We start from the raw sequence: 144,179 nt of genomic DNA, 5'->3' as shown, positions 1-144,179 counted from the left end.
GAACATTTTAACTACAAATATTGGAATCTTACAAGGTGAAGAGGGAGAGAAAACAACAGAAGATATCCTGGAAGAAATAATGGATGAGAAATTTCTAAAACTAAAAAAAAAGCATCACACTATAGATAAAGATGATCAGAGAACCCCAAGTAGAACACTAAGGGAAAAGAAAACTTCTGAAAAGCAAAAAGAAAAAGCGAAAAGCAATCTTAAAGGTAACCAGGATAAAAAACCTGTTATATACGAAGACATAAAGACAAATATTAGTATACTTCTAGTCAGAAACTATGCAACCCATAAGACAGTAAAGGCACGTTTTTGCAGAAAGAAACTGTCAACCAGAATTCCATACTCAGCAAAAAGTATTTTTTCAAAAATGAAGCTGACATAAAGACCTTTCAGTTAAATAACAGCAGGTCAAATTCATTACCAGCTGACCTGTGCCACAAGAAATACTAAAGGAATTTCTTCACACAGAAGGAACGTATCAGAAATTTGGATCTATAAAAAGAAATGAAGAATCCCAGAAACACTAAAATGAAAGTGAATATAAAAATTTTGTGTTATTTCATTTATAAGACTGTCTAAAGTAAAAATATAGAAATGTAGAAATGTAATGTGGTTTGTAACACAAGTACAACTTTTGGCAATAGCACAGAAGATGAGAGAAGGAAACTCTCTCCTGAGTAAGACCTGCCAAGGCAAAGTTTGACTGCCAAGGAAAGAAAGACAAGGTCACTAAGAAAGCCTTGCCTCTGAGACTTTCATTAGAGAAAAGGAAAAAGAGTCTTTCAACAAATGATTCTGGAACAAGTATATATATACTTGTATATATATACTTGTTCCAGAATCATATATATATATATATATATATATATATATATATATATTCCATACTTCACACCATTTATAGAGAATTAAACCTAAATGCAAAACCTGAAACAATGAAATGTCTAATGGGAAACCTAAGACTTGCTACTTTGGGTTCTTAAATATGACAAAAGCCACAGGCTGGGAGAACGTGTTTGTGAAAGGAATATCCGATAAAGGACTTATCTCTAGAATATATTAACAAGTCTCAATGTTTAATAATAAAACAAAACAATCTTTAAATAAGCAAAAGATTTGTATAGACACTTCATCAAACAAGATATATAAAAGTTAAAGAAGAACATAAAGATGCTCAACATCATTTTGTCATTAAGAAAATTAAAACAAAACAAAACAAAACAAAAGAAAATTAAAACACAATGAAGGGGCACCTGGGTGGCTCAGTTGGTTAAGCCATTGCCTTCGGCTCAGGCTGTGATCCCAGAGTCCTGGGTTCAAGTCCCTCACTGGGCTCCCAGCTCTGCGAGGAGTCTGCTTCTCCCTCTGACCTTCTCCCCTCTCGTCCTCTCTCTCACTCTCTGTCTTTCAATAAGTAAATAAAATCTTAAAAAAAAAAAGACACACACACACGTACAATGAAGTTTTAACCTATTATGCTAGAATTTTTTTTGTAATGACAACAGCCGAGTATTGACGAGGAAAGTAGAGCAACTGGAGCTCTGATACATTGCTGTATAAGAACGGTAAAGCCACTTTAGGAAGAAGTTTGACAATTTCTTATGAAGTTAAACATACATTTACCATGTGACCCAGCAATACCACTTCTGGGTATTTATCTAAGAGAAATAAAAATATATGTTCACATAAAGGCATGTATGTAAATGTTTATAACAGCATTATTTATAACCATAAAAGAACTGTAAATAAATCTTCAACCCATGAATGGATAAGCAATTTGTGGTCTAAGCATGCAACAAAAAGGAACTACTGATGTACACAATGACATACATGAACCTCAAAATAATTATGTTGAGTGAAAGAAGCCAGACTTCAAAGGGTACATACTGTATGATTTGGTTCATATGACATTCTGGACAATGGACAGTTATAGGGAGAGAAAACCTTTTATTTTTAATTTTAGTTTTAGTTTTAGTCAGTAGCTTCTAGGAGCAGAGGCCAGACAGAGGATTGAGGACAAAATGTAATATGGGAACCAATTCAGGTGATTAAAATGTTCTAATTTTTTTTAAGATTTTATTTACTTATTTAACAGAGAGAGAGAGAGCACAAGTAGAGGGTGTAAGCAGAGGGAGAAACAGGCTTCCTACTGAGCAAGGAGCCCAATGTGGGGCTCAATTCCAGGCCCCCAGGATTGTGACCTGAGCCGAAGGCAGCTGCTTAACGACCGAGCAACCGAGGTACCGCAGAAATGTTCTAATCTTCAACATGGCAATAATTACATGTTTCTCAAAACTCACAGGACTGTATACTAAAAAGGCAAATTTTTCAAATACGCATTATAGCTCAATAAATCTGACTTTTAAAAATATCTTTTGTAGGGAGACTATACAAGAAATCGGTTCGGAGGTATTCAAAGGAGACAGATTTGGGCTCTTGTCCATATCCTATCTTCACAATTTTACCAGGACTATGCTGGTGACAAATGCAACATGAATCAGAAATGTTCTCAGGTATTTCCATGCGATTGTTCATTAAGCACAGTACTCAATGTGTTCTGACTCTGAGGGGAAGGGGGGATAATTTCATGTAAATATTTTGCAATTTCCCATTGGAGAACTTCTTGTGCTGTGAAGAAGGCAGAGTGCCAGAGAATTTTCTCATGTGACTGCATTCAAATTTCTCCCAGGATCTTTTTCTGACTCTGAAGCCAACTACTGCCATTCAAAATAGCCTTTTTGAATGCTTGAAAAGATTTGATCCAGGGTCAGAAAAAGACCCAGAAAAAGATCAGGGTTTCATGGGTGCTAGGATCTTGGGAAGCACTGCCTTTCAGGCATAGGGATCAGTCTAAGCATTTACATGTGCTCTTATCTTTGCAATAGCTACCTCCTGAGGAAGCATTGGAACACGCGGAAGTCTTTAAGCTGCTGGCCATTCTTAATAGGGTTTCCTACTAAAGTTAAAAACCTTTGTTGTATCCAAAGCATTCCAATCCGTGGACTTACCCAAAATCAAATCTACTACCAATGTATATGTTAACTCTTTTGATCCATCACTAATTGACAAACTCTGATGAGTGCAGTGAGTTCTCTGACGTAACAGATTTTTGCCTCTGACAAAGATCCCATTTGAAGGTGAAATGAGATCTGGTCTAGTGCATGCCATCTGATATTTTCCTCTTTCAGTTTTAAGATATGACTGTCAACAAACTAGACTAAGTCTGAATTTTCTAGAGGAATTTTAGTAAGTCAGTTTGGGGCACAGATAGTTCACAAACAGGTGCAATGTTTGTGAGGTTCTCCTTCTTTAGATAATGGGCGAAGAGCAGAATTGAAAGGACCACAATGATGAATGAGAGAATATAACAGGGTTTCATAAGAGGTAACCCTACTGGTTGAAAATGTTGCATGTTTTCAGTGTGAAAAAAAAAAAATTATACAACATGAGGGATCACTAGATTTAAGGAGATCCTAAAATCAAGTCAATAAGAATTTCCACTAGTAAAGCAGCTGCAAAATAGTGGTCTTAAGCAAAGCCAGTGGGTTTCATCACTGAGTCAAGACACTGTAGTAAGCTCTTGGTATTTGCTGAATTCCTAGGTGAATCAGAATACCTAGGGCTTGTTTGGATCCCTCAAGTAAAAAAGGTAGAAAGATTCAAATTTAGACAAACCCAGGACTATTAATCATGTGCTTTATAGGGAAGTGATTTGTTTACCCATGATTTATTTAAGTCATATGATAGCATGGCAATTTCAGTAGCCAGAGAAATCCAGGAATCATCTTAATTGTCTCATATTACTAGTCTGGGGGAATTTTTTAATAGTTTGTAGTCTATCAAGAGTAGGGGATTTTCCTCTGGATAAACCATGTCCTAGCTAATAATGAAATTGTAACATCTCTTTGGAAATCTTACCTCTTTCAAAGTTACAACAGTAAGTTGATAGAAGAATTAGTTGTGAAGCTTACCTCTTCTTTGGAACACAACAAAAAGGTCATTCACATACTTCATGAGAATAGAATCACAAGCCCTGGTTGAGGACTTGTGAAAGGTAAGAGGGCACCTCAAAAACCTTTGTGGCCTAAATAGATCAGATATCTTACTGATTTTCTCAGGAGAAGGCCAACAAGTACTGACTATTTTGATCCAAAGGAACACTAAGGGGAGAAGAACACAAATCTAGAACTACAAAGTATACACAGAGGCAGTAAGGATGAAATCATATTTGGAATTGCTATTACAGGTCGTATATAATAAAATATTTGGCTGGCCTTTGAAAGCAGCTATATTGTCCAATGTTAGAAATAACCCACTTGACGCCTGGGTGGCTCAGTCATTAAGCATCTGCCTTTGGCTCAGGTCATGATCCCAGGGTCCTGGGATCAAGCCCCACATCAGGCTCCCCACTCAGCAGGAAACCTGCTTCTCCCTCTCCCACTCCCCCTGCTTGTGTTCCCTCTCTCACTGTGTCTCTCTTTGTCAAATAAATAAATAAAATCTTTAAAAAAAAAAAGGTAAAGAAAAAGAAATAACCCACTAATTCTGTACTTATGCAACCATACCCTATATGAGTAGGTGTGGACTGAGTGGGAAGCACTTGACAGACTAATACCGCTGCTGATAACCTGGACCAACACAGTGGCCTAACCTAACATACCTTCCACAAGTGGAAAAGTTTGGACATAAACAGAGAGAAGGAGAAATCATAACTGAGAATAAAGAAATGAGTAAATGAGTAAGGCAATGAGGGAAATAAAATAGTCATTAGCACTTAGTACATTAGCTCTGCACAGAGCAAGAGATAAAGTTGTCTTTCAATCATACTAGATGGCTGAAAAGATGAAACCATATATTGTTGAGATCACTTCTTTTAAATTTTTTATTTTAATTCCAGTTAACATACGGTGTTATATTAGTTTCAGGTGTACAATATAGTGATTCAACACTTCCATGCATCACCCTGCGCTTATCATGACAAAGGTACTCCTTAATCCCCATCACCTGTTTCACCCAACCCCCCTCACCCACTTCCCCTCTGGTAACGATCAGTTTGTTCTCTAGTTAATTGTCTGTCTCTTCATTTGCCTTCCTCTTTTTCCCCCTTTGTTCATTTGTTTCTTAAATTACACATGAAGGTGAAATCATATTGTATTTGTCTTTCTCCGACTTTTCTCACTTAGAATTATACTCTCTAGGTCCATATCATTGCAAATGGCAAGATTTCATTTTTTTAATGGATGAATAATATTTGTGTGTGTGTGTGTGTGTGTGTGTGTGTGTGTGTATACAATTGAGACCACTGTTGCTTTGGGAACCTGAGGAGATCAAATGGAAACGTGCAAACCTGAGTGATCTCACCTTGGGAGACATTTTGGTTATATGATATGATGATGGACTAAACTATTAATGACTAAATGGGACGCTGAGAATGTACTAGCCTCTTTTAACTTATTTTTCAGGTTACATCTCCCATACTGTACATTGGCATTGTTGGTAAGATTATGATACTGATTATAATACTGATATTGATAACCAAATGTATTGGGAGGTGAAGTTAACATCCTTCTATCCCTACCCCACACCGGCTACTCCAAATGTTAGGCATATAACAAGAATGATGGCCAAAGTCCACAGGGTGGTCAATTTTATAATAAAGAATTTTACTGGCCTTTATCCCTGATTACTGGGTGAGAGGCTCTAAACCCTTGGAATTTTCTGAGTGTAGGAGTTTCTTTGTTATTTATGGGCCCCTTGGATGACACCTGAGTAAGTAAAATGCCTCAAGATGGCACGTGGTCACCAAAAAGGACAGCCATGTGATTAGATGCTTGGTGATTTGAGTTAGTCTGACCTCAGGGGAGGGGAGGAGGACTGGAGACTGAGTTCAATGGAATAACCAATGATTCAATCAAATGTGCCTCTGTAATGACACTCCCAATAAAAATTCCATCTTCCTGGTTGGTGAACACATCAGTGTACTGGGAAGGTAACGTACCCTGATTCCAAAGGGAAAGGTCATGGAAACTTTGCATTCAGGATCCTCCCACACCTCACCCTATATCTCTTCATTTGTATATCTTTTTATATATTTTATAATAAAAGATGTATGTCTTTTATAATAAAACTGTAATTGTAAGTATAATACTTTCCTGAGTTCTGTGGGTCATCCTGGTGAATTTCAAACCCAAGGGGGGAGGGGTCATGGGAACCCCCTGGATTTGTAGCCAGTTGGTCAGAAGTACATATAGCCTGGTTTCTGAAATGGAATAGTTGTATACTGTGCCTGCGGAGTCTGTCGTTAATTCTGAGTGGTTAGCAACAGAATTGAATTGTATTAGACCAGACCAGTTGGTATCACAATAACAAGGAAATAGGAAATGTCTCTCATTTATGCCTCTGAGATCCTGAATGAGTTTATATTCCTATCTATTGGGGTTTTTTTACTGAGAAGATAGGAATATTACAAGGATGGTAATAAAGGATAATGAGTCCTTTCTCCATTAAGCTCTCAACTTTGGGTTTTAGTCTTTTTTTAGCTTCTGTTTTTTCTTTTAATAATTTTTTTATTTTTTTATAAACATATAATGTAGTATTTGCCCCAGGGGTACAGGTCTGTGAATCGCCAGGTTTACACACTTCACAGCACTACCATAGCACATACTTTCCCCAATGTCCATAACCCCACCACTCTCTCCCTACCCCACTCCCCCTAGCAACCCTTAGTTTGTTTTGTGAGATTAAGAGGTCACTTATGGTTGGTCTCCCTCCTGATCCCATCTTGTTTCATTTATTCTTTTCCTTCCCCCAAACCCCCAACATTGCATCTCCACTTCCTCATATCAGGGAGATCATACCATAGTTTTCTTTCTCTGATTGACTTATTTCACTAAGCAGAATACCCTCTAGTTCCATCCAAGTCGTCGCAAATGGCAAGATTTCATTTCTTTTGATTGCTGCATAGTATTCCATTGTGTATATATACCACATCTTCTTTATCCACTCATCTGTTGATGGACATCTAGGTTCTTTCCATAGTTTGGCTATTGTGGACATTGCTGCTATAAACATTTGGGTGCACGTGCCCCTTCGGATCACTATGTTTATATCTTTAGGGTAAATGCCTAGTAGTGCAATTACTGGGTCATAGGGTAGCTCTGTTTTCAACTTTTTGAGGAACCTCCATGCTGTTTTCCAGAGTGGTTGCACCAGCTTGCATTCCCACCAACAGTGTAGGAGGGCTCCCCTCTCTCCACATCCTTACCAGCATCTCTCATTTCCTGACTTGTTGATTTTAGCCATTCTGACTGGTGTGAGGTGGTCTCTCATTGTGGGTTTTGATTTGTATTTCCCTGATGCCGAGTGATGTGGAGCACTTTTTCATGTGTCTTTTGGACATCTGGATGTCTTCTTTGCAGAAATGTCTGTTCATGTCCTCTGCCCATTTCTTGTTTGGATTATTTGTTGTTTGGATGTTCAGTTTGATAAGCTCTTTATAGATTTTGGATACTAACCCTTTATCTGATATGTCATTTGCAAATATCTTCTCCCATTCTGTCAGTTGTCTTTTGGTTTTGTTAACTGCTTCCTTTGCTGTGCAAAAGCTTTTGATCTTGATGAAATCCCAGTAGTTCATTTTTTCCCTTGCTTCCCTTGCCTGTGGCGATGTTTCTAGGAAGAAGCTGCTGCAGGTGAGGCCGAAGAGGTTGCTGCCTGTGTTCTCCTCAAGGACTTTGATGGATTCCTTTCTCACATCGAGGTACTTCATCCATTTTGAGTCTTTTCTCATGTGTGGTGTAAGGAAATGGTCCAGTTTCACTTTTCTGCATGTGGCTGTCCAATTTTCCCAACACCATTTGTTGAAGAGGCTGTCTTTTTTCCATTGGGTATTCTTTCTTGCTTTGTCAAAGATTAGTTGACCATAGAGTTGAGGGTCTATTTCTGGGCTTTCTATTCTGCTCCTCTGATCTATGTGTCTGTTTTTGCGCCAGTACCATACTGTCTTGGTGATGACAGCTTTGTAATAGAGGTTGGAGTCTGGAATTGTGATACCACCAACTTTGGCTTTCTTTTTCAATATTCAAATGGCTATTTGAGGTCTTTTCTGGTTCCATATAAATTTTAGGATTATTTGTTCCATTTCTTTGAAAAAAAAAAAATGGATGGGATTTTGATAGGGATTGCATTAAATGTGTAGGTTGCTTTAGGTAGCATAGACATTTTTACAATATTTGTTCTTCCAATCCAGGAGCATAGAAAAATTTTCCATTTCTTTGGGTCTTCGACAGTTTCTTTCATGAGTAATTTATAGTTTTCTGCGTATAGATTCTTAGCCTCTTTGATTAGGTTTATTCCTAGGTATCTTTTGGTTTTGGGTGCAATTGTAAATGGGACTGACTCCTTAATTTCTCTTTCTTCTTCTTGCTGTTGGTGTAAAGAAATGCAACTGATTTCTGTGCATTGATTTTATATCCTGACACTTTACTGAATTCCTGTACAAGTTCTAGCAGATTTGGAGTGGAGTCTTTGGGAGTTTCCACATATAGTATCTTATCATCTGCAAAGAGTGATAGTTTGACTTCTTCTTTGCCGATTTGGATGCTTTTAATTTCTTTTTGTTGTCTGACTGCTGAGGCTAGGACTTCTAGTACTATGTTGAATAGCAGTGGTGATAATGGACATCCCTGCCATGTTCCTGACCTTAGTGGAAATAGCTTCTGGTTTTAGAGAGTATTATACCAGTTTGGGTAAAGGTTTAGAACTTTGATGGTTTCAACCCCAGTAATCTTGCCTACATCAATATAATTTTTTTGCTGGCACTCTGATACTTTCAATTATAGCTTGATTTAGGCTCAGACATACCTGAACACCAATATCTAAATTAGTTATGACTTCATTATAAATAGAGATGTCTAGGGATTTCAAGGAAGAGACCATTGAGAGAGCATTTAAACTGGCTATTCCATTTGCATAGCAAATCCCTTTCTATTAAGTTAGTAAGTATAATATCACAAGGAAGGAAAGAATGTGTCTGGGTGACAGGTAAGGTCTGGGCCATAGAGATTGTCTGAGAATTATTAGAGATACCCACAAACTGAGCTGTTTGTTGATGCAGGGGAAGCAATTGTATAATAATGGTAGGGTTTATAGTTAAGATTGCAGCATTTTTACTTAGAGGAATTTTTCCTTGTCAATTCAAGGATTTAAAAAAAAAATGGGGCTATTTTGAGTCTTCCTTTGAGCACCTTCTTTGATCACTTAGTTAATACAAACCATTGTTTTTCCATTGTCTTTTCTGTTTACAGAAACCGTAAGTATCTTTATAAAAAGACTCTCTGCCAGTGGTTAGGGACCACATATGCACGTCTAGTTGTTTTATCTGTAAGGCTATCAAACTACTCTGAGTCTTATTGTTTTTAAGACTCTTTTCAATATTCAGCAAGGTGTTAGAGATCTGACAATAGAGCTATTTCCCATTCTGGTTCTTGTTGAATATTAAATCTATTTCTGGGTTAAGGTCATTTGTAAAAAGTCAGGAGAGAACTGGGGTCACATCTGCTTTCGGCTCTACTCCTGAATGCTGTCTAAAGAATTAAAGAGCTGATCCCTGACATCTCCAATTAGACTCATCCTTTCTTTATGGGACCGAACAGAGCCTATTCTATTTTCACAGGGAAGATTTTAAGATAGTCTCCGAAATAAGTGGTACAACATCTATAGCTCTTATAAATCCCTCTTGTTGCCTGTGCAGTCACCATCTTTTAAGTTACTCCAGTGTCTTCCTCTCCTACATTTTCCATCCAGTTATTTTGCGTCTGAGATTTCCTCTAACATATTATCTATTTTACATTCCAACAGTAATCTAAATTTCTTTGCAAATTTCTCTCTATCTTACTTAATCTTTTCAAAGTCTTCAAAATGGCTCTCAGCTTAGAATGAGAATAAAATCAGCCACAAGGGATTTTTCCTTATAAGTTAAGAATTAACCAATATTTGGGGATTCTCAGCTGGCCAAAGGGAAGGAAGGGCAGCCTGTCAGGAGATATGGGGGCAGAGGGAGGTGGAGAAGCAGGAAGAATAGTATAAAGGCCATTAAGTAATGTTGTGATTTAGGGAAATTACTTTATGTTTTTCACAGTTTTGTTTTATTTTTTAACCATGCATCCTCTCAGGAAGCAATTTTGGAATCTGAATTTCTTACAGTGCTTCTTCATACCAACAACAACAACAACAAAATGTAGAACATTGGACATTTTCTATTTTGTCCTCTTTTTATTCTAAAGGATCTCTCAAATGAACAACTTTGTCTATATCAAAAGGTCCTCAAAGTAGCCGCTGTAATTTTAAATTATTATGGTGAAATTATGCCCTTAGAAAGATAAGTACACAAGGTTATGTTGTAGCATAAATATATGTAAGAAGCAGGACTCTGGCTCAAAGAAGGTTATGAACTTACTTAAGCTTAGACCAGGGTGGGCAAACCATAGTCCCTGGGCCATATCCAACTCACTAGCTATTTACATAAATAAAGTTTTATTAGAACACAGCCTTATCTACTTATTTACGTATTGTCTATGGCTGTTTTAGCAGTATAGTAGCAGAGTTGAGTAGCTACAACAGAGACTGTATAACTCACAAGTCTGTAACATTTACCACCTGACCTTTTAGAGAAAGAATTAGTAGGGCCTCTATTTAGACTGACACAAACCTATGAGAGTCTACAAATGATCAGCTGTTGTTACTGACTCTGGCCATACCACTCTGAGTCTTGAAACTAATCTGTGTAATGTGTTTAGCTTTTGGACCACCTTTTTCACCAAAGCCATACAGCACAGTTGTTTGATGGACTTTCCATACTTCTTCCCCTGCACACAAATCTGGATTTGTTGAGCCTGGAACAGCCACCATAAAAATCAATCCAGATAGATTCTGATGACCTCCCTCTCCTCCTCCTCTACCACCTCCTACAGTGAATTTGGCTGTCTCCAGAGAAGACAATCTCTCAGGTCTTGAAAGGGGTACATGAGCCTATTTTTAAAATCTAGGATCCAACCCTGATCTTTGGGCATACTTCATTCTTTCCCTAATGACAACCCCAGGCTAGCCTGATTTGTATATCTCCCAGGAGGCAGCTGCCCCAAGACAGCCTAGAGCACTCAGTTTTACTCTGGTTCAGCCACCTGGATTCTGTCATTGTATCAACATAGTCCTTCATCATAAGGATAATAACCACTTTATTAAATACACTGTTCACTAAGTCCTTGTACAGTGACCCACATGGGCCAGCATAGGGGATATACAGATATCTGTGATTTTTATAAAAATCCAGCTTTTATAAAAATTTTATAAAAATCCAACTTTTAGAAAATTTTATAAATTTTATAAATTTATAAATTTATTTGATTTTATAAAAACTTATAAATATTTATTTGATTTTATAAAAATCCAACCTTTAACTCATCTTACAGACAAAATCCAGCTGCAGTAGGGGATGACTGGGGGAGGTAGACAGTGAGGTTATAGCTACTGGAATGGTTCATATTGATTTTGTGGTTGCAGGGGGGCAGAGGATAAAACCTCGGCCCTTAGGAGGGACGGCCTCAGCTTCCAAAGAGATGGAGAAAGGACAATAATGATCTTTAGAATCACCCCTGGAGCCTTCCTTGCAAAGAAAAATGCACTGATTGAGAAAGGCTTAGGATTTATTTCAACATATGTGTTTAGGAGGGGGGCAGGGACACAAAAATTCAGACTAAAGCATGGCTCGTAATCAGTGCTACATAAGTGTAGTCTCAAGGATACAGTGTACTCTCTAAAGGAAAAAAAAGAATTTTTGAACATAAAAATAAAAATCCCAGAATTGTTAAATTAGCAAAACAAAACCTTCCTAACTTAACTTTAATTTCGGAGAAGCCAGTTGGTAAAAAGTTATATTTACATGATAATTTAAAAGAGTTTGTTATTTATAATCATATATAGCAGTTCTTTTAGCAGAATATCCAAGCAGCAATTCCTCTGGATCTTTTTTTTTTTTTTTTTTTTTTAAAGTTTTTTTTTTTTTTTTTTAAAGAGAGAAATCACAAGTAGATGGAGAAGCAGGCAGAGAGAGAGAGAGAGAGGGAAGCAGGCTCCCTGCTGAGCAGAAAGCCCGATGCGGGACTCGATCCCAGGACCCTGAGATCATGACCTGAGCCGAAGGCAGCGGCTTAACCCACTGAGCCACCCAGGCGCCCTGGATCTTTTTTTTTAAAGGGTTGTTTTTTTGTTAAGTTTTTATTTATTTATTTATCAGAGACAGAGAACACACAAGCAAGGAGAGCAGCAGGCAGAAGGAGAAGCTGACTGACTCTCCACTGAGCAAGGAGCCTGATGCAGGACTGGATCCCAAGACCCCAGGATCATTACCTGAGCCAAAGGCAGACACTTAACCAACTGAACCACCCAGGTGTTCCCCTCTGGAGCTGTCTTTTTTTTTTTTTTTTTTTTTAAGATTTAATTTATTTATTTGATGAGAGAGATACAGCAAAAGAGGGAACACAAGCAGGGGGATGGGAGAGAGGGAAGCAGGTTTTCCACTGAACAAAGAACCTGATGTGGCTCGATCCCAGGACCTGGGATCATGACCTGAGCCGAAGGCAGAAGCTTAATGACCAAGACACCCAGCACCCCTCCATCTGTCTTAATGACATATTATAATTAGTAGATATTGGTAAATAACCAAGAACACAATCAAAGCCCTTAATAACAGCATTTCTCAGATACAGGAGAAATGTTGATACCTAAAAACATCATCTCTATAGCAACACTAGTTTTATCAGTTTGCTGGGGCTGCCATACCAAGCACCGCAAACTGGGTGGCTTAAACAACAGAAATTTATTTTCTACATTTCTGGAAACTAAGTCTGAGATCAAAGTATCATCAGGGGGACACCTGGGTGGCTCAGTTGGTTAAGCGGTGCCTTCGGCTCAGGTCATGATCCCAGCGTCCTGGGATCGAGTCCCACATCAGGCTCCTTGCTCGGCAGGGAGCCTGCTTTTCCCTCCGCCTCTGCTGCCACTCTGCCTGCCTGTGCTCTCTCTGGCAAATAAATAAATAAAATCTTTAAAAAAAAAAGTATCATCAGGATTAGTTCCACTGAAGGCCTCTCTTCTTGGTTTGTAGGCAGCTGTCTTCTCCCTGTGTCTTCACATGGTTATACAAAAAGCCATTGCAGTGTTGTCCCATCATCTGAAAAGTATGCACCCCTGCAAACTGAACAAGTGAGACTCTAACATCCAGATCAGAAGTCCACTCAGCCATCAAACACAGCCCCAGAATGGAAGAAGATACTTGCAAATCACCTATCTTACAAGGGACTTATATCCAAAATATATAAAGAACTCTTACAGTCAACAAATATTCAAATTTTTTAAATAGGGAAAGGATTTGAAAAGAAATGTCTCCAAAGAAGATAGACAAATGGTCAATAAGCACATGAAAAGATTGACTAAACATTATTAGTCATCAGGGAAATGTAAGTCAAACCACAAAGAAATAACATTTCATACCCACTGGAATGGCCATAATCAAAAAGACAGCAATAACAAGTGTTGGTGAGGATGTGGAGAAATTGGAATCCTCATATACTCCCGCTGGGATTGAAAAATGGTGCAGGCACCTTGGAAAACATGAATGAATCTTGAAAACATTATGTTAAGCAAAAGAACCAAGACAGAAAAGGTCACACATCATATGATTCTTTGTACATGAAATGTCCAAAATAAGCAAATCCATGGAGACAGAATATAGATTAGTGGTTGCCAGGAGCCGGGGGTAGAGGAGAATTGGGGAATGACTGCTAATGGGTATGGGGTTTCTTATGGGGATGATGAAAATGCTCTGGAATTAGATAGTGGTTATTAAAGCATAATTTTATAAATGTATACAACCGATTCTCATTTTTCAATGTAATTATATTCTATAAAGTAGCTATAAACACTCAAGGAGTGAACCCTAAGCCATTGCTCCTCAGGGAAATAGAGGAGTAGGTTCCCACTAACTTCTGTTGATAACATTTTAGTCAACCAATCAATACATAACCTTGTTTTATTTGTATTTCTGTCTAAAGTGACCTTATTCAATAGATATTTCTTATAATTAATTATAGGCAGCATTTCTTTATACTAAACCACTAACCAAGAAGAGTTTAACATTTTCCTTCCCTTGAGTAATGCAACAGTCAATTTTTCTGGCTTTTGGTCTCACAACGATGCCATCCACTATGCTTTATGCATTTTTCCATCTTTACCATGGCTTCTTCATACACTAGAGATGTTACTTTAGCGTTTTCCAAAGCAGCCTCATGAATAGATTGGCAAATTTCCTCCTCTTTTTTCCTAGATGTCCTGCATTATTGATTCACTAACATTGAACTCGTAGTGAAAAGCACTATAACTCATGCATGGGGGAAAAAAAAAAAAGCTTATCAAACTTATGTATTTTCTTTGTAAGGTACATCACAATCTTCCAGTGCTTGGGAACAGTAGATAACACTTCAACACTACACATGGGAGCCATTCTAAACAGCAACATCACCAACAAAAGCACAAAAAATGCAAAAAACACGACACTAAATAGACCACAAAAAGGGCACCTGTCTTTAGTATGAGAGTTGTCTAACCTCAGCTGGAAACATATAAGTCCAGTAATTCAAATTTTTCACCACTGTGCACATTTCCATGAATAACCAACTGTACAAAAAACCACTACTGAGTTGCACAACTTTAAAAGTGAACTTTATGGTATGTGAGTTTTTGAATTATATCCCAATAAGCCTGTTATTAAAAAAAAAAAAATAACTTTAGGGTAGCCTGGGTCACTCAGTGGGTTAAGCCTCTGCCTTTAGCCCAGGTCATGATCTCAGGGTCTTGGGATCAAGTCCCACATCCAGTTCTCTGCTCGGTGGGGAGCCTGCTTCCGCCTCTCTGCCTATTTGTGATATCTCTGTCTCTCTGTCAAATAAATAAATAAAATCTTTTTTAAAAACTTTAAAAAGAAAAATGTCAAATATCAGTCCTACATGTAACATATAAAACTTATGTTTTATATATCGCTATGTGTGGCTTCTTTTTTCTCCCATGTATCCTGTAAAATAGAAAAATACCATTCTGTTGTATGAGAGATTAATGAGACTGACTAGCAGGAAAAAGCAGATGAGGAGGACATCCAAAAAGAGGTGGGCTTCTTACAATGCTCCCAACCCCTAACCTCTAGAGGTCTGCTTGTCCACACTTTCTTCAATACCACTGTAATTAATGCCCCCTTTTTGCTGAAACTGGCTCAAATAGGCTTCTGTTATGACAACCAAAACAATTCTAATTAATACAATAGACTTTAAGAGAATTTTCTTGAACCTTTTGATGAAGCAATGAATGAGTATACCTAGGCCTTCAAACTAGAACTTGAATAGATGCCTTGAAAACATCCAACTGAATCTCTTGAGTGCAAGTTATGATCTTGGTCTTTGCTCTACCCAGAATTCAGATTTGCCATCCAGCCCATGCAAGGAAAATGCTGACGCATAAGTGCTGGGTGGTGTAACGTATTTCTGGTACTGTAGACCGTGCACTAGAATTCCTAGAACAAGAAGTCCTTTGTGGTCCTGACTCTGTCACTCTCTAGCTGTGAGACCTCTGAAACACAAGATCAGAAAAACAATCATTTCCTAAAGTCTTTTGCTGCTCTGATATTTTTTGGTTATGTAAATGAAACATACTGCTTAAAATAGTTCATACACTATCGCTTATCTTGCTAACCCCCTCCTTCATAGCCATTACAGAAGATAAATGACAATTCAGCCTGACTCAGCCCAGGGCATCCAGATCAAGTTAAGGTGTTCAACTAAATACTATTCCCTCTCAGCTGAATTAGCAAATCCCTTTTAAGATTACAATAGATAATTAAAGTGTTACTATGGTAGAGAGACCTTTGAAGTATTTTCAATAGGATAAAAAAGAAAGTAAGCTTCATTCCCCTTCTCCCCACAAACACTCATTTTCTCCACTGTCCAGGAGCCTGAGGCCCAAGGGAGCTCACCCCAGGTGATCTGAACCCCTGGGGCAGAGCAGCTAGGGAGGTTCTGTGAGGAGCAGTGTTCCCAAACTTTAGTCTGCTGCAGAATCACCTGGAGGGCTTGTTAAAGAGCCAATTGCTGGGATCCACCCCAGAGTTCCTGGTTCAGTAGGTCCCGGGAGGGTCAGAAATTTTACATTTCTAGCCAGTTCCCAAGCAAGTTAGGTTTGGGTTTGGAACCAAAGTTTGGGAACCATAGAAAATCTCAGAGAGTCAATCCTCACAGCCAGGTTATATTTGCCCCTGAGAGGTTGTCCAGTGGGGAAGCTCTTGTATCAGAGCTTGCAGGTAAAAAGAGCCTCCATAAAGGTTTTTCTTATTCTCTTCCCCTTTCCTATATTTAGCTTTCCTGGAGAGGTCAGGAGCTCCTCCTATGAGCTTTCTAAAGCGTTAGGTATATCTCCTTTCAAAGTCCCATCACATGACGTGTCCACTGAAAGAAACCTGTTCCCTCTTGAAGCATCTGATGTCTACGTAATGTGAGAATAGTTCTTTCATGGAACAGGTACGTTCAAACCTTCCATGAATGTTTTATGCCATATTATTTATCAAGTAGTGACTCCTCTCCCTTTAGGTCAGAGATGCAGTGTTCTGATACTCTTTATGTATGCTTACTATGCCCAAGGGCTGCGGGAGATACAGATACCTAAATATACTGGCCACGGTGCATTTACGCTGCACAGCAGAATTAAGATTACAAAGTAGAAGATGGCCCGCAGCATTAGGAGGGCACAAGCAAAATTCTGTCGGAGTCTACGAAGGCTATCTTTTAAGAAGGAAATCATGGATAGCTTCATAGTATGGATTTTTTTTTCTTAAGATTTTGATTTTCTGGAAATTTGACCCTTTGTCACTTCGTGTTTAGTGCTTTTTATGGTACTAGGAATGATTATCTAATATTTAGAGGTATAATATTGTCTCTCTGTGAAAGAAAGATTGCTGCATGGAACAGAAAAATTAAAGGGCTCTTTAGAAGTCCAATGCGCTATCCATTGCGCCACAGAGCCAGGCTAAAGGGCTCTTTAGTAGGTGGCAATCTGGAAGTGATAGTAAACTGACTATCCACAGTAGTTCAGTGGGACTCCCTTCTGTAACCTTCCATCACACACACATACACACACACACACACACACACACACACATTCATGCACCTCCAACCACGTTGCCCCTTTTCAGCTTACTCGTGGTCTAAGCTAGCTGGACAATTTGCAATTTTAGAATGAGCAGAAAAGAAGAGCACCAAAACAGGTTGTTAACCTTGTAATTTGGAGCTGTTGGAAGAAGCATACTTGGAGTTGCACTGGGACTTGCATTCCCATTTAGCATTAGAATAAATAGCACCATGCATACTAATCTCTTGAGTATTTCAAAACAAATAGAAGTGAGAACCTGTGGAAACCCAAATTGTGACACAACTTTCCACTCCATATATTATGTTTGGCTAGATACAAGTCTCTGATCATACTTGAAATTGAGATGGGGGGAAAAGTATCTTAAATATTTAATGGTGGGGTTGGGGGGGAAGAAAAGATACCTAACCCAAATTATTATATTATAAAGAAGACTTTAAATATGTTGTCAATAGTATGCTTTTTTATTATATTTAAATAACTGAGTATTTTTCATTTCAAAAGTCAGAGTAGAACAAAAGAGATTGTATCATGATAAATATTCTGTCTTTTAAAGAAAATGAATGATTTTTCAGTTTCCTTTTAATTCCATATGCTGGGAGAACATACCAAGTTATCCCTATCTTTTATTTAAATGGTTGTTTGAGGTATTTATAATCAGATGTCCTAACTGCTGCTGGTGGTTAAGCATACTGGTCCATCCAGAGCTAAGCTTCCTTCTTATACAACACCCGGGGGGAAAAATGTTTTAATTATTTATAGAGCAAAGGCTGTGTCAGTGGAATTGAGGCTATGGTAATGTTAGCAAAAATATGGAAATCTATGTGATATAATAGAAAACACAATATAGGTTCCATCACTAACTAGCTGTGAGACCTTGAATAGCTCACTTCAAATCTCTGGGTCTTATTTTCTTCATCTGTAAAACAGAATAATTGGACTTGATGAGTTGTTCCAAACCAGAACAGGCAGCAGGATCATCTGGAGAGCTTCCCTTTTTTTTTTTTTTTTTTTTTTTTTTAAGATGTATTTATTGATTTTTGGGGAGAGAGGGAAATAGAGAGGGACCACATGCAAGAAGGGGGGGGCAGAGGGAGAGGGAAAAGGAATCCCCAAGTCGACTCCCCACTCAGTGTGGAGCCCAAGGTGGGGCTCAGTCTCAGGATCCTGAGATCATGACTTGAGCTGAAATCAAGAGTCAGATACTTAACTGACTGAGCCACTCAGGCCCCCCTGCAGAGCTTCTTAAAAGCATTCGTGCTAAGTTCCCCATACATGGCTCCTATACTCCAGATCATCTCATCAGAAACCCAGCAAGTATGTCTCTGAAAAAGCTCTCTAGGCCATTCTGGATGTCTCCTCAGTCTTTTCAACCCTGCCCTCTACCCCTCAATTCTAAGATTCCCTAAGACTATGAAATATATCTTTATTTTTTTTTCTGTTTATCTCAAAGTAGAGCCAAGTAAGAGAAGAAATTAAAACACTTCAATGAAAACTTGGATATTTATTTTCAAAACATACCTCCCTTCTTATTCTAGTTGAAATCATAGAATTTTAAGCTCCCCAGAGACCTTCACAAATATAGGTTATCTCCAGAGCTTTAAAAATAAAGACATGGTTCTATATTCTTTTAAAACCTTCAAAATTTGGGGGCACCTGGGTGGTTCAATTGGTAAAACATCTGCCTTGGACTCGGATCATGATCTCAGGGCCCTGGGATCAAGTCCCACATCAGGCTCCCTGCTCAGCAGCAGGTCTGCTTCTCCCTCCCTTTGAGATCTCTCTCATTCTCACTCTCTTAAAAAAAAAAAAAAAAAAAAAAAAAAAACAACTTTCAAAATTTTATTGGCCTCAGCATTTGGCTTGTTTTCATATTTGGAATGCTTTTCTTTTTGAACTTTGTTCAGGAAAAAAGAAAATTATCCTTTCTAACTCGGATAGAGTTATTCAGTGATGATTTAAAAAAAAAATTGTTAAATACCCCTTTGTACCTGATACAATGCTAGAAGATCTATAAAACAAGTAAAGAAGAAATCATTACTGCTCTCTGAAAATATTTCTAAGATCAGTAGCATAAATGACAAAACTTGAAGTTTTATGGTTTCACAATTCAAGGTATAAGATTTTCTGTTGACTCATCATGGACTCCTTATTTTCCAAAGCATTTGAATATTTATAATCTATTTTTATCCTCAGCTCAGCCTTTTGAAATACATTCAGAAGGCATTTTCATTCTGATTTATTCTGACAAATAAACTAAAAACCAGAATACATCCCTTGTCTCCTGTGAGCAGCTTGAGTTCAGGAAATGTGGGTGTTCTTTAGTAGCCCCAATGCCTAGCACACAGCCTGACACAAAGTAGGTGCTCAGTAAATGTATTAATGAGTGAATAAATAGGAGTGTTGCCTCCCTCCTCAGGCCTGTTCTCCAATGCAAGGAAAGCAATCAGAGCATTAGCAGGGTGTCTTGACTGCTCTCTGAATCTCCTGGCTCTGGGTTCCTGATTTCTGGGATTTCTGGTGAAAAAAACCAGGTGAGACACTATAGATATGCAGCCACATGATTTATTATTTTCATTGACTTTGACTTCAAGGATTCTTTTAATTGCCTCCTGACGCCTGGGGCTGCCTCAACCTTGTATGCTTTAGTAGCAGCTGCAGACTGCTAGGACTTCGGAATAGTTCACAGCTGAAAACAGCTGTTCACACTTACTCATCTTTGTATGCACAGCATCTAATACAGTGCTTGGATTGAGGATCAGTAGGGGCTCAATAAGTGTTCAGTAAATTGAATTGCAGAGGCTGCTGTGTCTGAAAAAATACAGATGCTTGGCTCCCATGCTTGGAGATTCTGATTTAATTGGTCTTGAGCGTGGCCTTGCATCAGAATATTTAAAAGTTGTTCAGACACAGCCATGTCTGAGAACGCTGCCCCTTATTATTAAGAGGGAAATGAGTAGTTCATCAAAAACCACCAGGTGTTAAAGAGAGATTAGCACCTAATAGGAATTTTCTCTCTGATGTAGTCAGAATTAAAAGCTTAGAAATAGGGAACGCTACAGAGAAAAGTGGGCACGATTGTCATGCCCTTGCTTTACACCTTCAAAGACATCACAGATCTGAGACAAGATCCAATATCCTTAGCACGGACTGCAAAGCCTCTTCCGTAACCTCCATCGGGTTTTACAGAGTCACCTGGGGTTACCTCCTCCCCCACCTCCTGAGCCGTGGCCATGAGCTCCTCTTCTCACTTCAGACCCTCTTCCCTCCCGGAATACTACCCATTCCTCATCCTTAATCCTGCCCCACCCATTCACCCAGCACTTTGCCTTCCTAACTCCTACACACTGTGGAGCCTCACAATTGAATGTCACTTAGTCAGGGAGGAATGTCTTCCTTGTCCCTTCAGACTAGAGGTTATGTGTACTAAGCACCTGGCATGATGACTCACAGCTGTTATCCATCCTTTGTTCATTGTTCGACATCTGTTGTCTCCATACAGGGCTGGGATGGAATCTCTACCACCCCTCCTCCACCCCCACCACAACTGGGGCCCTGCTACTAAAATATTCTATAAGTTTGGGCATATTATTTAACCTCTCTAAGCTTCAAGTTCCTAATTAGTAAAATGGTGTCGTCACTAGTACCCATTCATAGGATTGCTACAGGAATTCAGTGAGATCACTCATGCAGAAGGCTTGCAATCCGGTGCCTGTCACACAGTAAGTGCTAAGAAAAATAAAAAGGATGATTACTGCATTGAAATCTTTAGCTTAGATGTGGTTCAGGTTCAGGATGGCCTCTTCAGGTCCCTTCTAAACTCGATCTTACAATCATATGATGGCTTACAGAGAGTTTAAGGACTAAATAAATAACAGTTCTTTTTTTCCTCTCTAAAATCTGTAACTAGGGATGTCTGTATGGCTCAGTGGGTTAAGCACCTGCCTTCAGCTCAGGTCATGATCTCAGGGTCCTGGAATCAAGTCCCACATGAGCCTGCTTCTCCCTCTGCCTGCTGCTCCCCCTGCTTGTGCTCTCTGACAAACAAATAAAATCTTAAACAAACAAACAAACAAAACAAATAAACAAAAACAACCTGTAACCAATAAGAAATAAAATGCAGGAGATAGAAAAATAAATATCTGTTGCCTTTACAGCAGATAAAACTGATTAGATAATGTTACTTTAGATATGAAGCCAAAGGGGTTTATAACATGCTTCCCAAATGGAATTCCCCTCAAATCTGAGCTCGCAGGCCTCTTCCTGGAGGCAGTGCTGCTTCAGTGTGACCCATAGGGAAGAGCAGAGGATGTGGGCCTCCAGAAGACAGACTGACTCTGAAAGATGAGCCCAAAAGATACAGAGCCAAGCCAATTCACCAATAAGGTCTATTCCATCTCCCCGGAGGAGGAGTGAGGGGACAGATGCAAGGGGTCTTGCCTTGCCTTGCCTGTTCCTTCTGGGAAGAAAATGAATGGCCTATCCCTGTCCATGAGGAGAAGAAAATTAAGTACTGTCTCATTCACAATGTAGTTTCAATACGAGTAGAATGGTGTCTTTCAAAAGATAATTACAGGGGCACCTGGGTGGCTCAGTCAGCTAAGAATCTGCCTTTGGCTCAGGTCATGATCCCAGGGTTCTGGGATAGAGCCCGCATCCGGCTCCCTGCTCAGTGGGAAGTCTGCTTCTCCCTCTCATATTCCCCCTGCTTGTGTTCCCTCTCTCGCTGTCTGTCAAATAAATAAATAAAATCTAAAAAAAAAAAAAAAAAAAAGATAATTTCAAAGTGCATTTTGAAAAAAATCAACCCATAGTGCACTGCAGGTGGTACATCTGATGCAGTAGGCAAGTAAAAACAAGTTTGGTGATTGACTTTTGTTTTTTTCTTCTAAACCAGTTGGTGTCTCTTTGTGTATAAATGTATAACAGTATTCGAAGATAACATCAAAGTCTAACTTTGAGGCTCTGCATGAAGCTGACACCCCAGCCACTCCAGCCTCCTACTCTGGCCCCTTCAAGAGAGAGAGAGACACCCTGGCTTTCCAACTGGTGTAGATCTGTGACCATGTTTCCACCTGTTGATGTCCAAATTTAAAAAGCAAGTTATGTAACCAATTTTTAGTGATACTAACTGTAATGTGTGATTAATGCTTATCACATAGTTTTGAAAACCATGGACTCTGCAGAAATGAATCCACACTCTGCCATTACTGTGTTTCTTTAGACACGTTACCTCTTTGTACCCCATTGTCTTCATCTGTAGAATGAGAATAATAACAGTATCCATCTCACAAGGTTGTATGAGTAATACAGTATATTCAAATGTCTCAGTACCTTGCATATAAGTGTTCAATAAGTGTTAGACACTATTATCTATCTTGAAAGATCATTCTTTATCCTGAAATAATACCCACCCTTTCATTTTGATATTTGAATGTCTTCCTTCATGAAATCATAACAATAGTTTATAGGAAATCTCTTTTGTAATTTCCTCCACAAAATTTGCAAAAAAGAGTTGACAACCTTGTATTGATTAGTCTCTCCCATTTTTTTTTTTTTGTTTTAAAATTTAACTGATTTATTAAAATCAAGTATCTGGAAACCACTAAACTATTGTACACTGCCTCCCACTTCCATTTTTTGAAGAACTTGTAAGAAAATAAGGTATATATTTTGTTATCAAGTAACTTTTAGAATATTACCAACTCTCCTGCCCCTTTGTCTTTGTTGCAACAAACAAATGTGTTATCTTTGTTGCAAATTAACATCCAAAGACAACAAACAAGTTGTCTTTGTTGCAACAAACACATTTGTTATCTTTGTTGCAAATTAACATCCAAAGACAACAAACAAGTTGTCTTTGTTGCAACAAACACATTTGTTGCAACAACAAGTTGTCTTTGTTGCAAATTAACATCCAATGTCCCATTAGTATATTTGCACAGGGGTCTGAAGGGCTCTGTGAAATGACCTGTTTTTTTTTTTTTTTTTGATTTTATTTATTTATTTGACAGAGAGAAATCACAAGTGGGCAGAGAGGCAGAGAGAGAGAGGAGGAAGCAGGCTCCCTGCTGAGCAGAGAGAGCCCGATGCGGGACTCGATCCCAGGACCCCGAGATCATGACCTGAGCCGAAGGCAGCGGCTTAACCCACTGAGCCACCCAGGCGCCCCGAAATGACCTGTTTAAACAGTCTTTACTAGTGGGCAATTAATCTGCATATTTATATTACCTTGGCACTGTGCATCAGTGACTTTATGATAAATACTGCTGAATGATAATGTCCCCTGTGACAGTGAATCTTAATATCCTTTGTCACTCAACTTGAGGCAGTAGAGGCACTGAATGAACCAACACTTCAGACATGATTGACTGAAAGACAGCAGAAGACACCAAGTAAAAACAAACCACATTTCTTTTTTTTTTTTCCATTTCCAAACTTTATTGACCACTCTCCAGTGGTATTTCTAAAATTTACCTTTTTAAAAAAATACAGTGTTATATTAGTTTCAGGTATACAATATGGCAATTCAACAATTCCATACACCACTCAGTGCTAGTTACAATAATTGCTTTCCTGAATCCCCATCACCTATTTCACCCATCTCCCCACTCACCTCCCCTCTGGGAACCATCAATTTGTTCTACATATTTAAGAGTCTGGATTTTTGTTAACCCTTCCCCCTTTTTAAAAAACAAACCTCATTTCCAACTCTAGCCCTGATCTTATGAAATTGCTGGCTCTCCAATTGTCACTACTGGGACATAAGTTCATATTTTGAAATAAGTTGGTAATGAAATAAGGAAATGAGAACCTGTGTAATTAGGAAGTGAGAATCCACATCAGCACCCAGAAGTTCTACGAATTTTATTGCGATGAACTTTAAAAGCCCAAAACATTGTCCCAGGACCTCTTACTTGCTCACACGGCAGCACTGTTAACTAAAGCTGTGATTAATCCTGACAATAACCACAGGTAAGGGATAATATTTGTCATAAAAACAGATGCCTTTGCCTCAAACTAACATGTGAAGGCATCTTTTATGATGAAAATATCCTGGCTCCTCCAGATATTTCTGAAGGGGATGTGTCTGTTTCACCAAGCTGGCTCTGGGCATCTGGCACGTCTCTGAGTGGGCAGAGGAGGGATGCCAAAGGAGCAGTCCCTCATCTGAACTCTTGATTTGCCTTCCCTGACAGCCCTGCTCAGAGAGAAACTGAGATTAGAGAGATGCCTATCTCCTGGGAATGTGACAAGTGACAGTTTCTATCAGCGTTTATCTCTACTTGGCAAAAATAAGGCAGGTCTGGATACAGCCTCTGTGGAACTTGTTGGCAGTCATGGGCCATCCCGAGCTGGGCCCTCATGTCCAGGAATACATGCATATTATCCATCATAACCAGATAAAGAGGCTGCCAACTATGAGAGTGACTAGAATTTGACCTTCCTTCATTGAAACGAGGGCAATCATCTAATGACCAAGAGATTTATATGAACTCTCAGATGTGTATTCCTATCCCTGTTTAATGGTTGGGGTGGGGGGGTAGAGTGGGGGACAAAGCTGAAAAAGATTTGGTCGTCTCATATACAAGAGCCCACAGCAGGTAATTGGGGAAGGGGGTGTGGAAGAGAGGGGGAACAAGGATTCCAACTTGCCTGCCTGGTTCCAAAGTTCAGGTTCTGGCCACTGTGCTAACGGACCCCTTGTTCTCTGAGGAAGGCTGGGTAAGGTAAGCCTGCTCCCTGCAAGACTGTGCCATGTTTGTGAAACTGTCTTTCTAATTAACTTCTGTCCTGAAATGTTTCTCAGAGAGGACCACACCTCTGAGATTCTTTAGAGTCTGACTGGCTTGCCTGTTCCCGTCATTTTAAAAATCCAAAGCTAGGAATATTGTATATATTTATTTAAGTGCATCCATTTTCCCCCTTCGTCTTAACTTTCCCTTCACCTCAGGAGAGTCTCCCAAGCAAGCTTTGTGAAACTGCAACCAATAATCCCTTTTGCTAGTAATTCTTCAGAAGTATCTGACTCTAAAGGTACACTCTGATGGCTTGTCACCTAGAAAGATGGAAGCATAGAAAATTGTTTGTTTTAATTAATTAGCCATCTGTGAAAGTAAATCTACAACCAAGGTATTGAAAAGAACTTTTTATGTAGTTACATTGCGTATCCAAAATATAGTATATTTTTAAATAAATGAAGACAAGTGGAAGAAATTAAGAGTATAGCTTATACGTTTTTATTTGGGTTCTGCTCCCGATCTTGACCCTCCCCACTCTAATAACCCTAACCGATGCCCTTATGTCTGGACAATAATGTGCCAAAGGAAAGACTTAGGGCCTGGCACATTGATCTAGGATCTGGCCAAAAGCAAAGACCTGTAATCAAGAAGGCAAGAAAATGGCGCCAAAATCCAGAATCACAACCAGCGAATCAGCTGAAGGGTTGACTAAGAAGCTACAGATGCAATGAGACCAGCTAAGTCTAGTAAGGAGATAATGAGCCACATGCACGCAGATCAGGCTGGATAGTGGGAGTACAAGGACATTCTAGGCGATTCCTTTTATACTGACCTTGGTCCACTTTGCTGGGCCAAAAATGGAATGAAACTATGTTGGAAGATGTTAGAAGTAACACTGTGTTAATGGACTAAATGTTTGCATCCCCCTAAAATTAATATGTTGAGATCCTAACTCCCAACATGATAGTATTAGGAGGTGGGGCATTTGATAGACGATTAGGTCATGAAGGTGGAGCCCTCATAAATGGGTCTAGTGCCTTATAAAAGGGGCCCCAGAAAGCTCTCTCACCCCCTCCACCATGTGAGGACACAGCAAGAAGATGGCTGTCTATGAACCAGGAAGTAGATCTAGCCAGAATCTGCCAACACCTTGATCTTGGACTTCCCAGATTCCAGAACTCTAAGAAATAAATTTGTCATGGGGTGCCTGGGTGGCTCAGTCGGTTGGGTGACTGCCTTGGGCTCAGGTCAGAATCCTGGAGTCCCTGGGTGAGTCCTGTATCAGGTTCCCTGCTCAGTGGGGAGCCTGCTTCTCCCTCTGACCCTCCCCCACTCATGCGCGCTCTCTCTCTCTCTCTCTCTCTCAAATAAATAAATAAATAAATAAACTTTAAAAAGAAAGAAAGAAATTTGTCATTTATAAACCACCCAGTCTATGGCATTTTTGTGATAGCAGCCCAAATGGACTAAGACAGAATTTTTACAACTTTGGCACTAATAATATACATCTTAAAACCATGTATTAAAATGAACTTTTCTTGATACTTAAGGAGTATGCCAAATATCAACTCTTGGAAATGAATTCTGACCAAATTTCAAAAGCAAGAAACAGCATATTTGCATGGTAGGAACTTTAGGGAGTCTACTTTCCTCATCATATCGTCATGACCTTTAACCAGTCTGGTTCAGTATCTTTAAACACACAACAAGCACACACCACATAAATAAAGCAAATTGCCTGTCCTATTCCCTATTACCTACCTCACCCAGGAAGGCTTAAGCCTCTTCCACACTTCTCAACCTGCCCTAATGTTCCAGTTCACCAGCCAAGTTCCAGGCCTATCTCCAACTGGCTCCTCTGACCACAGCTCTGTAATTCAGCCCTTCACTCTGCCTCAGGGGTCCTCTTCTTTGTCTGAGTCATTCCTTGCTTACCTGATTTGTTCCAGCCTTTCAGGGAAGGGAGAGAGAAGGCCATTCCTTTACCTTGAACCATTGCAATGAGAAGATAAAAATATCTGCCCTACTACTATCTTGAGTTCCACCTATAGTGATCCATTCCTTTGTGTTAAACAGGGATCTATCCCTACCACCCTCTTTTAAAATGTAAATACTTCCAGAAGACAAAGACTTTCAGCATGAATTAATTTATCTCATTTTTCCCCAGGACAGAAGAAATCAAGATAACAGAAACAACTCACAGTAGAGAAAGCACTAAAATACAGAAAGAGAAGAAAGGGAAGTTAGAAGCACTGGGCAACATTACCCCCTTTGCATTTTAACTATTAATATGGACAGCACTGGACTTTTGAAAACAATATCCTGCCTGAGCTACATCTTCAGAATGAAAAAGTCAAAATAGTTTACAGGCTTATCACTGCTGCCTTGTGCCAAAAATCAAGGATTAAATACAGACTCATTAATATTTGTGCAGTGGGATAATATTTTGAGATATTAACCTAGAGTTTTCCCCCGATACCCACCTCTCTACCCTGTCCTCCCTACCCCCACCAGGTACTCTTAGGCCTTTCCTAGGCCCCTACAGCTAGACCTTCTTTATTCATTACTTCAGTCAAGAGCCTCAGAAGCCTGCTAAGCCCTTGATCTCTACCCATTCAGCCTAGCGTGATAGATACCTTCACTGTGTCTCTTCTTTTTTCTTAATTAATTATTTTTATTAACATATAATGTATTATTTGCCCCAGGGGTATAGGTCTGTGAATCATCAGGCTTACACAGTTCATAGCACTCACCATAGCACATACCCTCCCCAACGTCCATCACCCAACCACCCTCTCCATACCCCCTTTCCCCCAGCAACCCTCAGTTTGTTTTGTGAGATTAAGAGTCTCTTACGGTTTGTCTCCCACCCGATCCCATCTTGTTTCATTCTTTCCTTCCTTACCCCCCAAACTACCCCCCTGCCTCTCAACTCATATCAGGGAGATCATATGATAATTGTCTTTCTCTAATTGACTTATTTCACTCAGCATAATACGCTCTAGTTCTATCCACCTCGTCACAAATGGCAAGACTTCAGTTTTTTGATGGCCGCACAGTATTCCATTGTGTATATATACCACATCTTCTTTATCCATTCATCTGTTGATGGACATCTAGGTTCTTTCCATTGTTTGGCTATTGTGGACATTGCTGCTATAAACATTCAGATGCACGTGCCCCTTCAGATCACTACATTTGTATCTTTAGGGTAAATAACCAGTACTGGGATTGCTGGGTCATAGGGTATCTCTATTTTCAACTTATTGAAGAACCTCCAGGCTGTTTTCCAGAGTGGTTCACCAGCTTGCATTCCCACCAACAGTGTAGGTGGGTTCCCCTTTGTCTGCATCCTCTCCAACATCTGTCATGGAACCAGAAAAGACCCTGAATAGCCAGAGGAATGTTGAAAAACAAAGCCAAAATTGGTGGCATCACAATTCCAGACTTCAAGCTTTATTACAAAGCTGTCATCATCAAGACAGTATGGTACTGACACAAAAACAGACACATAGATCAGAGGAACAGAATAGAGAGCCCAGAAATAGTCCCTCAACTCTATGGTCAACTAATCTTCAACAAAGCAGGAAAGAATGTCCCATGGAAAAAAAGACAGTCTCTTCAACACATGTTGGGAAAATTGGACAGCCACATGCAGAAGAATGATACTGGACCATTTCTTACACCACACACAAAAATAGACTCAAAATGGATGAAAGACCTCAATGTGAAACAGGACTCCATCAAAATCCTTGAGAAGAACACAGGCAGCAACCTCTTTGACCTCAGCCACAGCAACCTCTTCCTAGAAACATCGCCAAAGGCAAGGGAAGCAAGGGCAAAAATGAACTATTGGTACTTCATCAAGATCAAAAGCTTTTGCACAGCAAAGGAAACAGTCAACAAAACCAAAGGACAGGGGCACCTGGGTGGCTCAGTGGGTTAAGCCTCTGCCTTTGGCTCAGGTCATGATCTTGGGGTCCTGGGATAGAGCCCTGCATTGGGCTCTCTGCTCAGCCAGAAGCCTGCTTCCCTTCCTCTCTCTCTGTCTGCCTCTCTGCCTACTTGTGATCTCGGTCAGATAAATAAATAAAATCTAAAAAAAAAAAAAAAAAAAGACAACTGACAGAATGGGAGAAGATATTTGCAAATGACATATCAGATAAAGGGCTAGTATCCAAAATCTATTAAAGAACATAGCAAAGTCAACACCCAAAGAACAAATAATCCAATCAAGAAATGGGCAGAGGACATGAACAGACATTTCTGCAAAGAAAACATCCAGATGCCAACAGACACATGAAAAAATGCTCCACATCACTCAGCATCAGGGAAATACAAATCAAAACCACAATGGAATACCACCTCACAGTAGTCAGCATGGCTAAAATTAACTGTGTCTCTTCTTGCTCAGAGTACCTGAGACAGCTTCACAGAGGTTTCCACAGGCCACGTGTGGCTCCAGCTGAATAATGGTCAACATACACCACAGAGAAAGCTAACAAGCCTGAAGACAACTTGAGATTGGGACCAGAAAGATACCACAGTGACCCACCGGTCAATCATTCAAGATCAGACAGGAATACTGCCAATCTTGACAGGTGCCAGGATGGATAAATGATGACAACATAGAAGAGATGCTCCTGACTCCCAGCTCCAGGATGACTCAATGGCACAGGTGAGAACCCCAGAATCTCAGACCCTGAGATTAATTTTTTACCACCTGACAGAATAGAGATAAAGACAGCACATTTCTTACATAACTGCCTATGTAGCCTGGAATGTGGACCCTCCACATCAGTTAATAAAATAAGTTGCAATTTAACCAAATAGAGATAAAAACATTTTTTAAAAATTTTTACTTTTAATTCCAGTATAGTTAACATATGGTGTGATAGTAGTCTCAGGTGTAGAAGCGAGTGATTCAGCACTTCCACATATTACTCAGTGCTCACCATGATCAGTGTACTGAGAGAAAAACAGTTTTAAGAAACAGGAAAATAGGGCACAACGTGGACAGGGACAGAAGCAAAACGAGAGCCTCTGCCTCAAGGCATGGAGTCACGCGGCATCTGTACTTGCATTACTTGCATAAGGGTCCTCTCCCTGGAACTCCAGTGCCAGGAATTCTTGGGCGGAGAGCGCCACCCACACTCCTACTCCAGGGGCTTCTCACAGTGTGATCTGACACAGGAGGTTGGTTAGGATTACATTTCGGGTAGCAGGAGTTGCAATAAGACATTTCTTTCAGACCCAGAGTTCTGAAAATTCCTTTCCAAGAACACTGAAACCTGAACACTGTAAAGGAAAGAAAGGGTCATGGTTGGGAGAACAATATAAAACAAGATAAAACAGAAAAATAAGGACGGGAATGAAAAAATGAGAGAAGTATAGAGAGATAATGCATAAGATCATGTTAGTGGTCTCTAAGCCGTATCCAATATAACCCCTACTCCTAGGACACCCCCACTAACTCAATGGCTTTACTTTGCTCTAGGTTCACATGACATATCAATTCCATTGCTCACATTTTGCTGGTGCTAATAATGGCACGCCAGGTGCCCGCATTTGGCAAAAAGGCCAAAAGTCTTACGTACGTAGTCACTGATACTGAATTTAGGAGTAGGTAAAATAGTCATAAGAGGTCATAACTAGAAACAACTGTAGCTCAATTTCTTCATATTACAAATGAAAAAAAAAAAAAAATCCAGACCCTCTGCAGATAAATTGTTGCCAGAGGTCAAATGTCTAGTTGGTGACAAACCTAAGTCTAGAATCCAGGTGTCCTAATTTCCTAGACCATATTTACTCTGCTCCTTCATCCCCATATGCTGCTATTCACTACATATCTTGAAACACACCTGCTCTCCCTGATTTCTGTCAATAGCACCAACTTTTTCCCCTTCTGTTACTATGAAGGATACAGTTAAGGACAGCTGAAATCAACAGGACCCACCTACAAAAGGAAAGAGGAGGTGCCTGGTGTTTCAGCTGGTTAATCATCTGACTCTTTGATTTCAACTCAGGTCATAATCTCAGGGTTGTGGGATTGACCTCTGTATCAGGCTCACACTCAGCAGGAAGTCTGCTTAGGATTCTTTCTCTCACTCTCCCTCTGTCTCTCCCACTCATGCTCTCTATCTCTCTGTCTCAAATAAATAAATAAATCTTTTAAAAAAGAGAGGGAGAGAAAGTAATGATACCCAGAGATTCTATTTTTCCACCCATAGAGCTCTACCTGGGAAAGTTCTGGAAAATGCTTATAATAGTAATAAATAATAATAATTTAAAAAACAATTCATTAGTTCTATAGTCACTATATTAGACTATAGTCAGCTGATGGCTGGATGATAGCAGACCTCATTTGGGGAAAGGGTAAACCATCATTGCATCACCATGGTTTTGGTGAGCTCTAAGGGACAGGCTTAACACAGAGGAAATAAACAGAAGAAATCTGGGCAGGGAAAAAAAAATTGGTTTTTGCTCAATGTTATTGCCAATTAAACTTCTTTGAAAGAAGGAAACAATGTTTATGTTCACATAGGGCATCTTCTAAGAAGGTTGCAATATTTTTTTCAATATGTATCAGAAAACTCTTTGTCCTTGGGGTAAAGCCAAACTTAAGGAAGCCTCATTACCACAGGATATCTTTGCAATTAAGGAGGAACATTAAAAATGAATGGCATAGCCATTGTAAGGAAGCTGAGAAATTGTTCATGTGTCATAGACATTGAGAAGAAAAAAAAAAAAAAAACATTTCCATTTCTGAAAATGGAAATCCCCCAATAAGAATACTGATGCTTCCTGACTTTTGTGGAAAGACAAAATTTCTTTATAAGGACACTTCTGTCCAATTTGAAAAATGAGTTCTGGGCTGTTTTTATGTGTTATCAATTTATAGAGTCTCACGGTACATTAGCATCACTTATCAGGCTACTAGGTCTACTGAGAGGCAGTATAACAGATGGAGGAAGTCAGTGCATTATTCAGTCCCTTCTTGTGGGTTTTTCCAAAGCTAGATATCTAACGACATGACTGTACAGACCATTTCTGGAACTGTTCCCTCATCTTTACTATAATGGAAGGCACCATGATCTTCTTTAATCCATCCTATACCCAATTGATTAACTAATCTTCCCTTTTAAAAAGAGAGGGGGCTGAGAGAATGTTATTCTCCTGCTAGAAATCTATCCATGTCTTCTTATCATATACAGAATAGACTCTAGGCTCGTGAACATGGCATTCAGGGTCCTCTGTGATCTGGCACAAATTTTGCTTGGCACAAAGTGGCAGGTGATTATAGCTTTACTTTCTATATTTGTTGTTATTCTTAATATGCCAGATGGACCTTTAATCTTATTCTTTTAGCTATTTTTTAAGTTTTCATTTCCTCATTTGGCAATTTTCTACTTATAACTTTTGATGGAGGTTTATTAGTTTTTCCAATACATAACTAGGAACTCTCTACCAATTAAAGTTTGTAATCTTATATCAGGAATGTTTTATGACATCTTTTTCAGGGTAGTTGATATGAACTCATGGGTGAATTTAGAAAGTCAAAACACAAAACAGCTTAACTATAGGGCCAGAATTTGTCTTCCTGGCAATTCATGTCTACAATTTCTTTCTGGATAGTTTCCTTCTCACCCTCTGCCCTTGCTGTTTTTTGCTGTTTTCTACTAGATTCATATAGAACTACCCAGAGTTTTCTGGCTCCAGATATTTCATACATTGACATTGGCCAATCTTAAGGGTTCTGACCCTTAGTGCCTTTACCAATCTGATAAACTATTGAGAGTTATTGGGTTAATTAAAAAAAAAAAAAAAAAGCTGTCTTTTTCCTTCTGGGTGGCAGGACTTCATGTCCAGGATGCCTTCACTGGACCCAGGTCTTAAGACTTTTGAAACCTAAGTGAGGAAGTTGTCATTTAAGAGTTGCTAGTTTGGGGTGCATGGGTGGCTCAGTGGGTTAAGCCCCTGCCTTTGGCTCAGGTCATGATCTCAGGGTTCTGGGATCGAGCCCCACATCGGGCTCTCTGCTCAGCAGGGAGCCTGCTCCCCACCCCTCTCTCTGACTGCCTCTCTGTCTATTTGTGATATCTCTATCTATCTCTATCAAATAAATAAATAAAATCTTTAAAAAGAGAGAGAGAGAGAGAGAGTGTGTTACAGGTTCATTTGCACCCAGGAGTGGGGACTACTTCTTTCACCTTTGGAAGAGACTAGTAACTGTTCTTGGGAAAATCTATAAGGTGCTTGACCTTGTTAGTATGTTAACTTGACCACAGATGCTAGGTGATCACATAATATTCTGAAATTGAAGGGAAAGTTTGAAGGGGGAAGCTTTATGATTCCAGGCAGAGCAGTAGTACTTTGGGTTCCAGGTGCAAAGTATGGCCCAGAGCTGGAAAGAGGGCTGATCCCTTCTCCTCCCAACTCAGCCTGGCACTGCTCTGGCAGGCACCCAGATGGTGGAGGCTTAGGGAGAGTAAGAACACAGCACCTTGGCAAGGCTGCCACCAGTATTAGGAGGAGACAGCACCATTAGCAAGACAACAGCAATGTTCCTTCAAACTATTTGGAGGCCAGGAAGGGTGTATGGGTGGACACAGTGTTAGACCAAGGGAAAAGGTTTATGGTGGATAGGATGATTATTGTAGTACACAGAAGAGACCATAAGCTGATATAAGCCATCTCTGGGGAACAACAAGAAATATTTGGAAATATTTGACTAGCGATCAGGTCAGTGGAGACTCAAGTGATAATCTGGGCATTAAAAACTTATGACCCCAATTTACACTTAGTGAAAGGTCTGGCCATACTGATTACACACACTTTAAGGATAAATGCATGAAGATAATGCCTCTACCTTCATTAGGCAACTCTAATTATGGGTGTACGTGAGATCCCATTTAGAAGGAAAGATCCGCCATGGCAGGCCTATTGAGGAATTATTTTAAAGTAGGTTGAGCTTTGGGGCGCCTGGGTGGCTCAGTGGGTTAAGCCTCTGCCTTCGGCTCAGGTCATGATCTCAGGGTCCTGGGATCGAGCCCCACATCAGGCTCTCTGCTCCGCCGGGAGCCTGCTTCCTCTCTATCTCTGCCTACTTGTGATCTCTCTGTCAAATAAATAAATAAAATCTGTTTATTAAAAAAAAAAGTAGGTTGAGCTTCGCAATGTCTTTCCTACCAAAATCCGAACAGTGACTTACAGAGGATGGGCCCCAGGTGGGCCCATGTGAGTATGATGGCAATATCAATAGAGACCATGGGATGAAACAAACACTTAGAAGTACCTGGTTTCAACCTGTACCCCTGGGGATAAAAATATATGTTTATAAAAAATTAAAAATTAAAAAAAAAAAAAGAAGAAGTACCTGGTTTCAGCAGTATAGACTAAGTGGCAGTTATGTGCAAGGCCCTGTGCCAGATGAAGCAGGAGCTATCAAAGTGCTTACACTTGGGTTGATTTAAGGAAGGTCTTCTCTCCAATCATTTCAGGGACTTAAGCCTGCTCTTCAAATATGATGGATTGTGTTCCTCTCAAAGAAGCTTCCATCAAATAACTTCTTCTTCTTTTTTTTTTTTTTTTTTTCAAAATAAGTTCATCATCTGCAGTATCTACATGATTATGGTTTTATATTATTTGGCTTTTCCAATAATCTGTATGTGCTTATCTCTCCTGCCCCACTCTCTGTCTTCTACACAGTTCTTCAAATCCTAGGTCAGTGTGTACATGATCCTTTCTGCCTGGAATATTCCTCTGCAGCCCACCTCTACTCACATTTTCAGTTACCTTTTATTCTCCTTTCAGATCCTGCTTTAGGTATCTCTTTTTCTGGAAGGCTTCTGTGACTATCTCCATCTTTGCCCTCACAGATGGGTTGGGCAACCCTCTGAGCATTGCAACATCACCCTTCAAGGTCTTTCTCAGGTCTCCTTTCAGCTTTACACCTGCCTATTTGTCCATTTTCCCACTGGGCTGTGAGTTCTCTCCCTAAAGCTGTGCTTGGCTCATACTTAATAGGCACGTGATACATATGTGTTCATTTCAGTTGACCTTTTGTCAGTTACCCCTAACAACTGTTATGCCTTGAGAGAGAGGTCATATCAATTGTCCTTTATCTTAGAAGTAGGAAAATATTGCCTGACCATTATTTATAGGAGCTAAAAGATGCCACTGAAAAAAAAAATTCTGTTTATATCCTTTCTTCCCTAAGAATGATAGTAATGAATTCTATGTTTCACCTCTGATTCAAGCTGCTAAGTCTCCAAATCAAACAACTCCAAGAAACTTTCACTTACCTTAAAATTCATTTAGCGCTAATAGGGTTCACATAGTTTTCATGATCTTTGAAGGAGATCAGAAATGGATAGATATCAAAGAATTTCAGAGGTCCCTGGACTCCTCAGAAGAAGATTTCAAAGTGCATGGAAGAGTACTTGAATTCTCATTTTTATCCCTGCAGCCTGTGCCACTGTTAGTAAGAAAGCCAGCTGTGTTAAAGGGGAGAGGGACAGAGTTGCAACGAGGATTTTGTGTTACCTAAAACTCGGGTGTATGCTCTCTCCTAGGAGCTGCACCAAGGTAGAGGAGCCAAAAAGGGGTTGAGAGCAGCTCCAGAGAAGAGGATACAAGTAATCGCAGGCCATCTAAGGACTGAGAAGTCTAGTTCCCTTTTCCTGACCTCTCTGTGGAGCAAGAGTTCTGAGAGGAACAAGTTTAAGTAACTGAGGAATCACAGGGCTAACTGAAATATAAATAAATAAGGTGCTTTAGATGCTGAATACCACTAATCCTAGTTCATAAAACGTAGAGATAAAAAGAAAGCGGGGTTGGGGGGGGGAGAGTAGGTTGAGAAGGGAAAAAAAAAAAAAAGGAAACCTTTGGAAATACTGGAAGGTGTTCTGTTACACAATGTGTTTGCCACCAGAGGTGCCAGGTGACGACTGTGGGAGGTTCCAGAAGAACTTTCATATACATTATCCTATGTTTTCTTAAGTAACTCTCAGCACAACAAGCGAGGCAAGTATTGTCACTATTCCCACGTAACTGATGATGAATTTGAGCTAAAAGCACACATAGCTAATCTTTGACAGGACTGAGAGCTGATTCTAGTTCTGTCTGCAACCTGTGTGGGGTATCTATGATTTAATTCAATAAATAGTAATTTTATTCAAGTTGAGGAGTCAAGAATGCTGATGTGGTCATCTAAAGAGAAGGCTACTTGGAATAGAGGAAACTCTAAAACAGTGGGAATGGTGGACATCATATTATTCTCCATTTGATTTTACTTGTTTAAAAAAGTTATTGAATTATACAAGTAACATACAAATATATGCTCAATCACTTAAAGTTCAAATAAGGTCTAATTTCATTTCCCCATCACCTTCCAGGACTAACTATGTGGGTGATTTATAGCTTATTCTTTCAGATTTTTACCAGTGATTTACAGATATATAGGTGAATATATATGTGTATATATGCACATATTTTTATTGTATATGCATAGTGTGGATTTCTAGGTTTTTTTTTTTTTTTAAGATTTATTTCATTGAGAGAGAGAGCATGAATGAGAATAAGCATAGTGGGGAGGGACAGAAGGATAGGGAGAGAGAGAATCTCCAGCAGACTCCCCACTGAGTAAGAAACCCTGCGGGCCTCAATCTCCCAACCCCTGAGATCATGGCTTGTGCTAAAATTAAAAGTCAGACAGATGTTCAACCAACTGAGCACCCCTAGATTTGTGGTGGGTTTTTTTTTTTAAGATTTTATTATTTATTTGATAGGCAGAGATCACAAATAGGTGGAGGGGCAGGCAGAGAGAATGAGGAGGAAGGAGGCTCCCCGCTGAGCAGAGAGCCCAACTCAGGGTTTGATCCCAGGACCCTGGGATCATGACCTGAGCTGAAGGCAGAGGCCTTAACCCACTGAGCCATCCAGGTACCCCTAGATTTGAGTTTTTAATGTAAAATGTGTAAAAAAAAAAAGTAAATATGTAAAATAATGTAAAAAAAAAAAAAGTAAAAAGATCAAACCACAGGGTGCCTGGGTGGTTGAGCATCTGCCTTCAGCTCAGACTGAAGGGGTCCTAGGATGGAGCCCTGGTCAGGCTCCCTGTTTATCAGGGACCCTGCTTCTCCCTCTCCCTGCCCCACCCCTCCAATTGTGCCCTCTCTGTATCTCTATCTCTCTCAAATAAAATCTTTAAAAAAAAGTTCTCCAGTAAAGACTAATCTAGTCATTATTTACATGTTTGACAAAGTTGTTTAAACTCTCATGCCTGCTTATTCACTCTACTTATAATAAATTCAATAGTGCCTCTCCCACAATTCTTGTTTATATGGAACCGCAAAATGTAGCCTCTCTTGGAAACACAGTCTTCGTAGATATAATTTGTTAAGATGAGGTCATACTGGGGGCTCCTGGGTGGCTCAGTCAGTTAGGCATCCACCTCTTGATCTCAGCTCAGTTCTCATTTCACAGTTGTGAATTTACACCCTGCATTGGGCTCCACGTGGGGTGTAGAGACTATTAAAAAAAAAAAAAAAAAAAAAAAGGAGGTCATACTGGATTAAAGTGGGCCCTAAATGCAATGACTGGTATCCTTATAAAAAAAGGAGAGTTCAGGGGTGCCTGGGTGGCTCAGTGGGTTAAAGCCTCTGCCTTCCGCTCAGGTCATGATCTCAGGGTACAGGTATCTTCGATCCCTGTGTTGGGCTCTCTGCTCAGCAGGAGGCCTGCTTCTCTTCCTCTCTCTCTGCCTGCCTCTCTGCCTGCCTCTACTTGTGATCTCTGTCTGTCAAATAAATAAATAAAATCTTAAAAAAAAAAAAAAAAGGAAAAGAAAAGGAGAGGTCAGACATACAGACACACAAGGAGGAATGCCATGTGATGACAGAGGCAGAGATTGGCGCAATGTAGCTACAGACCAGGGAACACTGCAGACCGCTGGCAAGCATCTGAAGCTAGGAGAGAGGCATGGAACAGTTCCTTCCTCAGAGCCTTCAGCAGGAACCAAGTTCAATGACACCTTAATTTTGGACTTCCAGCATTCAAAACTGCAAAAGAATGAAATTCCCTCGTTTGAAGCCCCACAGTTTGTAGAAACACAGTTATGGCAGCTCTAAGAAACTAATACACTGTCCTATGTATTCATTAAAATTATTTCCAAAGCACCTCTCAAGAGCATTTCAAGAGATTTATAGTTTCTAACCTGAAAGTATGGTAAGATGAGCGATCTAGGTTTATAATTTCTAACTTGAGAAGTATAACAATATGAATAATCAGATGAAGGACTGTGAACTCTGACAATTAAGAATTTGAAGTCCTAAATTAAAGAAGTAAAGAAAGCATGAGTTGTAAATGCAAGGCCGTTGTTACTCATTTTTTATATTAAAATACAGATTTAGTCTTAAAGATTAAATTTGATGAAGAACTTAGCTTTTCCACAATCTCATTTTAATTTTTTAATGATATTATCCTAATGGCTATCTAGTTTGGTTCCAAAGGCAATGGGAAAAGCTGTGAAAGGGGTTTGTGGGCTTGTGAGTCTATAATGATTGACATTTGAAAGGTTGATTTATGATGTAAAGGATAAAAACACTGTCTTAAGCAGCAGTTGCAAAAACAATGAATTGATTCTACCACTCAGTCCTTTAAAAACTCAGTAAGTTACTCAGAGTTGCAGTAGAGGAAATCCCCACTGAAACATAGCTCCTTTCTTCTTTCCTTTCTACTTCTTATATGAAAATCATAATAAACTACACATAAGCAATATGCTACATCCAAGTCTTAGCAAAACTTGTGATGATCAATTATTTATTGTTGAAGGTGATATGAATTAAATAGTATATGCATAGCATACTATGTATGAATTACATACTATACAGTTTGTGAATAAATAAATATGTACTTTTGGTTTACCTCTGGTGTGAGAAAGGAAAAGATCCTGGAGCACAAAAGTCATCAAATGCATCTACAGTGGATACATAATGTGGACCTCACAATAGGCTATGGTTATACTCTAACTCACTTTTCTATAACAAAAGGACAGGGATATAGTCAAATCTTCTCTTTCAGATTTAAACAAGCTAATGAAAATGCATAAAGAATGCATAAATATTTTATTGATCTGCAATCTGTTGCATTTGAGTATATACCTTCAATGCCATTGACCTTTATTTCCAAAAATAATATTTAAAAAAAAATTTTACGGGGTTTTTGTAGGTACAACTTTGAGGCCAGACCTCTTACAAATCTTTAAGTAAATGCATTTGATAATTCTACATTTTAAGTGTGATTTGAAGTAATATAAAAGCAAAAAACATTAGCAAAATAGCAGTAGACAATAAATATTTGTTGAATGAATGTATAGAAATGAATGACTTTATTCATTATGTATTCCTATGTTATTTCTGCTCATGTAGCTACATTTTTATTGTAATTTGGCTTCCTTTATTGATCTGTCTTTAGGGGAAGAATGACTCCTGCGGTCATTCTGGCATTGCAATTATATTCCTCATAGGAACTAAAAAGTTGGCATTCTGGGTTTATTTAAAGATACCTCTAGACTGTGAATGCTTCACAGTAAGGCCTAGCTAGTGCCCGGAACTTAGCAAACGTCTAATGTATGTTCAATGAATGTTCCCTGCTTTAGTCTAGGTTGTCATTCCTTTTCATCTGTTCACCCAAAAAAAGACATTCTCTGCCATTGTCCAAATGTTTGTGTACCCTCCAGAAGTTGTATGTCAAAATCCCCAAAGTGATGGGGTTAGGAGCTGGGCCCTTATAAAAGAGGACTCACAGAGCTCCCTAGCCCCTCTGACATGTGAAAACCCAAAGAAAAGATGACAGTCTATGAGCCAGCAAGATCTCACCAAACACCAATCTGCCAGCATCATGATCTTGAACTTCCCAGCCTCTAGAACTGTGAGAAATATTTGTTGTTTATAAATTATCCAGCTTTTGGTATTTGTCATAGTAGCATGAACAGACTAAGATATTCTAATTTTAAGAAACTAGGTAGTGATACTAAAAATAAAAGTTACAATAAAAATTTAAATGTAGTGGATAAGGTATTTATCAAACAGGAGATAGAGCAAATAGGGATATGGTTATATGACCGCCCTCTTTCTCCATTCTAAATTTTCCATCTGTATATAATGGATTAAGCTATTTCAAGTGTGGGTGTGGTTTATTGGTTAGAATAAACTACATGGCATAAGGCCTAATGACCTAATATTTTTATACAGGTGAAAATAGATTAAAATGAACAATAAGGAAACCTTGAAAAGAGAAGAAAAGGGAAAGGTGGCATAAAATTTTACCATGTAACTTTTGAGAGATGGGGAGGGAAAGATGGTCGTTGTTAGATAGCTCCAGTCATGTCTAATGGGAAAGGGAGGGTGGCAGGACCTGCAGATGAAATGCTTTAGTTAAACCACCTATCTTTGCCTCTTTATCTTTCCCATACCAACCAGAACTCCCTCAGGTTTGGTTCCACATCCCACTGCTTATTGCAGTGGCCTGGATCCACAATGCCAGAAGTCTGAATCAATCATACTTATTTGGCTTATGGGAAGGAGGCTTGGTCTTGCGTAATGATGAAAACACAACATCATTCTTTACATACAACCATGAATGTTCAGATACTGCTCTGTCCGTTGCATACAATAATGATGTAGAGTGCCACCTGACACCTATACCAACAAGTGGGACTGTTATAGATGGAAGCTTCCTCCTCTTGTCAGGATATTATGACCTAAAAAGATGTTTTAAAAAGTAGGGGGTGCCTGGGTGACTCAGTTATTAAGTGTCTGCCTTTGGCTCAGGTCATGATCCCCGGGTCCTGGGATCAAGCCCCCCCATCGAGCCCCACATCGAGCTCCCTGCTCAGTGGGAAACCTGCTTCTCCCTCTCCCACTCCCCCTGCTCATGTTCCCCCTCTCTCTCTGTCTTTCTCTGTCATATAAGTAAATAAATAAAATCTTAAAAATTTAAAAACTTAAAAATAAAAAGCAAAAGGAGAGTAGTAGCAGGAAGGACCAGATAAAGGATTTTTTTTTTTTAAAGCAGAGAAGAAAGTTGAGAAGAGCAACTTCATGGCCTTTGCCTTGACATGGCTAAGGAATACAAGGAAATAAACACATACAGTCACATGAAATTAGAGATTATATTTTCAAGTATCTTCACTCACTATTAGTCTGCGGCCAGCTACATGAGTCTGTTCTACTAGTTGCAATTCACTTCCAAGGGGCAGAAGCAATCTCAACCCCCAGAAATACTGAAAGACATTTCCCCTCACCAAGGTCTGAAGCAAGATAGTGAAATCAGAAGAGAATGTAGGATTCCCTTCTCCTGGATTCTCAACTGGGTTGTGGGGTTTTTATTCATCATCTTTGGGGATCAAGAGTTTCTTCAAGAAAGATCATGCTGCCTAAAAGAGCATGGCCTTACCCAATGGACCACAAGAGGCTATATATAACCTAATAAGCCCAACTGGATTGTGGGGGTTTTATTCATCATCTTTGGGAATCAAGAGCTTCTTCAAGAAAGATCATGCTGCCTAAAAGAGCATGGCCTTACCCAATGGACCACAAGAGGCTATATATAACCTAATAAGCCCAACTGGATTGTGGGGGTTTTATTCATCATCTTTGGGGATCAAGAGCTTCTTCAAGAAAGATCATGCTGCCTAAAAGAACATGACCTTACCCAACGGACCGGAAAAGGATATATATAACCTAATAAACACAACATTGAAATAATAAAAACATTCATTTGATACAGAGTGGAGAGTAATTTTTTTTAACAGAGGATAATATTCATTAGTGGGAATTGTACTGTCCTAACAGGTTAACATTTGGCTAAAATAATCGGATCAGAAGCTATACAGGTAGGATATGTTCAATCACGAAATAGAGATATTTTTAATGTTATGACATCCCTTATTTTGAATTCCCTTTATGGTACTTATCACACTCTACTATGATGTATCTGTGTACTTGTCTGTATTCCCTTCTAGAGTGTAATGTCCCTAAAGAAGGAACCGAGTCTCCAATTCCCTTTTGTATTGACACCCAGAACAGAGATGCCTGCCACATATATCAAAGAACGGTAGAATAAACGCTTTCATGGGCAGTAAATAAAGCAAAGCTCATAACCAAGTTTCATATTCTGCATGTTGTCATAGAAAGACTGGAGAAGAAACTGAAAAGCGAGTACTCAGAAAGCAGTATGAATGGAGATGAGTGCTCTGATCTTAGATGCTTTCAGTCAGGGCTGCTGTGTCCAACTGGGCATGTTGTTTGCTACATAAAATTATCATTTGGGCAAGGGCACAAATTGGAGCAAAAATCCAGCCCATGCACTATCCCATACCTTGTATTACACACAAGAAGCAATGTCCTTTCTTTCAAATTCACTTAGCACTGCACAAGCTAGAGACAGCCATGCTTTGAATTATGGCTTAATCTCTAACAGGTTAGATCACAGGGCAAGAAAAACTGCCCCACTGATCTGATTCTCCACAGGAGGAGTGAAAGAAACAGTGTAGACTGTGTGGTCATGAATTGATGAGGTTGGGGATTGTTTTTCTCTAGATTTTCAACACAGGATAGGGTGTTGTGCTTATAAAAAGTAAACTTTTTTTTTGGTAATATAAAAGAACTACACAGTGGAGGCTCAGCATTCAACTGGATTCCAGAAAGTGAGCTACAGAATCAGAGAGGCATAAAGAACAGGAAGAGACCGTGAAGATCACAGAATTCCATTGCTGCAAGACACTTTAGAGATCATCTGGTCCAATAATCAACTCATTTTACAGATGAGGAAACCAAAAAGATCAAGGAGATGATGTGACTTGCCTGTGGTTAGTAAAATTAAGTCTAGGACCTAGTGTTTTCTGGCTTTCAATATAATAATCTATCACAACTGGCTGCACTTACCATCAGTTATAATCAACATTGATTGCACACCCACTGTGCAGGAGAGGTTGAGACATATGGACTCGGTCTCCATCAAGGGCCTTCCAATGAGGTTGAGAAAACGGGAAATAAGTGTTGAAAGATAAACAATAATAGAAGATGGCCTGAAAGGGAAGGTTTAGACTCGGGTTTCTGAGAGGGAATGGTGATGTCAACATTAGGGATCGCAGGCATGGGGTGGAACGCCTTTGTGTGTGCCGACAGTACTGGAGGGACCAGAGTCAGGTGACTGAGAAGCTCCAGGTGAGGACCTGGGTCACAAAAGCAGTGTCAGGAGAAGCCAGCTTCCTGGGGACCTCACCTGTAGCTTAAGCCCTGGGGCTCATGACCCAGAATAGGAGGCTGAGTGGGATAAAGCCTCTCCTCACCTGGGCTCTGACCCCTAGAAAGGCGGGGGCCGACGCAGGTGTGCAGGGACAGGAGGGTGGAGGCGAAAGACAATTGAGGCATGTGAGAAGTTGCGGCTGCCCTGAGCTGAGCCACCGCGGAAGGCCACAGAGAGCAGCCAAGGCGCTCGCGCGAGGCCCGGGCAGAGAAGGGGCTTCCGGGGCGGCGCGCGCGGCCGGTAGGGCGGGGCCGAGCACAAGCACCGCCCACGTCGGGCTGCGCGACAATGGGGCGAGCTGTGGAACGCGGCTGCCTCGGGCCTCGGGGGGGCGGAGCGACCGCCGCTGCCTCCGCAGCCCCGGCTGGGATTTGAAAGATTAAAAACTACCGGTGGAGAGGGCGACAACGTTGAATGTGTGGCGGAAGCGCTGGGGGCCACGGCTCGGCGCGGGGCCGGGCAGCCGGCGGCGTCTCCACACCATGAATTATCCGGGCCGCGGGTCTCCGCGGAGCCCTGAACATAACGGCCTGGGCGGCGGCGGCACAGCCTGGGAGCTGGACTCGGATGCGGAGCCGGCGTTCGGCGGCGGCGTTTGCTGCTTCGACCACTTGCCGGGCGGGGACCCGGGTGACGACGAGGTGCCCCTGGCCCTGCTGCGCGGGGAGCCCGGGCTGCACTTGGCGCCGGACGCGGAGGACCACAACCACCACCTGGCGCTGGACTCCTGCCTTAGTGACGAGAACTACGACTTCAGCTCCGCGGAGTCGGGCTCCTCGCTGCGCTACTACAGCGAGGGTGAGAGCGTGAGCGTCGGCTGCGGCAGCTCCTCGTCGCTGCACCCGCCGCCGCAGCCGCCGCTGGTCCAGTCGAGCGCGGGGGGCATCGGCCCAGCGGGAGCGGGGCTCGGGGAAAGGAAGCGCACCCGGTCTGATGGAACAGCCGCCAGGCACCGCTACGAGGTAGTGACGGAGCTGGGCCCCGAGGAGGTTCGCTGGTTCTACAAGGAGGACAAGAAGACCTGGAAGCCCTTCATCGGCTATGACTCGCTCCGCATCGAGCTCGCCTTCCGAACGCTTCTGCAGGCCACGGGTGGCCGGCCCCGGACCGAGGACCCGGACGGCGACCGTGTGTGCGGCCCGGCCTCCAGCTCGGGGGAGGACGAGGACGAGGACCGCGTCTGCGGCTTCTGCCCGCGCGCTGCGGGGCACGAGCCCGAGATGGAGGAGCTGGTGAACATCGAGCGGGTGTGTGTGCGGGGCGGCCTCTACGAGGTGGATGTGACCCAAGGAGAGTGCTACCCGGTGTACTGGAACCGTGAGTAGCCGGCCGGGGAAAGGAGCGGGACGGGCTGCTTGTGGGGCGGACGAGCACCCGGGTGGGTTTGGGACTTGACCGCCGCAGAGAACGAGGCGCTTGAGGCCTGGCGTTTGGGCGTTTGGTAGGGAGAAGGGTGGAGATGAGACACGCAGAGCCGGCAGGTGAAGGGTAAACGAGCAGATGGCAAAATGCAAGCCGCCTGGGGTTCAGAAGAAGATTCTGCCGGGGTAGCGCTTCCTGGGTGAGCTGGGTGCTGCTGCCATCCCCTGGAGGTGATCCAGGAACGGATGCCCAGCCCGAAGGTTAAATTTCGCGATCCTACCTGAGCTTTGTCCACCTGGGGATCTGATTCGGTCTCATTTACCCAGAACTGCCTCTGATTTAAAGAGCAGCCTGTCCTCTGAAGTGGGAATGTTAGAGATGATATGCACGAGAATCAACAGTTCAGTTATGGACTCAGGAAAAGAACATTAATCCCAGGCAGGAAAGGAAAGGAGATAGGTGGTTTCCACCCGGTGCGTTCGGGAGAAGTGGAAAGCACTGCGTGAGCCACTGCTGGCAAATTGGTCTGTTCATTCTCTGTGGAATACTCGTTTTGTCTCTTACGTTCTTGTTTACTTATTCTCAGTTTGCTTCTTAACCTTGAAAAAATTACTAAGGCCTATGCCTTGGGTCTCCTCATCTATAAAATAGAGATAATTGTATCTACCTTGTAGAGTTGTTGGAGGAATTAAATGAAATAATGTACCCAACCGGCTTGAAACTGTGCTTGGCACACGTGTGATTTATAAGTGTTAACAGCAGGTCTTATTCAATTAGACAGCATCACAATTAAGTTTGTAATTAGGTTAAAAGCAAATGTTGCATATGTAATAATATACAGTAGATACTCTGCTGTGACACAAACTATTGGCCACCAGTAATTTGTAATATATAGTTTTCGTTTTTATGAACCTAGTGCCCTAACTCAGATAACTGTGTCTTCGTTGGTTGTGACCAGCCTTAGGTCTTATATATATTTTACAGTATTCTGCCTTATATTAACATATATTCATGACTTACCTTCCTTTCTATATGTTTAGCAATCTATGGGCAGAGTCCACCTTTATCTTCATACGCTCATTGGGCCTAGTGCAGTAGATATTTAATAGGTATTGAACTGCATGAGTGATTCTGATAATGTTAAAACATATGAGAAGCATGAGTCACTAAGATAATAATTATAGTTTGTGTCAAATCAAATAAAATAAGCACAGCAGAAAATTTAATTTTTTACTGCACTTAAGGATGACATTGAAGGCATTCGCTAACATTTTCACAAGACTAGATTCGTATGGGATTTGTCACATCACTCCTTTTGATTACAAGCTCACTAAGGATAGGGTATGCCTGTATTCACTCATTTATTCATTCATTCACCTTTTTCATTTTTGCCAAGTATTTGTATGTCCATAATATAGTGGTCTCACGAAGGCTTTAGGAAAGGTGGAAAAAACAACCCTTACCCTTCAGGAGTCTCCCATTTAGTCTTTTCTTCAAATGTCCTAGACATCACTATGGGCTTTTTTCCTTTGAATGTAGAAAAACAAGGACTTAGTGGAGCAGTAAAGTTGGATAAAATGCAGGGACATCCTTGGAGAGAGGTCTGGAGACCAAAGGATAAATCCTACCCTTAAATCAGCTAAAGTATATTCACCTAGAATATTGTGTGCTCTTTTGGTTTATGGTAAAATTGTGGTTTGTTTGTTTTTTATTTTATTTATTTGAGAGAGAGAGCATGACCGAGAGATCATGAGCTGGGGGAAGGGTAGGAGGAGAAGCAGACTCCCCGCTGAGCAGAGGGCCCTATAAAAGGATCCTTAGGACCTGTGACCTAAGCCAAAGGTAGATGCTTAATCGACTGAGCCACCCATATTCCCTCTGATAAAAATGTTAATGCTTGCAAAGTGCTTTACTATTAAGTGATTTTTCACATTATTTCATAGTGATATAAAATTAATGCTACCATTCTGTTCATGAATAGACTCAGTAACCATGTCCAAGGTTACTCAGCTAGAAAGTGGTGAAGCATTTTAGAGTCTACTGGGGGAATAGGTGTGACGTCCAAAGAGCATCTGACACACCACCCAAGGGTGAGGATATCAGGAAAGCTTCCAGATAATGTAGGACTGAACCCTAAAGGAAGAATTTAATCAAGGGAATAAAAGGGGAGAGTGAGATGCAGGGAAAGTCATTTCAGCCAGATGGGGTAACATACAAAGACACAGAAGCATGCAAATGCATGACATTTTGAGGAAATTAAGGCTGCACCTGCAAGGACCAAGACATATAGGGTAGGCTTGAGGCTTGACCACCACAGGGACAGGTGTTTGGTCCAGGAGGGGAGGAGATTGTGAAGGGTACCTGCCTTTGAATGGTGCATTTGGAGAGTAGCTAGGAAAGGAACAAGAGGAGATTTGTAATGCTAAGAACTTTGGACTATATCCTGTGAGCATTAAGAAACCAAACAATCAGGGGCGCCTAGGTGGCTCAGTTGGTTAAACAACTGCTTTCAGATCAATTCATGATCCCAGAGTCCTGGGATGGAGCCCCACATGGGACTCCTTGCTCAGCGGGGAACCTGTTTTTCCTTCTCCCTCTATCGCTCCCCCTGCTTGTGCTCTCCTGCGCTTCCTCAAGCTCACTCTCTCTTTGAAAAAAAAGAAGAAGAAACCAGACAATCGAAGGTTCTCTATTACTTAGGTGATTAGTAACAGCACTAAGGCGGAATTAGAGAGTTGGGATATATCATTAGAATGGTAGTGTCCTGAATCAAGAGAAACCATGAAGGCCTACAGAAGTTAATCTGAAAGGAAATGTGGACTTAGTCCTCTCAAATCTTCTTTTCAAAAGCAGATAGCCAATAGACCAGTTATAAGTTAGTTTTCTTGAACTAGCATAACAGCAGCACCTATTTTCACTCCATTTTAGCATTTTCTAGTTTTCTATAGTATACAATCCTGTGGGTATCCCAGGCCTTCGTATGAACTACAGTGAAAACACAGTGGTGCTTGTTGTCCCTGATTGACCATTTCTCAGAAAATCCCATGTCACTTTGCTCCAATTGGTTCTTCAGGTATGTCTGTATTACGTAAGTTTTCATACATTCTCATGAGGGTTTATTCCCAGTATGGTCTCGTCAGCTTTTGCAGCTTTGACTTCCTTCTCATTTTACTTTACTTTTTTTTAGTTCATCTGGAAGCTTTCTAAAGAATGAAATGAAAGTTAAAAACAAAAACTTAAGAAAGTTCTTACAGAGGGTTGGTGTAGGATTCCAGTGGTTGTTTAGGGTTTTTGTGACCTAATTAAGCCCAATGCACCTGGGTATCAAAGCCAATAAATTAGCTATGCCTAGTCTAAAAGAAAGTTTTAGTTTATATTTGCTCTTCCTTTTGAACTCTTACTAGCAGACAAAATTTGAACTAATTTAGGGTATATGAATCAAAAGGGGAATAGAATTTGTCTTCTATAGATAGGAAGCCCATATTATTACATAATGAAAAAAGTGTTAATTTTAGGAAATTTATTTTCATTTTATTGTCTGTTTAGATATTTTTCTTACTGCATGTAGACATTTTAGATAAAAACTGATTATTGCTGAGTAATGGCTAAGTGAACTCCCTTGCTGCTCCTCTTCTTTCTAAGCTACTTGTAGCCCTCTACTAGGCTTGTTTTGAGAATTGTTATATATAACATGCCTGGAACAGTGGGTGTTTGGCACAAAGTACTAGGTGTTAACTCTATCTATGTGGATCTCAGAAAACAATAATCCTTATTTGTAGAAACTCACCTGAAATTTCATTAGGATGACCAGCACAAAATTGTCAAGAAGAGGGTTTGTTACTGGCCTGTACCTCACCATAAGTGAAAGAATGTTTATAAAGAATATTAGCAAAAAAGTGGCCCTATTTAGAAATAGTGGTAGAAAGGCATGGGGAGCTTTATAGAGATACTTATGAATTGTCTCATAACAATTCTTATGTGTGCACTGTGCACTAGGGAGATGTAATTTCCATTTATTGACTAAAGTTATTTGACCAAATATTTATATGAATGTAATCCACTTTCTGATATATCTTGTGGTCTACTTGTATTATTATCATTTTAAACCATATTCAAACATTTTAAAAATTAACCAGTCTTCATGATATATTGAAGAAAGAATAATATTCCCACCAAAATGAGGTAGAAAAATAAGGGCTTTTTCTGCAAGTACCAAAATAAAATGATGTTTATTAACTTGGCATACCTGTAACCATCTCTTCGGTCTTTTTTCCTTTAAGGATTAATAACCTTAATAATCCTTTATGAGGTACAGGGCATCATGGGAAAGTAATGGAGTGCATCCTGGGAGAAGTCACTCTTTCTTGATCAGTTTCTCCTCCGATAAAGCAGAACTATAGGGAATGGAGACCAGGGATTGACATGCCTGACTCTGAAAAAGTGTTAGAGTCTTTTCTATCTCTTTTTAGCTGCATTGTCTTCCACAAGCCTGGACTGGAAAGCAGCCTGGGCTGCATTGGAACCCTGGCTGCTCATTTGCAGAATCCTGACAGAAGTCTTCTGAGAACCCTGTTCTAGATCAAGCCTGCTTTAGACTAGATTTTTCAGGAATCTACTGAAAGAGCACAAAGAAATGAATGACACTGAGTGATGTAAGAAGGGCAGGATTTGACACAATCTGATCAAGGCATTCAGGACTTTTCTTCCCCTTTACATTGGACCATTACTTTCAAACTGCTTTCATATCAGTTATTGATCCACCTTGTTTGTATATAGCTCAAATGTAATAATGCATGTTTTACAAGTGCTTTATGTAAATATTCAGAGTAATTGGTATGTCTTTCTTTACTCCGTCTGTCACCCCCTTCTTTTTTTTCCTCTCCTTTACTATTTTTTTCATAAAAGAGTCCTTTTATACTGTTCCTTTCTCCAAATACTATTTCCTGGGTCTTTTATCTCCACATCACACACTAAGATCTGATGTCTAGAACCTTGATGGTGATCCTTTTCTGATCCCCGGTGTTGGGGGGGTGTGTGTAAAAAAAAATCTAGATGTTCTGGTCATGGAATCCTCTGAGATTATGGACACTGAGTGAGGACAGTACAGGGATGAAAAGGAGAAAGAGAAATGGAGAATATACTCATGGAAACCTAAGATGACTATTTGGCAGGAGAGATGGGGAGGTAGACAGTTCTAGAATCCCTGATTGTTGGGCAATCTAAGTCATGAGTGTGATAAAATTTAAAATGTACATGTTATCAAGAAAAACTTTAATACTGATAAAGGGTATAGATACCAGTTTCTTCTTTTTTGCCATAATACATTCCTAAAAGCTTGGTTAAAAAGTAGAACAAGGAAAAACATCATTTTTAGAGCTAGTAGTTTATAACTTACAATTCTACTCTTTTTGAGTCTGCTTTGGTAAAGGGAAATTATGCCCTCAAAAATATTTGAATCACTGACAAATGAGTGGATTAGTAGGATGAAAAGCATTATATAAATAATTTTTGATACCCCCAGATTAGGGGACAGGTAAAATTTAGGATGGTGAAAAGATTAGGGGACAAGTGACATTCAAGATTGTAAAAACTGCTACCCATGTTTACTGTCAAGATTGCCTGTGCCAGAGAACTAAAGAAAAATGGTGGAAGTTTTGATATGATCATATAAAAGTAGTTATGTTTTATGTAGTGCTTTCTAATTTTGCCAGATTGCCATACAAGTAAATTATATACTCATTAGTATTTGTTCCAATGTGTTATTACATTAAGTTATATCTAGATAATCTTTATAATCATTGCTCTTGTAAGTTTAAATAAATCTGTCGAATGACTTTTGGGCCCAGGCCAGCCTTTAGAAATTACATTGTTATTTGTACTGTTATACCCCAAGACCTCAGGTATCTAGAAATCTTAGAGAAATGTGAATTATGTCTGAATGGATATCTTTTCCAAATTAGTTGAGAGTTAAGCTTTTATTTGTTAAAGGATAATTTTAATTATGTGAACGGAAATCTCTCATGTTACTATTTCTCCTTCTCAGTGAACCGTCATTGTGAAAATTGGTACAGGATAGTTCTTGAGACACATGATGTGGGACAGAGAGCTGCATTAACTGTGCCAAAACATAAATCTTCTAGATCATATGCTATAGAAAGTGCTGCTCAGTAACTTTAGATGACGCATAGGGAGCCTAGTTAGAATTACTTCTGAGTCTTCCTGTAGATAGAGTTAAATGTAGTTCCACCTTTATTTTACTATGTATTAAAAATGATCAGTTTTCAGTTAGTATCTTATTGACTGAATTCATTTTTTCCTTATTCTATAGAATTGCTTCTAGATAGGCCTAGGATATCCCTTGTCCACCCGATTCACCCACCTAGACCTTTAGTAATGCTTGCATTGTAACATCTGGTATGTTTTAACATTAAGGACCCCCAAGTTTGTTTATGCTTTAGAAAACAAAATCTTTGCTGTGAATCAAAAGGCAGTTATTGGAGAGAGAGAGGGTCTACTTGAAAGAAATTGTTGAGGACCACTCAAACTGAGGAAAGCGCATTATGGCTGTTTAAGCACTTTTAATGACGCTCACTTTACCATGCTGGCTGTCCACTGCCAAAATGAACCCTTACTGTATGGTTAGCAGTAAATCATAAGGCTGGTATACATGTCTGTGAGGTTTATGAACAAATATTTGCCTTTGTTTGACATTTGCATTGTATAGCAAACCACTCTTATATGAGATTAGCACCACTAACCATGGTTTTGCTTTGTCTTTCACTACAAAAACATTGGGACCTTGTATTTCAGAGTATCTCTTTGGATATAATTTATTTTTTTTAAAGATTTTATTTATTTATTTGACAGACAGAGATCACAAGTAGGCAGAGAGGGAGACAGAGAGAGAGAAGAAGGGAAGCAGGCTCTCCGCCGAGTAGAGAGCCTGACGTGGGGCTTGATCCCAGGACCCTGGGATCATGACCCGAGCCGAAGGCAGAGGCTTTAACCCATTGAGCCACTCAGGTGCCCCGGATATAATTTATTTTTATTTTTAACCTGTTCACTATTTAGCCTATTATTTTGTGTAAACTACATTATATATTACACTTTTTTGGTGGGCAAAGAAGGGTGTTAATGTGTGTCACATATAACAAATCTTCCTAATCCTGGAATACTGGACTGAATTGTTTGGAATTCTGATTGCCTGACAGGATTCTGTCTTTCATGGGCAGATCTAGAACCCATCAAAGTATTCGGTAGGTCACACGTAAAGGGTAGACTTGGTTTACTTCATGTGTTTTCAGATCAGCTCTTCTCCCACCTCAGGTCATCCGTTTTATCTCTTCCCCTTCCAGTTCAGTTCTTACTGGCTTTTCTAGACTGGCAGCCCTGTGTTGTGTTTATGAATGTAAATGATCGCTGATAGCAACTGTGTGGGCCAGAATCCCAGCTCTACCTTTGACTGTGTGACTTTGGGTAACTTAAATTATCTGTGCCTCACTTTATTCTATAAAATGTGGTTAATAGTACCTACCTCTTAAAATTGTTGACATAAATGTGTTATAATAATCAGAGATCTTGAAACCTCCCATGATGTTCTAAATGTAAGTTCTAAAGTTATTCTCCATTTTCCTGACTCTTCTGTCCTTTCAAATTTGCAACCTACTTGACATTCTTGGCTTTCAGCTCTCCTGTTTCAATTTGCAGTTCCTTTCCTGGCACAGCATTTTCTTTGGCCTTAACTCTTGGTAATCGGCTCATGATTAGGCACAGGCCTAGAACCCTCTGTGAACTGGTGCCTGCCGCTGTGAGAAGCTCACTGGGTTTTGCCCCAGAAAGAGCTGTCCTGTCTTGAGTTTTCCTAGTTTATGCACCAGAGGTGTGCACCATTTTCTTATATATCTACTGCCTGTGGGAAGGGAGGAATTCTTTCTCAGGAAAGCATTCCAAGTTCTTGAGCATCTACTCTTTTTGGTATGCAGATCCTGTCACCAGCTGTGGGAGGTACTGACTTCATCCGCAGAGCTCATTTAGAACATCTCCACCAGCTACCAGGATTTTTGATACAATAGAGAATTTTACAGCTTTCGAAAGGCTGCTCAGTTTTCAGTTGAGGCAGAGCCAGTAGTGGTTTTGGTCTTTAGCCATTTGGCAAGAAAGAAATGGCCCATAATTCCTTTTACAGTGAAAACCTCAACATGAAAACTTTGAAGGAATCAGTTCCTCTTAAATGACCTGCAGTTGAACCTAGAGTGGTAGGAATGGCAGCTAGGTTCTGCACCTAGGGCAAAAATCTAGCTTCGAATCTGAAGTTACCTTTTAGACCAGGGATTCCAAGCAGCCATCCCTTACCAGCATTGGCAATAAAAGCTGAGTGGGCTCCGAAAACAGATCTTTGTTGCCAAATTCCCTTAGTTTGAATCCTTGATTTATCGTAGCCATATGACTTTAAGCAAGTTATAATCTCTTGATTGTCCAGCTTCAGCTTTGTAAGTAGGGATAATAATTCCTGCTTCACAAAGTTATTTTAAAGATTCTGTTAAAATACACATAGAGTACTTAGCATAGTACCTGGTTCATTAAGTGTTAGCCATTGTATTTAAGCCAGGCTGATATATTGGCTCTTCAACTAGAAGCCTAGCTTCTAGAAATTAAAAAGTGTGTGGTTGGCCCATTTTTTTTGTGAAAAAGAAGAATGTGAATCTGTGGCTCAACCAAAATTACTTCACCCTGTATTTGATGACCATATACATATAGAACACATACATACACGCATAGTCCCTCAGTCTTCCTTTCCCCTTCTCTCTTACCTTTGTCTATATGTATAGCTATGTGTTTATTTTAAAGCTGCTTAATCTTACCCCTACCATCCCCCCATCAAGTGTTCTGGTAATCATAATGAAGTATCACATTGCAGGCACCTTAATTGCTCTTGTCGACTCTGACACTGAATGAAATTATGGTGAGGACAGTGAAATACATTTCAGCCTTTGAATTGCCTCTGTTGGGTTGCCTATGGAATGGCATCCTATCTTAGACCAATAGTTTGCAGATTTCATTGAGCTGGCAAGATTGTTAAAACTGTAGGTTTTTAGATCATCCCTGGAGATTCGATGGAACAGATCTGGGCCAGGGGGCATTATAGACCTCAACATTGATAACTCTGTTAATTATCTCCTGCAGTCTAAATGGCTCACAAATGCCTCATCCTAGTTTGTCTTCATTTTCAATCAGAGGATTGCCAATTTGGTCAGTCCAAGGTTGTATTTCATGGAGCTTGAGAGGAACCAGCCTTTCACCCACAAATTGGTTAATCTTTATTTCATCTTTGTTTTTCTTTACCTGTTTCTGCTCTGACCTTCTGATTTAAAATTTCTGTATTTATATTAATTTTCAATAAACTCATTTTGTCAATTATTGAGGAGGATGAAATACCACGTGTGCGTAGATAACTAACTGACCAAGGACTCAAGATCTCCTCTAGAGATCTCCAACAGTGTCTGTCTTTATAGCCCTGTTTTCTGATATTTTGCCCCACAGATTCTAACTACCTTAGCCTCCCTGAACTCTTGAGCCATTTGGCATCTGAGCAAGACTAGTGGACTCTGTTTCCTCTTCCTGTGCTGTGGTATGGAAGCTCTAGGCACTAAGCTTGGGCAGTTGCTGGAGTTCTCCCAGTGATCACTGTCCTCTTCTGCCTGTTGCCTGTTGTGCAATATCTGATGATGATGAAAGATGAAAATCATCCTTCCATATATTTTATTTGATTTTCCTGGTTGTTAAAGGTGGGCAGTAAATCTAATACACATTACTCCGTTATGACTAGAAGTAGAAGTCTGTCCTTCTAATTCAGCAAACTGATTTACCCTTTCCATTCTTGGTGGCCTTTTTTATGTCTCTTTTTGTTAGGCACACCCCATTACTTTTCGTATCTTACATGTCTTTCTGTCCAGGAATGTTGAAATGGACAACAATATTATCTATTGAGCTAACATGGATCAAGTAAGTGGCTATATGCCACTCAGAGTAGAATCAAGGTGTCTTCTGTAGCCATTTTTATGGGCTATAGGGTAGAAGTGATTGTTAGGCTTATACATCAAAACTATTTGCTGCTGCCTCTGTTTGCTGAATATTATAGTACATGCAGTCTACCAAACCAATTGCTGCATTTAATTTCTCATGTTTCCTAGTCTCCACCTTTCTTTTTCTATCTTATTTCTTATGCCTCCATAAAGAAGACTCTTGAGGATCTCTGTTTTCATATCGAAGGATTCCCTCTTTCCCCACCTTTACAGGTATCAGCATGAAGTAAATCAAGGTAACTGGATTGACCTGCCAGTCACAGTATGTCTGCAGTGATCTCATCTGTAGGTTTTAAGCTTATATTTAGTTTCTGGATTTCTGAGCCTGCTTCTCCAGTTGTCATAGCGTGAGGTTTTCATTTTGGAAGAGATGGTAGGGGAAAAGGGAATTTAGTTGATTCAAATAGCTGAGGATTCTAGAAAGCTAGTCTTGATAAAGCCAGATTTAACCACTGCACATGGTTTCAGAAACTTAAAAAAAGATAATATATGAATTGGGGGCATGGTTGCCTCAGTTGGCTCAGGTCATGATCCCAAAGTCCCAGGATAGAGCCCCACATCAGGCTCAGTGGGGAGCTTGCTTTTCCCTCTGTCACTCACCCTGCTTGCTCTTTCTCTCTCTCTCTCAAATAAATAAATAAAATCTTTTTTAAAAAGAAAAAGATACTGTGCAGATCAGACTAACACCATAATTAAGAATGGGATTTTATAGTTTACAGAGTACTTTCACATACACAGTTTTATTAATACATAGTTTTATTAATCCCTATTCATCCTGCAATGAGCTAGAATATCCTCATGTTACAAGATGGTTGCAGAGAGAAGTTCAAGATAAAACTGGAATTAGGCCCAGCCTTCTGAGTCCTTATCTAGTTCCCTTTCTCCCATATGCCATCGATGATGCTTTGTACCATCTGAGCAGATGTGAAGATTATATGCTAATAGTACTTGATTATTTTGTAACCTATGTAAGAATTACTTGCCCACTTTTATTGCTACATTCCCTCTATTTGACAATTCCTTCCTTTCTTCCTTCCTTTCTTTTATTCCCTTTCTTTTTATTTCTTCTAGAGAGAAACAGACAGGGGCCGAGGGAGTAGGGGAGAGAGAATCCCAAACAGGCTAAACACCCAGCATGGAGCCCATTGAGGGCTCAATCGTACAACCCTGAAGTCATGACCTGAGCTGAAATCAAGTCATACACTCAATAGACCAAGCTACCCAGGTGCCCCTCTATTTGATGATTTTTAAATATATTCCTCCAATAAGTTTTTTGTGACTTTAGTCTTAGGAATTTAAGTGTTTTCCTCAACTTTTTTTGAATATTTTTAAGTTTTTGCTTTTATACTTGTTAATATTCTGAATTTTGACTATACAAATTTTTTCTCCCTTTTCTCCCGTTCCTTTTTTACAAAAGATTTTAACTTTCGTTTGATTTTGACCCAGTTTAGAGCTTACATTCTGAAATGGTTATATTTTATTTGTAGCTAGTTAACTCACCTGAAGCTAGTAAGCCCACCTGAAGAGAAAACTGCTTTGACAGATTAACATTTATTTGCCAACTTCCTAAACTATGTGCTTCTCTTTTGTGATGTGAATTTTTTTTTTTTTGTAATGTGAATTCTTTTCTTTCAATGCTTTTTAACTTAGGTCACATTTTATTACTTTCATTCTATAAATACTCATCTAGTGTCTGTTAGGTTACATAAGAGAGGGATCATCTCTACCTCAAGTTTACAAAAACTTTCCAAAGAAATACTTGACTAGGATCTTTAAGAGTGTTATTGGCAGAGGGAATGGCATGGCTAGAGGCCTGGAATCTTTTTTTTCTAACTTTTTTTTTTTTTTTTTTTAGTTTATTTTAGAGAGATACATATGTGTGTATATGTGTGTGTGTGTGTGTGTGTACTGAAGAGCTGTGGGTGGGGCAGAGGGCAGGTGAGGGAGAGAGAGAATCCTCAAGCAGACTCCCCTACTGAGTAGGGATGGGGGCTCAGGTGAGGATCCAACCCAGGACCCTGGGATCATGAAATCAAGAGCTGTCTGAGCCACCTAGGCATTTTGAAGCCTAGAGTCTTGAAGGAGGACTCTTGTATTCAGAGGACTCAAGACTTTCTGTTTGGTAGGAGCACTGGGAATAAGGTAGAAAGGGTAGAAGAAGAAAACTGGATATAGATAGGCAAGGACTAGATCAGGCCTTTTCATACTGGAAATTTTAAATTATGCTGTGAGAATGAAACACTGGAAGGTATAAAATGAGGAAAATGCTTGATCAGATTTGCATTTTAAACTATGAGTTTGGCAGCAGTGTGGAAGATAAATGGAAATCTGGAAATGTGATTATAATACTCAGGGAGACTAGTAAAGGAGTTACTGCTATGTTACAAGGGAAATACAGGGTCTAGGGCAACACTCTTTGAATGGATATTGGAGGGTTGGAAGAAGATATTAAGGAAGTAGAAGGGACTATCAATGCAATATGAGTAAGGGGAGCGTAAGTCCAGCTTATCCATAATGTTTTTAACTTTGGTGGATTATGGAGGAAGAACAGGTTTCTCTGCCACGTTCACCTTGGGGTGGCAGAAGGAAGCTAAATACTAGTGTATTTTGATTGCATTTAAGGTGCCTGTTGCACATCCAGATGGAATCATCCCCGGGCAATTGGATATATAGGTCTAGAGCTCAGAAGAAAATAGTGTTGCAATTAAAGATGAAAAGATCCTCATAACATAAGCCAAGGTCTCTAAAATGGGTCTGCAAACACTCTATTGGAGATATTATAATGAACATGTTTGAATTTATATTTCCTTTCTGTTTCAGCCCTACAAATTTTCTATTTTTGAATGTTTTCTAATGTATGTAGAATAGTAATACATATGCATAATTTAGAAATAAGTATGTATGAAAATATGCTCAAAATATTTCTGGTAATTACTAATCTAAGTTGATTGTAAACTAATGGTCACTTCTGAGCATTTTGCTTCACAATAATAACCTGAAGAACTTTTAGAAAATACATATTTCTGGACCCTATCTCTAGAAGACTATGATTCTAAGTGTGCGGCAAGGAATCTGAAAAATCCATTTTTTAATTTAATTCCTCAAGGGATTCCGATAATCAGCCAAGTTTAAGAGAACCAAGGATAAAACTGTGGAAACATGTATGATACAGAAAGAGATGAGAAAATAAGTTTAAAGCCACTTTGCTGATTCTAAAAGTTCCAACTATGTTAATTTCTATTCTTTTTATTTTAGTCAGTATTGAATTAATTATCTCCATTAAGCTAAATTTAACATTAAAAATTTAAAAGTCTGTTTTTGTGTTATAGGCTTCATTTTTGGTATAGATGTTCCTCCCATATCCATGCAGATTATATCAAACATTTTTTTAACTAGCCAGGAAACTAGAGAACTTTTCTCTAAGCATGTAAAATTCTGCGTTGCCTGGAACCACTTGAATATTAAACTTGGAGAGTTAAGAACAAGAGGGCCAATGATTTAAAGTTTTTGCTAACACCATCTAAAATATGACTTCTGTGAATTAAAATGTGTCAAAAGGATGAAAATGTAATGAGAAAGCCTGAAAGGACCATGTAATAAAAATGTTTGAGGACTTTTAGGGGCTGAATTTTGTCCTCCCCACAGACTCATATGGTAAAGCCTTTGTCACCGCTACCTCAGAATGTGACTGTGTGTGGAGACAGGGCCTTTAAAGAGATGATTAAGTTAAAAAGAGGCCATTAGAGAAGGCACTAATCCACTGCGACTGGTGTCATAAGAAGAGGAAACGTGGACGCGAGGGATGCATGTGCACAAAGAAAAGGCTGTGAGGCTGTAGTGAGGAGGTGGCCATCTACAAGCCAAGGAGAGAGGCCAAACCTACCAGCCCTGTAATCTTGAACTTCTAGCCTCCAGAGCTGTGAGAAAAATAAATTTCTCTTGTTTAAACCTCCCAGAATGTGGTCTTCTGTTAAGGCAGCCCTAGCAAACTACTACAAGGACTGTAAATTGCTTATTAAACTTTACACTTACAATAATGTAGAACTAAGAAATGACACAGGTTCTAAAACCCATTTGCCCTTGTTCCCTGAATCAAAAGAAGCAAACAATATTTAGGATATAATTATATTGTCCAGAGTTTCTCATCTCTAAGAAATAGGTTTAAATTTTGGTGAGTGGTACTATTATCCACAGAAGCTCTTGCCTAGACATAATTTAGTATTCCTAGTGTAATTGTTACTTCAAATGTGAGCCTAGGTATATTTTGAGGTATAGGTATTTCTTTCCTAAGATAGAATTTTATGTGATTGCTGAGTATGAACCCAGTTCTGCAATTATAACATTGTAACCAAGCTAAATGAGGATTAGGTTAAAGACTGTGTAATTATTTTTGTCCTACATTATTCTTCCAGATTATAGCTTCTTGTGCAGTGAATAAGCAAGTCTTCAGGTATTCAAATGGAAGGTAATATTTTGATATCTAGATCCTAATTTACTACCTTTCATTTCGTTTACCAATGAAACTTTCTTTTCAGGGGCACCTGGGTGGCTCAGTCGGTTAAGCGTCTACCTTCTGCTCAGGTCATGATTCCAGGGTCCCGGATCAAGCCCCACCTGGGGCTCTCTGCTAAATGGGGGAGCCTGCTTCTCCCTTTGCGTGCTGCTTCCCCCTATTTGTGCTCGCTTGCTCTCTCTCATATAGACAGATAATCTTTATTTATATATTATATAAATAAATAGATAAATCTGTAAATAGATACATCTTTAAAATAAATAGATAAATAGATAATAAACAGATAAATCTTTATCGAATAAATAAAATAGAAAAATAGATAAATCTTTTTTAAAAACCTTCTTTTCATAACTAATGTTTTTATTTTATCACCCACCTTCTGAGAACTGTTTTATCAGTAACTATTGATTTTATTATGAAATGTCTCAATTATATACAAAAAGCTAGGTAACATAACCGAGAATGAGTACTCCCCATCACTTAGCTTGACAAATTAAACATGACCCCTCCCAGGCCCCTTTCTTCAATCCAGAAATAACCGTCCTGCTTAATTTGTTACTCATTTGCATACATTTTTTTAGATTATTATTTCCATAGGCTTTTTTTTTTTTGCTTGTTTCAACTTCATAGAAATGCCATTTCTGTGTTTTTCTGCAGTTTGGCTTCAGGTTCAGGTTAGGATTGTGAGATTTATCTGTGCTGATACATATAACTCCAGCCATTTGTTTTTACCTTATATAGTAGCAGTAATACATTGTATGAATATACCACAGTTCGTTTTCCTCTTTGGACACTTAAGTTGTTTACAATTTTTTGCTATTAAAACATTGCGGTAATAAACATTTTTATAGCATGTCCTATAGAGATGTGCTAGAATTTCTGTGGCGTATATACCTAGGAATGGCACTGTTTCAGATTCCATCTCTTCTTTGTTGACTAGTGAATCTGAGTATATTTCATGCTGTATATTTATTGACTTTTTTTCTGCTTTTTTTGCTGCTGTTGTCTTCCTGGTAAAATCTTATGATATCAGAGTCCAATCAGGAGACAGAAACCACACAGTAATTTCACCAGAGAAAGTGTAACATAAAGAATTATTAGAGGAATGAAGAGGGTAAAGAGAGCTCTATGAAGAATACAGAAGCAGCAGATGCACAGAGCAGCCCCCACCCTGAGGCCATGTCCTCTCAGGCCTGAGATTCTGAACTTATTGGAGAGTGGCAGTGGTCACTGGTCACAGTGGTCCAGTGGAACTGCTGGAAATCTGCCCTCTGGACAGCTGCGTGACGCTTTCCACAGGGAGGTGCCTAGCCTCAGAAGTCACTGCAAGCTCCTTTTGGGGTTTGGGGCGTGTAGCAGGTCACATTCTAGTCTGAAACTGCCTGGGGGTAAGGGTCCAGCCCACTGGGAAGGTGCTCCTTCTGTTAGCACATGGGTGCTGCTGAAAAGCAAAATGCGCACTCTGAAAGAACCCAATAAAATGAGCCCACTGAAACTAGGGAGAGAAACCCCTTCCTTTCCCATCATAAAGGATGATCTGGAAGAAATAGTTCATCAATATGTTAGGCACGTAATGGTTTACACAGGCCTTTATGGGGCTGATCCCTGAATCTTATCTACCGTTTACAGCATTAATTCTGTGGGAAGTATATTCAGAGTTCCCAAATAATAAGTTTACAATAAACCTTAAGAATGGATGACAAAATATTTTTCTTAATCTCTTATTCTTTTTTTTCCATTTTCCTTGTCTCTCCTCCTTTCCTTGTGTCTTTTATTTTTCTTACATCTGATCCTTGCTGATTTCTTCTTCCCCTATATACCAATTCTACACTATTCTTATTTTCCCTTATTCTGTGACTTTCTTCCTCTTTAAGCCCAGTGTGGTCAGATTGGCTGTGTAAGTTTTTAGAGCAGTGAATGATAAGCATGCCTTGAACCCTACGTCCATAAAGCTACAGGAGCATAGCTAAGCTGGAGGAAAAGGATCAAGACTTCGTCTCTACATATCCTGTATTGCAGAGTCTAAGATAGGTTGAAATAGTTCTTGAAAAGAGTCCTTTAGAAATCTTATAGTAGTTCCCTTTGCCTCCTGATGTAAGTGTGGCTTTTTTATATATAAATATTATTATTGCCAAGTTTCCCCCATCCACGTGTAAGAGATCCATTTAGGCTTTTGCTTAAATGAAGAAAGTGTTCATAGACCTTGCAATTGCTTTCTAGTCAACAAGAACCTGTATTTTTCTTTTTTAAAAATGCTTATTAAGGTGTAATTGACATATGACAGTATATTACTTTCAGGTGTATAGCAGAGTGATTTAATATTTGTATATTATTATAAAATGATCACACTGTCTAATTAACATCCATTACCATACATAGTTACAAAAAAATTATTTTTTCTTGTGATGAGGACTTTTAAGACCTACTCTCTTAGTAACTTTCAAATATAGGTGGGCTAGTTCCAGACTACCACGTTAATAAAGCAAATACCACAATTAAGAAAGCGAAATGAATTTTTTGGTTTCCTACTGCATATAAAAGTCTTCTTTACACTCTACTGTCATCTATCAAGTATACAGTAGCATTCTGTCTAAAGATACAGATATAGATACAAACCTTAATTTTAAAACACTTTATTGCTGAAATGCTAACCATCACCTGAGCTTTAGTGACTCCTCATCTTTTTGTTAGTGGGGTTGGCAGACTTGCGTGAATACTGATGGCTGCTGACTGATCAGAGTGGTGGTTGCTCAAGGTTATGCTGTCTGTGGCAGTTTCTTAAACAACAATGAAGTTTGCTGTGTCTATTTTACTTTTCCTTTCACAAACAATTTCTTTGCAGCGTGCAATGATAGCTGATAGCATTTTAACCATGGTGGAGCCTCTTTAAAAATTGGAGTCCATCCACCCATACCCTGTTGCTGGCTTTAGTAAGTAAGCTTATGTCATATTCTAAATCCTCTTTTGTCATTTCCACAATCCTCACAGCTTCTTCACCAGTAGATTCTGTCTTTCTTTGCTCCTCATTGTTCAAGTTTTATCCTGAGATTGTAGTAATTGAGTTCTATCTTCAGGCTCCACTTCTGATTCTAGGTCTCCCACTGTTTCCACCACTTTTGTAGTTACTTTTGTAGTTACTTCCCCCCCTGAAGTCTTGAATCCCTCAAAGGCATCATCCATAAGGGTTGGAATCCATGACTTCTAAATTCCTGTTCAGGTTGATATTTTGACCTTTTCCTGTGAATCATGATGGTTTTTATTTGTTTTTGTTTGTTTATTTGTTTTGAATCATGATGTTTTTAATGGCACCTTCTTTCCAGAAGATTTCCATTAACTTTACCTGGATCCATCAGAAGAATCACTAACCGTGGCAGTGGTAGCCCTATAAAATGAATTTCTTAAATAATAAGATTTGAAAATTGGGGGTGCCTGGGTGGCTCAGTGGGTTAAACATCTGCCTTTAGTTCAGGTCCTGGGATTGAGTCCCACATCAGGCTCCTTGATCAGTGGGAGCCTGCTTCTTCTCTCTCTACCTGCCTCTCCCCCTGCTTGTGCTTGTGCACTTGCTCTTGTGCTCTCTCTCTGTCAATTAAATAAATAAAGTCTTTTTTAAAAATTTGAGAATTGAAATTATTCTTTGATCTATAGACTGCAGAATAGATGTTATGTTAGCAGCCATGAAAACAACATTCATTAATCTCAGTGTACATCTCCATCAGAACTCTTAGGTGACCAGGTGCCTTTTCAGTGAGCAGTAATATTTTAAACGGAATCTTTTTTTCTTTCTTCTTTTTTTTTTTTCCTGAGGAATATTTTTTTCCCCCTGAGCAGTAGGTTTCAACAGTGGCCTTAAAATATCCAGTAAACCATGTTGTAAACAAATGAGCTGTCATCCAGGCTTTGTTGTTCCATTTACAGAGCACAGGCAGAGTAGAGCTAGCATTATTCAGGGCCCTGGGATTCTCATATTGGTAAATGAGTGTTAGCTTCAACTTCAAGTCACTAGCTACATTAGCCCCTAGCAAAAGAGTCAGCCTGTCCTTTGAAGCTTTGAAGCCAAGCATTGCCTCCTCTCTACTATGAAAGTCCTAGGTGGCACCTTCTTCCAATAGAAGACTGTTTCATCTACATTGCAAATCTGTTGTTTAGTGTAGCCACCTTCATTTATATCCCAGCTACATCTTCTGGCTAACTTTCTATAGCTTTTACATCAGCACTTGCTACTTCACTTTTACTTTGAGGCTAAGGAGACAGCTTCTCTCCCTAAACCTCATGAACCAACCTCTGCTGGCTTCAGACTTTTCTGCAGCTTCCTCACCTTTCTCAGCCCTCTTAGAATAGAAGAGTGAGGGTCTTCCTTGGGATTAGGCTTTGGCTTAAGGGAATGTTGCAGCCGGTTTGATCTTTTATCTAAAACACTAAGATTTTGTTCATATCACCAATGAGGCTGTTTTGCCTTCTCATCATTCATATGGTCACTGGACTAGCACTTTTAATTTCCTTCAGGAACTTTTCTTTGCATTCACAAGCTGGTTAACTCTGGCACAGGAGGCTTAGCTTTTGGCCTGTCTCAGCTTTCAATATGCCTTCCTCACTAGGCTTAATTATTTCTAGGTTTTGATTTAAAGTGAGAGACATGTGACTCTTCCTTTCACTTGAGCTCTTAGAAGCCATTGTAGGGCTCTTAATTTCCCTGATTCCAATATTATTTTATCTCAGGGAATAGGGAGACCTGAGGAGAAGGAGAGAGGCAGTCTGTGGAGCAGTCAGAACACATATAAGTTTGCCATCTTGTGTGGGTGTAGTTCATGGTGTCCAAAAACAATTACAACAGTAATATGAAAGATCACTGTTCACAGATCACCATAACAAATATAATAATAATGAGAAAGTTTGAAATAATGCCAGAATTACCAAAGTGTCACACAGAGACACAAAGTGAACAAACGCAGTTGGAAAGATAGCACCAGAAGACTTGCTCGATGTAGGGTTGCCACAGATCTTCAATTTGTAAAAAAAAAAAAAAAATGTAGTATCTGCGAAGCACGATAAAACAAGGTATGAACACAATATTATTAACTACAGTCATCGTACTGTACATTGCATCCTCATGATTTATTTTATAACTAGAAGTTCGTACCTTTAGATCTGCCTTCATCCGTTTTGCCCACTCCCCATCCCTGGCAACCACCAATCTGTTCTCTGTATGTGAGCTTCTTTTGTTTTTGTTTTAATTCCACATATAAGTGAGATCATATAGTATTTCTTTCTCTCTCTGACTTATTTCACTTAGCATAATGCTTTCAAGCTACACCCATGTTGACCCAAATGGCAAAGTTTCATTCTTTTTTATTGAATAATACTCCATTTTGTGTGTGTGTGTATATGTGTGTATATGCATACCGTTTATCCATCAGTGGTCACTTAGGTTGTTTCCACATCTTCCATATCTAGGCTATTATAAATAATGCTGCAATGAATATGATTCCAGTAAAGGCTTTTCTTTTTTGCCTAAGAGTTACAATTAGGATAATGACTTACTTATTTTCTGATAGGCAGGTCGTAATTATAAGTATTAGTTTTAATTATATTAAGTTTACAATGACTTTCAGTGAGTGTTGTCATAAATGAAAAAAGTAATACTTTATCTAGTTCCAACATATTCTTTACATGCGTTATCCCTGTGAAAAGTTTTTCTCTGGTGCCTAGCTACATAGTCTGTTGTTTAACAGATGTATCCATTTCACCATGCTGTAACTACAAAGTAAGGTGACATCTTAAACATATATAACTGTGCAAGGCCATATCACCATGAGATTGTACTATGTGTGGTCTTAAGAAGCTAAAATACCAGTGGCTTAAACACAAAAAGTTGTATTTCTTTCCACTTAAAAGAAGTGTGGATATCTAGCATTCAGGGCGATGTGGCCCTGTAACAAGGGACGGAGGTTCTTTCTGTTATTCAGCATTCTGTCTTATGTAAGTCTTTAGGTTCTTTTAGCCAATTCCATGTGTATGAGTGTGGGACTGTGTGGGACTGTGGTGACCAAGCAGTTCTCTAGGGATACCAGCTGTAGTTGTTCTATAGTTAAACAGTTCTCACACTGTCTCCCCAGAGATAGCATCAGATCCTACAGGTTAAGGGCTAAGTCCTCCCTCACTCCTTACCCTCAGAAGCTAGTCATAAGCCCAGATTGTTACTTTTACTTCTTACTGACCAGCTATTGTTAATCAGAGGTTTCCACAACCCCCTGCTTGGGTTTGATTAATTTGCTAGAGCAGCTCACAGAACTGAGAGAAACATTCCACTTTCTGGATTACTGGTTTATTACAAACTACGTAACTTAGGAACAACCAAATGAAAAGATTCTTAGGGCAAGTCATGTGGGAAAAGGGGTAGAGAGTTTCTATGCTCTCTTAGTGCTCCATTCTTACTACAGTTCCACGTGTTCACCAATCCAGAAGCTCTCCAGACTCTATCCATTTTGGGTTTTTAGGTTTACTTTTTACATGGGTATGGCTGATTAAATCAGTGGCCATTGGTGATCGATTCAACCTTCAGCCCCTCTCCTCTCAAAGGAGGTGAGGGAGTGAGACTGAACATTCCAACCCTCTAATTACATGGTTGGTTCCTCTAATGACCAGCCCCTATCCTTAGATGAGCTACAGGTGTTCCAAAATTCACCTTGTTATCATAATAAAAGATAGCTTTATCTTTCTCATCTCAAGAAATTCCAAGGATTTTAGGAATTCTGTGCCAGAAACAAGGACAGAGACCAAATATCTTTTTATTATTGTTAAAAAAAACAAAATTCAGCAGACTGAATTTGAAGATATAACTGGTTTTATTAAGCAGTTCATGAATCAGACAGTATCCCAGGAGTTGTGCTGAATGGAAGGTTTATAGGAAGGAGAGTGGGTCAAGAAGTTATTAAGCAAAGAATTGTTTCAGGCTTAGGCATCTTCCCTTAGGGGAAAGGGCAGAGGGTCTTACTAGGTAGGTGGATTACCTCATCTTCCTTTGGGGGATGGAATGGACCCAAGTGATAGATTATATTTGTTTTCTGATGAGGAAATTTCTGACAAGACTATATTTCTAGGGGAAAGATTGGAACTTCAGTTTAATTAGGTATTAAGCCTCAGTTTGGTGACTTGGGCTGGTATAAATGACTCTGTCTTTAGCTTGTGGGTTTCTTTTTTTTAATATTACAAATCACAGTTTTATTGTAGGTGACTTGAGATCTTCAGGAGCTCAAGGCATACAGGTGGCAGTAAAGAAAGAGGTAAAGGTAAAAGAACTCTATTACCAGTAATTTGCAGTATTTTTTTTACTAAAATTTTTACTAAAATTCAGCCACATGATGGAACCTAGCTGCACAAGAAGACTAGAAAATCTTTTAACTGCATACTGCTGCCCTGAATAAATTAGTATTCTGTTATAAGGAATAGGGAGAGAGTAGATATAGTATGGGCATCTTGGAGTTTCTTCCAAAATATGTGATCTTTACTTTTCCTGAATATATTAGAGTTCTGCAGAGATGAAGAGATAATAAAGATTTGACTCACATAATTAGGGAGGGAGGCTGGGTAGTTGGCAGAGCCAGTGTCTCTGTTCAGAGGCCATCAAGAGGGAAAAGCTTGCTGTTCCAGTTTAAAGGCCAACAGACAGAATTCCCTCTTATATGAGGGAGGGTCAGCTTTTTGTTTATTCAGGCCTTCAACTAATTGGATGAGGCCCACCCACATTATGGAGGGCAATCTGCTTTACTCAGTCTATTAGTATACATGTTAATCTATCCAAAAACACACAAACACCCAGAATGTTTGACCAAATATCTGGGTACACTGTGGCCCATTTAACTTGATACATATAAGATTAACCATCATTATATTCATCATTAACTGAATATAAAACTAAAACATTTATATTATAAAAATACCAAGCAATTTGACATTTATTATGTAGAAATAAAAATTTCCTTACAGTTCTATCTCCCAGAGATATCTGTTAATAACAGTTTAGTGTATTTTTCTCCACTTATTTGTAGTATAGATACTAATGTATATATCTTACAGAAACAGGATTACATTACTTTTATATATCTATGATTTAATTTTTAAATTTTTATTGTAGACCTTATTCCATGTCATTAAATGTAGACCTACTTTTTCTGAACATTATTTCACTATGGCTATATTATCCATTCATTCATATTTTTATTTACTTAATGAATATTTTTCATACCTACTGTGTGCCAAGCAACATTTGTATGTCTGGTCCTCTGTTGGTAGAAATTTGGGTCATTTTGTTTGTTTTTATTCTTTTGTTTTCATTTATAACAATATTGAGGTAAACATTTTTATCTTCGGACATTTTTGCAAGAGTTTATTCCATAAAGCATATTTCTAGAATTGCTGTGTAAGAAGATACCCATGTTTTAGGTTTTAAAAGGTGCTGCTAGCCCAGAGTTTGTCTCAGCACTTGTTGACATTTTGGGCAGATGATTTATTATTTCTGGGCATGGTGGTGTGAGGTCAGGGGAACTGTTCTGTGCAAGATGTTTAGCAACATCTTTGGCCTAGATACCAGCAACACTGTCCCACCCCCAAGCTGTGACAATCAAAAATGTCTTCAAACATTGCCAAATGTGAGGATACCTGGGTGGCTCAGTCAGTTAAGCATCTGCCTTAGGTCATGATCCCAGGGTGATGGGATCAAGTAATGCATCAGGCTCCTTGCTCAGCAGGGAGCCTGCTTCTGCCTGCTTCTCCCTGTGCCTGTCACTTCCTCTGCTTGTGCTCTCTCTCTTTCTCTGACAAATAAATAAAATCTTTAACAATCAACAACAAAAATTATCAACAAAACATTGCCGGATGTCTCCTGGTGGAGAGATTGTCCCAGGTTGAAAACTAGTACACTAGCCCTTCTCTCTTTTCCTGTTCCTGAGCAATACTGACAGCTGGGCTTTGGAGGTCAGAGCCCAAGCTGAGTAAAGAGATGTCCACATGAGATGCAGCCCAGCATGGGATATTGGAGACCAACTGGATGGGGGTGAGGAGGGTAGCCACAAGGGATCATGGCTTATTGTGGGAAATCAGAGCATAAGCCAGGTTAGGAGGGCTTCCAGCCATGAGGGCAGCCTGGCATGGGGTATTCTGAGCCTCAGGCAGGGTGAAAGTATGTCCATATTAGAGAGGCAGGAATAGTCCTCTCTAGCTCAAAACTGAGGGTGCTTCATTTATATGGCTAAAGGCCTGTTTAGGGGAGTTTCCTTACATTAGAGCTTGCTCCCTATGGAGATCCATTAATGAATTGATGATTTAATATCTTTTAAAGCATATAATTAGGGATTTTTTGGCAGATGTCTCTATGCTATTTGGAATTATTTTAATAGTAGAAGATGATAGCCTCAGAACATAGGTCACAGCTATGTAATGCCCACTTGCTATCACTTGGCAAGTACTTGAACCATGCAAATAATGCCATCTTTGTGGCTGGCTCTCAGTAACTTAATGCTGAGCCAAAAAAAAAAAAAAAAAAAGTCATAGAAGAATACATACTACATGATTCTACTATATGAACTACCAAAAAGCAAAAATAATCTGTGGTGCTAGAGGTAAAAATTATGTTTACTGTTGGTAAGGGGTAGCACCTGGAAGGAGATGCATGAGGGGGCTTCTGAAATGTTAATAATGTTTTCTTTCTTGATCTGGGTGTCACTAACTTGTAAAAAACCATTGAGCTATATGCATAAGATCAGCACACCTTTCTATATGTATGTCATTCTTCAACAAAATGTCCACACACACACCGCCCCCAAAAATAACCTGTTCTTTTACTCTGGGAAAATGGTCAGACTCTTTCCTCTGAATCACATAATTATCAGAAAATAGAATGTTAATGGCTGACCGCAGTATAGACCAACTTAAAGAGGTTGGCAAGTACCACTCAAACTGAGGAAAGCCCAATTGGGAGTAATAATAAAAGTGCTCAGTCTACCACATTTGCCAGGTGATAGGATAAGCTGAATGAAGTATGTCTTGTTCAGCAACATTCAACATACTTTTATTGAAATCCTACTTTATCATAGGTGCTCTCCTCTTTTAGGTTTTGGAGGCTCCTACGACATAGTACCTACATCCAAGTATCCAATGGAAGTGAGGAAGACTAAGTAACATAAACACTGACAGATGTGCAGAGTTTATTCAGTGAAATCAGAGAGAAGGGCAGGTCACCAAAGGATTCCTGAAGGAGAGAAGGATGAAAGTTAGCTAAATGAAGAATATGGGGAAGAGAATCCAGGTAGAAAGAACAGCACATGCCTGATACAGAAAATACAACTCAACATCACACATTCAAAGAACTGTCCTTGTTGACATGGACTGCACAGCGACCATCAGCATTATCTTACGTATCATCCAGAGCCTGATTCATGGTAGACATTCAGATATTATGTAGATGAATAAGTACCTAACACAACATCAGTTATGTGAAGAGGTAGTGAAAGAAAGATCATGAGCTTATAATTAATTCTAAGAAGCTCAGAGTTCATTTAGTAGGGAGTGAGGAGCCATTAAAGAATTTGAAGTATTAGAATAACATGATTTGTGGTATTTTACAAAGGTTCTCTGGAAACTCTGTAAAAGAAGGATTGAATCTTTCTCTAAAAAGAAGAGAGTAAGTTAGGGGGATTCATCTATGTGTGTGCATGAACACATCTACTTACACAGATGTGTGAGCAGGCATTTGATGAGAGATGAAGTTAGGGATACTACATTTAGAAAAGAAGTTCCTGAAATAAAACAGGTAGAAATGATAAGAATGTGACCTTAGACTGTAGACCCAATGAGTATGAGATGAATTTGAAGGTGATTTAGGAGATTGTATAAAGACTGATTAACGTCTGGTTATGAGAAGCACTAGAGGAGGAGGCGTCTTGGGTGACTGGTTCAATGCTGTCAGCACACCATTTACTGCGACAGAATACAAGTCGAGTAACAGGTTTGTGTTCCGTTTTGTTTTCCAGGAATCTAGTATGTTCCATGGCTACTTGGGATTCTTGTCATTGTGATGTATCTGCTAGGAGACATTTAGTTAGCAGTTGAATATTTGGACAAGATAGAGGACTGAACCGGAAAGATGATATTTGATAGCTTACTTGTAGGATTTGAAGCTTGGGTAAAACTCCAAAAACATATATCAGAAGAGTATTTGTTTAGATTTATTAGGCTAAAGAGAGGAAAAGAGTTCAAAGTACAGATGTTTGCTATAAATTTGTTTTTCTGTTTCACTCTGGTTTTTATGGGGAGGCATGGTCGGCTCTGGTTTGTAAGTCTCATAATAGACTGTCAATATAAAATCTCCCAAATTACTTGTTTTCAAATTACCAACACAGCTAAATAGTCTGTATTTCTTGGGGAGAAGGCTAAAAAGGATTTTTCTTTCTTGAGAAGGTTGTGTTGTAGAGTAGAAGCCTAGATGAACATTGGAGTCAAAGTTCGGCAGGAATCCTGCTTCTCATATTATTTAGCTATGTGCCTTTGGGCAAGTTATTTAGTTTCACTGAGACTTAACCTATTTATTTGTAAAGGTGCAGTAACTATAGTTACCTTTTAAGATTATTATATATTTTCTTTTCTCTTACTGCTTTTAAAATTCTTATCACTCTACTTTGCCATTATGATTACTATGTGTCTTGGTGTGGACCTCCTTGGGTTGGGGGTTTTCTGTACTTCCTATATCTGAGTTTCTGTTTCCTTCCCCAGATTCAAGAAGTTTTCCACTATTATTTCTTCAGATGCATTCTTTGTCCCTTTTTCTCTATCTTATCCTTCTGGGATCCCTATATTTGAATGTTATTACACTTAATGGTATTATTGAGGATCCTTAATCTATGTTTATTTTTTCTTTTTCTTTTTTCTTTCTCCTGTTCAGCTTGATTGTTTTTCATTACTCTGTCCTCCAGATTGCCAATCCATTGTTCTTCCCTTTACTGTACTGTTTATTCCCTCTAGTGTATTTTTTATTTCAATTATTGAGTTCATCTCTGACCCTTTCTATGTTTTCTCTTTGCTGTTGTTCTCACTGAGGTTCTCAACTCTTTTTTGAAGTCCATTGACTATCTTTATGACCATTACTTAAAATTCTCTAGCAGGCATATTACTATCTCCATTTCATTTAGCTCTCTTGTTGTGTTTTGTCCTATTCTTTATTTGGGACATATTTCTATATCCTCATTTTGTCTCTCTGTTTCTGTGTGTTAGATAAATCAGCTACATCTCCTGCTCCTGACAGTAGTGGCCTTAAGATGAAGATTCCTTTAGTGCCCTGCAGTGCAGAGTCCCCTGTTCACCAGAACCTAGCACTTCAGGTGTCTCCTATGTGTGTTGTGTGTACCCTACTATTGTGGTGAGCCACATTGCATTTAGTCCAGTCATCTGCAGTGACTCCATTTGCCTCTTGCAGGCAAGGTTAGGCCCTTGTGTTGTTAATGGGCCAATCTGGGGCTGCTTTGACCTGGAGTGGAGTCAGACCAGGATTTTGTCAGAGATGCAGAATCACTGAACTGCTGGATATTTTCTCTTTGTTGTCCCCAAGAAGCTTTTGTTAGTAGGTGGGACCTGCAGTCAGACCACACATCTGGCCTCTGTCTACTGCTGGTGCTACAGTGCGACTGGTGTGTGTGTGTGGTTGTCTTCCCCTCTCCCTGGGGCAGGGGTTACTTTGGAGCAGTTCTAGCCTCTGTTGGGGCTACTTGCACACTGCCACACTTTTTGGACTGCTTCGAATGGACTCCTGCTGAGGGCTTGTTGGAAGAGGCAGGTCCACAGGAAAGAGCTCTGTTAACAAGGTAGGTGGGGAGAGTTCCCAGTGGTTTTCCCAGATGTCTTTGTTTCTAGGCTGGGGAGATGGGGAGGCAAATGGCACCCTCCAGCTCCTTTGTTCTTGGAGAAGACTCCTAAAAATCCCCCTCTCTCCAGCATACGTTCTGAGATTCATAAATGAATCTTCTCCAAGTGTTTTTTAAACTGCTGTTTCTAATCTGTATCTCAGTGGGGCTTTTTCTAATACTCTCTTTTCAGCCAGGGACTCCCATTCTCTCCCTCTCTGGCTCTTCCAGAGCCAGGCCCACTAATTTTTTAAAGTTCCAGTTTTTAATCCCCACTGATTGTAAGAACTTGAGATGTTAGGACCCTGTGGTTTTCAAAGCTGCACAATATGACGATCCTCTTCCCAGTGCAGGTTCCCCATGCCTGGTGAGGTGTCTGCTCCTCTGTCTTTCTGTGCCTACCGCATCACTTCCTCCTGTGGACAGTCTCCCAGTCAGTTTGGTTCCCAACCAAGTCTCTACCCTTCCTACCCTCTTCGATGTGCCCTCATGTCTACATTTAGCTGTGGAGTGTCTCCAGATTGTTTTCTGGGTTATTTACACTGATGTGGTTGTTACCTAGTTGTATCCTTGGCATGAGGCGAGCTTAGGATCCTCCTACTCCATCATCATCCCCAGAAGTTTCAGGAAACTATTAAATATTCCAGCCAAATAAAAAATTCCTCAAACTTGTGGACATACTAATAGGGGCATTGACATAAGAGGGATTGATAAAAGGAAGGAAAACAAACAAAATAATGGAAAAAATGCAGAAAGAAATAAAAAGCTCGAGAAACTGTGAAATTCCATATAGAAAAAGGAAGACCCAACATATCTACAATTAGAGTCCCTGAAGGGGAGAAATCACTGGAGCCGAACTAAAGACTAAACCATAATCCAAGGGAACTTTTCAGAAACAAGAGAAAAATTGAGATCTATGTATTAAAAGGGCCCACCAAGATTGATTAATCCTGAATAAAGAACTCTGAGTCAGAAACTATTAGACTTTAAAGGCAGTTTTTTTTCTATTATCTGGGGTAGAGTGAGCAGGGGATCACTTTACTTAAAAATTAAAAAAAAAAAAATTAGACTTACATCAGACTTCTCAAGAATAATATAGCAAGGAAAGCTAGAATAACATTTTGAACAACTCAAGGAAACAAAATTTAGGCTTAAGATGTATCTGTAGTTCTTTTTGTTCACAGGATATATCCTAATACATATATGTAAAAATTACTGTGTTTTAAACCCAGTTGAAATAATTTTTCTGTATATGATTAAACCACCAAATCTCTACATAATTAAGTTCATTTGTTTTATTTTGCTTTTTATTTTTAGGTTTGTTATTTCCATTTTATTTTTACTTTATTTCTTTACAAATCTTAAAGGATTCAAAATAACATAACTAACAGTTCTGGTTTATTTTTAAAAAATAAATAAATAGGGGTGCCTTGGTGGCTTAGTCAGTTAAGTGTCCCAACTCTTGATCTCAGATCTCAGATCTGAGACCTGAGTTCAAGTCCTGCATTGGCCTCCACACTGGGCCTGGAAGGAAAGGAAGAAAGGGAAGGGGGGGAAGTTTGGAAGGAAGGAAAGTATTAGGCTTATAGAAACAGCATTTAAATCTTTATTTTTTAATTAATTTATTGTTTTAAAGATTTTATTTATTTATTTGACAGAGACATAGCAAGAGAGGGAACATAAGCAGGGGGAGTGGGAAAGGGAGAAGCAGGCTTCCCGCAGAGCAGAGAGCGGGGACTGATGCGGGGCTCAGTCCCAGGACTCTGGGATCATGACCTGAGCTAAAGGCAGACACTTAAGGGCTGAGCCATTCAGGTGCTTCTAGGAACAGTATTTAATCAAAGGAATGTTTACAGTTATTTAAGAAAACTTTCTACTCAATTTTTTTCTAAAATGGGTAAGGAATTTACATAATTAAATATATCAGCTATTCCTATATTCTAACTGGGAATCTATAACCTTCAAGGCAACTCTAAAAAAGTAGAACACACTACTACCACACACTCTAGTTCTGAAATACTTCTGGGAACGTATATCAGTATTTTCTTAAACATTGGAACTATTACCAGCATCTTGCATGAACTTGTCTTAACCCCATCATCTACTAATTTGGGGTACTCGGGGCCTCAGTTATAAGGATAACAGCTCATCTACCTTTCTAATGACAAAATAATTTTTGCATAATATCCAATATAAATAAAATACTGTAAAAAAATATGCACTGTGCCTTAAAATCTAAAATTTAAAACTAAATGAGTCTTCTGAGCCATGGAAGTTTTTGTCACAGTAGTAACAAAATATAAAAATTATAGTTACTATGTCTCTCTCTGGGACCCTTGGATCCTAAAATGTATAATTCTGTGTTTTCTCTTTTCAGAGGCAGATAAAATTCCAGTAATGCGTGGACAGTGGTTTATTGATGGTACTTGGCAGCCTCTAGAAGAAAAAGAAAGTAATTTAATTGAGCAAGAACATCTCAGCTGTTTTAGAGGTCAGCAGATGCAGGAAAATTTTGATATTGAAGTGTCAAAATCCATAGATGGAAAAGATGGTAAGACCAATTAATACAATTAATATGTTGTAAACCAAGTAAGTTCTTGATAAAGTTTAGAGTAGTTCTTAATTTTGCATGGTAATTCATGAGTGTTAGAATTTCTAAAATTCCAGATTTAAACATTTGATTATTTTAGAATTTAATACTGCTATGAATTTCAAACTGTGTTTATTTTACTTAATATATGTGTTCATTGGCATGACACTAACATGACTTACTATTGTACAAATTGTTAAAGGTTCTGTGAATTAGTCCTTTTCAGTAGTTTGTAATTACCAGTAAAAATTGAATCTACAAAAAAATCTGTCATTATATCAAAAGGGCAGTTTTATTAATATTTTAACGTCAGTTCTTTTCCTGAAGTTTTAAAAAAAAATAAACAAAAAACCTTAATTTCCTTTGAATGAGTACCTTTAGGTTGTTTCCATATTGATAACCACATCAACTTTTACTTTGAAGCAGTCTACTCTTTATATTCCCTTACTCAGCATTTGCATTTGTTTGCAGTACCTTAAAATATTTATATCATAGCCAAGATGGCCATGTTTCATTATGTGTCTGATCTTGAGTAAAATTCAAAATGTGTGGTAAAGTTAAAAATACTTCTATTGTTCCATTTACTGCAGGCAGTGGGATCAGCTATTCTGGTGAGTATAATATAGGTAGATTAGAATTTGTAGATTTTTCTAAATATTTTTTTCTAAAAAGTATTTCTTCATCTATACTTGCCTTTATTTGGGAGGTTTCTTGGCAAGCCCTGTTGAAACTAGCGAATTAAAATATGAGTTAAGTGGGGTTTTTTTCCCCTTCTCATAAAACATCTTTAAAGCAGAAAAACTCAGTGTTGATCAAGTAATTCACAGAATGCAGCTTGAAAAAATTAAGTGGTTAGAAGTAAAAAAAAAAAAAAAAAAAAAAAAAAAGAAAGAAAGATGGGATCTGGAGGGAGACAAACCATCAGAGACTTAATCTCACTAAATAAAATGAGGGTTGCTGGCAGGTGGGGTAGGGGAAGGATAGTTGGCTGGGGAGAGTATATGCTATGGTTAGTGCTGTGAAATGTTTAAGCCTGATGAGTCACAAACCTGTATCCCTGGGGCAAATAATACATTATATGTTAATTTTTAAAAAAGTAATTGTTCACATGACATAATGGCAAAACAGTAAGCTTTAAATTGGCTAATTTTTTTTCTTATTGTTAGTATCAAACATCCTAAGTTGTCTTTCTCTTATTTTTTCTCTCTGAACACACACACACATACACACACATCACAAGCAAGGAAACTATATAGCTTAGTTCACACCAAATTAACATATCTTCTGTGTCTAGTTGATTAAAAGTCTACATAACTGAGGAAAGTTGTGGCTCATGATCACTACCAAAATAAGATTGCTACTGGATAAGGCTGAATTCTAGATTTCTTTCTATTAATTCTCCTTCAGTCCTCCCTCAGAAATGGCAGTTCACCTTAACAAACCCAGTTTAGCCACCTGAATTCATTACTATTAGTAGGGGAAAAAAATCCCAAGAGCTTGGAGGAGAAAAAGGAGGAGTATAAAAAATAAAAATCTAATAGATTATTTCCCTTTCTTGTACTGTATTCAAAACATTCTTTTTCCTCTTACAAATTTAGTCAGTAGAAGTTAGTTACCAGCTCTGTTTCATCTCTAGACCCATCTATTTGGAATCTTATTTTTATTTCAATGAAAATTAGAATCTGGTGTGTCTTTTTTACTTCTACTGCGTGTCAAAATGTTAAGTATAGCAGGTTACTTCCATTTTCTTCACAGTACCCTAATTTTAATGTACCAGTCATTTAAAGAAGTGTAATAAAGAACATGGTATATTTGTGTGAGTAGACTTTTAGTATGCCTAGAGTGTCTGTGTTGATTCTAGAGAATCAATTTAGGATATTATAGTAATATTTTTTGCTAGCTTTAAGGATGTACTTTGGTAAAATTCTCATTAGTAGCAACAAAATTTTTAAACTGTTGGAACATTTTTGCCTTGTCATCTTTCAAAATGATGGTTCTTTAAGGTTCATTAGAAGAAAAATTGGTTTTTTAAAATGCACTGTGGCATATAAGTAAAGCTTCAGCATATTTTGTTATTAACAAAGATTTTAAATTCAATGTGGTATATATACTGTTGTCGTAAATTCACAGCCATTTTAGATTTTATTCAGCTTTATGTAAAACATACATTTCTGTGTTAAGATGTGATATTTGACTTTGAAGATTATGGGAAATTTTGTAGTGTACTTGAAAATTATCACTTGTCTTAAGAATATTTGCTGTCTAAAAAGCCACCATTGTTAAAAAATCAAATTTACCATATCTACAAAGATAAAAACATAATCTTTTATTTTGCTTCTTACTTCCAAGCTTCTAAAATTTCATATCTCATTAATTCATTAGGGTAAAAATATCTTTTGCACCTAAATTTTCTCATGCACATGTGAGAAAGCCTTGACTCTTCATATTTTTAGGAGGTTTTCAATGTTTCCATGTGCAGATAGTACTATGCTAGGCACTTTTGTGAAAGATACAGGGTTTTGAACATCATGAAGTTTTGGGAAAGACAAACCCAAAGATGAGAGTAGTTACAAAGAGTTAAGTATAATATAACACAGTAAACAGTGAATACAGAATTAGATATTCTGCAAACAGAGTTGGAATACAGGGAGTTGGAGATCACAGTGCCATGAAGTTTTTAAAATAAGACTTTCTGGAAAAATCCCACTTAATAATTAAAAACATTTTAAAATACTATATCCAGGAACTCTTAAGTGCTCTGTGGAATTATTTTCCCTCTGGAATTTCTAAGAAACTAAACAGAGCTCTTGCCTTGAAGGACATTAAAATAATTTCTTTTCTTTCTGACCTTATCTGTGTTTTGGTTAGGGTAGCTAATGCCACAAATAAATTGGCTTTTTAAAATATTTTCTCCTTGTTAATTTTCCTACTAATCTCAAAGTGAGCAGTGAATAGATTGAAAGTTTAGCATAACTTTTTTAGCATACATAAAGATAACCCATAAAAATGTCATGACTTTTTGTGATTTAGATACTTGAAATTTTATTTTCTCATAGAGTTGCAATAAAAATTGATTCTCTTCCCACCCCACCTTAGCAGCCTAACAAATGGAAGTCTAGAGTTTCACTGGGGATGAATTCTACAAATAAAATCAGCACTTCAAATAAGTAATTTTGAAAATACCTGAATATAGTACCAGAGTAGTGTTTGACTCACTTTATTGATCCAAGCAATAATCAGTTTTAAAAAGATTAAAATTTTTAAATGGGTTAGTCCTGTACTTCACCCCACCCAAAAAATGTATAACATCAATCCAATCATGAGAAAACATCAGATAAACTCAAATTGAGGGACATTCTACAGAATAACTGATCAGAGCTCTTCAAATTGTTGAGGGGTCTAATTATAACTAGATAAGAGGAACACTTTCAAAATGTATACCAATTCACTGTGATGTACACATTAAATATCTTACACTATTGTCAATTGTACCTCAATAAAGATGATTTTTTTTTAAATGTCAAGGTTATGAAAGAAAAAAAGTCCAGTTGGGGCATTAAAATAAAATAGTGAAAATTTTTAATTAACCCAAAAGAAATCAGGAAGGAGAAACAAGAAACAAAATACAAATGGAACAGAGAGAAAATAAATGTGAAATGGTAGGCCTAAATTCACCCATGTTAATAATTACAGTAAATGTAAGTACTAATGCTCCAATTAAAAGGCAGAGATTAACAGATTAAGAATGTGAAATCTAACTATATGCTATCTGAGAGTCACACTATCAATGTAAAGTCATAGATAGGCCACTGTTCAAGATATTTTAGGATACTGTGACATCACAGGTGTTGGCGTATCTTTTCTTTTTTTTTTTAAGATTTTATTTATTTATTTGACAGAGAGAGAGATCACAAGTAGGCAGAGAGGCAGGCAGAGAGAGAGGAGGAAGCAGGCTCCCTGCTGAGCAGAGAGCTGGATGCGGGACTCGATCCCAGGACCCTGAGATCATGACCTGAGCTGAAGGCAGCGGCTTAACCCACTGAGCCACCCAGGCGCCCCGGTGTTGGTGTATCTTGAAGGACTTAAAACATTTAACAATTTGGCATGTAAAGTGTATATTCCTATCACTTTTGCTGGGCAAGAATATCCCAAATTCTGAATACAGAACTGCAAAAGTCAAAAAGGCAAGAGGAGTAGGGGAGCTAATCCTTTCTAACCAGCTTTTCTTTTCCTCCCTCTTTGGTGACTAAGAGGATTCTCCTCTTCTAGCTTTTTAGTTATTACTTTTTATAAATTTACCTAACTTAATTTCTCTGAGCTCCAAGAAGGTGGCTAGGGGTTTTGTCATTACAGTTGGCATGTTTGAGATGTCAAAACTGCTTTCCCTAAAGTTGAGATTATCCAGGTTACCAGCTTTTAAAAAGGAAAAAGTCATTGAGTTGTTCTATTCTGGGAATTAGTATGTCATCAGCAACCCCCTTTTTTGATACTCTTTTGCTTTCAGAATTATATAATGAAGAAAATCCCTTTAAGAGGAGAAGAATTACTATGGAAGTTTATTAGAAATGTTTTAATGCCTTAAATCTTCATTGCTATGTAAGGCTTTGGTATATAAAATAACATTTTAATTAAATGTTAGCATTTAATAAGTTAACATTTTGAGTTTATACATATGTTTGCTAACATAAAAATTCCTAACTAAAACTTCACATTTTAGGGGGAAAAATTCACTAATGCTTTTTAGCATGTGAATTTCATTTAATGGGGATCCCTGTTGAATTGATAGTAATACTTTCTGTCTCTCTTGTGCTCACGGTACTACCACTAATTCTGTCCTTTGGGTTGAAAAACATTAAGCTTTCTAACTATGCTGTGAGATATTATGACAAATAGAGCAAGTGACTTTCAAGTGAAAATAAGAATTTGATTTGAGAGGAAGGTATAAAGAACCTTGCCTATTTGATTTTGTGAAACTATTTTGAATAGAGGCGTCTGGGTGGCTCAGTCAGTTAAGCACCTGCCTTCAGCTCAGGTCATGATCCCATGGTCCTGGAATTAAGTCGCTCAGTGGGGAGCCTGCTTCTCCCTCTCTCTCTCTGCCTTCCACTCTGCCTATTTGTGCTCTCTCTCTCTCTCTCTCTGTCAAATAAATAAATAAATAAATAGAATCTTTTAAAAAAAGAAAATGTTTTAAACAAATATGCTTTTCTATTTTTAGTAAGTTGGGATATTTGTCTTTTTTAATCCCTAAATCATACAGTTCCTTTTGAAAGAAAAGCCTTTCTTTTTTATATCTTGAGTAGCTTTCTGAAAGTGTTTATATAATTTTGAAGTATAGTCAAAGGTCCCTATGTATTTCAAGTGGATTTATAAATAATTGCTTATTTAAAATGTAAAGACATTTTATATTGGTTTATAACCAGCAATATTTAATAGGGAAAATGTTGATTTCAGGGTTATCTACTGATTTGCCAAATATCAAGTCTATGTCTGGCTTTATGTTGGCTGTTCCATGCTTACCAAATGTCACAGCATACATTTTTACTAATGTCTTTTTTTTTTATTATTTTAGTTTTCTTTTGATAAATATAGATTTGGTTCATGTTAGTTTTACTAGTGGATATATAAAACCTAGATTTTGTTTCTTTGAATAGTAAAGTCTCAAATTTATGCCAATTTGATCTACTTTGATATTTAGCTTTTTCCTAATGAATTTTTTTGTTTAAAAATGTTTCCTGCAAGTGGTACTTCTACTCCTCAATAACTAACCAGAAGGCACCTTTGAAAAGAAACTTTTTCAGTGAAGAAAATTGCTTCAGTTGTCATTTTCTACCTCTCTGTAACAATGAAATGTTTTTATAATCTTAATGTTACCACCCAGCTTTTAAATTCTAGTTTGTCGCTATCTAATTACAGATAGTTGTAATTATTAAGTGCCTTGTGAACATTTCTCAGTTACCTTTATTGCACAAATCTTTGAATATGCTTCATCTATACATACAACAGATTTTTAAAATGTATCTAATACTGCTCAACAGGAATTAAATATACCCATATTTGAGCAGTATTTAACCTTTGAATGTCACATTATTGTAGAAGGGAGTGAGGATGAAAAGGCAAATGTTTTAGAACATAAATTTGAACGAAGTCATAAAGGTTCTGTGGTTCATTTCCTGAACTGTTAAGAAACTGCTTTATTTAAAAACAAAGAAGAAGAAGAAGAAGAAGAAGAAGAATAGGAGGAGGAAAAGAAAAAAAAACTTATAAGGTTCAATTTCAAGTGGATTTTTTTTAAATGCTTATTTAAAATGTAAAGAAATTTACTGATATGTAACTAGCAATGTTCAACAGGGAAAATGTTGACTTCAAGGTTGTCTACTGATTTGCCAAAAATCAAGTTTATGTCTGGTTTTATGTTGTCTGTTTCATGTTTAAAGATGTCACAGCATGCATTTTTCTAGTGACTTTTTTCATCATTTATTACTAATGTTCATTATTTTATCACTAACCAGTTAAAAAGCTTCCAATTTTATTTATTTTGGCAAAAGTTTCATTTTAAAATTCTTTTCACAGCTTGAACAGAGTTGTGAAAAGAGTATTTTGTTTCTGTGGGAAGCTTCCATTATATACTTCAGTAATAGAAGGCATCTAGTGGAATGTATATTGTGATATTTTCTCAGGAAAACTGCATTAAATGTCTAAAATGTTACTTATTGCCTTCTTAATTTGGACACCAGCTGTCAGCTAATTTGGTGAAAGTAAATAACCTTAGTATTGTGAAGATGGGTTTATATATCCCTTATGCATACAAAAATACCAGACCTATTTTTTATTCTATCTGTGTAAAGGCATTAAATATGATGATCACATAGTTGTCTTTAACTGATAAATTTTAGGTATCATTTGCCTTTTTTTCTTTCAATAAAAGTAGAGCATCTATTTGATAAACATTATTAACCTAATGTTTTGCTTTACTGGTTTTTAATTAGAAGTTATATAAATAAAGCATTTAGAATAATGTTTGTCAAATACAACTCATCTTTTAAAGTTAATAAAACAAAAAGGCAAAATGGCAAACCTCATTTAAAATTTACTTTGAAGCTCAGTGTTTTTGCTTTCTTAGTTGTCTACCACCTCCCTCCCTTCTCCCTCCCTTCTCTGTTCAAATGGAGAGGATATAAGGAGAGTACAGATGCGGCAGGTCTTAAACGAAAGCGTTCTCAAGGTACAGTAATTGTAGTTTTATTTCTCCATGTAGTTATTTCTCCCTGGCTTATAGTATTCAGCATTTAAAGCATAGAAGTTTTTAGTTTTTTAGAAATGTGTCCATTGTGCTATTTTGCTTAGAGTTACCTAATTATAAGCAACATAAACATTTCTAAATAATGTGTGTAGTCCAGTAAAGGGATATTCACCCAATACTAAGAGGTTTTACTTTAAGGCGGTTTGTGGATGATTTTGAGAAGGAACAAAATTTTGTTGGCTTCAACACTATTCTCAATATCTTCGTCCTATAGTTTCAATGTTTTAAGCATATGTGACTCAAAACTATTTTAACAAAGATGTAGCTTAGAAACTTTAGATAAAAATGTTTTAATAAAATAGTGGTTTGGATCAGACATAGAAAAGTAAATAATTATTAAACTCTTGCAAAAGATTTTTCTAATTTACAAAAAGCTCTTTTATAAGAAAAGCTGAGTTTGTACATTGTTACTGGTTTTGGGGTTTTTTTTTTTGATTGAACATTATTAATGTTTGTTACATTAATTGCATCTAGGTCTGTATTCAATGTTAGTAAAATACATCCTGACAGATAAGTGAAATATAAATTGGTTTTTCATAGATTTTTGAAATTACATTTATCACATAACTAAGAATAATTTCCCTGAAATGATTTACTTTTCTATGTGTTTTTAGTAGGGACTAGGTTTTCATAAAAATGACTTACGATCTTAGATCTTGATCACGGCTATATAACCTTTCATATTTAAACTTCAGGTTATTTTCAATTCATCTTCAAATCAGAGTAGTTAGACTCTGCTGGTAATCAGCTTTGTGGGAAGTCACTGAATCTCTTTGTACCTTTGGGTTGCTTAAAAAGGTTTTTTTGTTTTTGTTTTTGTTTTTAAATAAATCAGGGATAGCAATTTTAAGGTGCTTAGTTTTCTGAAGATGGGTATGTGGATTTTTCTCACCTCTATACCAGAGATACAGAAAGGAAAGTTTAAAGCCATCTGAGTATAATTATCAAGTTACGAATGCATGAATATGTTATGACAGTTCTTAATCCACTGCTTCCACAAACATTACTGAATTTGTGACACATGTCAGGCACTGTGCTAGGACGCTGGTGCCAGTGGTACAAAATGTGGTACAAGACATTGTAGCTGCCACAGAGAACTTATGTATTCCTTGAGCACAAAGGTTTGTTTATTTTTTTCCTTAGAGCTTATTTTCACCAGGCATACCTTAGTTATAGAAATGCAATAACCATACTGATTTGAACATCATAGTAGAAAATACTTCTTCAGTATTTTTTTGATATCTTATTAAAACATCTTTCAGCTTTGGATTTCTGTTATGGTAAGCAATATCCAGTGATAATTGGTTTTTATATCCATTTCAGAACTATCCTATATTCTAATCAATTAGGTTGTTCTCATCCCAGTTAAAGATAATTGTTCTCCTCTAGTCTTGTTTTGTCTTGCACTGAGTGAAATTTTCACAGATCCAAAAATAAAATCTGTAGAAGAAAGAAAACTTGAGTTTCTGTGTCAAAGATATTGAGGACGTTCATGAAGGTATATATTATCCCTTAGACCTAAGAAATGGGCATATCACGTGGGAAAGCAGTTCTCTAATAATCACAACATATTGACTACATGTTACACATTAAAATTATGGTGGTTAAGCCAGTTATTCCATGTCGTTGAAACAAGTTGATATTCCCTATAGCATGGTTTATCATTTATAAAATAAAGTCCCTGTCCATTACTTGCTTCACATCAATATGTGTTTTCAGCAAAACAGTTTTTTATTAAACAGAGTTAAAATACTGATTCAAAAATCTGTGTATTATAATTCTTCACACAAATGTGCAACCTTAACATTAATTTTTCCTTTTTGCAACAGCTGTTCATAGTTTCAAGTTGAGTCGAAATCACGTGGACTGGCACAGTATGGATGAAGTGTATCTTTATAGTGATGCAACAACATCTAAAATTGCAAGGACAGTGACCCAAAAACTGGGATTTTCTAAAGGTAATTGTTAAATATTACTACAATTTGTCAAAATTTTGAAAGAATCTCTTTTTCTTACATTCAAAATAGACTATTCATATTCTATTTTTAGTATATTTTAAAAATGCCTTAAATTTAATGACAGTTACTGCCCCGTTAAATGAAACTTTTATTAAGGCGATTGAGTTCACATGTATTCATCAGTGGTAATATAGTTAGAATGATCTGACAAGATTAATAAATATCTTGTAGGGGTGCCTGGGTGGCTCAGTGGGTTAAGGCCTCTGCCTTCGGTTCAGGTCATGATTCCAGGGTCCTGAGATCAAGCCCCACATCGGGCTCTCTGCTCAGCGGGGAGCCTGCTTTCTCCTCTCTCTCTCTCTGCCTGCCTCTCTGCCTACTTGTGATTTGTCAGTCAAATAAATTAATAAAAATCTTAAAAATAAATAAATAAATAAATATCTTTTATACGTCTAGAAACACAGCAGCAATCAAACCTCAGGCAGTGATGTGAAGTAAAACATGGCAATTGAAGGTGAAAACTAAAATTTTATGTTGGATTTAGTGAAATGGAAGTCATTGGTGATTTGGATAGATTGAGAGGGCAGAAGACAGATTGGTGTGGGTTGAAGTTTAGGTAGGTGAAGAATGGAGGCAGTGAGATGAGACAACTTTTTCAAGAAGTGTGACTAAAGGGAAGAAAAGAGGAAATGGTACCTGAGAAAGATGTGAGAGCATTACTAATACATTTTTCAGAAATTTTTGTTAAGTCTGATATTAATCTTTTTTGCTATTCCATCTTTTGTTGTGACTTCTTTGGTAACAGATGTGCTTGAATATCTTCATTATGTTTACTAGTCATTTGTATTTGTTTTGTGAATTACCTTGTATGTTTTGCCCATTTTGCTATTTGAATGGTTGTCTTTTCACTTTTTGGTTAGTAAACTCTCTTTTGTACCTTAGTAATTAACTAGTTTTGCACATATACTGCAAAATTTTTCCCAGTCTGTCATTCACCTTGTATCTTTGCTTCATGGTATTTTTTTGATAGAGAAATTTTAAAAAATTTTTTGTGTGTTCTATCGTTCCCTCCTTCCTTTTCTTTTTTCCTGTTGTTTCTGGCTTTGGCATCATGTCCATTATATCTGAGCCAGTCAAGATACATCTTCTTACAAATTTCATCCCCACCCACTCCAGTGAAATTTTTTCTTAATATTCCTTTTACTTTATTATTTCTTTCAATATATTGTCAAAATGCTATATCTGGAATAAATAGTAAACTTAGAACCACAATTTTTCTACAGCATCAAGTAGTGGGACCAGACTTCATAGAGGTTATGTAGAAGAAGCCACATTAGAAGACAAGCCATCACAGACAACCCATATTGTATTTGTCGTGCATGGCATTGGGCAGAAAATGGACCAAGGAAGAATTATCAAAAATACAGCCATGTGAGTCCTTTGATGAATACATTCTCCCTCTAGTCTAGAATCCAAACTTTTGTCTGGGGTATAACAGAGTGTAATCATTCCACCACCTGTTTCTTCAGTGCCAGCTACTCTAATATCTCTTACTTTATGGATGGAATTTCTGGACCAAATTTTGAGAGTGATTGTGTCCAGACGATGGTAATAACGATGATATTTGAATTCTTTTTCTTCCACAGCATGGAGAAGATGAAGGACAAGAAAGTGTTTTTAACTTACTAATTTACATTAAACTAAGGTTGAACGCAAAGAAAAGGGCTCTTTTCAGTTTTTATCTTACTGTTTGAACTGCAGAAACTGAGAATAATTGTGAAGTTGCATAATTATGAAAAAAACTAAGAATCATTTAAATTGCCCATCAGCAGTTTAACCTGGCCATTTAATTACTACCGGGGGAAACCAAACTCTAAATTTTACACAAACAACAGTGGATATTTTACCAACACGCCAGGTATATTATTTACCCCATTAATTTATTTATATTCATCTTTATTCTAAAAAGTCCAACATGGGGGTGGAGGATGTTTGTGTGTGATGAAAAATGTTAAGGACTGTGTTGAAGAGAAATGTTAGGGTTAAAGATTCCACCACAGGAGCGCCTGGGTGGCTCAGTGGGTTAAGCCTCTGCCTTCAGCTCAGGTCATGATCTCCTGCCTGCTGCTCTGCCTACTTGTGATATGTCAGATAAATAAATAAAATCTTTTTTAAAAAAAGTTTCCACCACAAATTTGGCTCTAACCTAGCAGCCATTATTAAGAAAAATCTAATCAGGGCTTTCTGCCTGGCTCAGTCTGTAGAGCATGCATCTCTTGATCTCAGGGTTATGAGTTCAAGCCTCATGTTGGGCATGGAGCCTACTTGAAATTTAAAAAAAAAAAATCTAATCATATTTATGTGATGAAAACAAACAGTTGTTGGTTCAGAGCACACTTGATCTGGTTCTGAGGCTTCAAATAAATGTGTTTCTTAAGTCCTTTAGAGCACATACTGTGGGATACCAGGAGCTTTGTCCTCATCAACATCTCTATAATAGTGCTATGTTGAGTTTTGTTTCACCTTTTATTGTAACACCTCTTAAAAAAATGTCAACTGATGTTGATCAACGTAAAAATACAGTTCAGCTTTTAAAAACTTTGTCAGATACTGCCAAGCCACCCTAACTTCTGTCAGTCTTCATAGCTTATATTACATTCCTGTTTTGTTTTTTCCTCCACCCTCCATTAGTCTCAGTGTTTCTCATGTAGTCAAGACCTATACATTTTGGAAATGTTCTACCATTTTTAGTAAGGCAAATCTGGGGACATGACCAGTCTTTCTCTCTCCCTTCCTCCCTCCTACACAGCTCTCTTCTTCCTCTTCTTTCCTTCTCCTTTTCCCCTTCCTCCATTCCCTACAATCTTTTTTCATCTTTTTTTCTTTCCTTTTTTTGAGTCATTCCAGTTAATTACAACCAAGCGATTTAAAAGATATACCTGCTTGCCTAATCATTATCTACACGTGTGACTATTTGAGAAGTAGGATAATGATCCTGTGGAGTGCAGGACTGTGGAAGTTTACTAGAGAAAAGGACAGTATTATATGAAAATGAAGTGTTTTCCTGAGTTTATAGCTCAGTCAGGGTTCCTCAACTCTATCAGTTTTGACATATTTGATCAGATAATTCTAATTATTATGTCAAAATGAAATACGTAAGAACTATACAGTCATCAAACATAAATATGTGAGTAGAGTAATATTAAAAATCTTAAAATATGGTCTTATACATTCTCATACTGTTAAAACTAAACATTTGAAAAGATGGCAAAGAAACTTAAAAATGCATTTATAACCCTTATTGGACTATCTGCTGTAAAAGAAATAAAACAAAAAAGGAACTTTTAGACTCTGGGTAATGAAAGAGGTCATGCCTTCAAGTCTGAAGTTTTGGCTATCATTTATTTTCAGTATTGTTAAAGGAAGCAGATTTTCCTTTTGGCAACCTACAATGTATTTAGACATTTTTAAAGGCAACTTTGGGGCTATATAATCAATAAAATGTAATCATATTGTAAATAATGCCTTTTAAAGTATATTAGAAATGGAGATAGACTTTTTAAACAAATAGTAGTAGGATAGCTAGATAACCGTAGGAAAAAAAAAATAAAATTGGGTCCTTTTCTCACACTCAGATAAATTTTTATTGGATCACATTTAAATGTAAGAAATGAAGTCATACAAGTACTATGCATTTAAAAGGTGGAATTGAGGAGAGTTTGAATTCTTTTACACTTTAGGAATAGAGAAAACTATCCTAACTATGACTTGATCCAGAAACAATAAGGAAAAATATTGATAAATATTTTCCCCAAAAAAGCTATGTTGACGAAAACATAAAATAAGACAAACTGAGAGAAACTATGTGCAGCTTATATCACAGATAAACAATTAATATCCTTAGTATATAGGGAACTTCGAAAAATAAAGAAAAAATATCTGGCTACCTTTTAGGAAAATGACCTAAAGAGGTGAACAGCTAATTCCCAGAAAAGGAAAGGCTCAACCTTGCTCATCAAATGTAAATTAAAATTGCACTAAGATGCCATTTATTGACATGAGATGAGCAAAAATCAAAATTTGACAGTATTCTCCTTTAGCCAGACTATAGGTGATAGGCATTCTCAAACTGCTGGGAAACTGCAATGAAGAAGAGAGAATGAGGGAATGTCTGTCAAAATTATATATGCATTTATTTTTCGATCCAGCAAACTTAACTTCTGGATCAAGAATAATACCAGCAAAAATATTTTTTAAAGATGTATGCCCAAAGCTAATCTTTGCAGCATTACGTGTAATGGGAAATTACCCAAATGTGCATCAGTAGGAGACTGGTTGATAAACTATGGCTGTTTATATGATGGGAACTATACAGTTGTAAAGCAATGAGGTGGCTCTTTGAAAAGATTGGTAAAACTAAGAAACCTGCAGCTAGACTGACCAAGAAAAAAAGAGAGAATTCAGTTTATTAAAATCAGGAATGAAAGAGGGGACATAATTACTGACCTTACAGAAATCAAAAGGATTATAAGGGATTACTATGTATAATGCTGTGCCAACAAATTAGATAGCCTAGATGAAATGGACAAATTCCAAGAAAGATACCTGCTATCAAACTGATTTGATGATCAGTAAGAAGATATAGATAATCTACATTGACCATTTAGAAAATAAAGCATTTGAATTAATAATAAAAAAAAAAGCTTCCTTCAAAAAAAAAAAATGCTACCATAAGGAGAAACAAACAAACAAACAAACAAAAACCCCTATAGACCAGTATCTCTTATGAACACAAATCAATTTTCCTTATGGACACAAAAATCCTCAGCAAACTGAATCCAGCAGCATGTAAAGATTATACACTATGACCAAGTGGAATTTATCCCAGGAATGCAAGTTTGTCTGACATAGTTTTTTTAAAAATCAATCAAGAGTAACAGAACAGGGACACCTGGGTGGCTCAGTGAGTTAAACCTCTGCCTTCATTCAGCTCAGGTCCTGATTTCAGAGTACTGGGATTGAGCCCTGCATCGGGCTCTCTGCTCAGCCGGGAGCTTGCTCCCCCCACCCCCCGCCGCCGCCTGCCTCTCTGCCTACTTGTGATCTCTATGTGTAATATAAATAAATAAAATCTTTTAAAAAAATTGTTAATAAAAGGAAAGAATTAACCACTCACCCTCCTTTTCTCAGTTCATAAACTATTGGGTTGTACTACAAAGCAGCCAAATATTTGAGGTGAGAAAATTTCTCTTTCTAGAAGTATAAGCTTTATAAACAAATAAGGAGTGATGCAATCTTAATAAATTAATCAATGTAAATAATGATCATCATAACTGCTAGTGTCACCAAAAAGAGATGACCACATTGTATGCACTAATGAAGTAGTAGTCTTGTCAAACAGTAGAACTTGAATGTGATCAAGCCCCTATATCTCACTAAAAAATTACAGGAAATAGAAGACAAAGAACATGTTAAACAACACCATGAGGTTGGCAGTCATTAAAAATCAGACCCTGATGGGGCGCCTGGGTGGCTTAGTGGGTTAAAGCCTGGTCTTGATCTCAGGGTCCTGGGATCAAGCCCTGCATGGGGCTCTCTGCTCAGCAGGGAGCCTGCTTCCCCCTCTCTGCTGCCTTTCTGCCTACTTGTGATCTTTGTCTGTCAGATAAATAAATAGAATCTTTAAAAAAAAAAAAAAATCAGGGGCACGTGGGTGGCTCAGTGGGTTAAAGCCTCTGCCTTCTGCTCAGGTCATGATCCTAGAGTCCTGGGATCAAGCCCCGCATCGGGCTTCCTGCTCTACGGGGATCCTGCTTCCCCCTCTCTCTCTGCCTGCCTCTCTGCAAACTTGTGATCTCCGTCTATCAAATAAATAAATAAAATCTTTAAAAAAAAAAATCAGACCCTGATGAACTCTACAAGACAAAAATAAATTACAAAACAATCCCCCCCTAAAAGAGGAGTGAGGGGGACCTATAGATTAAGAGATGAATAAGAGACATATCCACCAACTACAGTGCACAGACATACAGTAGTCCCCCACCTTATCTGCAGTTTCTCTCTCTGTGATGTCTGTTATCCGGTGTCATCTGCATCTGGAAGCAGGTGATAGTAGCCTAACACTGTGTCACAATGCCTACATCATTCCTCTCACTTCATCTCTCTGTAAGGCAATTTATCATCTCATGTCATCACAAGAAGGATGAGTACAATGCAATAAAATTTTGATAGACCACATTCATATAACTTTCATTAAATTATAAGTGTTCTATTATTAGTTATTGTTATTAGCTCTCACTGTGCCTAATTTATAAACTCTATCATTGGTGTGTATGGGAAGGAAAAAAAACGTATAGATAGGGTTCAGTACTATCTGCAGTTTCAGGTAGCCACTAAGGGTCTTAGAATGTATCCCCACATTTAAAGGCACGGGGACTCTTTGGAGCTCAATTCGAACAAATGTAAAAATATATTTTGTGTTATAAAATAACATTTCTAGTCAACTGGGAAAATGGGACCACTGAACTACTATTTGCTGAAATTAAATTGTTAAAAGTTTTGGTGTGATAATAGTACTGAATAGGTTATGCTTTCCTTATGTTTTAGAAATAGCTACTAAACAGTTTACAGGTGACATGATGTGACATCTGGGATTTGCTTTTACAATATTGGGACGCCTGGGTGGCTCAGTTGGTTAAGCAGCTGCCTTCGGCTCAGGTCATGATCCCAGCGTCCTGGGATCGAGTCCCACATCGGGCTCCTTGCTCAGCGGGGAGCCCGCTTCTCCCTCTGCCTCTGCCTGCCATTCTGTCTGCCTGTGCTCGCTCTCTCCCCCTCTCTCTCTCTGATAAATAAATAAAATCTTTAAAAAAATAAAATAAAATATTATGGGAGAAGGGTGCTACTATAAAGGCTTAGTGTGAGAGAATTTGGGGGGATGATAGAACTAGTCTGTATCTTAATTGTGATGCTAACCACAAATCTATACAACTGACACCAAAAGGAAAAAGAACCCAATTCTGCTGTATCTTAATTTTAAAAATAAAATTTAAAAATTCATATTATGGACAGAAGGAGTGGAGGAATAGATGAAATAAGGCAGGCCATGACTTGCTAATATTTGGAGCAGAATGATGTCAGAAGGGGAGAAATTCATTGTCCTCTCTCTACTGAAGATTTATATATACAATTAGAATAAAAGGTGGAAGCTTGTAATACTTGAAATCACAGGTGACAAATTTAGGGAAATATTCAGGTTTCCTAGTATTGTAAATTACTGCATAGTGTAACAATGATTGAAACATTATAGGATGAAGTTAGAAGTGAAAGTGATATGATTAAAGATATTTTATACCATATAAGTACATATGAGAAATTACTTTGATAATGTTTTCTTTTGTTTTTATTTTGTTTTCTTTAGGATGAGAGAAGCTGCAAGAAAAATAGAAGAAAGGCATTTTTCCAACCACGCAACACATGTTGAATTTCTGCCTGTTGAGTGGAGGTCAAAACTTACTCTTGATGGAGGTACAGTTTGTTTAAAAATTAAGTGATTTAATCAGTGACAACAAAGTGTTGCTCATTGGGAACAAAGTGTCTTTCATTTAGTTGTCTTGAGGTATAGTCACTCTTTGTTATAGATTATTTAAGAAAATCCATTGACTTTATTTTTTTATCTTTTTTATTAACATATAATGTAATTTTTGTTTCAGGAGTACGAGTCTGTGATTGATTTTTAAAATAATTATATTGACATATGTTGATTTAGATCACCATGTAGATTTCACACATAGCCCAGTTTTCATGCATGCCGTCTGTAGCTTAGGGGACAGGGCGAGGGGGATAGGGAGCATGTGGAGGGAACAAAATATTGTCTCAAGTTTTTGACAGAAAGTGATTTATTGACAACCTTAAAAATATTTGTGGTCCACAGTTCCATATGAGCTTACATTTTCTTTCTAATAATTTTCTTTTCCTATATTTGGAAGATAAAAATCTCAGGTTTTTTGTTTTCTTTTGTTCTGCATTCCCTGGGCTGGTGAATTATAATCTAACATAGAGAAATTATACAGTATATTTGTTTAAATAAAATCATTTTTGTTTGCTTCCTTAAAGAGTTATAAGCTAAAATATGCACAAAGTTGTGACTTTTTAATCTTTAAACCATTAGGATGGCACGTTTCAGTTGATGATTTGCATAATCTGGAAAATGAAAGTGGTGTTCTAAACTTGACATCAGCTGCTGTTTGTGGGCTTTTCCTGTGTGCCTGGAACTCCATAGTTCATTCTGCATGGATTTTCTCATTTAATTTTCTCATATGTCTTTGAAATATACCTACTTTGTTTTCTCTATTTTACTGATAAGGAAACAAACTCAGTGAAAGGTTAATGAGTTTAACTAAGAATGGCAGACAGAATCTAGATCTGTATGATACCAGAGCCCTTGTACATCACAGCACTAACCTGCCTCCCTGGATGGTTTCCAAGGATTATTCCAAGCCTGTGATTCTATCTCATAGTCAGTTAGGAATGTCAGTTTTAGCTTATGAACCTAAATGGTATCCGAAGTTGTAATGAATTAAAAAAAAAAAAAAAATTGCTAGTGATCGAAGAAGCAGGAGCTCACGTATAAGGTTCTAGTGTAATTAACACTATCTTTGGGCTTTTCCCATTTACCCAGATAAATTTCTGAGGCTGCTCAAAAATTTCTGAGGCTGCTCAAGAATGTAGGCAGTATGAATGAACTAATATTTAATAAAATGGAACCTATAATTTTCCGTCAGGTTTAAACTACTGTGATAGACTCTCAAGGCATTATGTTAAGCGAGAGAAACTAAAGGAAAAACACCACTGTTTCTCTTCCCAACACTTCTGATAACAAAAGTTATGGAAGTTTTTTCCCATACCAACCATTTTTCCAATTCTGGGTGTCCTGCAGTTTAACTCAGTTCTGCCACAAACTCCCCAGAGAGAGTGCAGTCAGATTCAGGACTCAGACCCACAAGACTGCCCCCTGCTTCAGATGCCTTCACACATTCCAGATTGTCACTTGTACTTCTGACTGATGGCTGTAAGTTGGGTGAGGGGGGGGATCCTGTGACCCCATCCTAAGGTTCAATAATTGACCAGGTTCACAAAGTAACCCACAAAACTCAGGGAAGCATTTACTAGTTTAAAGTTCACTAGTTTAAAACACATTTACTGATTTAAAAGGGTGTTACAAAGGATACAATGAAAAGCCAGATAAAGAGATAAGTAGGGCAAGGTATGGGGAAGGGGTTTAAGGGAGTGTTTAAATTTAAAAGGGCATTTTTTGGGGGTGATGGAACAGTTCTGTATCCTGATTATCCTGGTAGTTATGCAAAAGCATATATGCATTAAAACTTGAGTGAATTTTACTGTTTGTAAATTCAGAAATATAGATAAAGGGTATTTACCGATCATTGTCCTCATTAGTATTCAAGGGATAAATTTGTTTCCTTTAGAGTAGGAACAAGCTAAGGATGTCTACTCTTACAACATATACACAGTTTGAAATCTTAACCACTGTAATGAGATAAGGAAAAGGAATAGTTTTAAGGGATGGGAAAGATTATGTTTTCATTTACAGGTCTTATCATTATCTACGCAGAATATACAAAAAAAAATAAGGAAAAATTAATAGAAATGATAAGGTAGTTTACAACATTGTGAAATAAAATATCTATATGCAAAAATAACTACATTTCTGTATGCCAGCACAAACTATTCAGAATAGCATAAAAATAAAAGGTACCTAGAAATCTAATAAAATATATTTATATTAAAATTTTAAAAAAGATATTCAATATAACTTTTAAATATATAGAAATTTCATTTTTGTAAATTAGATGGTTCAATATCTAGAGATATTAATTCTCCCAAACTGATCTATAGATTCCATGCAATTCCAATCAAAATCCCAATAGAGTTTCATAAAACTTAACAAGCTGATCCTAGAATTATTATAGAAAGATCAGAGGCCCCAAAATAGCCAAGATACAGAACAGGAGGGTGGAGAGGGTGTCATGTCCTGGTAGATAACTGGACTATTTTTAAATTTTTAATATATAAGACAATTTAGATTGGCATGAGGATAGGCAAACAGAGCTGTGCACCAGAGTAGGACCGCTCAAACAGATCTGTGCTTAGTTTGGAAACCTGATGTATGACAAAGCCGACATTACAGTCTGAGGTGAAAGGATGGCCTGTCCCATAAATGGTGCTTGATAACCACTTACTGTAGGGGGAGGGGAGTGAACATGATTCATACGTCACATTCCAGAAGATCAAACGCAAAGGCCAGAACTTTAAAACATATTAGAAAAAATATATATATGGCACAAAAACACAACTATAAAGTAACATTGGTAAGTCTAATGAGATTGAAATTAAGAATTTCTTTTTTCCTCAATAAACAACATAAAAAATGAAAGACAAGCCACCAACAGAGAAGATGTTGCAACAGAACAACAGATATAACCACCAAAGCTTTAATATCCAGAATAAAGAACAGGAAACTTAAATGGAGATAGATAGGCAGACACGTACATACACATAAATGTATATATATGTGTGCGTGTGTGTTTTAAGATTTTATTTATTTATTTGACAGAGATCACAAGTAGGCAGAGAGGCAGGCAGAGAGAGGAAGGGAAGCAGGCTCCCCGCCGAGCAGAGAGCCCGATGCAGGGCTTGATCCCAGGACCCTGGGATCACAACCCAAGCTGAAGGCAGAGGCTCAACCCACTGAGCCACCCAGGCACCCCAATATATGTGTGTGTGTTTTGTAATATATATTTTTAATTATATATTTTCATATAATATAAAATGTACATCTCTCCTAGTAATCAAGGAGATGCAAGTTAAAAACACAATGAAATATCTTTCAGCCTTCAGGCAAAAATTTAAGAAAGTGACAATACCAAATATTGGTGAGGATGTATAGCATTGACAGTTCTCATTGACTACTGGTGGGAGTGTGAATTGGTACAATCGCTTTGGAAGATGGTTTGTTATATTCTTATAAAGTTGAGTGTGCACATGCCCTATGACACAGCAGTTTCATTCCTAGATGTATATACCTTAGAGAAACTCCTATACATGTGTACCAGGAGACATGTGCGATAGTTATTAGCATAATTTATATTAGCAAAAAACTAAAAGCAACCCAACTTTTTTCCAAAGGAAAATGGGTACATTGTTATAGACATGTGTGAAATACTATACAGCTGTGAAAATGAGTGGATTACAGCTATATGGGTCAACATCAATGAATCTCAAAGGCACACTATCGGTAGTGAAATAGTTCAATATACATAGTGTTCAGAAACAGACAAAATGAAATAAAATATTTAGGCTCTGTCACATAGTAAATGCTATAGAATTGGCTAAAGTTATTAATATTAATGAACCTGTAGTAGATTTATAAACCTGTAAAGCAAGAGTGTAGCTCCAGCTTCTTATTGATGGTTACTTAGGGAGAGGCGTGTGATCATTTAGGGGGATATACTGTGAATTTCAGAGATACTGGCGGTATTCTTACACTAGATGGCAGAAATATGTTTTCCCATATATAACCTGTTCTCTCAGATGCACATATAAAATTTCTTTATATGTATGTGTTTTCACAGTAAAAGCTTTTTTTTTGGAAATGCATTAAAATGCACTGAAACTTTTCATATCAGTATGGCATTCACGTCTTTCACTTTTACAATTTAAAAATGGGTTGTGCTACCCATATCCTTTCCATCATTGAGAGGACTTCTAGCTTCTGCTTGAATCATTGTCATTATTAGATTGTCATTATTCCAGTCATTATTAGATTGTATTAAAGTAGGGAATAAATAAAAACAAACTGATACAGTGAAAAACTGGAAGATAAAAGAAGCTGCACTAGACTAAAAATACAATCCTTCTCCTGCCTAAATGTGCTTTCATTTTATGATGTTCATCCAAGTATAGGGCTTCTTTGTCTTTCTGTGGGAAATGCAAAGTTTCCTCTATCTCAGATCATTTCATTAGGCATTTCAGAGAACAAGCTTCCCAAGATAGAATTTCCACGGGTTAGCTCTAATTCATGAATACTAAATTGTTTGCAGTGCAGTGTACGTGACTTTCTTTTTTCAAAAGCAAATTATACCAACTTGACCTTGTTTACTGTAGAGGACCTTTGCTGATCTGCCTTTGTGTGTATTTATAATTTTGCAGCTTTTGCCTGTAGGACCTTGGGTTCACTAAAGAGAGGTGTATGTAAAGCATAGGGAAGCTTTTTAATTTGTTGCTGGTTTGCTACCAATGGCGGTGAGCATTCCACATGGGTATTGCCAGGCCTAAGGTACAGAGGCCAAAGAAGAGAAAGGAAACAGAAAAAGAGGTACAGGAAGAGTGAGGTTGTGTCCCTTAACACTTGTTCCAAGAACAGAGATGGCCTGCTTTTGCTCTGGGTACCCCTAAATGTCATGCAAAAGCCAGTACATAAGAAAAATTAGTAAATCTTTATAGATTTCATAATGGCTTTCATCCTTAATGTTCCTTTTCTTCCTGTGTCCCCTTTAGTCTTCTGTTTTTGTTTTTGTTTTTGTTTTTTTTAGCATTTTGCAAGAAGGGAAGGTTCATTAGAGTCAAAGCCACTCTTGAATTTTTAAACATGAGCTTAAACAAAGATCTTCTGTAAGTTTAATTTTTTTTTTTTTTAATTTGTAGACACTGTTGATTCCATTACTCCTGACAAAGTACGAGGTTTAAGGGATATGCTGAACAGTAGTGCAATGGACATAATGTATTATACTAGCCCACTTTATAGAGATGAAGTAAGTATCATGATTATCTTGTTACTGTTGATTATTTTTTAGAGTGATATGTGTCCTGAATTTTAAATTTTCATGTGCTTTTTTAATATAAGCAAATGAGAATTTACAGGAATCCATTAACTTTTAAATAGCCTGCATTTAATTGTAAATTTGATTATCTCCAAACTACACATTGGGAAACCCTTAATAAAATGGATAATCTTGGAAGTCGGAGATTAGTTAGAAAACAGCTCTTTGGAGGTGCCTGTGTGGCTCAGTCGTTTAAGTGTCTGCCTTCGGCTCAGATCATGATCCCAGCATCTTTGGATCGAACCCCACATTGGGCTCCCTGCTCCACAGGGAGCCTGCTTCTCCCTCTCCCTCTGCTGCTCCCCCCCTGCTTGTGCTTTCTCTCTGTGTCAAATAAATAAATAAAATCTTTTAAAAAAGAAAACAGCTCTTCGAAAAATACCAATTTTCATAAATCTTATTAATTATGACTAATTATTATCCTCACGAAAAAGTTTTAGACACTTAGAAATTTCCTTCAAGTTTTTTGTTTGTAATAGATTTGCTTTTATTGTGTCATTTCTGTAGTAAATTTGTTCTTAAATAGTAATGTTGCTGATGTATCACAAAAATAACCCTGGGGTAAGAGTAAAAATTTATTCAGAGGGATGAGGGACTCTCCACTGAATACATTTTGTCACTTTATTGGTAAGAGAAAAAGAATTCTGTTTCATAGAAATAACCTTGTTAATTACCTAGAATGTGTTAGCTTGCCTAATGCTCATAAAAACCCTATGAAGTAGGTATAATTAGTATTCTTATTCAAAAGATGAAGAAACTGGTGAGGGAGTAGTTACCAGTAGAGCTGCTCTGCACTTCTCCATGCCAGTTTATTTCTGATTTTTTCGTTCCAAGTCATCCCTGACTTGACTCATGATATCCCTTGTATATCTACAAAAATATCTTAGGTTAAGTGCCACAGAACTGCCTTCTTTTTGGGCTGCCATCCCCTCGGGATTTTTCCATTCCTTTTTCTATATCCCCTCATTGTCATGTCCCAGTCTGGGGCAAAGTCTGCCTTGATCTGCTTGATAGCAGTAAAAGAAAGTATAATAAACAGTAAAAAGAAACTATACAGGACCTCATTCTAACCCAACAAGGACAGCGTGGTTCATGAAGTAAAATACTGTTAATTTACATGTTCGTATCTGTTGTTGGATATGTTCATACCCATTGTTGGCCCTTAAGGTTAGGAAATTGAACTATGGTATTTCAGGTGAAACCAGTAAGGGGGAAAAAAAAGAGAATGGCTGAGAGCATATAACATATACACACACACCCTCATAAAGCAGAAGTATACCTTATACACACACACACACACGCACACAGGTATATGGTTGGTAGGTTTCCTAAGAAGGTATCCTGAATGTTTAAGGGTAAAATGTTCTGAGGCCTGTCCCCCAAAACTAATATTAAGAGCTTTTTTAAAAAAGTTTTAAGTTGACAATAATAACCAGAAAAACTAGAAAGAGAAGAGTATCAGACTCAAAGCTCTGACCATTGGCTAGTGATGACTGAGAAAGTAGTCACTTTCTATTTTACTCTTTTATCTCCAAAAATAATTATCTTCAGAATGGAATTGAATAAAACAGATATTCAGTAGAAAGAAGAAACTGATCGCTAAGATAAATGAAACAGAGAATACCCAGAGTGGTTTGTTGTTGTTTTTTTTTTTTAAGATTTTATTCATTTATTTGAGAGAGCGAGCCCACATGTACGGTGGGTGATTAGGACACAGAGGGAGAGGGAGAAGGAGGTTCCCCAGCTCCCCACTGAGCAGGGAGCCTAATGCAGCCATCCCAGGACCCTGAGATTGTGACCTGGGCTAAAGTCAGACACTTAACCAACTAAGCCACCCAGGTGCCCCAAGAACACCAAGCATTTTAAATTAGTTTGCCTTTTAATCCAGTTGAATTTTATGGAAAAGCACCAGAGAACTTGTGGCTGAGATCTGTCATCATTCTTGAGCAACATTACCCAGACATCCTTAACTAGAACAATTACTTGGAGTACTCATTAAAAATACAGGCCAGAAAAACAGTCTCAAGGGGGTTATTGGAATTAAAGGTCTCATAAATATGAATTCATGATTTTGAAAATATGTGTGTATAGATAGCTATATATTAAATGTATATGTGTATATATGCATGCATATATTTCCCACCTGTGTGCATTAAAAGGGCCAAGAAGCGAGGATACCCCAATTTAATGAGCACACCTAGCACCCGGATCTTTGTCTCCTGTACTACTATTACCTTCTAAGAAGAATTAGGTTTCTTTGGGAAAATGGCTGATTCCAGGCCTGGAGTAGGATAGATACAGATCAAAGCTGGAACCAACTTGTCATGACAGAAAGTAGGAAAATGCTTGGAAGAATGATGGGGCGGGTCACAAGGCCATAGGAGCCAAATTAAAGAAGCAGATCCCACTGGCCAAAGCTGGAACAATTTGAGCACCAAAATAATCAAGTAATTATTATTACTTATAAGGAATTAGTAGTAGTTTTAATATAGAATTATAATAAGGATAATATAAAGAGTTATAAAATCACTGAAAAATTCATAATCCGAATCAATTACACATAGATAAACAATGGGGGAGAAAGCTACTGTGCCCACCACAAATGCAGCGGGGTTTCTGAAAAATGTGGGAGGAATGCTAGAGGAAAATCCTCATTTTGCAGCTGTCATGGTAAGATAAGGTAAAGAGGCTTGGGAAAGATTCGTCAATGGATGCTTCATTGAGGGCCTTATTTTGATGAGGAACAAAATATTTGCATAGTCTTAAAGTATATCCTCACTGCGTATTAATTAAAGAACAGGCATAGAGTGGAGAAATTAGACAGCACCTTTACTGAGTGTTAAGAGGGACACTCAGAGGATACAACATCATTTATGCAGTACTCCAGTCATTAGGAACCATCAAGCAAACATAGAATGAGGAAGTTCAAATAAAGTCAGAATGGGACTATGTTCTTTTAAAATGTAAATATTGTGAAAGATGAAGAATGGCTGTGGAGAATGTGCCAGATTAAAGGCTAAAGAGATACAATAGCTCAATACATCTCATCCTAGACCATAACTTGTCCTGGATGGGGGGAAGTGCTACCAAGGATATTAAATCATCTGACAAAAGGTGGATGGTAGATCAGAATAGATGAAATGTTATGTCAAAGTAAATTTATGAAGTCGATTACTACACTATTAGTATGGAAGAGAATATTCCTACTCTTAGGGAGTATATACTGGAGTATTTAGGGGATAAAGGACGATGATGTATGTAATATATCCTCAAATGGTTCACCAAAAAAAATGTACATGGGTGGTGTGTGTGCTACAGAAACAGAAGGAATGATAAACAGGGTAAAATGCTAACAATGGATAAACCTTTGATAAAGGATATGTGGATGATCTTTTGAGGAGTTGTGTTTTTTTGTTCGGGTTTTTTGCAACATTTTATTAATTAGAAATTATTTCCAGGTAAAAGGTTAAGAAAAGGAATGAAAAAAATGGTTTCCAAGGTCTCCTCCCCGGAGATTCTGATTCAATGGGTCTGAGGTAGAACCTGTGAATTTGTGTTTTTTAACAGTTCCCCATGTGATACCATCAGGAAAATATTGTGAAGAAACAAAAGAAAACAGTGAAAAGCAAAAAGTTGTTCTTAATGTTAAGAAAGGAAAGCTGATTCTTCAAATCAAGCCACTTAAGCACAAGGTTGATGTTAGCTAGTATTCTAGATTAAATTATTTTTTTTCTTTTTAAAGATTTTATTTATTTGACAGAGCACAAGCAAGGGGAGAGGGAGAAACGGGCTCTCCACTGAGCAGGGAGCTTGATGTGGGGCTGGATCCCAGGACCCTGAGATCATGACCTGAGCCAAAGGCAGATGCCCAACCATCTGAGCCACCAAGGCGCCCCTAGACTAAATTGTTTTTTAAACTGTATATGTTTCCCTAAGGAAGCAGTGATAAATAACAGCAATCAGGAGTTCTTTAGAGAATTATATCATGCCCGGTAAATGAACCTTACTTAGTTTACTCAAGAAGCATAGGAAAGAGTCTTTTTTTTCCGTCTTCTCAGTTAAAATAGATGCCATTCAAAACCTGTCACTTACCCAGCTGTGTGACCAGATTTCTCACTTTCTCAGCTTCCTTGCTTACAAAATGAACACAACATACCTACTGATAAAGTTGTCATGAGGATTAAAGATATAATGTATATAAAGTTCCCGGTACAATTCCTCATCCTTAGATTCTCCAGCTGTGATTAATTATCTGTCTTTATGTATTTCAAGGGCTCCCATTTAAGAAAAAAAAGGAATAGACTTATTCTGTTAACTCTAGGAAGTGAATAAGGATCAGTGATAGAAAATATGGAAAGGAACATGTTTGTTTTCTAATGAAGAACTTTGTAAGTAACTAAAGCTGCCTTAAAACAAAAAAAAAGAAATGTCTCAAGGGAAAAAAATTATAAATAATGTGATGTATTTTAACTAAACTTATTTCAGTGATCATTTCACAATTTATACATATATCAAATCATTAGGTTGTGCGCCTTAAACTTACACAATGTTATGTGTCAATTATATCATAATAAACTGGAAAAAATTTGCAAAAACTGGAAGTGTCCACCTTAGTTAGAGTGGAGATGCTCACTGGGGTAGATGCTGAGCAACTTACCAGGATGCCAATGAAGAGACTCCTGCCTTCACAGCAGTTTAATTAGATCATCTCTTAGTTCCCCTTTCACTGGAGATTGTGAAATGCTCATGGGAGGACCCTAATTAGTGATTGCGCCAATAATCATTAAAAAGCCATAGTTAAGGGAAAACTTTTAGTGTTTCTCGGGTCATACTTTCCAAGGAAAGTCCTTTTTAAAAAAAGGAAACTAATCCAGACTACAGAGACCTCATCAGAGAGTCTTCGGCCCTGACTTTTAACCCTAAATAAAGTAACATGAAAAGTCCAGAGAGAACTATATATCTTGTACATCTGAACTCTCTTTTCAATTACTTTTAACAATAATCTTAAAGAGAATGGTCATGGCCATCTCTTGTTATTTTTACTTGAAAATCATTCAACTGCTGCATATGATTAAAACTCTGTAAATTACCTTTTCTCATTAAAATTTCCTAAAGCAGAGAGAAGGACAAAGGAGTAATTATATTCTTTAGCCATACTTTGTCAGTTTGGATTCTCTCTTGAAACTGCTGACTTTTTCCTTTTCAGTTGATTTTCTTCATAAATTTTAACTTCTAAGCAGCTATGAAAATTAAAAACTTAAGCTTCTGAAAACCTGTCAGTTACCTACCATGTAAGAGGTTGATTAGATAATATTGTAGAATTAATAAATTAATATCACAGGGTATATCATTAATCGTGGTTCATATATATCAAAAGAATATACTTGGTCACAAAGGGATCCTAGCTGGAAGAATATAATTGGGGGAAAAAAAAATATATATATATATAAAATTGGATCATTGAAGAGAAGGAGAAAAAACCCTAAATAGTGTTGACTTTATGGACACAAAATAGAGGTAGAGTTCTCCTTTTGCTGCTGACTGGATGGTTTATCCATCCTAAGGTTGTATACAATTGTTTAAACTTGGCTTTCAAGATCATAATGTTTTGGAACACAAACATTCCTGTATATGTAAGCTATGGGCAAAGATTAAAAATGCTACAAAATCTAGATATGTTCCAATAAGGAAACATGAAGACCACTTCTGTTCAAGTATACAATTATTAAATGAAAGCATCAGCTCTTCAGAAACTGTGCATTCTGTGTATTCATTCCATGGTGAAATTATTTTAACATCAAATGGACTTTCTCTGTCTTGGATATTTATCCTTGTTTTGTTATCCATATATGATTACTGAAGTATTGGATATAGTGAGAAATGCTTTAAACTTTTTTTATATAAGATAGGTTAATCACTGGTAGAGATGCTGGTAGATCTTTCCCCTTTTATTAATTTTTAAATTTTGATGGGGAGGGTAGTATTTTAAAACAAAAGATTCGATACCTTTTGCCAGAATATTTAAGTGTTTGTCTTTTAGTGTGTCTAGATTTACATGGTGTGTCTTAAAATCAAGGACATCAAAAGTAAAGCTGTTAACAAATGTTGCTTTTGAAGGAATTTATCTTGACTATACATTAGCTTTTTCTGGACTTCCTTTCATGTAGACTATAAATCAAGAAAATTATAAATTTTAAGGGTTTCCTGATATTCTTCTCAAAGCTAAGTCCAAAGCACTACACTATAGCTCCCTTTGAACAGAGCCCTATAATATTCATATCATGGTGCATACTCTTTAAACTGTAATTATCTACAACCCATGTCTTAGAAGGTTTTTATATGCGTTTGCCACTAATGCAGTATAGTAGTTCCTAAAATGCGGTACACAGAACTGCTGAATCAGACAGTCTGGATTGGAGCCTAGCGATCTGTCCTTCATAAGCCCTCCATGTGATTCTGATGCACTTTGAAAGTTTGAGTTGGCTTTTCCCAAGAAAAAAATTGAAATGTCCAATTAAAGAAAACATTTCCATTTCTCCCTAGAAAAAGGGCAGCTTATCACCCTTCCACATGCTAGCAGCTCTTCCTATCCTCCTCTTCTTCATTGGATGAATAGGTCATCAGACCCAACACGAGCTTTCAGTAGCTTTAAGCAGACCTCCGTATTGCATTGTAGAGTCTGTGATGCCAGCAATCATGAGAGAGCACCTTGCCTTCGTTCATGTCACTGCTAATCCTGCCAAGCATGGATGCTCAGATGATTTTCAGTTAACATCAGAGGTAGAAATGTTCAGTAAAATCTAGTGGAGCCTAGTTAACTGTTGAGATAGAATAACAAGACCAAAAATAGAAGTAACACATAATTGTATGTAGGCATATTAAGAAATATTGAAATGAGGAATTCAGTTAATATCAAGCAGGAAATTTATACTCAAATAGTAGTAAGCAATGAGAAGAAGAGGCAAGGACTGCCTTAAAACTCAGATCAGGGCCCAGTATGGGTTGGGTAATAAACATTTTTCTGACCTTATGGAATATTTCAGTTAATATTTGTTAAAGCTAAATTTCAAAGGAAGCAATTTTACAAAGAAAAATGACTAAGATACTTCCCACCTTACGCCTTAAGCCCTGCTTAGCAGCCACATAAAATAACATTTTACTCAAAAAAAATAAATAAATAAATAAAATAAAATAACTTTTTACTCATATCCATACTGCCAACTTAATAGGAATGTTGGAATATCAAGTAGATCAACATTAGCTTTTTTTCAATCCTTCGATGGCCTTTACATTACTCTTACCTAAATGCATAATGAAATAGTATGTATGTTGGCACATCTATGGGCATAAACTCAGATAAATTCTTTATCTAAAATTCACTATAGCTTAAAACTACAAGGTGTAAAAATTTAGAGTAGCATATGAGTAGGTTGCAATGAAGAAAAAATTTGAAGGGTCTCTTTGGAAAACATATGGGAATCTGCATGGAACTTTTTTTAATCTATGAAACTGCTGGTTCATATAGTTGGTATAAGGACTGTGAAAAGTTCCAGGTGGGTATATCTGCCTTTATTCTTTAGTGATGAGATGGAGTACGCATTATGCATACTTTTCTTCATTTTCTGCAAGGTTTGAAGCACCTGAATTAATTTTAATGACCTAGACATATTTGGTTAGTAATGTCTGTTTTTCTTTCATAATATACTTGAGTTTAGAGATAAAGTCTACAGCAAAGTCAGTGACTACTCTAATATGATAATGTTTTCTTATTTCAAACAGCTAGTTAAAGGCCTTCAGCAAGAGCTGAATCGATTATATTCCCTTTTCTGTTCTCGGAATCCAGACTTTGAAGAAAAAGGGGGTAAAGTCTCAATAGTGTCACATTCTTTGGGATGTGTAATCACTTATGACATAATGACTGGCTGGAATCCGGTTCGGCTCTATGAACAGTTGCTGCAGAAGGAAGAAGAGTTGCCAGATGAACGGTGGATGAGCTATGAAGAGCGACATCTGCTGGATGAACTCTATATAACAAAACGACGGTAAAATACCAAGTCTCTGCAAAGCATTTTAAGTCTTTGGGAAATTAGTGGACTTCTTATGTGAGCACTGTAAGATTTTCATGATAAAGAAAAATGTATTATTCGGAGTGCAAAGATTATTAGAGAATGCGCCTGACCAGCTAGTTTTGTTAATTTTCATGTTAATTCATGTGTGTTCCAGTAGCACAAAATAAGTTGTTTGGTCACCATCTACTTTTTCCTTCCATCTCTTCTTCACAGTTTATTAGGAGTGAAATCTAAAACTTATTCCAAGCTGAGTCACCACACAGAATCCTTATCAAAAGTGTTTACCAGTTTATAATCCTTTGTAGTTCTTACAAATCTTAGAGATGGACCTTTATCTTATTATTCTGAAAATAATTTTAAAAACAGTTTTTTCCTTGACAAATAACTATTTTCACAGATTTACAGTTACTTGATCACTTGTGGCCTTCCTGATACTATCTTATAATTCTTTAACACATTCCTATCTTCTTCTATAGTTACATGCTCTGCTCTTCTTTGTCCTCTTAATGCATCTCATCAATTCTAGTGGAGCAGTGAAAAGCCACTGATTTTGATAATTAGCATCGTATAAAAACAAACAATTTAGTTGACTAAAACTTTTATTCCAGAAGCCTTGGATTTGTTTTAGTCTTATAGAAGTTGTCTAAGGATTTCATTTAGAATATTATTAAGTACCATAGGCTAGATATGTAAATTTTGTAGTATCAAAATAATTGATAGTTTTGAAAGAAAATATAAGCAAACCCAGAGCAGCATTTGAGATTTTAAAAAAAAATCCAGTAAAAAAAAAAAAAGTTTAGAAAGTGAACTGCACCTTCAAAAAAAAAATTTAGTTCTGTTCTTTATTAAATGTAAGTAGATATAGAACATTATAATGAGGAAAAATTAAAATAACCCAAATGTTCATCAGCAGAGTATTAATAAACTGTGGTTGATTTGTTTGAAGGACAATTACACAGCTGTTACAAAGATTGAAGTAGATCAGGAGGCAATGAAATGAAAAGACCTCCAAGATTCATTATTAAATGTAGAAAAAAAGGCATAGAATAGTGTATATGGTATGAGCATTCAGTGTGGTTGGTTTTTTTTTTTAAGATGTATATATGCTTGTATTTGTCTCACGGTTTTCTGAAGGATCTTCCCAAAAAGCTACTAACAGCAGCTATTATGAAGAGTAGGACTAGTTTTACTAATCATTTTATAACCATTTATAGACTACAGCAGGTGCATTTATTAAATACTGTCAATAGGGATTAATGTGAGGAACTGGATAATGGGCCATCATTTTCTTGAGTGAACTAGTGAGCATCTAATATTTATGAAATTATAAGTATAAATATGCATTCATAACCTCATGCTGCTTTCTAGGCTGAGAGAAATAGAAGAACGGCTACATGGATTGAAGGCATCATCCATGACACAAACACCTGCCTTAAAATTTAAGGTAGGGAAAGAGAGATGAGATTTTCATTATTTATCTCAGTTTCTTTTCAAACATCATTTGAAGCATGATATTAGCATTCAAGTGAGATCTGAATTTTTCTTTCAAATGAGTATATATTGAGCACATACAGTGGTTGGACATTGCTAATTGGGGGTTCTACAAGGAAAAGAATGGACAAGAATGTTCTCAGCCCTCAGGATCTGTAACACAGTGTTACTGGTACTACTAGTGTATAGAACAATACATACATGAGAGAGGGGTTTTAATTTTGCCCAGAAAGGTTTGCAGAGGAATGACATTTGTACTTGATCTCAGTAAATTGCATCTTGCCGAGTGGAGGAAAGGAGAATTGCTATTCTGTGTAAAAGAAACGGCATAACAAAGGTGTGGCAGAGTATGACCTCATAGTACCTCATGAAACATGAGATAATCTCAAATAGTGAAAAGAGAAAGAGATTTGGGAAATATTTAGTATTTAAAATTAATAAACCTTAGTAATCAGCTAGTTGTGACTGATAAGAAAAATAAGCAGAAGTATAATCAGTGGCAATTTTAGGGCTGGAGAACTGGCATTTCACTCAATGAGCAGTGTATGACAAAAACACAAGATGGGAGTGTATGTGGTTAGTTTGGGGCAGGCAAAACAGTTTAGCTAGAATGCATAAGATCAGGCAGTGGGCTGTGGGATACAGGAAAAGCCAGAAATGAAGAACTTATATTTCACTGGACAGTGGGAAACTTCTCAGGGTTCTTGAGCTTCAGAATGGAGCTGTTGAAAGCAGTGGTTTAGAAGAATAAAGAATGACAGAGGGGCGCCTGGGTGGCTCAGTGGGTTAAGCCGCTGCCTTCGGCTCAGGTCATGATCTCAGAGTCCTGGGATCGAGTCCCGCATCGGGCTCTCTGCTCAGCGGAGAGCCTGCTTCCCTCTCTCTCTCTCTCTCTGCCTGCCTCTCCGTCTACTTGTGATTTCTCTCTGTCAAATTAATAAATAAAATCTTTAAAAAAAAAAAAAAAAAAAAAAAAAAAGAATGACAGAGATGTGGACATTGATCTGACTGTTGGAAAGGACACAGTCTATAACTGAATAACAGAGAACTTGTTTGCAATGTTAAATGGAGCATGGCATAACTTCCCTAATATTCATTTGCTTTTGAATATATACCCAGGGATAGTGTATTATACTGAAATCTCTTTATTACAGGAACTTAGTATCCAGGTTAAGTGAAATGATGTAGACATTTTTTTTTAAAGCGGTAAGAATTTTCTTACTGAGCATGTCTCTATGACTTACAATATTTTCTTTTTAAACTTAACACATTTAAAAGCCACATGGTAAAATTATATTTAAAAATCGTATGAGCATGGTCTTTGGACTCATCACCTGGAATTTGAGTTCCATCTCTACCACCATTATTATATGATCAATGTGTTAAATATGTAGAATTGATTTAATAGAAAAAGTTAATTCTTGTATTTCAAGTCCTGGGTTTTTTACTGGAGAGTTGAGTATGATCCACCAAGTATTTAATGGTTCTCAAAATTTAATACCATATTTGTAGAACTTATACACTAACCGTGTATTCTTCTAAAACATAGTCATGTCATCTAGTAATATGGATTTTTAATTGTTATTTAATTACTCATAGAGGAGAAAATACAGAAATCTGAAATTTAAAAAAGAATATCTGATGAACTGGCAAATATTTAGGACTCCAGAGATCTAACAGGAACAGAATAGATGGATTTACTTTGAGAAGACAGGTGTTAAAATTGTTATAGGTGACCACTGAACTTAAACTTGAAAAATACTGGTCTGGAGAGTGGGAAACTTTGTTTCTGATCATGAAGCTTTGCTGCTAACTGGTTATGTAATGTCAGCCAAATCCATTTAAAATCTCAAATTCATCTGTTTGCTCCTCTATGGACACGGAGGTTAGACTAGATGTCTGAAGCTCTTTTTCACCTTTGAAGTTCCTTGATGGATGTAGAGCTCACTAAGGCAGTCATTACCCCTACAATAATTACTTGGTATGTTTGTCTGTGACCTGCATACCAATCATAAAAGTTATTAATTCCAGGGATTTAGCAATTTAACAAACATTTATGAAACGCCTGACCAAAGGATAAAGCATTTTGCTAGGCTATGTATGTATGTATATGTGTCTATCAAATAGCAGAAGGATTTACAAAGAGAGAGAGAGAATAAGAGAAAAAAGAAAGGATTTAAATAGCTTCTATCTCAACTATTTTCTTATCTTTATCCTTTCTTAATTATCTTAATCCTTTCAAAATTAATGTTTTCATCTGTGTCACTATTTCAAATGCTTTTTCCTATAATTTTAATTGACAAGTTAATTTTCTTCAGCCCTCAGACATGTTGATGTTACCCAGTCCTTGAAAAACAAAAACTTTCTCATACATTCTTTAACATAAAGGTACCATTTTCAAAATAAATATTGATTCATTTGGGAAAAAAGAGGAATCACTTCAGATGCGGTGGGGTGGGGGGAGATTAAAGGTACATGAAATTGGTGCCAGGAACAAGTTAGGTACAGTATAGTTACAGTGCAGTCCAGATTGGAGGCCATGGGGAGCAGTGTTAGAGTCTGTTAGAATAACTTCTTTGATGTTGGGAAGGAGAGAATTGGGAGTGTCCTGCATCAGGGTAATGGGACATATGAGAGATATAGGGTGACTTTAGGAGGAAGAGGTGTCACATTCTGTATATAATCCAATGCTGCTGACTACACTCGTTTTCTAGAAGCCCTCTCCCATGGCTTCCATGTATACTGCATTATCCTGGTTCTCCTTTTCTTTTCACTCTCCCTTTTGTAGTCTCCTTCTCCTGCTAATCAAATGTAGACATTGCTCCTATTTCCAGCTAAAGCCCTCTCTTACTCTGTGCAGTTCCTAAGCCATCTTACCCCTTCTCTGGCTTTACATGTCACTTCTGTAATGGTGACACCTAGACTTGGGAGAAGACATATCCAACTCTACATTTTTCTTACCCTAAAACTTCAGCCCATTAGATATGTTACAGATACTTCAGGCTTAATATGAACAAAAACAAGACTACCTAGAGTCTCCTGTTATAGTAAATGGAACCACTGTCTTCCCAGTCAGCCAGACCCAAAGCTTGTAACTTGCCTCTGACCCGTTCCTCATCCCCATCTCCATTCAGTCATGTCGATTATACCCTCTCCCCTCCCATTTCCATTTCTGAATGGAACATCTTGTCCTGGCCAGTTCAAATTATCTTTTGCCTAAGCACTTGGAGTAGTTTCCTAACTCATCTCTGAGTCATCAGACTCTGTTTTCCAGTTCGTCCACACACTACTACCAGGTTTACTAACCTCCTAAATCCTGTTCTTCTTTACTACCTACAAAATCAATTAAGCCCTACTTTATTTAGTCAGATAGTCAAGGTTCCATACATTCTCATTCCAAGTTACATTTTCCTGACATGCAATTTTTCAACTCTGTCCAACTATTTCTATTTTCTAAATTGAGCCAGATTTTCTCCTGCCTCTGCTTTAGTTCACAGTGATTCTGTCAATCTCAAATGTCCCTTCTGGCCCCAATGATCAGCTCCAAATGTAGAAATCCTTTTTACCTTTTATCGCCAAGGCGAATGCTTCCTCCTCTGTAGAAGACATGAACAGACATTTCTCCAAAGAAAACATACAGATTGCCCACAGACACATGAAAAATTACCACATCACTCCCCACATCAATCCCCACCTGGGAAATGCAAATCAAAACCTCAATGAGATACCATCTCACACCTGTCAGAAAGGCTAAAATTAACAACATAAGAAACAGCAAGTGTGGGTGAGGATATGGAGAAAAAGGAACCATCATGGACTGTTGGTAGGAATGCAAACTGGTGCAGCCAGTATGGAAGACAGTATGGAGGTTCCTCAAAACATTAAAAATAGAATTACCGTACAATCCAAATTCCACTACTGGGTGCAAACCCAAAGAATACACAGAAACACTAATTTGAAAAGATATTCAGTGCTATGTTTACTGCAGCATTATTTACAATAACCAAATAATGGAAGAAACGTGAATGTCCATCAATAGATGAATGGATGAAGATGTGATATATATATATATATATATATATATATGCATATAGATATATATACAGATATATAGATATACACACACACACACCATGGAATATTAGCCATAAAAAAGAATGAAATATTGCCTTTTACAGCAACATGAATGGATCTAGTGGATATAATGCTGTGTGAAATAAGTCAGTCAGAGAAAGACCGGTAACATTATGATTTCACTCATTTGTGGAATTCAACAAAACAAATTGACAAAAAGACAAATAGACTCTTAAATAAGAGAACTAATTGGTAGTTGCCAGAGGAGAGGTGGGGGCAGGGGGTGATGGGTGAACTAGGTGAAGGGGATTAAGAGGACACTTACTGAAACAAGCTCTGAGTAATGTTGAGAGTTGCTGAATCACTATACTATATACCTGAAACTAATAAACACTGTTCATTACACTGCAATTAAAAGAAAAAAAACTTCACACAATGTGGAGGATAAAATGCTTCTTCCTGTATAAACACCCTCAGAATTGGAATTATTCCTTTCTTTACTCTCTTAGAACAATCTTTCCCACTCTTCATTTGTTTTTTCTGCCTCCTGCACAGGGTTGTAAACTCTGAGCACAGAAGCTCTACACAGTGGTCTCCATAGACTTCACAGAACCTAGAATATTACCACAAAGCAATAGCTCAGTGAAGCTAAGAAGGTGAAGGTCTTCCTCCTCGTTCTCATTCATTGTTTTCTATTTGAGTTAAGGAAAATGAAGGTTGCTTCTGAAAATAGATTTTTAGAATAATTAATAGTTGGCATATAATTAAATAATTGCAGATACCATCTGAACCAAGCTCATGAAAAGAAAACTTATATTTGAAGATAATTTTATTATTCACATTTTTACCATGTATTATGTTGTGCCCAAATTCTGCTGAAAAACCCTTCACCGGCTTTAAAATTTAAGATAACTATCATTTTAGGTTGAGAATTTCTTCTGCATGGGATCCCCACTAGCAGTTTTCTTGGCATTGCGTGGCATCCGCCCAGGAAACACTGGAAGTCAAGACCATATTTTGCCCAGAGAAATTTGTAACCGGTTACTAAATATTTTTCATCCAACAGATCCAGTGGTGAGTTGCAGTTGTAGATGTTTTTCCTCTCAATATTAAGTCCTTCTTAAAAGACCCTCTAAGAAATATTGCAAGGTACAACTGAACTAATGAGAAATGATTTCATTTGTCTGATTATATTTTCATAGATGCATATTTTTAAGACGTTTGTGTTTTGGTTAATTTAGGTAGAGATGATCTGTATGTGTTATAGTGTAAGAGCATAATGAAAAATATTATCTCTGGACAATTAGTTCCTGGAATAGGAGTCTTCTCGACTGTCAAGCCATTATCAGTTGTGATACCAGTAACCCAACAAGCATAAATTTAAAACCCCACTCTAAGGTCTTCTTTCTCTAAAGCATGCTTCAATATTGAAATGTGTCTAGTAGGTCACCTGTAGTAGGTACAAAATGAAAATATTTGAATATTATGTTAATCATGAATAAAGGAATGAAGTTATTTTAGCCTGATGGGATTATAAAATTTGAGGTTTTTCTCTGTTATATTTGTACTGTTAATAATTTTTTAATGTAAACACTCCAGTGATCTCGCATCCAGGTAGAGCATTTAATACCAAGTAAGATTTTTAGGTGAGAAAAATGCTTCCTTAAATCCTTTTGGGGACAAAGCTAGGTATAACTAAATGTAAAACAAACCATTTTAAGTAGCATTCATTCTCAGAAAAATAGCTTTGTCTTCTAAAAGATCTTTAGCTAGTACCAAGTAAATATAGCATTGATTAAATAAAAGAGTTTCAGAAAATGTCCTATATGTTAAAGAATCAAAACCACTATATTTATGAAATGAATTTTACTTGAGTTGGAAACTTAGTATTACATTAAAATACAGACTGCACAATCTTGCCCAAGTGTCTCCTGAGACTCTTCGTTATCTGTAGGATACAGATGATAATATTTTACCTCATAAGGTTGTTAGTATTAAGTAAAACGTATATGAAAACCCCCAGCTAGACATTAAGTATTTCATTAATATACATTCATTTTACTCATTGCCTTATAACTTGAACATGAACTTGAGTTCATAGGGGAACTCTGAGTTTTCATTGTATACTCTTTTCTGGATATAATCTTAACTTTGTTATATTATAAAGGGGTGCTCCAAAGTCATTGTATTATTTTAAGTTATTTTTATTATTCATTTTACAGTTTTCCTGTGATTCTTTAAAGTATAGTTTTTTTTAACAAAGTTTATGTTAGAACTGTGCTAGGCAGTATTTACAAACATTATCTGTTCTTCCCAACATCCTTGTGAGGCAGGAAAAGTCAATCTCCTTCCTAGAGCTCAGGAAATGGTATCTCTGAGACCTTACAACTTGGCGGGTGTTACACAGTTAATAAACAACAGAGGCCAGAATGTGAACTTGGGGAATTCTAATTCTAATTGGCCAAATCCATTCATTGCCTTTTCTGCTCTGTCATCCCTTCTTCATATTAGACAAATGGTCTTGTATCAGCATCTACTTTGTGTTATTATGTTAATCTGTTTGCAAATTTAGAGCTTACTAAGAGCTCCTAAGATTATATTATAAATTATATTTATAGATTTATAGACACATATTATAGGTAAATATAAATATATATATATATATAGATTGTAAGATTATATTATAGATTGACCTATTTATTGTGTTCTAGTTTACTGCTTCAGCTTTGTTGGTGAGGTAATAAATCTAATTGTTAGATGATATCAGAACATCATGAAATGAATCTGTTTCTCTAAAAAACAAATTAATGGGCACTGTTAGCTTAGACCGGTGCTAATTGGTTTTTTAATAATCTCATCATTAAAGATATATAATTAGACCAATTACATATTATTAACAGTAAAAAATAGGAATGCATGTTAGAAATACCAGGGTTTTTTATTTTAATTCCCTAAGGTCTGCTGAGCATGCAATAGAAGAAAAACAGTTTAGTAAAATCCAAACATTGTGCCTTAATGTTGTGTTTCTTTGAATTTTTTTAAATTCAAGGCTTATAGATTAGAACCATTAATACTGAAACACTACAGCAACATTTCACCTGTTCAGATCCATTGGTATAATACTTCCAATCCTCTACCTTATGAATATATGAAGCCAAGCTTTCTCCATCCAGCAAAAGAACCTACCTCAATTTCAGAGAATGAAGGCGTTTCAACAGTACCAAGCCCTGTGACCTCACCAGTCTTGTCCCGCCGGCACTATGGGGAATCTATAACAAATATAGGCAAAGCAAGTATATTAGGTAATATCTCATAAGTATTTCTTATTAGTAAATATAAGTGCTTTCTTAGATAGGCATTAAATTTGGAGTTCTTAAAGATATTCTATGTATTATAAAACATCCAATATTTAATCCCTGTGTTTAGAAAGAACTACCCTCTCACTGTTCATATTGTGAGCCAAAAGCCCTAAAGCTTCTTTAATTAAATCAGATCTTATAATTTAGACTATGAGGTAGTTGGAGAAACAAGAGAAGGTCTGGGAATCAAGGCCCTCATTTTAATCTTGGCCCTGCCACCTACTGTGAGATCTTGGATAAGTCACATTATTTTTTTTATTTTTTATTTTTTTAGAGATTTTATTTATTTATTTGAGAGAGAGACAGTGATAGAGCATGAGAGAGGAGAGGTTCAGAGGGAGAAGCAGACTCCCCACGGAGCTGGAAGCCCAATGGGTGACTGAATCCCAGTCCTCCAGGATCACGACCTGAGCTGAAGACAATTGCTTAACCAACTGAGCCACCCAGACGCCCAAGTCACATCATTTTTTTTTTAAGATTTTATTTATTTATTTGACAGAGTTCACAAGTAGGCAGAGAGGCAGGCAGAAAGAGAGAGGAGGAAGCAGGCTCTCTGCCAAGCAGTGAGCCCGATGTGGGGCTTGATCCCAGGACCCTGAGATCATGACCTGAGCCAAAGTCAGAGGCTTTAACCCACTGAGCCACCCAGGCTCCCCAAGTCACATCATTTTTAATAGTCTGCTTCATCTGTAAAATGAGGGAATATGTGAGTTCTAAGGGTGCCCCTGCCAACCCATTCTCTGATTCGTGTCTCTCAAACCGCATCCATCCTGGGAGCAAAACAGGTTATTTAATTTCTCTTTACATGATCACCAGCCACAGTGTTTGTTGGTGTAGAGCTGGAGCTCAATTATGTGCCACTTGAATCAGTCCATTGGTTCTGGGTTTTCTTAATATAAAATGCCACAAGATGGCACTATAAATAGGCTTTTCATTGATATTTCACTGTCATACAGATTATTTATGATAGCTTTTTGTAAAATATTCACTTAATTTCCGTAATAAAGCATATCAGTAGTAAATATAGACCCATGTTGATGCCATGGTTCTGTTATTAAAGTTTTTAATCTTAACACACTTTAATAAACAATGAACACTTGAATAAAATAGAATCTTTATCCCTTTTTTGGTAAGCTCTATTCCTACCGTTTGTACAACTCTCATTCTATTCAACACCATTTTTACTTAGAAACCAACAATATGAATTGCAGTTTTCCTATGTTCCCACCCTGGAAAAATATGAGTAGGGCTTGGTTCCTCTGCCAGTTGGCTGTAACTATGGCTGGTGTTCTTTAGCTTGGTATGTGGTATAATTCAGCAGACTGACTGCCCTGTTTTGTGAAATGCAGGGGCCGCTAGCATTGGAAAGGGCCTTGGAGGAATGTTGTTTTCAAGATTTGGACGTTCATCTACATCACAGGCGTCTGAGGCATCAAAAGACTCAATAGAAGATGAGAAGAAGCCAGTTGCCTCGCTCCCCACAACTACTGTAGCAACGCAAACCCTTCCACACAGCAGTTCTGGCTTTCTGGATTCTGCATGTTAGTTCATACTCGTTTTTCCTTATGTTTATGCCATTATCTCTTACAACTTGAGGGCAGAGAGGATTAAGACACTGACAGGAGCAGTCAACTCTAAAATCTAAAGCATAAGTTTGCTTTTAAAGAAAAAATACTTTGATTATATTTTTAAATATAATTCCCAGGTAAATGCAGTTTTACTCTCTGCATTGGTGAATTAATTATTAATTAATTAAGAACTAATAATCAGGGCCTGGTATATAACAGATTTCTTTGAAATGAGTACCCCCTGATTTTTATAAAGTAGATTTTTTTAAATATGACCTTAAAAATTCATGTAAGTGCTTCAAACCTATGCTGTGTATATTTTTGATACTTTTTAAAAGCTACTATGCCAAACCCATCCTTGCTGCTAATTCCACAGTCCCCTTCATCCAACCAAATTATAAGACTTTCAAGCTTACAGTATTGTATTGGATCCACTGTATGGCTTTCAGTCCTTTTTCAGCTACCTAACAGAAGTAGATATTCAAGAAGTGAGGGAATGAATGTTAAGCTGGACTTATTTAATTTTTTCCAGTAGATTTCTAAGGTTTAAAATCTTGAATAGTTGTGAAACTCTTATACATTTAGCATATATTTAATTCCAAGCATCTAAATTTGAACCTTATTTTTAAGTGTCCATTAAAATAAGACTAATGAGTCCTATGTTTCTATTAATTCACATAAGCAAATGTGGATTCTCAAACTGGCTGCTTTTTTTGACTATATAGCAAGCAGAAAACTTTCCTTCCTTTCTCAATAAATGTTTAAACAGATTTTATTTCAGATACTTGTAACCTTATTTTCTTGCTGTGTCTGCTCTCTAAATTTTCAAATGACCAGAATCCATTGTCATCCATAAAATGTGCTTAAAAAGCAATCTCAGGCGTGGCAGTCCTAGAGGCTGGATCTTTCTCCACAGTCATCCCTACTACAAAAGGAATTACCCTGGACATCCCCAAGTTGGACATTCCAATTTGGACCAGTAGCATTTTTTTAACCTTAATCCTATTTATGTCATACTCTGAATACTGAAAATTGTAAGCCTTTTGAACAGTGCATAGAGAATTCATTTTAGACTTTGATATTTGTACAGACTTCATTTTTTTAGTTTCTTACATAAGTTCCTATACTATTGGTGATTTAAGATTTCACTTCTATTTAATATCAGGAATGTGACTATAAAAAAACACAATTATATTGTAACATGCAGAGGTCAAAACTCTAAACTTCTGAGGAAAAATACTTTCAAAGAATTGTGTAAGATGGCAGGTATAAAGTCACAATTCCTTGTAATGTTAATGCCCCGAGAAAGGGTAACGAAGACATAAAGAAAGAATCTATAGAATCTGAGGGAAGAAAGCTGTTTTTTAGGTCTTTTTACTATTTAACATAGTAATTTCATGAGAGAGAATGATAATTTCAATGATAGAGAAACCTGTTTCTTCTTTCAGGACAACAGTTAGAGAGATGCTTAGGTATATTGCATCATTATATTTTAATAACAATACACTTTCTGTTATTCTTGCATATAAATTCTTCGTTGGTCCTATTGGTAAATTCCTTGTGGACTGTAGACTGCACCAAATTTGACCTAATCATGACTCTTAGTTAGCATATATTTATCTCTAGACATCTATGTAATTAAACTATTAGAGAATTCCACCTTTTAAACCAAATTCCCAAGATTTGCCCTACTAATTCTTAGACTCGCTTCAATAATGCACTTTTCTATATAATCCTGATTTCGACATTCCTTATGTCATACTTGCTCTATCTTGCAAATCATAAAGCCTTTCTTCCTTAAATCTTCTTTCTGGAATTTGGTCATTGTGATTAGGTGATTCTGGCTTCCTTCCTTCTTTCTGCTTACATTGATTGCCTCAGTTCTTGATAACCTTTATTCTGAAGCTATGGACTCTTTGATTCTCTTGCTTTATGAGGGTAAGATGGACACAGACTGAATTCATGAATCAATCAGGGTTTCTGTCTTTGAAGAGTATGTGTTGTTGTCTGTTGAAACCACTTTATTGTCATCAAGTTGAAGCATCTACGATAGTTATTCTTCATTTCTTTTGAAAATTCCAGGTTTATATACAGTGGTTTTATGATTCCATTTCTTGTACTCCCCTGTGTTTTTAACATCTTATGAAGAAAAGTTTCTTTTAGCACGTTTTGCCTCTACATTAGAACTTATATGAGCTATACATTTGGGGGATATCTGGGTGTTAACAGATTATGACATTGTATTTCCAAGTTAATTACACTTACATTTTCCATGAAAGAGCTCTTCATAAAAACCAAAGTGTGTACTTCTTTATGTATGCTAGCTTTAATCAGCATATTTGGGAATAGTATTCTAACTTTTGGCCACTACATCACTGAAGGCCCTCTGTAACCGTCAGCCAACACTTTACAGCATCTTGTGTTTTTTTTTTCACAGATTTCAGACTTCAGGAATCGTTCTTTAATCTCCCACAACTTCTTTTTCCGGAAAATGTAATGCAGAATAAAGATAATACCCTCGGTATGGTATATGTCAGGAATAGCATTCAGAATACTGTGCATCAGTTCTTCTATGAGATCAGCTTGAATGTCACCATTGTAGACTATTTTATATGTACTTTCTATTTTTAAGTAGCAGTGTCCTGAAACCAAAGTGTTGATTAGCCACTTAATGTGCTAAAATGATACTCTGTATGTTTCTACAAAGAAGGAAACTTACAAAGAGGGAAGAAAAAGCATTAGGCCATTTTCCTTCTTTATTGTCCTAAAGGCTCCAAAGAGGTTCACTGTTCTTTTCATGTAAGACATTTAGATATAAAAAAGTTTCATAGTATAAGAAATATAATCATTCCCAGTTATTTCAGGTGTCAGTAACATCACGCCTTAGGGCTGGAGGTGTGCCAGAGCTGCTGGTATGTGGTTTCAACACAAATACTTAATCTTCTTTAAGAGGGGTAGGGTTGCTTTTAAAAATTAGTATTTTATAATGTAGGAGATATTTTCAGTCTCTTAATTTACAGCCAATTCTAAATGTATCACTAAGGATTAATCTTAGTTTAAAATCACTTTTATCGTTAACTTTCATTTCTTTTTACACAGCTGCTCTCTCTTTCCTTTTTCTTTTACTTCTTCTTTTTTTTTTTTTTAATATTGGATTTGATTTTAACAGAAAATATGTTGGAGGTTTTTCCTTTGATTTTTAACCACATCTAATTTTACAACTTTTCTATTTAATTGCTAATATCCTATCCTTTTTCTTTTTTTCTATTTTCAAAGAGAAAAAAAAAACAAACCCTCTTTCTTGATAAAAATTCCAAAACAGTATTTTAATATAACAGACTGATTTGGGGTTTTTTTATTCCCTAGCAACAGTTTGTGTTGATGTAATTTCGTGAATTTCCCTCAAGGAATGATCTTATATAAGTGCTCTCTCTTGCCCCTGCTCATGTAAATAGTCAAATCCATGAAGAAATTATTTAACTTGTGTTTTTTGCATATTTAATCAGATGAAGGAATATTAATCCATTCATTTATCCTGCATTCAAGTAACCCTTATATCTACGATCTTAAAGCCATCCCCTCTATCTTAGGCAACTAGACCACTAATCATAACTACACCAAACTGTTTCAAATGGTAATATGTGTATGGCTTCTATTTCTTTTCCTCTGCTTTTTTTCATTTAACAATTGCTTGTTAAAGGTTTGCCATGAGCCAAGGTACCAAGCTCGACACTAGGAAAGATACCAAAATGAAACAGACTTCAGTACTGCCCACAAAGATGTTAAATGCTGGTGTGGAAATTAAATATTTCCTAGAGAATATTTATTCTAGTAGGAAGGTAGATAACTACATGAATAATTATAGTATATGGTAGACTATGGTGAGCCACATAACAAAGATACAGGTAAAGATTCTGTCAGTTCTAGGGAAAGAGAAAATGCCTTCACCTTTTATGGCTCTGTGGTAGTAGGATTTGGACATACAGAGGTGAAAAGATGTTTTAGGAGGAGAAACCACATAAGCAAAGCACAGGGTATAGCGAGAACCAGAAGAGAGTTGAGGGGAAGGAAAGAGTTCTAAATACTATTGGAAAAGTTTCTTTTTTTTTTTTTTTTAAAGATTTTATTTATTTACTTGAGAGAGAGACAGTGAGAGAGAGCATGAACGAGGAGAAGGTCAGAGAGAGAAGCAGACTCCCCATGGAGCTGGGAGCCCGATGCGGGACTCGATCCCGGGACTCCAGGATCATGACCTGAGCGGAAGGCAGTCGTCCAACCAACTGAGCCACCCAGGCGTCCCATGGAAAAGTTTCTTAAACCAGATTGTAGGGGTGCCTGGGTGGCTCAGTGGGTTAAAGCCTCTGTCTTCAGCTCAGGTCATGATCTCAGGGTCGTGGGATCAAGCCCCGCATCAGGCTCTCTGCTCAGCTGGGATCCTGCTTCCCTCTCTCTTTCTGCCTGCCTCTCTCCCTACTTGTGATATCTCTGTCAAATAAATAAATCTTTAAAAAAAAAAAAAAAAAAAGGATTGTAAAGGGATCCAACAAATCTGGCCATCTCCTGGAGTTTTTTGTATTCAAACTTTACCCATAGAGCATATATTTACCAGTAAAGCCCATCTTTATCAAATATGAGGTATTTTGAGTATTTTTCAGGATAGATTAGTGTTGGGAAATTATTTTGGCAGATATGAAAACTAATTATAAAGCTCATTTTTTTTTAAAAGATTTTATTTATTTATTTGACAGATCACAAGTAGGCTGAGAGGCACAGAGAGAGGGAGGGAAGCAGGCTCCCTGCTGAGCCGAGAGCCCAGGGCTCGGGGCTCGTTTCCAGGACCCTGAGATCATGACCTGAGCCAAAGGTAGAGACTTAACCCACTGAGCCACCCAGGGGGCCCCTATAAAGCTCATTTTAGAGTGTTTTTGTTTTTGTTTTTCAAATAAAGGACAGTTGGAGAATATTCTTAAGTATATTTGAAATTATAACAGTTCTCAAAATGTAAATATTCCTTGAATGTCCAAAACACCTAACCACATGAAATGTATAGCTGCGCTGAAGCAGCACAAAAATAAGAAGGCATAATTTACCAACAAGAACTCAGCATAATCTTTTTTATGAAAGAATCTGCCAGTCATTTGAAAACACAGTTTCCTTTACTACTATTTTTCTTGGTGTCTGCCTTTAACCAAAAATCATGCAGTTATGACCATAATTACTACTTACAAATAAGATAACTTTTTTTAAGATTTATTTATTTGAGAGAGAGAGTGAGGGGGAGGGGAGAGGAAGAGGAAGATCCCAAGCCAACTCCCTGCTGAGTGCAGGGGCTGATTTAGGGCTCAATCTCATGACCCTGAAATGAAGACCTGAGCTGAAACCAAGAGTTGGACACTTTAAGTCACCCAGGTGCCCCAAGGTAACTGGTAAGTTTTTGAAAAATTCTCTCCAGGGAAGTTAAGATGTTTCCATTAAAACAGTAGAAACCTGGGGGCACCTGGGTAGCTCAGTGGCTTAAAGCCTCTGCGTTCGGCTCAGGCTGTGATCCCAGCGTCCTATTATCAAGCCCCACGTCAGGCTCTCTGCTCAGCAGGGAGACTGTTTCCTCCTCTCTCTCCGCCTGCTTCTCTGTGATCTGTCTGTCAAATAAATAAATAAAATCTTTTAAAAAAATAAAAAATAAAAAACAGTAGAAACCTGTCGAGTTAGTACACATTTTAATACTAAGATGCTCCCTTTCTGTTCACACATATTTTTTTTTAATTCTACATCCATGTGGACCCTTGTGCAGAGAGTTCTCTGATGAAAAGACAGTACTGATGACACTTTACTTCCATACTTCATGAACTGCAGACATTCACTTTAGGGGAAAGGAAGAGAAACAGGGCTGTATGCAAGACTCCCCAGAAAAGAAAAGAATCCACATTTTCAAGAAGTAGAAGCAAACTGCTAAGGATTGTTAAAATTTAACAGTCTTTTTCTCAGTTTTACTTCTCTTCAGTTTTTCAGGATCTGTCTTTTCTGTGTGGATCAAGGTATTCTAGTCCTTAGGCACTCAAAAGAGAGAAGAAAGGACAAAGTAATGATTTTATGTTTTCCTTTCTCTTTGACCTAATTCGGTGAGAGAAACTAGGAAAAACTACAAGCTGTGTTGTGCCACCCATTTTTGATACGCTAATCATGAGAAAGTAGATCCAAGGCAGTCCCTTAGAGATTTGGGCCTGCTTTGGCCAAGACTACATCTCGCAGCACATGAAGAATGGTACTGCCATCTAGACCCTTACTCCCTTGGAAATTTTGAGATCTGCATAAAAGGGAGGGAAAGATGAGACCTGGGCCCACCTAACCGCCATCTCTCCACCTGCAGAACCAACATATGTGAAGTCAGTTGCACTAGCAGCCTGACTGCCTGTTGTAAACCTTTTAAGGAAAATGAGAGACTAAAACCAATTCATCAGGTAGAGGCCGGCTACCTTATTCCCATGTTGATGAAGACAGCCTACAGATAAATAGCAAGGGAGATAGAGTCCCTGTAGGTGATAAGAATGGCAAAGGCTATAACAGGTGATAATTAAATACAGCATTTGAGTGAAATGAAAGGCAGTGTTTCACGAATGTAAAGCATTTAAGAATAAATGTCAGGGACACGAAATCAAAGCCAAGTAATACTTGCTATAACAGAAAAAATTTCCCTTTCTTTGATTCTAAAATAACAATTCAACTTAAGACTCTTAGACTAGGAAGATATTCAACAGTGGCATTTTAAAGTAGAAATTATAACTTGGTGGTCCTCGCCAATATTAATGTGTATTTTTCTCATCTCTTCTGTTTTTCCTCTTGTTTCTCCTCTTCTCTTTATGACTAAGACTAACTCCAGTATGACTTCTCTTCATCATGCTTGAGAATTCGTTTCCTTCTTTTTTCATCTTCCTATCTGTTGTGCTAGAATGTGGCTACAAATCAAGTTCAAATGTCCCATGGAATACAAAAGCCAAAAGATTCAGACATTACTACCCCACAGTTCCACATATAGATTTCAGCTATTTCTGATGTATTGTGATTAGCTTATTGTAACTTAAATGAGAAAAATGGCAGTTTAAAAAAATTGTAAAAGGCCTGTGTCAATATATATATATTTTTAAAGATTTTATTTACTTACTGGACAGAGATCACAAGTAGGCAGAGAGGCAGGCAGAGAGAGAGGAGGAAACAGGCTCCCTGCTGAGCAGAGAGCCCGATGTGGGGCTTCATGTGGGGCTCGATCCCTGGACCGTGGGATCGTAACCTGAGCAGAAGGCAGAGGCTTTAACCCACTGGGCCACCCAGGCACCCCGTGTGTCAATATATTTTACAAGTGTTTTATAATCTAATTGGTATTTATACTGCTTAAGGGTAATCTTGTCTGAAAACAGATAGATCCATGGACTTTCCTTGTCAGAAAAGCATAGTTGAATAGAAAAGTAACAACTATATGCATTTTTAAGTACCTATTTTAAAATAAGCATTAGCTAAACATATCAAAGCATTCTCTTGAGTGATAGGATTTTCTATGTGCAATTATCAAATTCAGTGGAAAGCAAAACCCAACTTTTGTTCCAGCCTCTTTTATTTTTGCCACCTTTTACTTTCCACATCTTCTGGCACTCTGAACAACAATTTGAGTGTTTTTGGTTTCTAAGAGCGTTCCTTCAAAATAACATATAGCTCAGTGACAATTTTAAAGGAGTTCCTAAATCAAAGTGTTGTTTTTCTAAGTGTTTTACCTCTAAGGACGTATTAAATGAATCCTTTGTAATTCTCTTATGGCCTTGATTTTTCTCTAACAAGTATTGCAAGAACTTTCTGTGGGTTTTAGAAAAAGACTTCATTGAATTGACTGATTTGTTTGAGGACAGCCCTGTTAAAAATGAAGTTCTTCCTCCCAAGGATCACCACTGTTCCTCCCGATCTAACTGTCCCAGCCACCCAGTGCATTCTTTATTGATCATACGTTTAGTGAGCACTTGTATGTCCCTCGTGCACGTGAGGCCCTGCTGACTGCATGGGGACCAGGCAGTGTGATGGCAGCCAAGTGGGGAGTCTGGGACTGCAAAAAGTCACCACTGAGTGAGGTGATGGACCAGTCCTCCTCAGGCAAAGAGCCTTTGAGTGACCTGGCACCCCCACAGACATTATGGCACATAAGCCTGGCCCCCAACTTTGCAGGAGGGCTGTTTTCCTTGTTTTACAATTAGGAATAAAAAGTAAATGGGAAGTCTAAGATTTGAGGCCAGTGTTTTTTACTCCAAATACACTCTGTGATACTAAATAAGTTTTTTTGTTGTATTCTTTTATTATTCCATACTGACCTGAGTATACTAAAGAAAGGACTCCACCAAATAGAATCCTGAGCTATTGAGGCTGTTTTGGGTGTTGTGTTTTTTGGGTTTTTTTCCCCCCATAAGCTTGGAGTGGAAAGTCACTAAAGGGGAAAAAAAAAGATAATTATTAAGATAATCACTTCTTTTAGCTAAATTTTTATTCTCTACTCTAGGTGAAGTCTATATAGAACATATTATAATACTTCTTCCTTTGTTTTATTTTCTTTTTAGTGGAATTGGATCACAGAATTGATTTTGAACTCAGAGAGGGACTTGTGGAAAGCCGCTACTGGTCTGCTGTTACATCACATACTGCCTATTGGTCGTCCTTGGATGTTGCCCTCTTTCTTTTAACCTTCATGTACAAACATGAGCACGACAATAATGCAAAACCCAATTTAGATCCAATCTGAACTCTTGAAGGACATTTATGGCCCAAAACTGATTTCTTTCTGTTAAAATATGTGTATCAAGATATGAAGATTTCAGGTTTAAGTGTGTTTCAGTTTTGTTTAGGGCAAGAAACATTTGAATTTAAAAGCACTTTATTTAAAAAACAAAAATATTTTTTCAGTCTAAAAGAAATTATTTACAGTTTTCATCATTTTAATTATGAGTCTGACAGAACCCCCTGCCGAAAATCAAGCACGACCTAGAATTGAGTTTAGGTAAACGGTAAGATTATAAATCACAATCTAATTTCTCCCAAATATAAAGGCATATTAATGAGTTGAATCTAATGTATTAACCAAAATATGTTGTAAATCTGAAATGGCCAACATCCAGTATAGTCTATGTAAAGATCACAGGTGTTATCACTGTTGTAGATTTCCATGAAAGCTTCTATTTCCACAGTTCCTTTGAAACAAGAGGATAACAGATTTCAAGTGTTTTGACTTTAACTTGCTTAGAAAAATTAATGCTAAGAAAGAAACAATGAACTACTGTATTTATAATTTATTACCTCTAACGGCTTTATTTCAATATATGAAACATGACATTTTTAAAATCAAAATTGTTTCCTTTGAACAATTTAAGAACCACCTTTGTTTTCTATAGCATTAAGTCCTTTTTCCCTCAAAACTCCATCTTTGTACTCTTCAGATGAATATATAGACACTGTGGCATATTTTCAGTATTTTTTTCATTAAAAACTTGTGGTTTCACATAATTAACACTAGTTGTTTTGAAAGAAATGAACTTTCTATTATGTCACACGTACCTAAGTGAAAGCTAAAAAGTTTTCTAAATTTGACACAGAGTACTCCCATTGTGGCTACATTTCATTAACTTTATTGGACAATTAGTAAACAACTTTGGAATAGTGAGTACTACTTGAAATATATAAACATCTGTGTGCCAAACAGTTAACATATATAAGGGACGGAGTGCCGCTAACACATTTTACATGTGAAGTATTTTAAGAAAATCCTGTTGAGACACAAGGCACACAGATCAGGATTCCAAGGCACTGGGAGAGTTTTCCTCTGCTGTGATTGCCTCCACAGTGCTTTTCATCTGAGGAGCTCAAAGTGCTTTAAGGTTCAGTCATCTGTGTGGTAGCTCCTTGCGGTAAGTAAATGAGTGTTTTTCTCATGTTACGTGTTAATACACTAAGGCACCAAAACATTTTAAAGTGCCTTGAATTAGATTACAGAGCAAACAGAAGAGCTCAGATTGAGGCTAGACTATATTCTTTTATATGCTGTTCAGTGACTAGTAATTCACATGTGACCTCTTAGTAGTATGCAAACAATAATAATCACAGAAGTTGCAATGCATAATTTGGAGAAGAGACTGTGAAGCCAGTATTTTACCCTACTTTTCAAATATGTTCTGCGGTTCTCACATGCAGAGGAGAGTTACTCAGAGGGGACCATCTCTACCCCAACCAACCCTCACTTCTCAGTGGCTTCTACAAAGTTCCACTTAAGGTGCTGTGTTCACTTATCTTACAGGCATTTTCTTAGCGGCCCAGTAATGGTTGTCAGACTGGGAGCAAAGTTGGATCAGTTGCATATCTCACCTACTCCTTTCTTTACAAACTAGGGGAATCCATAGGCTCACGTGTAGGTTTTCCTGCAGCACCATCAGTCCTCTTGTCTGTTCTGACCCTTCACTGAATTTGCACAACAGAAAGCACCTCTTAGTGCTTAAAAAGATCCCAAGGCTCCATAACCAAATATGTGACTCTCCAAGAAGCGCTTGCTATAGAGGGCTTTTGATGAAATCTTAGCAAAGCTGAAGCAATCTCTTTTGAATTGAGAGATTCCTGTGAACTCAGGTCATTTTCATACCCTGTTTTATTTCATAAGTCTAATTTAGTTCTCAGGAAAATTAAACTCCTGTCTCATATGACTGTATCTTAAAGGTACTTGAGCATATGTTGCTGTAGGTGGTGTGACACTCAGATGTCTAGGAGCTTTAAGGGATTCATTCTTAACCTCTAGAATGTGAAGACCCCTTTTTACCTGAGAAGAGTAAAGTCTATCAAACCCTTTAATTTGCTACTGAGTGGAAGGAAAAAAAAAAAAAAAAAAAAGATATACCCATAGCCATACCATATTATCTGCTTCTCATTTTTCATGTTGAGAAAACAAAATTAAATTTAACCATATGGAGTTTATTTGAATTCTTGAAAAGAGCAACATTTAAAACCCCCTTGGCAAAGTGAGGTATTCTGGATTACTCAACAGGTGTTTTGATTTCAACTCATTATTTCTTCAATAGAGATGGTGATCTTGATTTGATAGTACTCTTCTTGTTTCCATGTCTCTGCATGTTATCATGGAATGTACTTGTATATACTCAAGTAATATACAGAGTATGTGTAATTCCAGCTTGATTTAGAAGCTAAGTCCGTTACTGAGTAACATTTTGCCACTTTATTCCAGCAAGTACTAAATTGGCCAAAAAGTTCTGTTTTTGATACCATTAAAATTTTATTCTCTATTTTGTGTACATGCTATGATGATTCTTCTGATTAGATCATTCAGTTTTTACCCAGTTAGGATCCCAGGAATTATCAAAACTTAGAATAAGCAGAATGTTTTGGATTAAAACTTACCTTATTTTTACTTTGAAACAAGCTTTTGTGAAAGCCTTTTATTGGTTCATAACTTTATTTTCAGCAGTAATTATGTTTGTGTTCCAATCCATCATTATTGTATTATAGAACATAATTACAGAATGTACTGGAACTATCCCTTTATATGTGAAGCAAATGGTAAGCATCTTTTACTTCTTTCAATTGAATAGCATCCTCAGCCTTTGGAAACTCTCACACTGCACATGTTCTGTCGAAGCCTTCAGATAGTGACGTGTGAGCATTCGTCATCATCCTCTTCTCTCTGTTGTTTCCTCACTGGGGGCTGAAGTATCCTAGTCTGCAGGCATTTCACACACCATACCCCCACTTTGCAGTGCCCTGAAGAGTAGACTAGGAAAAGCAGTGGTGTCCCGCGCAGGTTGCAGTAATGGCACCTGAGCCCCTAAAAGTAGAGCGGACTAGACCTAAAGATTTCACTGTAAGGCCTGCAGTGGAGGAAAAGCAGTTGAATGGCTCTCTTGTTAATTAGGTTAGTTAATATTTCTGTCTTCTCAGCTACTACATCTGGGTAATTTGAGAAAGTTAATTTGAATGTATGTCTTAAAAGTGTTTCTTTTAATATTCTTTTAAGTTTCCTTAAGTAATCTCTATACCCAGCCTGGAGCTTGAACTCACAACACCAAAAGCAACAAGAGTTGCTTGCTCTTCTGACTGAGCCGCCCAGGCGCCCCATCATAAAAGTATTTTTCAGCAATCTTATTGGCATAGAAGTGGGGCTAAAGAAGAAAATGTGTGACATTGAAGAAGGGTCAAGACAGAGCAAGAAAGAGGATATAGTAATCCTACACTAGAGAAAGAACTAGAATTTTACTAAACTGTGAGTGTTGGCTAGTTGACTTCCGTGGATAATCTCAAGTTGTCTATCAGTATTCTGTCGTCCCTGGACCTCACATCTCTGCCAGGAATTGGATTGTACTCTGCCTGGATTTGAAATACATGCACTAAATATCTTTATAATTAGGTATGGTCCATATGTATAGTTTCCTAATGTTTTGTAAGAATTTACTTACATGATAAGCCTTTCATTGCACCTGCAAAGAGCAGATTTGGCAGGAAGCACTGCCACTGGATTCTTAACTCTGTCACTTCTATGATGGGTCTAGGGGGCTTGTACAACCCACACTGTGTCCCTGTATATTCTCCTTTTGCATTAGTCGAGAGGAAAGGAAGTCGCAAGGAAATACTGTATTGAGTTTAGAGCCGTGTACAAAATGGCAGGCTATAGAATTTCATCTCAAAGTTCTCATTTAGTAAACCTGACTGCTGTGATGGGAACAGCCTCAGTTATAAACATCCTGTTTTGGTCTTTGGTGGATGTTTGTGATAATATGCAAAGAATCCTAAAATCTTGGGGTTTGTACAGCTTGTAGAGGTCATTGGACCCAACCCTGTTTGAGTTTCATGTGAGCATTTAAGTAGCATAAAGTCATGAAAAGTGACTGAGAAGTCATGAAAACAGGCCACACGGCTGTTTCCTTCCCATGGGAGATCCGGAGCTCCTGTATGGCAGGAACTGCCTCCATTTTTGTGCACCCCCTCGACCCCACCCACAGCCCTCTTGTGTAACCTGATGCTTTAGGGGCTGCAGGCTCTTGACACATGGCTCCAGGCTTGAGTTCCCCAGTTAGTCTCCTGTGTTTGCAAGGCCCATATGAAAGAGTGCCCTACCTGATAGGGACAGAGGACCTTTCTCAGACTCAACGTACTAAAGAAAAAGAAAACAAAAAAATAAAAGAATAAAAGCTATACCAGAAACATATTAGTTGTTTTCCATTCTGGAGACAAATGCAAACTTGGTAGGGAGGTTACACAGTGTTAAATAATGTTTGATATTCCTTTCATTTCCTCCCTCCCTGTTGGTATGTTGGCCTTTTCATCAATTCATGACAAGCGGCTCCCTTTTAAAACTGTCCCAACATAGATTAACTAATTGAAGTTTATTTAATCTAAGTACTTCAGAGAATAGAAGAATTTTCTGCTGCTCGTCCTGCTGCTGTGTGTGTGCCTGGGTGTGTGTCTGTGTGTGTGTGCACGCACGCGCATGCTTGTTTTCCAAAAAAATAATCTCTTGGCAAATAGCATGAACTTTTCCTCTGCCTTTGTGTTTGAATAAGGGTGGGAGTGTGCTTAGTATTGTCTGTCACCTTATGGTTTTTCATTTATTTGTAACAGGGTGCAACTTGCTTCCTCTCCACCCTACAGTTATCAGGATAGTTTGGGAAGTCACCCTTTAGGAAGATTACATCTGGTCTTCTGTCAGAGTAAGATGAAAAACAAGTGTATTAACTCTTCACCTTTACTGCTTTCTCTTGGAAAATGAGTATCTATGAGCATCATTGATACTTTCTCTTGACTACACCCACACACACCACCTTCTCTGCTTGATCTCTGAAAACCTTTGATTCCCTGTGAGCGTTGTCATAGACAAATTACAACCATTTTTGGTTCTGAGACTATCATAATCCAAACTCTGCCAGTAAGAGTCTGGGGAGCTTTTCACTTTCTGCCATTGGGTACACTTCTCAGAAGCAGCCAGCACTGCGACTCTCCCGAGACCCTTTCCTCAGCTTCTGGGACCGCTTCTGATGTTGGCCCACTCTCCCTGACAGTACGAAACACTGTCAGTGGCTGCTGTAACAACTCTTAGAAGGTGCCCTTTTTTTTCTTTCTTTCCTCTCATTTTAACAAAGTTAAATTTCTCAGAAACTCCGGTTTTTACTGGAGCATTATTCCCATTTTATCTCTTTAGTGATCTGCTTGGATGGAAGAAAAAAACATTTTAGCAGTGTTCAGTTTTGATATTTTGCAGTTGGAGCTAGTGTGTACACATTTAGTAACTTCAAGGGAGTGAGGTGTAAATGTAATTTCCTCCTGGATTACACTGTGTTTCTCTAGCTGAATGGATCCATTCATTATCTCGTTCACCAGGAGCAAACAGTTATGCCCTATAGTAACAACTAGAAAGAGTAAGCTGTTCTAAGCATTCTTAGGAACATCATCTTCCTGATCCTATACAGTTTATGGTAATCTTCCCCAAAAGTTTAGGAGGAGTGAAAGATATTAAAATCTACACATTTGTGGGCTGTGGCCACATACCACCTCCTAGCAGGAGGGCTGGCCACAGGGGCACACTTGCTCCTTCAAGAACATGTAAAAAAAAAAAGATGGGCATGTTCAGATCTTGTACAGTATAATCCATTTACAGCTTATCAGCCCAGGGTTCAAAAGATGACCATATTTCACAAGCTTTCAGGCTAATCTGAGTATGTGATAAGCGATAGAAAATTAACCCCAATAACCCATGCAGATTAGCAACCAGCTGGTAGTACATTTACATTTCCCACCCCGCTTTGGTTGGTGCCAGAGTGACTGAAAAGTAGGATTTTAGAATATTTTATAAGAATCAAGGAATTTCGGTGCTGGACAAAAGTAAGTCCCTAAGAGGGTATGGACCTTAGATTTGGGAAACAAACTGCCAAGATGTCAGGACTACACACAGAATTGAGGTGAGACAAGGTGTGGACTGGAAAAAAGAAAAAGCAGATGGGCCAGGAAAAAGTCCATCTTTATGAGAGCCTGACAGTGGGTCCAGAGGAGTTAGCCCAGAGGCAATATTTCTGAGAAAGGGGGAAGTAGAGCAACCTAGGTCCTATCGCAACAATCCTTCAACTGAGCCCTTTAACACATCCCAGTCCCATTTATCCGTGGAAGCTCCCCATGACCCAGCCCAACCTAACTCTCCTGCCTCATCTCCCACTGCGTAGCTTTGACAATCTAATTTCTGTCACAGCAAACTGCATCCCATTTGCCTATGAGTGCATGCATTTTAGTGACTGTAGTGGTTACCTGGTATTTTTGTCTGCCCTGCATCCTATTTCTCCTCTTTTGGGGTCCCCTCCTTTCCATCTTCTTAGGAAGTACTGCCCTAGCCCTGCCCACTCTATATGGTTCTAATAGAGCTGCCAATCCTACAAAAGGTCTGCAACTTTTCCTACCTCTGGCTAAGATTATTTTCTGCTTTGTATGAGCCCCTATTACAACAGCTCCAACATAGCTCTGTCCATGCCATGCCCAGGTGATGCGCATATGTTCCACTCCGTGAGCTCTAGTGATTAGCCTGGAGATAGGCACATGACCCAAACTGGACTGAGCAGAGCCCTGCCCTGGGATCTTATTTGCTGGCCCTGTAAAGCAGATAGGCTACTATGGCTTTTAAATATAATCCAAGGTGATGGGAGCATGGAACCATCTGTGGCCAAACTCCACCCCTTCCTCTGCAACATGGTAATTATGTCTCTCTGCTATGGGAGAAAAGGAAGCACACGCACACAAGCAGGGTCAAGAGTTCTGGAAGAGCTGAAGCAAGTGCCACCCCCAGATTTCCCAGTTACACTTCCCTTGTATTAGTGTAAGCTATTTTGAGAGGGGTTTCTATCTCTTGGAAATGGAAGAGTCCAAACTAATAGTCACTTGACCAAAAATAACCTCTACATCCCTAATGGAAATTCTGTCTTTGAAGACTGTCTTGTGAAGCTTTTCCTCAATCCTCTGGTTGAAATTAATTACTGTATGTGAGCATCATGTCTTAATCTTTTTGGACTGCTATAGCTTAAATAAGTATAACCCGGATGCCTTACAAATATCTCTCACTGTTCCGGAAGCTAAGAAGTCCAAGCTTATGACACCAGCAGATTCCATGTCTAGTGAGGGCTCATTCCTCACTGAACTGCCTTCTCACTGTACCTTCACAAGAGCTCTCTGGGATCTTGTTCCTAAGGACCCTAATCGCATTCATAAGGGCTCCACCCTATGACCTAAACTCTTCACAAAGGCCCCAACTCTAAACTCTATCGAACTGGGGATTAGGTCTCAGCATATGAATTTGGGGGAGACACATGTTCAGTCCATAGTACTCCCTGCATTAACAATGTATGCGTCAAGAGTTGCACTGGTTTCCTTCTGCCTTGATTTGGGGTTTGATTACACCTCTTTTCCTCATTTGCAAGCTCTTTAAATGTAGCATTGGACCCTCTGTAGGGTACCACATCATAAATGCTTAAATATTTTGAATTATGTCTAGACTGGTACTATGTACCAAGCTCTATTCTAAGAACTAGGAATAACAATTTTAAAATATAAAAATTCATGCTTTCATGTAGTTTACATTCTAGTAGGAAAATTATTTGACCAAAATTCATGGGAATTGCTGAATTGGGGAAAACCTTGAGGAAAGGCAATCCCTACCTGGAACCAAGAGGCTTAGACAAAAGGGACCTTGCTTTTACCACAACCAAAGAAAGCAAAATGAATCGCACTTAGAGTGTGATAGGAGTGTATGTCAGGATGAAGTTGAAAATAGAACTTAAGCATACTATTTTAAAAGGTGGTTCTATTAACCTGTGCCAAACAAAAATTGCCAGCTAGATATAATTACAGGCACTCCCCAACTTGTGCCCCATGGTAACTCAGTGACAGTTTCTGACAGACACCATATGCTCTTCCCTAGACAGAACAGTGCAGCTTCACATCTCTCTCCCTCGGTACTTGCCGTCCCCTCACCCTGGAATGTGTGCTATTCTTTTTTCCCATTTATTGAACTGTTACTTATTTTGAAGTCCGTAATCACTGAATTCATGATATGGAGAAAAAGATCCCCAGTGCTTTCCCAATTTCCTCTAGCTACAGACTGTTTCTCTCTCTACCAGACAGTAATTTGTGATTTACCCTCACAGCAACTGAAACACAGTGGAAGGGAAAACAAAGGAGAAGAAGGTGAAGTTCACGAGAAATGGTAGCTGGTCAATCTGTTTTTGTGAGAGACTAGAACATTTTGCTTTTAGTATTTATACAGAAGGGAGCATACTCCCAAGTTTCAAATAACTACTAACTTCAGGACTATCAGTTTGGGGGAGCTAAAGTTTGTACCTATGTTTAAATGCACCCCAAGTTCAATCCTTCCCCAAAAGTTTGCCTCCGTTGGTTGCCTGAGCATGTGTACTAAAGATGCCTTTTGTGGGGAAAGCATACCGCTGCACAGAGATGGGGAAGGACTGGTCTGGGAGAGAAGCATTCCCACAGGTAAGGCCAGTGGGAAGTTCTCAGACAATGGGCACAACTGGGGCGCCTTGTCTGGGGGCTGTCTGAGCTGGTGCCTCATAGTAATGCCAAATTGGAGAGCACCTGTTTCTGACCCATTAAAGCCTGGGAATTTTTCTCCTGTAGAGCTGTGGTTGTAAAGATTTGCTACTGCCACCTGTTTCAAAGCTTTCTCTGCTCATTTTCCCCCCTCAACTGTAAAAAGATTGAAGGATATGTCTATATCCAGGGGTGTGGAAACTCACAGCATGCCAAGTTGATTAAATCTTCACTCAAGTGACTTTTCTATAAAGTCACTGTTAACATCTAGCTGGCACCATTCTAGATGTTGGAGATGTATTCCTCATTTAGGGTTCTCTATACCCCTAGGAGGTAAATGCTATTGTTAGGACTTCTTTTTCCACAAGGAAACCAAGACCTAAAGGTGTAGGTAACCAGATCCTGGTCACATAACCACGGGATGATGGCAGAGCTGCATTGGAAGGATGTTTAAACCTGTGCTCTGCTGCCTGGCCAGCATAATGTGAGGGAGAGTGTTCCAGGTGGGCCTCAGAACCCAACTCCATATAAACATCTATAGCAAGAGGCCTGGGAATCCTGAATCAGTCAAAATTCTATCTTATTCTCCTGCTTATGGTCTTGATTTCTGGTAAAATTAACCACAATGCTTGCAAGTGAGATAGAAAGCATATTTCACAAAAATAAAGGTGATCACATCCTATTTTGCCGCCTTTAGGGCTCTAAGGAAGAAGGATGTACAGGTGGGTTTCTCGGTGAATATACTCTTACCTTTATTTCTTTTAATATGTACAAAAGCTAAATATCCTTACCTAGGAATAAAATCATCCTTTGAACAGTCAATCCAGATACCCTAGGTTTAAGCAAGCTGAAAATAAAAAATAGCAAATTTCAAGATTCAGGAGGATAGTCATGTTTGTAAAAGCATTCCTCATATGACTTGTTTGAGATAAATTCTATTAATCTAAGAAGAATCATGCAATTTGTATTAATGTCATTTTCCTAGACTTGGAAATGCTTTCCTAACTTCATGTGCCATATGCCTAATTTACCATAACAATTTCCTTTGGTTGCCGATTTTTGCCTCACCTTTTATTTATTTCTCATGTCTAAATAGTTCATGTTAAAGCCTAAGGTGTTGCCATGATAATGGGAATAAAAGGCAAGTGATATATGACACCATCACACCATCACCATTCTCTGTTCAGAGAGGTCTAATCTTAGGATTTTGGCGAACACTCTAGCCGCTTAACAAACCAATGAATCATCTAATTAAACAACTATCCCATTAATAACTCATCTTTATACTTTCATTAGCTAGATTTTACAACCTGGTCTCTGCCTTTAAGTTCATTGCTTCAAACTTGCCCCATGTTTTTGCTGTTAGCCTTTGTCCTACTCTTTGGTATGTCACTAGACAGGCTGAGCATTCAATAAACTATGCTGTTCAGATTCTTGCATAACATTCTACTTTAGAACACAGTAGTCTTTTTGTTTTAGAGAGCCAAGCTAAAGAATGTTCTTGTTTATGTGGTGGCAAATAATCTCATGTTATCTAGGAACGTATATCATACTACCATACATTTTTTAAATACTTTACATAAGTCAGCTCATAATTATGGAGGACATTGAGGAGAATAGTGCTGACTGAAACAAAATGATGAAAACGATAATTGTTTTGGAAATGTAATCCAAAAGTACACTCACAGATATGTCAACGTGTGCTTTGTGTCCTAAGTAACTCACTCAGTATCTTTGTCAGCTTTCCCCCATGTTAACTGAACCAACATGATGGTTGGAAGTGCTGCAAATAACAGTTTATCAAGTCTTGGCTGACCTTTACTAAGTGGCCATTTGTCAAAGGTGGCATTAAAGATAGTTTTAAATCCATTAGATATTTATTTAAGGACTTGAAGATCCTTTAGCTGGAACACCGGTGTGCCCAGGTATGTAACTCAATATTCACAAGAGAACCTTCTCTCTCAAGATCTTTGCCTTCCATAATAAATTCACAACTGCCCTTCCTATTTGCACCCTTGCAACTGAGCACCAGTTCAATAAACAACTTCCTGACAACTCCAGAATGTCTAAAAATTATACTCCAAAAACCCTTAGGCAGACAAATGTCATTGATCCCAATGTCACATTCAGGAAGTCACTGATCCAAGTACCATATACAGCAAATTCCCAGGCATGACCAAACTTGCTAGAAAACCAAAAAGGGGAAATCTGGGAAGTAGGCCAAGATCCTGGGTGTCATTGTACAATATCCAAGCCAACTCTGGTTTCAAAATTCTTTTGAAATTGTTACTCCATGATAGGAATGCATTCTGTGCTTGGCCACAGGTCATCACACAAGGAATACATTGCAGAATCGTTCTTGCACATTGCTGGTGTTTCGCAACAGGAAAATTTAATCCTTGGTAAAAAAATAAAATATTTTGTTTTTGAATTTATGTAAAGCCTACTGGTGGTGAGGCATTACCAAATAGTAGATATAATACTGGATTAGAACTTCTTATCATATGTAATCTTGGGCTGTCCCTTATCATCTATCATCCCTGCTGTTTCCAAAGATGCTGTGAAGAATTAGTAAGAAAATATTTTAAGACCTAATGAGCTTCAGGAAGACCTGACTCAAAAGATACTGGGAAGAAATGGTAAGTCTGCAATGATAAACCTTAAAAAGTAGTAGTAGCCCTAAGTAATTTATTAATATAATAATACTATCTCAGTAAAAAATGCAACCAGATTTTTTTTTTAAACAAAAGAAACATTTCTCAAATTCATAGAGAAAAAAATTAAAACAGCCAGGGAATTTCTTAGGGGAAAGAAGAGCAGTAAGGGTGATTAGACCCTAACTATAAAGTAAATATACTTTACTATAAAGTAAATATACTGTAAAGTAAATATGCATACTCTAAAGCTCCTGTGATCAAAACTGCAGTAAGAGTGTATGAAGAGACAAGAGAGACCAATGAAATAAACCAGAAAGCCCAGAAATGCATCAAATAGACAAATTTAGTAAATGATAAAGAAGACATTTTGAATCATTTAGTGAGAAGAGTCTAAAAGTATGAGAGACACTTTTACTATAAGATTGACAGAAAAAAAAGTAATCAAGAAAATTAACATGCTCTGATAGTCAGGGTACTAGCAAACAGGTTTTTGTTTTTGTTTCTGTTTTTTGTTTGACAAGAGACCAGGAGAGAGGGAATGCAAGCAGGGGGAATGGGAGAGGGAGAAGCAGGCTTCCCACTGAGCAGGGAGCCCAAGGCAGGGCTCTATCCCAGGACCCTGGGATCATGACCTGAACCACAGGCAGATGCCCAACGACTGAGCCACCCAGGCGCCCCTAAACAGGTGTTTTTAAATAATTGCTAGTGGAAACATGCACAGGCACAACACTTTTGGAGAGCAATTTGGCAGTAGCTATCAAAATTGAGAATGCTCATACCTTTTAACTCAGCAATTTGCTTTTGTTCATCTACCCTTCAAATAGTCTCTTATATGCAAAATGACCTACGTATAAAGTAATTCATTTTGCAGAAATGTTGGTGAGAACCAAAAATTAGAGGCAATGTAAGTGTCCACTGATTAGGATTAAATAAATGATGATGCCTTCGTAAAGTGGAATGATGTGCAGCATAAAGATAAGACCGTCCTGTTTGTGCAGATGTGGAAAAATCCCCAAGCTATATGGTTAAGTGGAAACCAAAATACAGAGCAGTGTGTATAGAATGTGGAATGTGGAATGTGGAGTGTACAGAATGTATACTTGGGGAGAGGAGGATAGTATATCTTTCAGATAAGGAACTAGTCCTAATGGTTTCAAACCTCTGCAAAAGAGAGTAAGTAAGGGACAGAGCTGCAGAGATTCACTTTTAGCTGTATATAATGTTCTGTCTTTTGACTTTTTGATTGTGTCCATAACTTAAGACCCAAAAGTGTGGGGCTTTTTATTTTTTAAGAAACAACAAACAGTATAACACTGATAACAGAAACAATATGAAAAGTAACCTCTGATAAATTTATATACCACAGTCTAAATATCATAGAATATAAATAATTCTTTTCAGAGTATTGAACAATATAAATATGATGATTATCCCAGAGGTGGACATTGGAAGGTTTAGAATGTAAGAAACAGGAAAGAAATGTCTTACCCAGACATTTAGAGGAATAAAGGGTCAGAATCTCTTAAAAGGACAATTTAACTATCTGTCTCAGTGTTCTAAAAGAGCTTCAGTAACTAATTGATAGCCCAGAGATGGCTTTAAGACAGCCTAGTAATTTAATAACTTTAAAAATCATGGGGCGCCTGGGTGGCTCAGTGGCTTAAAGCCTCTGTCTTCAGCTCAGGTCATGATCTCAGGGTCCTGGGATCCAGCCCAGCGGCATCGGGCTCTCTGCTTAGTGGGGAACCTGCTTCCTCCTCTCTCTCTGCCTGCCTCTCTGCCTACTTGTGATCTGTCAAATAAATAAATAAAATCTTAAAAAAAAAATCATAATGCTTGCCCATGAATCCAGACTTTTGAGTGATCCAAATATGCCCAGTGGGACTTAGATTACTACTTTCTCACAGGGCCTAGGAACTCATTAAATGAGTCTGTCATTTTGTACCATTTTTACCTTTGGACTGTTTGTTTCTTTAAGGTAGTGACTAATGTTAGGCAAGGGGGAGAACGTAACTCAGATGGCTATGAAATCCGCTCCCTTCTTTGATGTAGAAAAGGCAAATTATGTAAGACCAAAACTCACTGTAGCCACTTCTGCCTTCTAAGAACAACAGAATTGTAGCTCCTACCGGTGAGGAAATATCAGTCCCCTACTTCACACAGAGGCCAAAAAGAAGTCTTTGCGAGCACTGTTACTGCTGGCAGCCCCAAGGTTCACAGTCTCTTAGATGAGCCATTGTTTGCCAAAACATACCAGTGAGTTTTGGGATACGCAAAGGCAAGCCTGGAAAAGATCAGAATAGTTCAGCTTGTAAAAAGAACTGAACTGATACATAAGAAGCCCCAGAGCCCTGGTAAACTAAAGGTGAGAATATGCCAAGATGGGGGTCAAAGGGAAAGGGAAATCAAGCCAACTTCTGTAAAGTGTGCTCCATATGTAAATGCCCTATGCAAATTGATAAGGTAAGGTGTGGGGGAAGGGCTGCTAGTCGTCCTCCTGTAGGGACAAAGCAATGCACAATACTAACAGAACGCGGTTAGGCAAATCATCAGATGAATGAAATCTCCAAATTAATTAAGTCTCCAAATTAATTCTCCAAATCTCAAGGGGACTGGAAAATACATAAATTACCCAGATTTCCTTAAGGAAGAACACAGGAGCTCAAGCTAATTTCCTTTGAATTTCAAAGAAGGTAACCCAGCTAACATCTGAGTTATGCCTCCTCCCTCCACTCAAGACCTGCCCAGTGAGATTGTGAAATAGGCCAATACACTTCCTACATCAAAAGCATTAAGCAGGCACAAAGGCAAGTACTTGGAATGCCCCACTCCTTCCTCTAAGAAGAGAGTTTTAGACATTTCACCTAACCCAATCTCCAACTCTTGGTCAGGAAACCAAACTTTTTAAAACCTCTCATTTCTCCTGAGAGCTTTAAAATACTTGCTTCCTCCAAAGAATTTCCTAAATTCTTCCTTAGAATTTACTCATAAAAACGTTTCCATGGTTTTTTCTAGTACTCTCATGGGTTCATTTGTTACCATTTATATCTGTCAATCTATCTCAAATTTATTCTGAGATATAGAAATTTATTTTTACATAGTCACTCAGTTAACTGTTGAGCTATTTACTGAATAATCAATCAATCAAAGCCACTTTCATCATGCTAAAATTCTTCACAAGTCTATTTCCGGATTCTGGAATCTATTCCATTGACTTTGATGGCAAGGGAAATTCTTCATCTACCCTCAAGTTCTTCCAGATGGACTAATTAATTTATCTGAGAAAGGCTAACAGAAGGAAAAACCAAATTTTTGTTACATGCAAAAAGAGGTCCAATAATGAAATTGAGAGCTAAAGAAATGACTAAGGCAGACAGGTTTTTTTTGTTTGTTTGTTTTTTCAAAGATTTTATTTATTTATTTGACAGAGATCACAAGTACCCAGAGAAGCAGGCAGAGGAAGAAGCAGGTTCCCTGCTGAGCAGAGAGCCCGATGCAGGACTCAGTCCCAGCACCCTGGGATCATGACCTGAGCTGAAGGCAGAGGCTTAACCCACTGAGCACTGAGCCACCCAGGCGCCCCTAAGGCAGGCAGTTTTTATACATTTTAGACAAAGGGACATAGATCTGTGATGAATTTACAGGAATTTAAGGAAAAGAGATGTTTAGGAACTTTAATTCCTAAGGAATTCTAGCAGAATTTAGGCTGAGGAAGTCAATTAGTGAAAAAGTAGCAAAGCTTACTTACAGCTTTCTTGACTTTAAGGTCCCTATTTCTGTTGATAAGGATGTCTTTTTACTTCTTAATACACGGAGGCTATTTTTCATAAGGGAGATTTGTTTTCTGCTTTCAGGGGAACAGAGGAGGGTCTGAGTGTCCTTGTCCTGGTTTTTTTCCAAATAGATTCAATTCAAAATAATCAGTATGCCATTGCAGTACATCTGAGGGCAGCCTGCCCTGGGCCCTTACAACTTCATTTACAAAACATCCATTTAGATGCAGTTTCATGTTACACTACCTTGTAAAATTGGTTTTCCCCCATTATTCTCCTTTTTTGTTTTTTTAAAGTAAGTTTCTTACTTAGAAAAAGATTTTTGCTTTCAAATAAGAACTTTATTTTTTTTAATAAGAAATTTAAAATCAGTTTTTCTACTTCTAAAAAATTCTTTTGGTGTTTTCATTGATACTATGTTAAATTTCTAGATTATTTGAAGAGATACAGAAATCCATTCAAGAATTTTAGAAAGTTTTCTTTGTATGAATTCTGAACATTTCTTAATTTTATCCTGAACTATTTTGACTTTTTTGTTGTCATTACATATGGCATTTTTCCCCATTATATTTTCTGGGTGGTAGTGTTTATAAAAGTCTAACCCATATGAAATTTCCATTTCTGTAAGTCAAAAAAGGTTAGTTAAATATTGGCAATCTCATATAGCCTCCCTAATAGCAATGTTAATGATTCTTTTATGTTTATTCATAATTACCATAGCGAATACTCATGTTGCTTATCATACTTCTTCAGGTGATTTTCTTGGGCTTTTCAGCTATATAATCATATTACCTATAAACAATGATTAATTTTAACCGTACCATTACAATCTAATTTTTATACCTCTTATTTATTTTTCTTGTCTAATTGCATAGTCTATTACCTCCAGGATGATGTTTGGTTGGGTGTAGTGGTGAGGGTAACATCCTAGTATTTCTCTATACAGCATAGTCTTTCTGGTTCTATCGCGTGTGTGTGCATGTGTGTGTGTGTGTGTGTTATATAAAATTATTATTCCTACTTTATTTAGCATGTTAATCCAGAATGGTTGAAATTTCCAAGTGCTTTTTTAGCATATATGGAGATAACCCTCTGATTTTTCTCTTTTTAAGCACTAATATGGTGAGTTATATAAAGATATTTCTTAAAATGGAATCATCTTTGCAGTCTTTATATAAATCTTACTTTTCCAAGGTGTGCTCTTCTTTTTGCGTTGAATCTTTATGCTAATACACTCTTTGGAGTCTGTGCATTGATATTTATAGATGCCTTTGATCTGTAGGTTATTTTTTCTATTACTTTTGTTGAGTTTTGGTATCAATTAAAGGCTGATTCATCATGAGGATCTGGGGGGTTTCTTTCTTTTCTGCATACTCTAAATCATTTGGTATCATCTATTACTTAAAAGTGGGTAGAATTTACTGGTAAAATAATCTGTGATGTAGAAATTATTTGTTTACTCTTGGTAGAGAGGTTAACAGTTCTCCATATTTCTCTCAGTAATTACTGTGTTTCGATTTTCTCTCTCTTCTGGGGACAATATTGGCAATTCATATTTCACTAGAAATTCATGCATTTTGTGCATTTAAAATTTTGTAAAAAGCTGAGCAAAATCAGCTTTTAGAAGTCTTTTAATTTCTCCCATATCTGTGGTTATTAATCCATTTCCATTTCCTATTTTTAGTATGTATGCTTTTCTCCATTAAAAAGAAAATGGTTGGGCGCCTGGCTGACTGAGTGAGTTAATCCTCTGCCTTCAGCTCAGGTCATGATCCCAGAGTCCTGGGATTGAGCCCCACATCAGGCTCTCTACTCAGCAGGGAGCCTGATCCCCCTCTCTCTCTGCCTGCTTCTCTGCCTACTTGTGATCTCTCTCTTTCTCAAATAAATAATTTTTTTTTTTTTAAATAGTAACATTAGGTGTGCCTGGGTGGCTCAGTTAGTTAAGCAACTGCCTTTGGCTCAGGTCATGATCCTGGAATCCCAGGATTAAGTTCCACATCAGGCTCCTTGCTCAGCAGGAGCTCTCTACTCTCAGGCTCTCTCTCTCATGCTCTCTCTCTCTCTCACACGTCCTCTCTTTCTCAAATAAATAAAAAATTTTTTTAAAGTAACTTTAAAAAATAATAAAATGGGTTAATTATTAATATTGTTGGTTGTTGGATTTATTTACCAGTACTACCGTTAATCTGTTTTCTAATTCTTTATCTTTATGCATCCTTTCCTTTTGCTGTATTGAGTGTAATAATGCCATTTCCTGCATAAGTAGCATTTTGGAAACTGCTTAAATAAATAAAAATTAATATGCCATTTCTCTTGCTTTCCCCAAATGAAGAATTATAAAAAGGGAGAGAGAAAATTCAGTTTTAAAGAGGGGAAATGGAATGAAGTCTTTAATTCTTTTTTTCTTCTAGGTAAATATCATTATAAACTTAACTGTCTTGTGATTTTTGATTTTAGAATTGTTGACAATTCATTTTTCCTAAGAAACAAGCCTAGTATGACAATAAGAGTTAAAAGGATCTGTTTTTATTGACTTTCTTTAAAATGCCATTCCTCTGTTCCTTTATTTCTTAATAAATGACTATGCAGTGGTTCAAGCTATAATAGAAAAATCAAGGAAAAATACATCCCCAGCTTCTCTCCCTGCCAGAAAGTTGTGTTATCTATTAATTTGTTTAGATACCTAGCAAGTATTCCTTGTCTTTGTGTGGTTTTGGTATTATGAGCCAGGTAGTTCCATTCCTTTTAGTTCAGTTCAGTCCAACAGTCCTTTGCTATGTGCATTGCCTGTCCTTGGCGCTGGAGAGAGAATGCTCAATACCCACGCCTCCCCCCTCCCCACCTCCCCACCCTCTCAGTCTGTTCTTTTGGTACAGATTACTCCTCTAGCCTCAATCAGACTTTGCAGAGAGATGTGTTGCAAGACAGGACAGAGGGAAGGAGGAGTGGCTAAACCCAGATCATTTGCCATAACTATAAAAACAAGGAACAAAAGTTAAGCTGGTTGATATGCATGCTCCGTAGTCAGCAGGATACTCACAGCAGTATTTCTTGTCGGAACCCTCAGGAGCCTGAATGAAGCTCTTGTCTGACTCTCTAAACCCTGCCAGTATTGAATCCCCTGATTGTATTCCCCTGGGAGAAGACTTGGTCCTGGGTGCTGTGCCAAGGAGAGTTGAAGGTGGGGAGGCCTTCATTTCCTCCTAACCTCTCTCAATTCTTGATGCCAGGGGATCCTTAGGAGTGGTGGAACCAGTTTACATTCAAACTTGCAAAAAGAGTTTAATTACGTTCAGGAGTTTTAATTTCTCAAAAATGTAAAATATCCTCAATTACTTTAGTTCTTACATTCCACATAAAAGTCAGAAGAAATATGCAAGTAATATACGCATATATAAGATTTATTATTTCATACCTGAAATAGTTAATTCAGAATAATCAACATTATTCTCAGGGATACTCTGATGATAGAAGCAGCCTTAGATTAATTATGAAGCTACCAGGAAGGACAGGGCTTGAGACTTACTACTCATTTGAAGAGACTAGAAACCAGAAGGCAGAGCATGAACAGGATATTATATAATAGGTCACCTTTGGAATATTTCAGTACCTTTATTTTTTATTTTATTTTTTTATTTCAGTACATTTAGATCTTGTAATTTTTTATAATGAAAAAGGTGAGTCATCTGGAGTCTCCGAACAATAGTTTAGAAACACTGTTGGAGTAAAAAAATATCTGTACCCTATGAAAAGGGGCCCCCAAAAGGAAAGTGTTAGTCTGATTGGAGCCTGGGAAATGGTCCCTACAAGGCTCATTCCTCTAGTGATAGAAGTGAGTGTCCAAACAACACTCACTTCTCATCCCTGTTCCATCTGAACACACCCGCAGCCCTCACTTTCTCTCGTCTTTTGTGATATACACACAGAGCTCAGTATTGGTATGGGGGACATTGTTTTATTTCTAAGGTCATTTTGCATCTGCCTTTGTATCATTACACTTTTATAAAATTATCTCAGTAGTCACATAATTTGAAAGAATCCTAGGACGTCCTCCCTACGGCTTTTCTAAGTTAAATTTCTCTAGCTTCTCATACAAAGACTCATCAACTTCCTGGTCACTCTTCCACTGTACATATTTTAATCTGTCCCCATCAGCCTTAGAAAACACTTTGAACAGAAAAATAGACTCTAGTTGTAGTGAACCAGAGCAGAAGATTGAATAAGATGTCCTCTGACCATCTTTGTCCTGCCCGTTGTAGCTCTATGGCAGTCATGCCATTTTATTGACACCCATTGCATCATTGTTCAATATGTCTCTTCCACGTGAATTGCCAAGAGCCCAGGTCGTCTTAGTTGATTTTTGGATCCTGAACTCAGATATGTTGTATTTGACAAGGTTCTTGATTATAAATAACAGAAAACAACTATGGTTCCTTAAGCAGAAGTGGAATGTATTTTGATTATCGTGGCTCCTAGAATCAAAGAAAGATAGAAATGAATCAGATAGGCCAAGGGAGGCAAGGCGCAGATGAATTTTCACCACAGGAGCAGGCTTCTCAGGACAGGCTAGTAGGGTATTCACTGCCCAAGAATGGCCTCACTACCACTGGACACCTACCATCCCTGTGCTGCATTCTGCTGGCATTAGACATGCCATCCTTCCAGACTACCCCTACCTTT

General features: G+C 37.8%; 1 protein-coding gene across 6 annotated transcripts; it reads left to right on the top strand.

Annotated features, from left to right (window-relative positions):
* The first annotated feature begins 43,687 nt into the window (after nt 1–43,687).
* DDHD1 (DDHD domain containing 1) lies at nt 43,688–126,774 on the top strand. Of its 6 annotated transcripts, none has more exons than XM_059373226.1 (14): nt 43,688–44,621; nt 74,529–74,702; nt 81,865–81,966; nt 83,874–84,002; nt 85,286–85,433; nt 91,423–91,529; nt 96,726–96,832; nt 104,681–104,943; nt 106,339–106,414; nt 111,460–111,609; nt 113,585–113,837; nt 115,244–115,435; nt 117,900–117,983; nt 124,054–126,774. In XM_059373226.1, exons 1-14 carry the CDS (start codon nt 43,787–43,789, stop codon nt 124,233–124,235), a joined length of 2,802 nt encoding a protein of 933 aa, XP_059229209.1. In that variant the 5' UTR covers nt 43,688–43,786; the 3' UTR covers nt 124,236–126,774. The 6 variants fall into 6 exon arrangements, with proteins under 6 accessions (XP_059229209.1, XP_059229210.1, XP_059229213.1 ...); XM_059373227.1 differs by lacking the exon at nt 81,865–81,966 and adding an exon at nt 75,332–75,352; XM_059373230.1 differs by lacking the exon at nt 81,865–81,966.
* The last annotated feature ends 17,405 nt before the right edge of the window (nt 126,775–144,179 follow it).

Source organism: Mustela nigripes, chromosome 13 (genome assembly GCF_022355385.1).
Source record: "Mustela nigripes isolate SB6536 chromosome 13, MUSNIG.SB6536, whole genome shotgun sequence".
Lineage (NCBI taxonomy): Eukaryota > Metazoa > Chordata > Mammalia > Carnivora > Mustelidae > Mustela > Mustela nigripes.
The sequence above is the reverse complement of the archived record's forward strand: the minus strand, read 5'-3'. Positions and strand labels throughout refer to the sequence as shown.

Excerpts from the sequence above, each read along its gene's own strand:
- DDHD1 (XM_059373226.1), top strand. The coding sequence starts at position 43,787 with ATGAATTATCCGGGCCGCGGGTCTCCGCGGAGCCCTGAACATAACGGC. Across the intron at positions 96,833-104,680 it reads GCCCACTTTATAGAGATGAA|CTAGTTAAAGGCCTTCAGCA; the intron begins GTAAGTATCATG and ends TATTTCAAACAG. Across the intron at positions 104,944-106,338 it reads CTCTATATAACAAAACGACG|GCTGAGAGAAATAGAAGAAC; the intron begins GTAAAATACCAA and ends GCTGCTTTCTAG.